This window comes from Oncorhynchus gorbuscha, linkage group LG04 (assembly GCF_021184085.1).
Source record: "Oncorhynchus gorbuscha isolate QuinsamMale2020 ecotype Even-year linkage group LG04, OgorEven_v1.0, whole genome shotgun sequence".
NCBI classification, from domain to species: Eukaryota; Metazoa; Chordata; class Actinopteri; order Salmoniformes; family Salmonidae; genus Oncorhynchus; species Oncorhynchus gorbuscha.
In genome coordinates, this window is record NC_060176.1 from 33,223,390 (window position 1) to 33,348,494 (window position 125,105).

Sequence of the window (125,105 nt, forward strand, 5' to 3'; positions counted from 1 at the left end):
ACGGGAGAGAGAAATCAAACCAGACTGTGTTTAACTATAACCTCAAATGGGGGCAGTGGATAAGGTGGACATGATAAACAGCTTTGTGGAATTCACTCAGAAAAATACCAAGTTGTATGAGAATATATTTTTCCAGGGTAGCTTCAAAATACACCAATATATATCTCTCTGACACAATTAGCATTGTTTTACAGAGCTAATAGAAGAATGTAGCTAGCTACATAAGCACGGTTGAATATAACACCATAAACGTTATGAAATTACTAACGTTACCTCGCGTGTCCGCAGTTATAAAGAATATACACAAATATACACTGCTCAAAAAAATAGAGGAACACTTAAACAACACAATGTAACTCCAAGTCAATCACACTTCTGTGAAATCAAACTGTCCACATAGGAAGCAACACTGATTGACAATAAGTTTCACATGCTGTTGTGCAAATGGAATAGACAACAGGTGGAAATTATAGGCAATTAGCAAGACAGTGACCACAGACCACTTCTCAGTTCCAATGCTTCCTGGCTGAAGTTTTGGTCACTTTTGAATGCTGGCGGTGCTTTCACTCTAGTGGTAGCACGAGACGGAGTCTACAACCCACACAAGTGGCTCAGGTAGTGCAGCTCATCCAGGATGGCAAGAAGGTTTGCTGTGTCTGTCAGCGTAGTGTCCAGAGCATTGAGGCGCTACCAGAAGACAGGCCAGTACATCAGGAGACGTGGAGGAGGCCGTAGAAGGGCAACAACCCAGCAGCAGGACCGCTACCTCTGCCTTTGTGCAAGCAGGAGCAGGAGGATCACTGCCAGAGCCCTGCAAAATGACCTCCAGCAGGCCACAAATGTGCATGTGTCTGCTCAAACGTTCAGAAACAGACTCCATGAGGGTGGTATGAGGGCCCGACGTCCACAGGTGGGGGTTGTGCTTACAGCCCAACACCGTGCAGGACGTTTTTCATTTGCCAGAGAACACCAAGATTGGCAAATTCACCACTGGCGCCCTGTGCTCTTCACAGATGAAAGCAGGATCCCACTGAGCACATGTGACAGTCTGGAGACGCCGTGGAGAACGTTCTGCTGCCTGCAACATCCTCCAGCATGACCGGTTTGGCGGTGGGTCAGTCATGGTGTGGGGTGGCATTTCTTTGGGGGGCCGCACAGCCCTCCATGTGCTCGCCAGAGGTAGCCTGACTGCCATTAGGGACCGAGATGAGATCCTCAGATCCCTTGTGAGACCATATGCTGGTGCGGTTGGCCCTGGGTTCCTCCTAATGCAAGACAATGCTAGACCTCATGTGGCTGGAGTGTGTCAGTAGTTCCTGCAAGAGGAAGGCATTGATGCTATGGACTGGCCCGCCCGTTCCCCAGACCTGAATCCAATTGAGCGCATCTGGGACATCATGTCTCGCTCCAACCACCAATGCCACGTTGCACCACAGACTGTCCAGGAATTGGCAGATGCTTTAGTCCAGATCTGGGAGGAGATCCCTCAGGAGTCCATCCGCCACCTCATCAGGAGCATGCCCAGGCGTTGTAGGGAGTTCATACAGGCACGTGGAGGCCACACACACTACTGAGCCTCATTTTGACTTGTTTTAAGGACATTACATCAAAATTGGATCAGCCTGTAGTGTGGTTTTCCACTTTAATTTTGAGTTTGACTCCAAATCCAGACCTCCATGGGTTGATCAATTTGATTTCCATTGATAATTGTTGTGTGATTTTGTTGTCAGCACATTCAACTATGTAAAGAAAAAAGTATTTAATAAGAATATTTCATTCATTCAGATCTAGGATGTGTTATTTTAGTGTTCCCTTTATTTTTTTGAGCAGTGTATTATGCTCCATACACACAGTGAGCTACAGTAGAAACAGTATAACACGACATACAGAAACTATTATAACATAATAAGGCACTTACTTTGATAGAAAAATGTCTGGATTTGAACCTGGGTGTCTGTAGTGACACCTCTAGCTTTGAGATGCTGTGCCTAAGACAGCTGCGCCATTTGGCAGTCATAAGGCCAGGTTCGGTTCATAATACAACACATGCCAATACTTCTCTGACGCAATTAGCATTGTTTTCCAGAGCGAATAGAATAATGTAGCTAGCTATCTAAGCATTGAGTATAACACCATAAAGGTTATGAAATGAGTATAACACAATAAAGGTTATGAAATGAGTAACGTTACCTCGCGTGTCCGCGGTTATAAGAAATATAGACAGAAATATTATGCTACAGTAGAAATTACATAACACAACATGCAAAAACAATAAAAATTACTACTTTTATGTGAATGAATGAGGCGGAACACACCTCAATTCAAACAGTTCTTATAAAATGAAAAACTTGTTAGAAAATCATTTGAAATTGACAAGTTGAAAACAGCAAATAAATAAAAACAGACTGCGTGCCTTGGTTTGAGGGCAGCGAGGATTACATGTATTGTTGCATAACACTCTCATTCTGGAATGGAGAGAACGTTTTAACATCACAAAACTCATGCTGGGTAGACCGTTAGAGATATTTGGAACTCACATATGAAAGGGTTCAAATCCTCTTGCTCTGTTCTACAGGGAGAATCGGAGCCGTTTGTTGCCATATCAATAGTTATTATTCCCTAACCTCCCCCGGACGGTGTTCTGGATTTCTTCACACTCCCGTCTATAATGCACACCTTTTATTAACTATTTTCTAAGATAGCGCTACACACTTCCCCGGATAATAATTGATTGGTCACGGCACTTAATACCTTGTATTAGAACCGATACCATAGCTTCTGCAAATGTATTACTGGAGAATACGGATGACTTAATGCCTTTGTCCTGTATTTCCTCCATTATCCTTATTATTGATAACACATATCACCAAAATTATTCACACTTATCTTCCTATTTCCACATAATCTGCCATGGTTCACCACCGCAACAGGACATAAAACTAACCTCTCTTTCACACACACACTCACACCCTGCGCTCTCACGGCCACCATGACTGGGCTTGCACCTTTTTTACAGGTCTGGCCAATATACCGTTACACTATGTTTTTACCCTCCACAGGACTACCCTGTTCAGGACTTCCCCTCTCTCTATGAGATTTCACCCTCCACAGGCTTTCTGCTCGGGACTTACTCTTGAAATCTTACCCTCCAGAGGAACTATCCTGCTCGGGATTTATAAGATTAACCCCCCACAGATCTATTCTGCTCAGGACTTACTCTCTTTAAAGCTATGAGACTTACCCTCCACAGGATCTATCCTGCTCGGAACTTACTCTAAACTTTATGGTACTAGCATATACCACAAACCTAAGCCCGGTCGTTACACAACGGGTCTACCGAATTAAACTCAGGCTCTCCAGGTCTCCAGCTCATAATTTGTTCAGCCTAGATTCTCATCTCCCCAAGATGTCAAAATGAGTGGAAAAAGATATAGGAACTTGCCTACCTTGTTTGTTGCCAGCTCTGCTCCACTGATATGGACTCTGGTTTGACTACAAATTGTGATGAACCCTGCTCGCAGCGCCATATGCTATGCTAATTTTTCAGAGTAAATAACTCATGGACATTAGAGAAGCTTAACCTCTCTAGGGTATGTGGGACGCGTCCCACCTGGCCAACATCCAGTGAGATTGCAGAGCGCCAAATTCAAGTACAGAAATACTCACTATAGAAATTCAGAAAATATACAACTATTTTACATAGGTTTAAAGATGAACTTCTTGTGAACTGTCGAATCACTGAAACCTGCTCTCTGCGCCTGATTCCACCCACCTTGATAAAACGTGACACGATTATTTGAGCCCAGCAGACAATAGCCCAGCAGACAATAGCCCAGCAGACAAATCATGACAAACAGTAACCAGCCAAGTAGAAGTCCTACACCTAACCTATACTCGATCCCTCCGATGTTAACAACTACAGACCAGTATTGTCATGTTTTGTCTTATATTATCTTGTCATTTTGCTTTTCCTTCTGTTCGTTTTCCCCCTGCTGGTCTTTTTAGGTTCGTTCCCCTTTTTCTCTCTCCCTTCCTCTCTCTCTTCTCTCTATCGTTCCGTTCCTGCTCCCAGCTGTTCCTATTCCCCTAATCAATCATTTAGTCTTCCCACACCTGTTCCTTATCTTTTCCCCTGATTAGAGTCCCTATTTCTTCCCTTGTTTTCCGTTCCTGTCCTGTCGGATCCTTGTCTATTGTTCACCGTGCTGTGTCTATGTATCGCCCTGTCGTGTCGTGTTTCCCTCAGATGCTGCGTGGTGAGCAGGTGTCTGAGTCTGCTACGTTCAAGTGCCTTCCCGAGGCAACCTGCAGTTCTTGATCAAGTCTCCAGTCTGTTCTCGTCATTACGAGTAGAATTATGCCTTTTGATTGTAAAGTTACTTTACTGGATTAAAGACTCTGTTTTCGCCAAGTCGCTTTTGGGTCCTCATTCACCTGCATAACAGAAGGATCCGACCAAGAATGGACCCAGCGACTATGGATTCTCTCTACTCTACTCTCGAGTTCCAGGGAGCGATGCTCGGCAGACACGAGCAGGAATTGTCTGCTGCTCGGCATGCCGTTGAAACCCTGGCCGCTCAGGTCTCCGACCTCTCAGGACAGTATCAGAGTCTTCGTCTCGTGTCACCAGCTACTTCCGGTTCTTCCGAGCCTCCGGAACCTAGGGTTAATAACCCACCATGTTATTCTGGGCAGCCCACTGAGTGCCGCTCCTTTCTCACCCAGTGTGATATCGTGTTCTCTCTCCAACCCAACACATACTCAAGAGAGAGAGCTCGGATTGCCTACGTCATATCACTCCTTACTGGTCGGGCTCGGCAGTGGGGCACAGCTATCTGGGAGGCAAGCGCTGAGTGTACTAACAATTATCTGAACTTTAAAGAGGAGATGATAAGGGTTTTTGATCGCTCAGTTTTTGGGAAAGAAGCTTCCTGGTCCCTGTCTTCCCTATGTCAAGGTAATCGATCCATAACGGATTACTCTATAGAGTTTCGCACTCTTGCTGCCTCCAGTAACTGGAACGAGCAGGCGTTGCTCGCTCGTTTTCTGGAGGGACTCCACGCTAAGGTTAAGGATGAGATTCTCTCTCGGGAGGTTCCATCCAGCGTGGATTCTTTGATTGAACTCACTATTCGCATTGAACGACGGGTAGATCTTCGTCACCGAGCTCATAGAAGAGAGCTCGCGTTAACTGTGTCTCCCCTCTCTCCGACACTACCGTCTTTCCCCACTGACTCAGGTGTTGAGCCCATGCAGCTGGGGGGTATTCGCATCTCGACTAAGGAGAGGGAACGGAGAATCACCAACCGCCTCTGTCTCTATTGCGGTTCCGCTGGTCATTTTGTCATTTCATGTCCAGTTAAAGGCCAGAGCTCATCAGTAAGCGGAGGGCGACTGATAAGCGCTACTAGACGGTCCTCTCCGTCAAGTACATGTACTACTTTACCGATCCATCTACGCTGGACCGGATCGGCAGCTTCCTGCAGTGCATTAATAGACTCTGGGGCAGAGGGCTGTTTTATGGACGAAGCCTGGGCGCGGGAACATGACATTCCTCTCAGACAGTTAGGGAGCCCACGGTCATGTTTGCCTTGGATGGTAGTCCTCTCCCCAGTATATTATGTGAAACACTACCTTTAACCCTCACTGTATCTGGTAACCATAGTGAGACCATTTCTTTTTTGATTTTTTGTTCACCTTTTACACCTGTTGTTTTGGGTCATCCCTGGCTAGTGTGTCATAATCCTTCTTTTGATTGGTCTAGTAATTCTATCCTTTCCTGGAACGTTTCTTGTCATGTGAAGTGTTTAATGTCTGCTATTTCTCCTGTTTGTTCTGTCCCCTCTTCTCAGGAGGAACCTGGTGATTTGACAGGAGTGCCGGAGGAATATCATGGTCTGCGCACGGTCTTCAGTCGGTCCAGAACCAACTCCCTTCCTCCTCACCGGTCGTATGATTGTTGTTCTGATCTCTTTAAGAAGCGTTTTGCATCCGCTCCTATCCTTGTTGCACCTGACGTCACTAAACAGTTTATTGTTGAGGTTGACGTGTCGGGGTGGGCGTGGGAGCCATTCTGTCCCAGCGCTCCGATACTGACGATGGGGTCCACCCTTGCGTATTTTTCTCATCGCCTGTCACCGTCGGAACGTAACTATGATGTGGCTAACCGCGAACTGCTCGCCATCCGTTTAGCCCTAGGCAAATGGCGACAGTGGTTGGAGGGGGCGACCGTTCCTTTGTCGTTTGGACTGACCAAAGGAACCTTGAGTACATCCGTTATGCCAAACGACTGAATGCGCGTCATGCTCGTTGGGCGTTGTTTTTCGCTCGTTTCGAGTTCGTTATTTCTTATTGCCCGGGTACTAAGAACACCAAGCCTCATGCTTTATCCCGTCTCTTTAGTTCTTCTGTGGCTTCTACCGATCCCGAGGGGATCCTTCCTGTTGGGCGTGTTGTCGGGTTGACTGTCTGGGGAATTGAGAGACAGGTTAAGCAAGCACTCACGCACACTGCGTCGCCGCGCGCTTGTCCTAGTAACCTTCTTTTCGTTCCTGTTTCTACTCGTCTGGCTGTTCTTCAGTGGGCTCACTCTGCCAAGTTAGCTGGCCATCCCGGCGTTCGGGGTACGCTTGCTTCTATTCGCCAGCGGTTTTGGTGGCCTACTCAGGAGCGTGACACGCGCCGTTTCGTGGCTGCGTGTTCAGACTGCGCGCAGAAGTCTGGTAATTTTTTTTCTGCTTCTGCTCCTGGTCTTGCTGGGTCTCAGTCTGTTCCCTGCCATCGCATCTCTCCTGTTCTTGTTCCTGCCCTTGCTGTGTCTCAGTCTGTCCCTAGTTGTTACTCTCCTGGCCTGTTTGGTCCTGTTTGCTCTAAAGCTTTCAGTTCTCTACCCGTGTCTCATTTTTTTTTTAGAGTAGTACCCTAGTTTCCCTTTTTATCGTTTTTCGTTACGGTCCTGAGGAGAGGAGTTGGGTTCTTTCTCGGGACATGCTGGACCGTTTGATCTATGATTTCCTCCGTTGCCGCCAGTGTTCCTCCTCGAGAGCGCCAGGAGGCGCTCGGTGAGTGGGGGGGTACTGTCATGTTTTGTCTTATATTATCTTGTCATTTTGCTTTTCCTTCTGTTCGTTTTCCCCCTGCTGGTCTTTTTAGGTTCGTTCCCCTTTTTCTCTCTCCCTTCCTCTCTCTCTTCTCTCTATCGTTCCGTTCCTGCTCCCAGCTGTTCCTATTCCCCTAATCAATCATTTAGTCTTCCCACACCTGTTCCTTATCTTTTCCCCTGATTAGAGTCCCTATTTCTTCCCTTGTTTTCCGTTCCTGTCCTGTCGGATCCTTGTCTATTGTTCACCGTGCTGTGTCTATGTATCGCCCTGTCGTGTCGTGTTTCCCTCAGATGCTGCGTGGTGAGCAGGTGTCTGAGTCTGCTACGTTCAAGTGCCTTCCCGAGGCAACCTGCAGTTCTTGATCAAGTCTCCAGTCTGTTCTCGTCATTACGAGTAGAATTATGCCTTTTGATTGTAAAGTTACTTTACTGGATTAAAGACTCTGTTTTCGCCAAGTCGCTTTTGGGTCCTCATTCACCTGCATAACAAGTATCCCTTCTTTCTTTTCTCTCCAAAACTCTTGAACGTGCCGTCCTTGGTCAGCTCTCCCGCTATCTCTCTCAGAATGACCTTCTTGATCCAAATCAGTCAGGTTTCAAGACTGGTCATTCAACTGAGACTGCTCTTCTCTGTATCACGGAGGCGCTCCGCACCGCTAAAGCTAACTCTCTCTCCTCTGCTCTCATCCTTCTAGACCTATCGGCTGCCTTCGATACTGTGAACCATCAGATCCTCCTCTCCACCCTCTCCGAGTTGGGCATCTCCGGCGCGGCCCACGCTTGGATTGCGTCCTACCTGACAGGTCGCTCCTACCAGGTGGCGTGGCGAGAATCTGTCTCCTCACCACGCGTTCTCACCACTGGTGTCCCCCAGGGCTCTGTTCTAGGCCCTCTCCTATTCTCGCTATACACCAAGTCACTTGGCTCTGTCATAACCTCACATGGTCTCTCCTATCATTGCTATGCAGACGACACACAATTAATCTTCTCCTTTCCCCCTTCTGATGACCAGGTGGCGAATCGCATCTCTGCATGTCTGGCAGACATATCAGTGTGGATGACGGATCACCACCTCAAGCTGAACTTCGGCAAGACGGAGCTGCTCTTCCTCCCGGGGAAGGACTGCCCGTTCCATGATCTCGCCATCACGGTTGACAACTCCATTGTGTCCTCCTCCCAGAGCGCTAAGAACCTTGGCGTGATCCTGGACAACACCCTGTCGTTCTCAACTAACATCAAGGCGGTGGCCCGTTCCTGTAGGTTCATGCTCTACAACATCCGCAGAGTACGACCCTGCCTCACACAGGAAGCGGCGCAGGTCCTAATCCAGGCACTTGTCATCTCCCATCTGGATTACTGCAACTCGCTGTTGGCTGGGCTCCCTGCCTGTGCCATTAAACCCCTACAACTCATCCAGAACGCCGCAGCCCGTCTAGTGTTCAACCTTCCCAAGTTCTCTCACGTCACCCCGCTCCTCCGCTCTCTCCACTGGCTTCCAGTTGAAGCTCGCATCCGCTACAAGACCATGGTGCTTGCCTACGGAGCTGTGAGGGGAACGGCACCTCAGTACCTCCAGGCTCTGATCAGGCCCTACACCCAAATAAGGGCACTGCGTTCATCCACCTCTGGCCTGCTCGCCTCCCTACCACTGAGGAAGTACAGTTCCCGCTCAGCCCAGTCAAAACTGTTCGCTGCTCTGGCTCCCCAATGGTGGAACACACTCCCTCACGACGCCAGGACAGCGGAGTCAATCACCACCTTCCGGAAACACATGAAACCCCACCTTCTCACCCCCCCTTTAAGATTTAGATGCACTATTGTAAAGTGACTGTTCCACTGGATGTCATAAGGTGAATGCACCAATTTGTAAGTCGCTCTGGATAAGAGCGTCTGCTAAATGACTTAAATGTAAATGTAAAACACATTCCATGCTTAGTTGCACCCACTATATACCTTCCTCCTATAACCCTTAACTTCTGGTGTAGACCCTCAACTTTAGCATTCCTTAGTAACATTTCATATTCTCAGAACCCAACAATATTTAAAAATTTACATTTAGCATGTATCATCTTAGTGTGATCTGTGAATTACAGCAACAATTCTCAAGGGACAAAAGAGAACTGTACTTACCTGAAAGTTTTTTCATTTCCTCTATCAGCGTGGATGCGTTATTTGATGGTTTGGCTTTTCCCTGAAGATAGTGAAGATCTTTGAATATTAACATTTTCCAGGTGTCGTTGAATATCCGTTTCTGCAAAAGCTTTTTGCTGCCATGAATATTAAGGATGGTGATGGCCTCCTGCTTCTCCTCTGAGGTGAGGGGGGGCTTGTGTTTCTGGGAGCATAAAACATTGCATTTTAAGTTCAGTCATTACATAATAAAATACTGGTACGGGATACACAAGCATAACAGTTTTTGGTCATCTGAGAAAGATTTTAAATTACAGGGAACCTAATTCTGTGTAACATGAATCATCCAAACAATTTTGTTATCAGACTGAAAGAGCAACACAATACGCTCTATTCATAACCTACAACTCACCTCACTACTGTCATGTTTGTGTGACAGGTTCATAGACTTAAGAAAACATTTCTGTTCATCCTTTACCCTGCATTTGATAGTAATTGGGCAACCTTTTTGAACATACAGCAAGTAGAAAAACATGTCTAGTTGACTAGAGTAAACATCAGGAGCTATCATATACAGTATGGAATTTGTCAAATTTGGGCTTGAATGTTTTTGGGCATGATTCATATCCAAATCAATACCAGAGCAATCAACACCCAGACCAGACCCTGTGTATCGAGACCAAGACTCAGCTCAAAAAAAGACATGAGAGAATGAGAGAAATATTACATCTCTGGTTCATATACTGTACATATAGCTTAAGATAACATTCCTCAATATATTTATCTAACAACACCATAGAAATCCTTACAGTATAACATGCTTTTGCTCATGGGTGTTGGGGTGTGCCCCTTTCTGTCCAATTAGGTCATTTCTGGATAACATTTCTGTCTGTTTAGAGGATCCCGTTTGGCTCAAGACCACACCCAGAGGGAAAACATCCATAAAGCCATACATGTGGCAATAACAAGATTAAGGCCTAGAGGTTCTTTGGTTACCTACTTTGTGTCGGGCCGAGAACAATTCTATTCTGAAGTAGATTTCAAATCAAATGTATTTATATAGCCCTTCGTACATCAGCTGATATCTCAAAGTGCTGTACAGAAACCCAGCCTAAAACCCCAAACAGCAAGCAATGCAGGTGTAGAAGCACGGTGGCTAGGAAAACCTCCTAGAAAGGCCAAAACCTAGGAAGAAACCTAGAGAGGAACCAGGCTATGTGGGGTGGCCAGTCCTCTTCTGGCTGTGCCGGGTGGAGATTATAACAGAACATGGCCAAGATGTTCAAATGTTCATAAATGACCAGCATGGTCCAATAATAATAAGGCAGAACAGTTGAAACTGGAGCAGCAGCACGGCCGGGTGGACTGGGGACAGCAAGGAGTCATCATGTCAGGTAGTCTTGAGGCATGGTCCAAGGGCTCAGGTCCTCCGAGAGAGAGAAAGAAAGAGAGAAAGAGAGAATTAGAGAGAGCACACTTAAATTCACACAGGACACCGAATAGGACAGGAGAAGTACTCCAGATATAACAAACTGACCCCAGCCCCCCAACACAAACTACTGCAGCATAAATACTGGAGGCTGAGACAGGAGGGGTCAGGAGACACTGTGGCCCCATCCGAGGACACCCCCGGACAGGGCCAAACAGGAAGGATATAACCCCACCCACTTTGCCAAAGCACAGCCCCCACACCACTAGAGGGATATCTTCAACCACCAACTTACCATCCTGAGAGGGGGGGGGCAACCCAGACAGGGTGATCACATTAGTGACTCAACCCTGCCTCCAGCTGTTTGCTTAGAAATTCTAGGGACAATTAGGAGGCCTGCGTCTTGTGACCGTAGCGTACGTGTAGGTATATACGGCAGGACCAAATCAGAGAGATAGGTAGGAGCAAGCCCATGTAATGCTTTGTAGGTTAGCAGTAAAACCTTGAAATCAGCCCTTGCTTTGACAGGATTTCCGTCTTCCATGGATGGAGGCGAAATCAATTTCTGCATACTTTATTTCTGGGTTCAATTACTTTTAGTGCACCTTTGACTTGTTGCAGCTATTGACCTAGTGTTAAGCCTACACCTGCACATTATGCTCTCTTTGATCATTTTACAAAATTCAGCATGTCCTGAAGTGTCACATTGTTCATATAGGAAAATAAGTGTTAATGGGGCAATCCCTTTTATAATGTTTTTTTTCCCTGCAGAAGCGCACAGGGGTTCGCATTTGTTTGTGCTGGCAGGCTGGAGAGTTCACAGGAGCACAAGAGCTAGGTTAATTGACAAATAGTGGTCGTACAACCTGGACTCACAGGTAGATGTAAAATAGTAAAAGTAAATCCAGGACACTCCAATTAGTATGATATGTTATGTTGCATATGGTACAGTATGTATTAATTTGTGGATGTCCATCATGCATTTTGTGTGATATGTTAGGAAATACAATTCCTATGATACATTCCGAATTCCAATTTGCACAACATGGTATGAATTTGCTGAAGATATCATATGTTACGAATTCCAATTTGTTGTGGCAAACACTAATGTTAGCTAGGTGGCTAATGGGTTAGGGGTAAAGGGCTAAGGTTAGGGTTAGGGTTAGGAGTTGTGTTAAAGGGTTAGGGGATGGGTTAGCATACATGCTAAGTAGTTACAAAGTAGCCTATAGGTAGTAGGCCTAAGTAGTTGCAAATTAGCTCAAATGCTAATGTGGTTTGTAGACGTTTGTGTTATATACCCACAGATCCATCCATCTACCCCAACCAAAAACGCTCCTTTAATTATTGGTCTTAAGTAACCTCCTGACTTATGCAACCATACCAAAAGTAACACATACACATTTGAGTGTCCCAGATTTATGTTTACTATGCTACGTCTAGTCTATGAGACCAGGCTGAGTTTGTTTGATTTTCCCCAAAGCATCAACATTTGCATCACATTTTTATCTCAAATCATTCGTTATTATAATGGGGATGATGACACATCTAGCTAATGTTAACACATCTAGCTAATTGTCTAGCTAGTTACTTTACATCTTACAACACTCCCTCAAACCTATGTGAATGTATGTGTACTGTTCTTAACTACAGCTAATAAAAGATCATTGCATTGCATGAGAGCTGCATCTGTGTATGTGCCAGCGTTTTTGAGTCCCATAAAACAGTCCGTCCTGGTTGTAATGTAGTTAGTTGACACAACACATGAGACGGTCTAAATTTACCATCTTTGACAACACTGCCATGCATGCAAAGCTAGCTAGCATTCTCTTTGGTAACTGGTGAACATTGCTAGCTAACTTAGCTTGCTCATCAAACAGTATTTTTACACTTAGAGCCTTGAATCTCAGAGGGTCTTCACTTCCACCACTGATCATCTAGCTAGTAACGTTAGCCAGCAGATTTACATTAGTTTCCATTGGTCTAGAGCTTGCTAGGCTAGCAAGCTAGCTATTGCTTTCTGATTAACATCGCTAACATGCTACGCAATAGTCATGGGTACACAAAATCAAGCAAATGGTACTGAACTCATGACAAAATCATGTTTTAACATTGTAGTGGCTATTGATGTTATGGTTGTTGTTTTCTGCTTTGTAACATTGTGAATAACCATGGCATTTAACTGATGTATCTAATCCAGTTTCAGCATGAGAAAAATTACTGCAAGAAAAAATTAAAATAACTAAAGATTCGGTCCCAGATTAGGAGCCACTCCCAGTTAAATACTGTGAAATAAATTATTAAACAGCATGTCTGACATAGCCTTAATTTCACATTATAGCATGACTTAAAGACACACATAAAATGTCTCAAGACATAGCACTATTTCACATTAGTGTCTTGAGACATGTCTTGAAGACACACATAAAATGTCTCAAAACATGGCATTGAGTGTCTTGAGACAGGCTGTGTCTCAAGACATGTCTTTAAAATGTGTCTTGAGATGTCTTGAGACATGTAGACTCAGCAAAAGAAGAAACATCCCTTTTCAGGACCCTGTCTTTCAAAGATAATTAGTAAAAATCCCAAAATAACTTCACAGATCTTCATTGTTAAGGGTTCAAACACTGTATTTACAATCCCAGTTTCTGTGTTTTGGGTTTGTTTGTGTATATGTATGTGTATTTCAGGAAATGGCTTCCTGGATTCGAAGCAGCTAGATTGGTCGGACCCATCGGCGATTGGAGGTCAGATCCCGCCCTCTCGTTAGGGATACAGCTGTTGGCAATTACAAACTCCTTCTGCAGCTGGATATAAGCCAGTGTTCCCTTTGTTAGGGGAGAGTGCTTCTTGGTATGTCCTGTATTGGTTCTTCTTCAGATAAATCGTCTGGGTATGTCCTGTATTAGTTGTTGCTCAGAGAGAGCTTCTTGGTATGTCCTGTGTTTTGTTGTTGGTCTGTATATTTTTGTAAAGTATTTTGTAGCCGGTCCCATCTGATGTTTGTGTATGCCCTAGGACTGTGTTTTTGATTAGTGAAATTGTCCACATTAAGTTTGTATTATTCCGCTTAATTTGTTCCCAGGGGGGAAGGGGAAGGCACCTTGGCAGTGCTTAGGCAAGAGGCCTGCGGGCATACATATAGCCGTAGTATGTACTATGTCTATGCACACTAGGTAAGACCTGGTTGGACCATCCCCTGTATTTTGATAATTGTGCTAGTTAGGTAAGTTGTGGGAAGGAGAGGAGGCTCTTTAACTTTTACTTTCTTTGCTTTGGTTCTGTCCAGCCCCTTTTCCCCAAATTACCATGTTAAGAAAATAAATTCCCTGTAAACGGTGATATATTCTGCCTCTGTCATCCTTACCTGCAGTCACATACCTCTTTCACTCCACGGGGAGTTGAGTGTAGCAGAGTGTTGCATTCCCTCCTCCAAGAGGTGTGCATATCACACATTTTCCCATGCTTGTTCAATGAACCATAAACAATTAATGAACATGCACCTGTGGAACAGCTTACAGATGGTGGGCAATTAAGGTCACAGTTATGAAAACTTAGGACACTAAAGAGGCCTTTCTACTGACACTGAAAAACTCCAAAAGAAAGATGCCCAGGGTCCCTGCTCATCTGTGTGAATGTGCCTTAGGCATGCTGCAAGGAGGCATGAGGATGGCAGATGTGGCCAGGGCAATAAATTGCAATGTCCATACTGTGAGATGCCGAAGAAAGCGCTACAGGGAGACGCGACAGACAGCTGATCATCCTCGCAGTGGCAGACTACATGTAACAACACCTTCACAGGATCGGTACATCCAAATATCACACCTGCGGGACCGGTACAGGAAGGCAACCACAACTGCCCGAGTTACACAAGGAATGCACAATCAGTGCTCAGACTGTTCTCATTAAGCTGAGAGAGGCTGGCCTGAGGGCTTGTAGGCCTGTTATAAGACAGGTCCTCACCAGACATCACCGGCAACAATGTCGTCTGTGGGCACAAACCACCTGTCACTGGATCAGACAGGACTGGCAAAAAGTGCTCTTCTCTGAGTCTCGGTTTTGTCTCATGGTTGGATTCACGTTTATCGTTGAAGGAATGAGCGTTACGCCGAGGCCTGTACTCTGGAACAGGGTCGATTTGGAGGTGGAGGGTCCGTTATGGTCTGGGGCGGTGTCACAGCATCCTCGGACTGAGCTTGTTGTCATTACAGGGAAGACATCCTCCTCCCTCATGTGATACCCTTCCTGCATGCTCATCCTGACATGATCCTCCAGCATGACAATGCCACCAACCATTCTGCTTGTTCGGTGCGTGATTTCCTGCAAGACAGGAATGTCAGTGGTCTGCCATGGCCAGCAAAGAGCCCGGATCTCAATCCTATTGAGCACATCTGGGACCTGTTGGATCGGAGGGTGAGGGCTAGGGTCATTCCCCCCCAGAAATGTCTGGGAACTTGCAGGTGCCTTGGTGGAAGAGTGGGGTAACATCTCACAGCAAGAACTGGCAAATATGGAGCAGTCCATGAGGAGGAGATGCACTGCAGTACTTAATGCAGCTGGTGACCACACCAGAAACTGACTGTTACTTTTGATTTTAACCCCCCCCCCCCCCCCCCCCCCCCCCCCCCCCCCCCTTTGATCAGGGACACATTATTCAATTTCTGTTAGTCACATGACTATGGAACTTGTTCAGTTTGTCTCATTTGTTGAATCTTGTTATGTTCATACAAATATTTACACGTTAATTTTGCTGAAAATAAACGCAGTTGACAGTGAGAGGACGTTTATTTTTGTTGCTGAGTTTACAATAAAATATATTATAAACCCATAAGCTCAAACATCACCATTGTTATTTAAAGTTTTCAAAAGTGGAGCACTCTCAATACAAAACTAAATGTGTGATAATGAGAAATTTGCTGTGCGAGGCATTCTCATAATGTTATTATATATTTTTCTAATGGATTTATTTTCTCATGCCCCAGAGTTCTCCAGTAAACATCCAATGATCCCTAAACTCTATGTAATGCAATGGAATCAAGATGTGAAGAACCAGAGACTCTTGCTTAGGCTGAGGCCATCATTTCGAGAGGCATCTCTTCTCCATAATAAAAAACACATAGTTCTTTATTGAAATTCCATACATTGTGAAAGGTAAGAAGAAAGGTAAGATGTCACAATTTGTAAAATTATATATTTTTTTGTAACCTAAAATATTATATTAAAATACATGTTAAACTTAGTCGGACTTCCTGACGTTATTCTCACAGAGCATATAATTAAGTGTTGCGAAGTCATTATTTAACTCTATCTTTAAAAATATTGAGTAGGATGTCTTTTTTCTTTAAAAATATATTTTTTGTGGATATGTGCGTAGCAGACAGGAGTATACAGTAAACAGTTTCCTCTGGGGAAAATGAAGTTATTCTATATATTGTTTATCCCTCCCTGAGCAGAATGAGGCACTGGCTGAGTTTCCTCATGGGCCACAGGAGGAAAGCCTGTGTTTCAAGGGCTGCGTGCATCTGTGTCATGGCCAGGACAGAGGTGGGGTATTAGAGCCCTCTGCATTCAGTGCAACACAGACAGGCCTTGAGGCTCAAAACACCTCTCACTTTTCCAGGTACAACAGTTCAGTGGTCATAGCTCGCCAACTGTACCAGCATCCCTAAGAGAACACGGGAACGTTTGGAATGGAGTCAGATATTCCCTCAATAAATATGTAAGGAAATGTCATTCCCCAATGTTCTTTTCTTTAAACATCTTACAGCTTGAAATAGTTTACTCTTATGTAATGAGCTCTTTGTGGTTGCAGAATTGAATATGTGTCTAAAAGTAATTATACAGATCCTTATCGTGGATACCAACCCTTATAAGAGTATCCTGTCAGACTGCTTGGGTTCCGTCAGTCTTGTACATGTTCATCCATTAGGTGGCAGTAAGCAACCACTTTGTTGGTCACAGTAGGAGGCATGGTACATCTATTGTCACAACTTAAGCAACCATGCAGTCCTGTAAAGCAGTCCTTCTCACCTCAAAAACATGTATTGTGAATTTCAGGACTACAGACAGCAACCTAAATTGTCATGATGATACTTCTGGGGTCGCTCCCACAAAGCATTTCTACACTTCTGACCATGATTGAAATTGTCTGAGCTGCCACATTGTTCACTCAGAGGGTTGGACATGGTGGTATCTAGTATAGACAAATACTGGTACTGTGCCATTGTGGACTCGATGGACAGACACACTCGCTAAGAGGCATCACTTTTCACTTAATTATTTTCCTTCTAAATTGATGTATGATGCAAAGGGATATAATTTCCAGAGTTCAGCTTCAGAAACAGAACATTTATTTTAGTAAGTAAAAGTGAATTGAGGACAACTCAAAGCAACTCAAACAAGCAATTGATTGAAACAAATCAAATCAAAAATCAAATCAAATTGTATTTGTCACATACACATGGTTAGCAGATGTTAATGCGAGTGTAGCGAAATGCTTGTGCTTCTAGTTCCGACAATGCAGTAATAACCAACAAGTAATCTAACTAACAATTCCAAAACTACTGTCTTATACACAGTGTAAGGGGATAAAGAATATGTACATAAAGATATATGAATGAGTGATGGTACAGAGCAGCATAGGCAAGATACAGTAGATGGTATCGAGTACAGTAGATGGTATCGAGTACAGTATATACATATGAGATGAGTATGTAAACAAAGTGGCATAGTTAAAGTGGCTAGTGATACATGTATTACATAAGGATGCAGTAGATGATATAGAGTACAGTATATACGTATGCATATGAGATTAATAATGTAGGGTATGTAACATTATATAAGGTAGCATTGTTTAAAGTGGCTAGTGATCTATTTTACATCATTTCCCATCAATTCCCATTATTAAAGTGGCTGGAGTTGAGTCAGTGTCAGTGTCAGTGTGTTGGCAGCAGCCACTCAATGTTAGTGGTGACTGTTTAACAGTCTGATGGCCTTGAGATAGAAGCTGTTTTTCTGAATTGTTAAAATATTGAAACATTAATACAATTCTTAAATGGACACTGCCCTCTTTGTTTGTTTCAGAAACATGATGGCGGATTTTCAATCAATTTACCTGCAATGATCGACTTTCATTGTTATTACAATAGTATTAGCCTACACAGTCATCTTCCCCCTTACTTTATTTTTCAGTTGGCTAAATAAAAATAGAGTCCTTACTTTTGTTTTATAGAATCATTGTATGGAGAGCTTTTCTAGTCACAATCATCAAGTACCAGACAGTGAAAGACTGTTGTTGTTCACTATGCTAATGTGGTTGCAGTACTGACAACATTGTGTTCCATTGACTAGGGTCTGAATATGAATGCATGAGTATTTGAGTGTGGGGCTTGTAAGATACCTTTGTTTTATTGAGTATAACTCATAATTATTGAACGGAGGTCATGGACTATAAACTTTTTATTTAACTCAATAATTCTACATAAATAAAATAAATACTATGCATATCTGTCTACACATTAGTTCTGCTAACTAAAAATGTTTGTGGAAAGCGATTGCCTAGAACCAATCGAGCAACTCAACTCAAAATATTCCTTATGGTTATCTTTTTTAAAGTTGTAATTACATCACTTTTTTGTTTTATGAACTTTTGTACACTAATTTTCATTATGTATTCTGAATTATAATGATTGAAGTTACTTGAACATTAATATTTGTTGTCTAAAACATACTTCTACTTAAATTATTAACCATCATTGCTCATTTTTTTCAAGTATTGTAAATTTGTGAAGAACCCACCTTGCAGGCATTGATGAGCACAGTGCTCACTCCTCAAGCAGTAATTAAAGGTAGAGCTGTAAGCATTGTAGGATCCTGCAATAGTAGGTTAGTGGGAATGGCTTGTCTGTCTCATTATTGAACGTCAATTTGCCCAACGGTTTTGATATCTGTTCATCATGATCCATTACACCGCATAGCGCAACAAACTGTTAAATACTATTTTAGAAATATAGTTATCTTTCTTCAAACATGCATACAACATTGAGTAAAAGTATCAAAGTCCAAAAAAGGTAATTACCCACACTCCTCTATTAAAACGAGGGAAGTTGTTGCAAGAACATAAAATGATTAAGTATTCATAATTTGCTTATCAGCACAGCAAAAATAAATCAAGTGTGTTTTACTCAAATATCAATGTGTCTAACTAATACTTTACTTATAATGATAAAGACGTAAAACAATATAATAATAATTATAATAATAATTGAATAAATGTTAATTTGACATTAAACTATTAAATAATTATAAATTGCAAAAGTGTTAATTTTAGATTAGCAGAACAAAGATAAATAAAGTTATAGTTACTCAATGACCTTATATTTGTTAACATTCCTCACAAAAAACTAAGTGCTAACATGTTTTATTGACATCTGAGTGAGTACCACTTATATGATTTGGTTTTTACAGACAGTTGGAGATGTTTGAGTAGGCATGACTCAATTTATTTAATGGGTTAGGGAGTTATAGTAAGGTTTACAATGTAGCACTTGTTTTCTATTGAAATCACTAGTGAAAAAGTTGCCTGACTTTAGAGTTCTGTGAATGAACAACTATACATGACAATAAAATATTAATTTCACATACATTCAAAGCTAATAATCTTAGTGGGTTGTCTGCGGTTGAAAAGCGCACACAAAAAGCGCATGGACAAATTTGCATGTTTGCTCCTTGACGCTGCCCTGCGACCTCTAGACCTTGTGTTGGCGAGTGACGTACTCAGAGTTGCTAATTTTTCAGAACATTCGACCCACACTCGAGGCATCACTGTTGGGGTCCAGAACAGGAGAGAGTGGATCGGGTAGATAGATGCTCAGGGCGCAGCTTTGGCTTGAGTACTGATGCATACCTTGCTGAAGGAATGAATTTAAATGGTCCTTTTCAAAACAATTTTCTGCAATACATCTGATTATACAGTGATAACTACTCAGTGGACATGTCATCACCTTCAGGTCAGAAACCAGCTCTCAAGACAGCGGGTTCAGGTCAAAGCAGGTTTCAGGTGACAGAGGTAACGGAGTTAGGACCCGTCACATCTGGAGAGCGCACGTCGGGAGGGACTGATGGAACTACGGGTACGACTGGTAGTAAGGGGTCGGCAGGTGGAGAGGAGTCCAAAGGGAGATTTAGCGTAGTCAAGTTTCTTGATTCAGGTGGAATAGGGACGGATGCATCTGATGTGGCTCAGAATGGTGACACTGTCAGGAGCACGGGCAGCCATCGTTCGTCCGCAAGCGGTCATACTAACATTTCAGATACCCACTCAAATACGTATTATATGCGAACATTTGGCCATAACACAATTGATGCTGTCCCAAACATCGATTTCTACCGACAAACAGAAGCGCCTCTTGGAGATAAGTTGATACGACCAACTCTTTCGGAGCTACACGATGAGCTTGACAAGGTATGTAAACCTGCTACCACCTTCTGTTTTGACACGCCACTACATCGCTATTTACCAGACAGGTGGGGATTGATAGCGCACGTCTCGAAATAGCCAATATTGTTGCCAAGTGTATAAAAAAAATATAAAAACATGGGGGTATATTGTGTAGATGGGTGAGAAAAATTCAGGGTGTAACACAACAAAATGTGGAATAGGTCAAGGGGTATGAATACTTTCTGAAAGCACTGTATGTAAATCTATAGCTCATCCTTATGTAACGGATGTGAAACGGCTAGCTTAGTTAGTGGTGCGCGCTAAATAGCGTTTCAATCGGTGACGTCACTTGCTTTAAGACCTTGAAGCCGCGGCTTTTGTGGAGCGATGGGTAACGACGCTTCGTGGGTGAGTGTTGTTGATGTGTGCAGAGGGTCCCTGGTTCACGCCTGGGTATGGGCAAGGGGACGGTCTAAAGTTATACTGTTACGTTCAGCCCTAGTGACACTGTACCACAGGAACAGACTGGGACCTAAAATCAACCTGTGCATTTGTAACACACTGGCCCATTTTTTTCCCTAGAGGCCCCCAGCCCGGCCATTGTTTTCCACGAGGCCCCTCGTTATTACCCAAATAATATTCATTCTGCACTAAAAAATCGACATTTCGAAATTTGCCAGAACACCCTATGGCCAGTCCATTGATGCTGTATCACAACTGCCAGTGTAATGTGTCTATGCTAAGCTGAAGTGACCTCGTCTGTCACAATCACAGCATTCCCTTCCACAGGGACATTTCTTCTCCTTTGCAGTCCTTTGAATTGACAGCGTGACATCAGGGGCATGACCCACACATTTTGCTCAGACAATGCTTTCTCTGACCATGCCCAAACCCTGATCACCGGCTACTCTTGGCAACTGACAGCCTTTGCAGCCACCAACAAACAATGCTGCCGTGGTTCTCTCTCCCTTCCCTATACTCAATGGTCCAGTGTCCCAGTCTCTGGTCTCTAACACTTTATAGCCACGCTATCCTGTTGGATCACTCACATGCCTCTCATGAGGGCAGGTCACTAGTAATGGAGGACAGAGTAGATACATCAGTCCAGCCCACAGGCCGAAATATTGTAACATCTATTCAAACCACAGGTTCTAGGCCTTCTATATCTAATAATCTAGATATTGCATAATGTTTATGTATACAGTAGAAGTCGGAAGTTTACATACACTTAGGTTGGAGTCATTAAAACTCGTTTTTCAACCACTCCTCAAATTTCTTGTTAACAAACTATAGTTTTGGCAAGTCGGATAGGACATCTATTTTGTGAATGACACAAGTAATTTTTCCAACAATGTTTTCTTCAAGGCCTACCTTCAAACCCAGTGCCTCTTTGCCTGACATCATGGGAAAATCAAAAGAAATCAGCCAAGACCTCAGAAAAGATTTTTAGACCTCCACAAGTCTGGTTCATCCTTGGGAGCAATTTCCAAACATCTGAAGGTACCACATTCATCTGGATAAACTATAGTACGCAAGCATAATCACCATGGGACCACGCAGCCGTCATACCGCTCAGGAAGGAGATGCGTTCTGTCTCCTAGAGATGAACGTACTTGGGTGTGAGAAGTGCAAATCAATTTCAGAACAATAGCAAAGGACCTTGTGAAGATGCTGGAGAAAACAGGTTCAGAAGTACCTATATCCACAGTAAAACGAGTCCTATATCGACATAAAACGAGTCCTATATCGTACTTTTTGGAGAAATGTCCTCTGGCCTAATGAAACAAAAATAGAACTGTTTGACCATAATGACCATTGTTATGTTTGGAGGAAAAAGGGGGAGGCTTGCAAGCCGAAGAACATCATCCCAACCATGAAGTACGGGGGTGGCAGCATCATTACATTTACATTTAAGTCATTTAGCAGACGCTCTTATCCAGAGCGACTTACAAATTGGTGCATTCACCTTATGACATCCAGTGGAACAGCCACTTTACAATAGTGCATCTAAATATTTTAAGGGGGGAGGGGGTGAGAAGGATTACTTTATCCTATCCTAGGTATTCCTTAAAGAGGTGGGGTTTCAGGTGTCTCCGGAAGGTGGTGATTGACTCCGCTGTCCTGGCGTCGTGAGGGAGTTTGTTCCACCATTGGGGAGCCAGAGCAGCGAACAGTTTTGACTGGGCTGAGCGGGAACTGTACTTCCTCAGTGGTAGGGAAGCGAGCAGGCCAGAGGTGGATGAACGCAGTGCCCTTATTTGGGTGTAGGGCCTGATCAGAGCCTGGAGGTACTGAGGTGCCGTTCCCCTCACAGCTCCGTAGGCAAGCACCATGGTCTTGTAGCGGATGCGAGCTTCAACTGGAAGCCAGTGGAGAGAGCGGAGGAGCGGGGTGACGTGAGAGAACTTGGGAAGGTTGAACACTAGACGGGCTGCGGCGTTCTGGATGAGTTGTAGGGGTTTAATGGCACAGGCAGGGAGCCCAGCCAACAGCGAGTTGCAGTAATCCAGACGGGAGATGACAAGTGCCTGGATTAGGACCTGCGCCGCTTCCTGTGTGAGGCAGGGTCGTACTCTGCGGATGTTGTAGAGCATGAACCTACAGGAACGGGCCACCGCCTTGATGTTATTTGAGAACGACAGGGTGTTGTCCAGGATCACGCCAAGGTTCTTAGCGCTCTGGGAGGAGGACACAATGGAGTTGTCAACCGTGATGGCGAGATCATGGAACGGGCAGTCCTTCCCCGGGAGGAAGAGCAGCTCCGTCTTGCCGAAGTTCAGCTTGAGGTGGTGATCCGTCATCCACACTGATATGTCTGCCAGACATGCAGAGATGCGATTCGCCACCTGGTCATCAGAAGGGGGAAAGGAGAAGATTAATTGTGTGTCGTCTGCATAGCAATGATAGGAGAGACCATGTGAGGTTATGACAGAGCCAAGTGACTTGGTGTATAGCGAGAATAGGAGAGGGCCTAGAACAGAGCCCTGGGGGACACCAGTGGTGAGAGCGCGTGGTGAGGAGACAGATTCTCGCCACGCCACCTGGTAGGAGCGACCTGTCAGGTAGGACGCAATCCAAGCGTGGGCCGCGCCGGAGATGCCCAACTCGGAGAGGGTGGAGAGGAGGATCTGATGGTTCACAGTATCGAAGGCAGCCGATAGGTCTAGAAGGATGAGAGCAGAGGAGAGAGAGTTAGCTTTAGCGGTGCGGAGCGCCTCCGTGATACAGAGAAGAGCAGTCTCAGTTGAATGACTAGTCTTGAAACCTGACTGATTTGGATCAAGAAGGTCATTCTGAGAGAGATAGCGGGAGAGCTGACCAAGGACGGCACGTTCAAGAGTTTTGGAGAGAAAAGAAACAAGGGATACTGGTCTGTAGTTGTTGACATCGGAGGGATCGAGTGTAGGTTTTTTCAGAAGGGGTGCAACTCTCGCTCTCTTGAAGACGGAAGGGACGTAGCCAGCGGTCAGGGATAAGTTGATGAGCGAGGTGAGGTAAGGGAGAAGGTCTCCGGAAATGGTCTGGAGAAGAGAGGAGGGGATAGGGTCGAGCGGGCAGGTTGTTGGGCGGCCGGCCGTCACAAGACGCGAGATTTCATCTGGAGAGAGAGGGGAGAAAGAGGTCAGAGCACAGGGTAGGGCAGTGTGAGCAGAACCAGCGGTGTCGTTTGACTTAGCAAACGAGGATCGGATGTCGTCGACCATCTTTTCAAAATGGTTGACGAAGTCATCTGCAGAGAGGGAGGAGGGGGGGGGGGGAGGAGGATTCAGGAGGAAGGAGAAGGTGGCAAAGAGCTTCCTAGGGTTAGAGGCAGATGCTTGGAATTTAGAGTGGTAGAAAGTGGCTTTAGCAGCAGAGACAGAGGAGGAAAATGTAGAGAGGAGGGAGTGAAAGGATGCCAGGTCCGCAGGGAGGCGAGTTTTCCTCCATTTCCGCTCGGCTGCCCGGAGCCCTGTTCTGTGAGCTCGCAATGAGTCGTCAAGCCACGGAGCGGGAGGGGAGGACCGAGCCGGCCTGGAAGATAGGGGACATAGAGAGTCAAAGGATGCAGAAAGGGAGGAGAGGAGGGTTGAGGAGGCAGAATCAGGAGATAGGTTGGAGAAGGTTTGAGCAGAGGGAAGAGATGATAGGATGGAAGAGGAGAGAGTAGTGGGGGAGAGAGAGCGAAGGTTGGGACGGCGCGATACCATCCGAGTAGGGGCAGTGTGGGAAGTGTTGGATGAGAGCGAGAGGGAAAAGGATACAAGGTAGTGGTCGGAGACTTGGAGGGGAGTTGCAATGAGGTTAGTGGAAGAACAGCATCTAGTAAAGATGAGGTCGAGCGTATTGCCTGCCTTGTGAGTAGGGGGAAGGTGAGAGGGTGAGGTCAAAAGAGGAGAGGAGTGGAAAGAAGGAGGCAGAGGAATGAGTCAAAGGTAGACGTGGGGAGGTTAAAGTCGCCCAGAACTGTGAGAGGTGAGCCGTCCTCAGGAAAGGAGCTTATCAAGGCATCAAGCTCATTGATGAACTCTCCGAGGGGACCTGGAGGGCGATAAATGATAAGGATGTTAAGCTTGAAAGGGCTGGTAACTGTGACAGCATGAAATTCAAAGGAGGCGATAGACAGATGGGTAAGGGGAGAAAGAGAGAATGACCACTTGGGAGAGATGAGGATCCCGATGCCACCACCCCGCTGACCAGAAGCTCTCGGGGTGTGCGAGAACACGTGGGCGGACGAAGAGAGAGCAGTAGGAGTAGCAGTGTTATCTGTGGTGATCCATGTTTCTGTCAGTGCCAAGAAGTCGAGGGACTGGAGGGAGGCATAGGCTGAGATGAACTCTGCCTTGTTGGCTGCAGATCGGCAGTTCCAGAGGCTACCGGAGACCTGGAACTCAACGTGGGTCGTGCGCGCTGGGACCACCAGATTAGGGTGGCAGCGGCCACGCGGTGTGGAGCGTTTGTATGGTCTGTGCAGAGAGGAGAGAACAGGGATAGACAGACACATAGTTGACAGGCTACAGAAGAGGCTACGCTAATGCAAGGAGATTGGAATGACAAGTGGACTACACGTCTCGAATGTTCAGAAAGTTAAGCTTACGTAGCAAGAATCTTATTGACTAAAATGATTAAAATGATACAGTACTGCTGAAGTAGGCTAGCTGGCAGTGGCTGCGTTGTTGACTTTGTAGGCTAGCTGGCAGTGGCTGCGTTGTTGACACTACACTAATCAAGTCGTTCCGTTGAGTGGAACAGTTTCTACAGTGCTGCTATTCGGGGGCTAGCTGGCTAGCTAGCAGTGTTGATTACGTTACGTTGCGTTAAAAGAACGACAATAGCTGGCTAGCTAACCTAGAAAATCGCTCTAGACTACACAATTATCTTTGATACAAAGACGGCTATGTAGCTAGCTATGTAGCTAGCTACGATCAAACAAATCAAACCGTTGTGCTGTAATGAAATTAAATGAAAAATGTGATACTACCTGTGGAGCGAAGCGGAATGCGACCGGGTTGTTGAGTGTGGAAGTTCTATTCAGTAGACTTTGGCTAGCTGTTGGCTATCTAGCAGTGTCTCCTACGTTAAGGACGACAAATAGCTGGCTAGCTAACCTCGGTAAATTAAAATAATCACTCTAAGACTACACGCTCTAAACTACACAATTATCTTGGATACGAAGACAGCAAAGACAACTATGTAGCTAGCTAACACTACACTAATCAAGTCGTTCAGTTGAGTGTAATAGTTTCTACAGTGCTGCTATTCGGTAGACGGTGGACGTTTGCTAGCTGGCTAGCTGCTGGGCAGATAGCAGTGTAGACTACGTTAGGACGACGAAATACGAAGTTGCAATAGAAGTGCTGACTGTTTCACTTTGTTGTCCTCTTTCTTTTCCTTTTTCTTCTGTCCTTCTTTTGTCCTTATTTTGTCTTCCTTTCTTCTGTTAACTAGATATTTTTTGTTGTTATTCTTTGTACGCTAGCTAGCTTCTTTCCATCATGCTGTGGGGGTGCTTTGCTGCAGGAGGGACTGGTGCACTTCACAAAATAGATGGCATCATGAGGAAAGAAAAATTGTGTGGATATATTGAAGCAACATCTCAAGACATCTGTTATGCTGGTGAATGAGGACCCAAAAGCGACTTAACGAAAACAGAGTCTTTATTCCAGTTCTAGACAAAAGTGATAATCCTGGATAATATCAAGGTGAAAACAAAACAGGAAAACTGAAATCCACTCGTTAGTAGAGAGGAATGACTGGAGACTCGACCACAGACTGCAGGTTGTTTCGGGAAGGCACCGGCCGTAGCTGACACTGACACCTGCTCACACGCAGCATCTGAAGAAGGTAAAACACGACAGGGCGTAACAAGGACACAGAACAGCGAACATCATACAAGGATCCGACAAGGACAGAAGCGGAAAACAGAGGGAGAAATAGGGGCTCTAATCAGAGGGCAAAATAGGGGACAGGTGTGAAAAGAGTAAATGAGGTAGTTAGGAGAATGAGGAACAGCTGGGAGCAGGAACGGAACGATAGAGAGAGAGAGCGAGAGAGGGAGAGAGGGAGGGGGAGAGAGGGATAGAAAGAGGGAAAGAACCTAATAAGACCAGCAGAGGGAAACGAATAGAAGGGAAGCACAGAGACAAGACATGATAACCAATGACAAAACATGACAACATCAGTCGGGAAGTTAAAGCTTGGTCCCAAATGGGTCTTCCAAATGGTCTTCCAAATGGACAATGACCCCAAGCATACTTAAAGTCGTGGCAAAATGGCTTAAGTACAAAGAAGTCAAGGTATTGGAGTGGCCATCACAAAGCCCTGACCTCAATCTTATAGAAAATCTGTGGGCAGAACTGAAAAAGTGTGTGTGAGCAAGGAGGCCTATACAAACCTGTCTCAGTTACACCAGCTCTGTCAGGAGGAATGGGTCAAAATTCACCCAACTTATTGTCGGAAGCTTGTGGAAGGCTACCCAAAATATTTGACCCAAGTTAAACAATTTAAAGGCAATGCTACCAAATACTACTGACCCACTGGGAATGTTATGAAAGAAGTAAAAGCTGAAATAAATCATTTTCTCTACTATTATTCTGACATTTCACAAAATATATTTTCTTAAAATAAAGTGATCCTAACTGACCTAAAACAGGGAATTTTTACAAGGATTATTTGGTTAAGGTCTATGTAAACTTCGTACTTCAACTGTACATGCATACCTGCATGTCAAAGGTTCCATTTCCATAGGAAAGCGTGATATGGAGTGATATTAGTGCCAACGGAAGTTGAATTTCAATATTGCATTGTATTGCACAAATGGAACTGAATTGTACTTTAAAGGGGCAAACTGCAATTGCTATACCCATTTTTAGACTCTTATATTAATGTTGAGGCAAGGAGACCAGATCGAACCGCCCCATTCCACACTCCGTTCTCTAAGACGATTTGAACAAGCTACCATTCAAAAGTTTGGGGTCACTTAGAAATTTCCTTGTTTTTGAAAGAAAAGCCCATTTTTTTGTCCATTAACATCAAATTGATTAGAAATACAGTGTAGACATTGTTAACCTCTTGCTCCTACCTGACACGCAGGCGTCCCATCTAGACATCTGGAAATGCAAATGCGCTACGCTAAATGCTAATAGTACTAGTTAAAACTCAAACGTTCATTACAGTACACATGCAGGGTATTGAATTAAAGCTACACTCGTTGTGAATCCAGGCAACAAGTCAGATATTTAAAATGCTTTTCGGCGAAAGCATGAGAAGCTATTATCTGATAGCATGTAACACCCCAAAAGACCCGCAGGGGACGTAAACAAAATAATTAGCATAGTCGGTGCTACACAAACCGCACAAATAAAATATAAAACATTCATTACCTTTGACCATCTTCTTTGTTGGCACTCCTAGATGTCCCATAATCACTATTGGGTCTTTTTTTCGATTAAATTGGTCCATATATAGCCTAGATATCGATCTATGAAGACTGTGTGATAAACGGGAAAAAATAGCGTCTTATAACGTAACGTCATTTTTTAAATTAAAAAAGTCAATGATAAACTTTCACGAAACACTTCGAAATACTTTTGTAATGCAACTTTAGGTATTAGTAAACGTTAATAAGCGATCAAATTGATCACGAGGCGATGTATATTCTATAGGGGTACGTCTGGAAATAATGTCCAGGAAAAATCTCAACCAAAATATCCGGTCCGAGACCTGAAGAAATGGGCTGTCTCTTCTTCATTTGACCAAGAAACAAAGCCTAAGCAAATGGCAAGACTGTTGACATCGTGTGGAAGCTGTAGGAATAGCAATCTCGGCTCCAGGTAATTTGCTTTCCCATAGACAATACATGCAAGAGGCGCATTGATATATTTCCAATTTTCAGTGATCAGATTTTCCTGCACTTTTCGATGAAACGCACGTTCTGTTATAGTCACAGCCGTGATTTAACCAGTTTTATAAACGTCTGAGTGTTTTCTATCCACACATACTAATCATATGCATATACTATATTCCTGGCACGAGTAGCAGGGCACTGAAATGTTGCGCGATTTTTAACAGAATGTTCGAAAAAGTAGAGGGTCGACTTAAGAGGTTAATGTTCTATTGTAAATGACTATTGTAGTGGGAAATGGCAGATTTTTAATAGAATATCTACATAGGAGTACAGAGGCCCATTATTATCAACCATCACTCCTGTGTTCCAATGGCACGTTGTGTTAGCTAATACAGGTTTATCATGTTAAAAGGCTAATTGAACATTAGAAAACCCTTTTGTAAGTATAGAAAGAGGAGTGGGAGGCCCCGGTGGAGTGGGAGTGGGAGGACACACCTTAATCTTTTCTTTTTATTGTCCAGTCTGAGATACGGCTTTTTCTTGCATCTCTGCCTAGAAGGCCAGCATCCCGGAGTCACCTCTTCACTGTTGACGTCAACACTGGTGTTTTGCGGGTACTATTTAATGAAGCTGCCAGTTGAGGACTTGTGAGGCGTCTGTTTCTCAAACTAGACACTCTAATGTACTTGTCCTCTTACTCAGTTGTGCACCGGGGCCTCCCACTCCACTTTCTATCCTGGTTAGAGCCAGTTTGCGCTGTTCTTTGAAGGGAGTAGTATACCGAGTTGTATGACATCTTCAGTTTATTGGCAATTTCTCGCATGGAATAGCCTTCATTTCTCAGAACAAGAATAAACTGACAAGTTTCATAAAAAAGTTATTTGTTTCTAGCTATTTTGAGCCTGTAATCGAACCCACAAATGCTGATGCTCCAGATACTCAACTAGTCTAAAGACGGCCAGTGTTATTGTTTCTTTAATCAGAAGAACAGTTTTCAGCTGTGCTAACATAATTGCAAAAAGGTTTTCTGTAACGAGGAGGAGTAGTAGGAAGGATCGGAGGACCAATGCGCAGCGTGGTATGTATCCATCATGTATGTTAATAGGAATGAATACGAAAATACAAAAAAAACAAGATAATCAAAATGAAAACTGAAACCAGTCCCGAATGGGACAAACACTGAAACGGAAACAATCACCCACAAAACACAGGTGGGAAAATGCTACTTAAGTATGATTCTCAATCAGAGACAACTAACGACACCTGCCTCGGATTGAGAACCATACCAGGCCAAACACAAAACACAACATAGAAAAATGAACATAGACAACCCACCCAACTCACGCCCTGACCATACTGAAACAAAGGCATAACAAAAGAGCTAAGTCTGCACCTCCCAAAGGTGCAGACTCCGGCCGCAAAACCTGAACCTATAGGGGAGGGTCTGGGTGGGTGTCTGTCCGTGGTGGCGGCTCTGGCGCGGGAAGTGGACCCCACTCCACCAAAGTCTTTGCCCGCCTCTTTACCCGCCTACGTGGCCTTTTTAGAGCGGCGACCCTCGCCTCCAACCTCGGACTGGGGACCCTAGCCACGGGTCCCGAATGGAAGGGAGATTCCGGCAGCACCGAACAGACAGAAGACTCCGGCAGCTCCAGAGTGAAGGGCGATTCCGGCAGCTCCTGACAGACGGGAGACTCCGGCAGCTCCGGACAGACGGGAAGCTCCGGCAGCTCAGGACAGACGGGAGGCTCTGGCAGCTCAGGACAGACGGGAAGCTCCGGCAGCTCAGGACAGACGGGAGGCTCCGGCAGCTCAGGACAGACGGGAGGCTCCGGCAGCTCAGGACAGACGGGAGACTCCGGCAGCTCAGGATAGACGGGAGCACCTGTAGGGAGGAGACGGAGAGACAGCCTGGTGCGGGGGGCTGCCACCGGAGGGCTGGTGCGTGGAGGAGGCACCGGATAGACCGGACCGTGGAGGCGCACTGGAGGTCTTGAGCACCGAGCCTGCACAACCCTACCTGGCTGGATACTCCCCATCGCCAGGCCAGTGTGGCGAGGTGGAACAGACTGCACTGGGCTGTGCTGGCAAACCGGGGACACCATGCACAGGGCTGGTGCCATGTACCCAGGCCCGAGGAGACGCACTGGAGACCAGATGCGCGGAGCCGGCTTCATGGCACCTGGCTCGATGCCCACTCTAGCCCGGCCGATACGAGGCGCTGCAATGTTACGCACCGGGCTTTGCCTGCGCACGGCATAATATGCCTCACGGCATAACACGGTGCCTGACCGGTCCGCCTCTCTCCACGGTAAGCACAGGGAGTTGGCTCAGGTCTCCTACCTGACTTAGCCACACTCCCCGTGTGCCCCCACCATAAATGTTTGGAGCTGCCTCTCATCCCAGCCGCGCTGCCGTGCTGCCTCCTCATATCGCCGCCTCTCCGCTTTCGCTGCCTCCAGCTCTGCCTTGGGGCGGCGATATTCCCCAGCCTGTGCCCAGGGTCCTTTGCCGTCCAAAATCTCCTCCCATGTCCAGGAGTCTAGAGATTGATACTGCTGCTCTGACGAGGAGGAGTAGTAGGAAGGCTCGGAGGACCAACGTGCAGCATGGTATGTATCCATCATGTATTTTAATAGGAATGAATACAAAAATACAAAAAAACAAGATAATCAAAATGAAAACCGAAACCAGTCCCGAATGTTTCCGTTTCAGTGTTTGCACCAATCACCCATGAAACACATGTGGGAAAAGGCTACCTTAGTATGATTCTCAATCAGAGACAACTAACGACACCTGCCTCTGATTGAGAACCATACCAGGCCAAACACAAAACACAACATAGAAAAACGAGCATAGACAACCCACCCAACTCACGCCCTGACCATACTAAAACAAAGACATAACAAAAGAACTAAGGTCAGAACGTGACCTTTTCTCATGATCAATTTGCCTTTTAGAATGATAAACTTGGATTAGCTAACACAACGTGCCATTGGAACACAGGAGTGATGATTGCTGATAATGGACCTCTGTATGTCTATGTAGATATTCCATAGTCCAGCTACAATAGTCATTTACAACATTAACATTTACATTTTACATTTAAGTCATTTAGCAGACGCTCTTATCCAGAGCGACTTACAAATTGGTGCATTCACCTTATGACATCCAGTGGAACAGCCACTTTACAATAGTGCATCTAAATATTTTAAGGGGGGGGGGTGAGAAGGATTACTTTATCCTATCCTAGGTATTCCTTAAAGAGGTGGGGTTTCAGGTGTCTCCGGAAGGTGGTGATTGACAATGTCTACACTGTATTTCTGATCAATTATATGTTCATTTTAATGGGCAAAAAATGTGCTTTTCTTTCAAAAACAAGGACATTTCTAACTGACCCCAAACTTTTGAACGGCAATGTTTTTTTAGGCTAATATAGGACTACATGATCAATATGTAGATGCAACCTTTTCTGTCTGTTGTAACTAAGTATATTGCAGTAGCACAAACATAAGCAGGCGTCAGACAAATGCATTTAGCCTACATGACATCATGTAACATGTAGCAAATTTTATTTAACCTTTATTTAACTAGGCAAGTCAGTTAAGAACAAATCCTTAACGCTGGCCAATTGTGCGCCATCCTATGGGATTCTCAATCACAGCCAGTTGTGACACAGCCTGGAATCAAACCAGGGTCTGTAGTGACGGCCCTAGCACTGAGATGCAGTGCCTTAGACCGCTGCACCACTCGGGAGCCATGTCTACACATTGCATTGGGGCAAAACAATCTGAGTTTTAACCATAGATAACATGCAACTTTTATTTTGCTTCTCAGTGATCATGTAACACAGAATGATTTGACCGAGTGGCCTATTCCATCTCTAGGCTGCCGAACTAGCACATGCACAGAAGGAAAGGTTGTTTAGCTATCAGAAAGAACTCCAGATAATCCAGTCATAGAGCCACTCCCTTAAATGAGTGATATACCCAATTATTCTTGAAGAATATAACTTAGGAATGCCTCATGACCTTAGTTCAACTGTCATACCCCATCAGAACCCAAAATATAAGCTTGTGTTACTCCATTGTTTGTAAATAATGCAGACAATGCAAAACATGGTTACAACTATTATTCTGAAAGCATTCATGGTCAGTCCTTTCATTCATAGCTCTGTCTATGAATTTGAATGGGATTAATCACATTTCTCCAGCCCCATCCCTCAGCTGTTAACCAAAACAGCGACGGGATGACCCTTTGTTATTGTTTGAACTTCCGATTTTCAGTTCATCAGAAGATCCACATTATAGCAAAAAATATGTTGCCGCTTTTAGAGTTAAAGGTAATTTCCAATTGAGTCGACATATGTGACTCAACACCTGGATTCAGTCTTATGTAGCAACATTTGAAATTGTGTTTTCTACATTGGATAAAAGTAGAGACTCAGAGCTACAAAATGGTACATCATACACTACATTTGAGGAACAATGGGAGAAGTAATTCTGCTTTGAAAGTTGATTAACTTGTAAACTCACTTTTGAGAAATTGGCCTTTGAATGTTTTGGTATCTAGCAAAGAGCTCTTCTTTGTCTACACCCATTCAGCATCGTTCACACCATCTTAAGCTTTAGCCCCACCCAACTTGTTTCGCTCTCGTAGCGCACACTTGACGCTCTGGCCGATGATTTGTTTACTTATGGATAACATGAAAACAGCCTAACCAACTCTGCTGGCAACAATTTCATTAGGCTTTTTTGCAGATGTTTACTGACACCGGCCATATTCAACGGGTGTTGTACACACGTCATGTAACGTTCGCTAACAAGCCAGCCAGCTAACGTTAGCTAACAGTACACTTTAACTTAAGACATATAGCTAACTAGGTAAACAATGAACCTAGCTAGGTAAACAAAGTGTAAGTTCACACACAAGTAATGTTAGCTAACGAGCCAGCCAGCTAACGTTATCTAGCGAGCTAACAGTATACTTTTATCTTAAGACATGTAGCTAGCTAGCTAGCTAAGTAAACAATGAACCTAGCTAGGTAAACAATGTTTAAAATCACACACGTCACGTAACATTAGCTAACAATCCCGCCAGCTAACATTAGCTCGCTAGCTAACCGTACACTTTATCTTAAGACTTGTATTTAGCTAGCTGGGTAAATAATGAACCTAGCTAGGTAAAAAAAAACGTTTAAGATCACACACTTCACATAACGTTAGCTAACGAGCCAGACAGCTAACGTTAGCTTGTTAAGCAACAATGAACACAGCTTGAAATGAAACCACTTTCTGTCAAAATTTGAAATGTGTAATATCTGAAAATGTAGCTAGCTAACACTAGACTATCTTAAGTGTATACATCATCATGCATGATGGACGCATCTCCCTGTCAAGAATGCCATACCACGGTTTCCGTTAGTTCGAAGATGTAATTGGAGACAGGTGTTTTCTCCATCTATTTAACTATTATACTCTAATTCCATTGATTTCAAAACTTGATCCTCCAGAAAGTGGAGAGCAATACTTATGCAGGTCCACAACACAATAAAAAAAATGTAAAAGCCGCGTTCGACAGGATTACCAACACTGACGAGCTCAAAATAATAGACAGAAGCCTTCTATGGCAGATCAATCTGAACTAATTTCTTGGCATGTCCAGGCCACACAATATCTTAGCCAATCATAGCTAGTGGGAAGGTTGCAAACCTTTTCTGTGGCTTAACCAACAAGGCTCGTAATTTAACGATTGTGTTTACAGATGGCATACAAGATTGTTATGAAGGCACATGAAAGTTCACATGTTTGAGAAGGCATGTCTGCCCCAAAAAACGCATTTTGATTAAAAAATATATATTTTAGACGTTCAAACGGCTCTAGTTTCATGAATTGGGTCACATTGAAGCGAACGCAGACTCGGAAACGTTGCCTTTAATATGATCATAGGCGATCGGATTGAATCTAGCCATTAATGTTTGTCAGCATTTGTTATGTGTGGTATTTTTCAGGAGCCATTGGATGAGGATGGCTTTCCTATTGGGGAGGAGTCTACTCTTGCTGAGGAGGCTGCAGCCAAAGAAGGAACAAAGGAACAAGCAAAGGGAGGCACCATCAAGTTTGGCTGGGTCAAAGGTGTCCTGGTTAGTACTGGATCTGGACCAGAACTGGATCTGGGAACTAAACATTTTGTTGTCTCTGGCCCAAACATCCCATTTTTTTCTTTTACCATGTTCTCCTTATTGCTCTGTGATGAATCATTGAATTTCACATCAATGTAAATCATTTCAAAGACATCCAACACAAATCTAAAAACAAGCTTTCAAATGAATGGTTTCCCCCCACTATAGAAGTATGTGTCGGTAACATGAATGTTGTCACCTGTGTGTCTGTGTTTTCAGATACGTTGCATGTTGAACATCTGGGGTGTGATGCTCTTTATTCGCATGTCATGGATCGTGGGACAGGCAGGCATTGGTACGTAGGTGATGACTCATGTTCAATCCAGACCAAAATATTTAAGGTTTCAAACCTCATAGTATTGCTTGAGCATTGGGCGTGTTAGTTTTGCATCACCCAAACCCCTTTCAGGGTTTGTTCATTTTAGACCATTTCATTGGTCTTAAAGTGAAATCTCCACCCACCTGGGGCACCAGGTGACACAAAATAAATACACCCCTTGTTGTAAAGTTTGTTACCATAAAATTATATACTTGCAGGTATATAATTATTATGCTTTTTGACCAAGTGGGCCTAGTAACATGGTCTATAACTAGGGCCCAGAGTTTTTCCAGGTCAGGTAAAACAAATTCCTACAGGCCTTTGTCCCAATCGATTTTACCTGTAAGCATGATGAGAAAGTTATCTACTAAAAGATCATTTGCTCATCTTTTTTTAACAGGTCTGACATGTGTTATTATTCTGATGGCAACAGTTGTAACCACCATCACTGGACTCTCCACTTCAGCCATAGCAACCAATGGGTTTGTGCGAGGAGGTAAGGGAAAGTTTATTCCTGATGAAATGCTAATATATTAACAATGTATTAGGATCCTGTAGCAGAATTATATAAATTAGGTATTAGAAGAGATTGTAAGGAGTATTCATTTGGTAACGTTTTTGGGATCCTTCATGATGCCGGGATTAAATCCGTAGAGCACTGTCGACAGAAGCGTCACGCCCGTGCAGAAGGGCATGTGCCCCCTCAGATTTGTCGAAAAAAATGATAATGCCCTTTTAGTGTAACCCAGATAGGTTCCCAATCTCCCAACCTCATAACTAGTTACCAAAAGCATTTCAGCCTATCGATCAAGTTAAAGTAGCGGGCAAAGTTGGTAGACCTTCTTTTTCTAGAAAAGCAAGCAATTAAACGTACTGAATAAGACTCACATTCTTTTCAATCTTTTACCCAGATTTCTTCAGAGATGTGAGAAGCATATTTAGTTAGTTTTTGTAAAGAATTACTGTCAGGAGGATACAGACAGCTCAAGAGGTATGCTTAGATATGCAGAAAAATATACTTATTTTTTATATAGAACTAAGCATCATGTTTATTGCTCTAGATTGCAGGAAAAAGCTGTTTCAGACCACCCCCCAGCCATCCTTACGTATTTGTGCCCCCTCATATTTGCGCCCCTGGCTGTCGACACTGTGGATTTTAAAGGCAATGTTCCAGCATTTGCGGACATCACAATCACAATAAACGCATAAAATGTCAGCTCAATCGGAAATTACCTTTAAAGTCAGTTATAGTGTGCTGAGCATTAACACGCTTGAATTGTGATTCTGGTCTAACCCTAGCATGTTTCTGGTCTAACCCGTCTTCAATTCTTCATCTTGTTTTAGGTGGAGCATATTACCTCATATCAAGGAGTTTGGGCCCTGAATTTGGCGGCTCCATTGGTCTCATCTTCGCCTTTGCTAATGCTGTGGCTGTGGCCATGTATGTTGTGGGCTTTGCTGAAACTGTCGTTGAGATGCTTAATGTAAGGAACATTTGATATGCCTGTATAGTGAACGTTGATTGGATCGCTGTGTGCCATGTTGACATTTTACATAGCAACAACAGTAACAGCCCTGGGTGATTGTTTCCTGATTGACAGGATGTAGATGCCCTGATGACAGATGAGCTCAATGACGTCCGTATAGTGGGCACCCTCACTGTCATCCTGCTTCTGGGCATCTCAGTGGCAGGGATGGAGTGGGAGGCGAAGGTAAGACCTACAGAGCAATGCACTGTCACACATAGTAACACAAGGAAACCTTGCTTTACTTTAGACTCTTGCCGTAGTGACTTTATGGAACTTCTGGCAGATAAACGTGTTAAAACTCTGTACCACTCCTGTCCCAACATTCCCTTCCAGGCCCAGATTGTGTTGTTGGTCATTCTTTTGGCCGCCATCTTCAACTATTTCATCGGAACCGCCATCACCATGGAGTCAAAAGAGCCCAAAGGCTTCTTTGGCTACAAAGGTTTGTCTGATAGTTCAACTATGCACTCATTTCCATATCCCAAATTGTAATTCTCCTTCTGTTGAGCATGCATTACATTAATCTAATCTCAGATATGTTTGTGCTTTTGCCTACCTAATTGTAATTCCATAAGGAGTTGGCAAGAGTGCAGAAACAGACTGGCACACAGGCTAGCATTATATTTAATGGCTTACGACTGCCCCCATTGAATCAAGATGAAATTCTCACGTTGTGTTCTTTTTCATCCGAAGCGGCTATCATGATGGAGAACATGGGACCGGATTTCCGAGACGGCGAGACATTCTTTTCCATGTTTGCCATTTTCTTTCCGGCTGCAACAGGCATCCTGGCAGGTGCCAACATCTCAGGAGACCTTACAGTAAGACCTTGGCCTCTCTAAGGTCCAATGCGTTTTATATCATTATCAAATCCTTTCCCAGTAACAATGTGATTGTGTTAAAACGGTAAAAAATAAACAAAAAAAGCTTCTTAGCAGATAGCAATTTCTCAACCAAGAATTTTGCAAAGACTGTCTGTGAGTGGTCTGAGTAGGGTTGCAAAGGGAGGGTATTTTACTGGAAACTTTACCAAAATTTTGGTATATTTTGAGGCTTTTATGTAATCTATCAAAATACTTTGAAAAATAGAATGACAAAGCTGTAAAACATTATCCTAAATATAAACCATCAACTTAGTGAATACTATTGGTGTTTGATATTTTATTTTATTTAACCAGGCAAGTCAGTTAAGAACAAATTCTTATTTTCAATGACAGCCTAGCAACAGTGGGTTAACTGCCTGTTCAGGGGCAGAACGACAGATTTGTACCTTGTCAGCTCAGGGGTTTGAACTTGCAACCTTCCAGTTACTAGTCCAACACTCTAACCACTAGGCTACCCTGGGTTTCAGCATTTAATATTCTTTATATTTATTTTACTATGCCAATGTTTTTCTTGACAATGTTTTGGCGTCGAACTGGTGGCAGTTGTGGGAAAAGTAAATAGTTGGATGAGTTGCAGAGGTACAGTAATTGAAAATTGTTGTTCAGATGTTTTTTTATTAATTAGGCTATTTTCTATTGGACCAAATGGTCTATCTACTAGAAACTCATGGACAATATGGACACAGATTTATACAAAAGATAATACTATATGTGAATACATTTGTTTTAAGTTATTCCAGTATAAATTACCAAAGTTACAATAGATTGCCATCGATTTTCTCTTAATTACAAAAATTACTGAAGATTCTGGTAACATTGATAAATTACCGGTAGCTTTGCAACCCAGTGGTGGAAAAAGTACCCAATTGTCATACTTGAGTAAATGTAAAATACGTTAATAGAAAATGACTCAAGTAAAAGTGAAAGTTGCCCAGTAAAATACTACTTGAGTAAAAGTCTAAAGTACTTGGTTTTTAAATATACTTAAGTATTAAAAATAAATAAAATGGGTAAAATGTACTTAAGTATCAAAAGTAAAAGTATAAATCATTTCAAATTATTTATATTAAGCACCATTTTCTTGTTTTTTAAATTTACGGATAGCCAGGGGCACACTCCAACACTCAGACATATTTTACAAACTAAGCATTTGTGTTTAGTGAGTCCGCCAGATCAGAGGTAGTAGAGATGTCCAGGGAGGTTCTCTTGATAAGTGCGTGAATTGAAAATAATTCCTATCCTGCTAAGAATTCAAAATGTAACAAGTACTTTTGGGTGTCAGAGAAAATGTATGGAGTAAAAAGTACATGATTTTCTTTAGAAATGTAGTGAAGTAAAAGTACAGCTACCCCCAAAAACGACTTAAGTAGTACTTTAAAGTATTTTTACTTAGGTACTTTACACCACTGTTGTAACCCTAGGTTAGGCCAAAACTCCATCACACCAAAACAGGCAAACATTTCAGGCGGTCTTTTCAAACAGCTCTTACACTAAAAGGGCATTATCATTATTTTCACAATTGCACAGTATTATTTCAACCTCCATAGTGTGGTAATGTATATGAAACACAGGGAAACCTCGTTTTTGAATTCACTGGGCCTTTAAAGGAATACTACTGTACACTCGAAAACTAAATTTTTGCATTTTGTTCATTAGTCCACTGTTAATATAATCCCTAGAAAGGGTGCATGTCAGCAGTGACGTTTTCAAGATGGAGCACTTTCAATATAGAGCAAAAACTGTCATGCGTTTTTAATGTATTCACAACAAAACATTGAGAAATATTTTGTTCTGTCCCCCAGGATCCTCAGTCAGCCATTCCAAAGGGCACTCTTTTGGCCATCCTTATAACTGGAATTACTTATGTGGCAGTGACTGTTTCTACTGGTAATCTTTCTCTTTATAAAATGAACATGAAGTTACAGTAGCAAGACGAGTACACTGTTTAAAATGAATAAAAATTCCACAATTAGTTAATTGAAGACTCAAGTTAATATTCACATCCTTTCTTACAGGATCTTGTATCCTTAGAGACGCCACTGGCGATCACAATGATACCTCCACTGTCAGTGACTTGAACTGCACGGATGCTGCCTGCACACTTGGTTATGACTTCTCGATTTGTAAGGAAGGAGGCTGCAAATTTGGACTTATGAACGATTTCCAAGTATGTCTGGGCCTGGGGTGATGTGTAGGATTCTCTTAACATTGACATTAACATACACCTCCAATAATTATTAACCTCACATGATGTAACAAAGTTTAGCCAGAGAGCCTACAACTTAAAGGGATAGTTCACCCAAACTACAACACTGCATATTGGTTTCCTTACCCTGTAAGCAGTTTATGGACAAGGTAAGACACCTATCTTGCTTTGGTTTTGTTTACCTGGTCGCTGTCAGGAAGAAAGCCAACACGTAATTTTGTCATTTAGGTGAACCGTCCCCTTTAAAATAGTCTCACGCATTATAACCCCCACCCCGATTCTGATTGTCATTACAACTACTGGTAGAAGCAGGTCTCCTACCTCTGCTGAAAGTTGACCTCTAGTCTAGCACAATGCTCTGCTTGGATGTTTTCAGATATGCTTTTTTCACAAAAGGAATTATTCTTTAAAATAGTCACCTGGCATAGAGCCTTATAAAAGAGAGGGTAACCTTATATTATCCTTTAACACCATGGTAGTTGTTTGATGTGGAGCGCTGATAATTTGATTTGGGTTAGTGTTGGGCAATTTAGTGATAAAATGGGCGGCAAATAATTATTCTGTCTCTCACGGCTGTTCAGAAGCTGCATTTCTCTCACTACGCTATTCTCCTTTCTGCTTGAATTTTTGACAATAGATGTAGGGGCTTGCAGTGTTAGTTAGTGGTAAACAATGGGAGCTGGGATAATAGTGCTTGTGTTGTGAGTCACAAGGCATTCTCTAGGTCTTGAATGAGCCCATTGACAGCAACCACTGTGCGTAGGCACCCACCCTCTTTGTGACACTGATATCATAGGCAAGTGGTACAGGGTTACCCAGTACCAAAGCCAAGTGCACTTACATGGCATTACTGACAAAGGCACTTGTCGATTGGTTTGCACGGCAGACATAGAGTTGAACAATACACCTTGCTGTTGTTGTTTTTTTTGTTATGAATACACACTGCAAGCCTTTTACAAATTGGTCATGGTTAGCACTAATCTTTTTGTATTTTCTGACATGCTCTTATACCTTAAGGTGTTTTTCCATGACTTTGCATGACTTTCTTAGCACCCCTATGGTACCCTCTAATACATGACATTTGTTTTTGCATTTCAATCTTTTCAATAGATGTAGTTTAATCTCAGTTCATGAGAGAATGTGTGTGTTGCCTGATATCATTGAAGGTGCCAACTAGTGAAGTAACATCTAGACTTGTTGTTGGCTAGGTCATGAGTTTGGTGTCTGGGTTTGGACCTCTGATCACTGCTGGTATTTTCTCTGCCACGCTGTCATCAGCCCTGGCCTCTCTCGTCAGTGCCCCAAAAGTCTTCCAGGTGAGAACCCTCCTTCAGTATTTGTTATGTTTCGAGTATTTTCGAGGAGTACATTTTTAGGGCCGGTTTCCCAGACACAGATTGGGCCTGGACCTAAAAGCATGCCAATGGAGAATATACTGTATATACATTTCTTCATATGGGCAGAATATTGTAGAAAATAAATAAATAAACATGTGACAGCTGGCTGGTCGCTCTGTGATCAATAAGCTACCATTTTTTCTATATGAAAAGGAGACAAAAATATAACTGACCTGCACTGCACATAGGAAAGTGCCCAGATGACTGTGAGATAATTGACCAGTAGGCAAAGTGCACATGTTCTGAAAACTTCATTCGAATCAATCATGAATACACTAAGAAACCTAGTCTATGAGATGGTGTTCTAATAATGGCAGCACCACTTTATCAAATGTTCATAATGATAATTTAAGCCATGCCGTGAAAACAGTGTTTATGGGCACACAAATACAAAATGATGTATGCAATTGCAAAATCGAATGCTTTTACCCGAAAGTCACCTAACTTGCTTGGTTCTTCAATAGGCTATGGGTAGGCTAATTTACCTACTTGTTAGATGTGCATTTGGTGTCCAGCTGTTAGGTTAGGCCTAGTGTTATTGTCAACCATCATCAGCTAGGTGCTTCTACACCTGCATTGCTTGCTGTTTGGGGTTTTAGGCTGGGTTTCTGTACAGCACTTTGAGATATCAGCTGATGTACGAAGGGCTATATAAATACATTTGATTTGATTTGATTTAATCCAGGATTTTTCTGAATGACAGTCAAGTGACAAACAGCTGTTGTGAGATAGCATGCGATGCAAAAACAGTTATGTTGATTATCTGCTTGATTTGCAGCAGGGTCTACAAGATGTAACAAAGAAAGCATCAAGGTAATGAGTTAATGTTTTCATATGTTTCTGTGCGTCGGATTGGACACTGGAGGCTATTGTGTGCAATAGTGTAAGATAGCCTAGGCAAACACCCAATGGTATTTTCCTATCTATCATTCAGGACTTTTAATGAAAACAAATGAGTAGCCTAGTGGGCTTGTAAACAAACTGATTTGGTGAATTTGAATGATGTAATTATTGATGATGATGGTGAGAGCCCAATAGTAGATGGACTCCTATCCCTTTAATCATAGAGGCTATTGTTACTTTGTGTCTCTAAAATCATAATGTTGCTATTGCTATTGTCATGTGACAAAGAGTATTTTTTCAATTGAAACAACCAAATATCGGCCTTTTTCACATGAACTGTTTATTGTCATAAATTCGGTAGCCTAGGCTACAAAATATAATATTCTGCCCATAGCCTAAAGAACAGCTACATGATTTAATGAAAAGCAGCAAAGAAACACAACATTGTTTCACATTCTTTAGTAAAAGACTCAGAAACAGAAACAGGCAATTGGCTACAGCTCTCTTCACAGTTTCCCGCCAAATAGGCCGATAAGGAAACTATATATCTCGACGACTTTGAGTGTGCGGGGGTCTGAACGCAGCGTAGTACATTCCACAAAAAGTTTTGCTCAACAAAAAGACACGTATGCAGCTTAATCTGTGTTCGGGAAACTGCCCCTTAGAGATTATTTAAGATATCCAATATTATGTCAAAAACGAGTATACGGTATGTCCAGTCAATTGAATTGGATGTTAGACCTTTCCCGCTTTATATGCTTGGATTTGGTTTCTCAATGTATTTGTGTGGCTGTTTAGGCTTTGTGCAAGGACAACATCTACCCAGGGCTCCATGTCTTTGCTAAGGGATATGGAAAGAACAATGAACCTTTACGGGGCTACGTCCTCACCTTCTGTATTGGTCTGGCCTTCATTCTTATTGGTAGGTTATTTTGTACATTATTGAGCATTATGAGTAATGAGGTCATTCTAGTTTCCAAACTGGCCAACAAACAGATTACTACAGTGTACAAAATGCTTGAAAAGATCCACTTCATTCTTTCCTGTCACTCATGTATCAGTCTATTTATAGTTTTATTTGTGATTTCTCCCCTTAGCTGAGCTGAATGTCATTGCTCCCATCATTTCAAACTTCTTTCTGGCCTCATATGCCTTGATAAATTTTTCTGTGTTCCATGCATCTCTGGCCAACTCTCCAGGTAAGGATTGGTTTTGATATATGGACTCTCCGATATATTCACTTTTCATTCAAATTAATCGTTGCCCTTTACACTCGTAGCCATATACTGGTTGAAAATGGCAGATCTGACTGATAAATCCTAAATTGGAATGCAGCGGCTGTACAGTAACATGCTATACATCATCACGGTAACCCAATTTCAACATAAACAAACCTTGTGTAAAATATGTTGAATTTGTACATTTAAAACAATGTCAGATCTTCAACATTATATCCACTATCAGAGAAAAACAATAGACTGGGCAGCACCTCCTACTGGAAAATGTATCTATAGTTACCCTTTGGTTTCCCATCCTGGGTTTTAATCAAGTCCTGCTATGATATTTGTCACTGATTATTACCAATGTACTATCATGAGAATAATTTTTAGAGATCTCCACTTCCAAACAAATAGATTCACTGTTGCTATTGAAGTCATTCCAAAGGGTAGGTTTAACAAAGCAAATTAACCAATGTGTTTCAAGCTCTGGTTTATTTAACTTGTAATGATATTTAGTGATATTGAATTGTGGTTGGTTGTCAACTATATTTTTAGTTTACATTGTTTGCTAAACTGATAACAGACACAAATGAATGCCAGTATTACATGAAAAACATTTAAACTGGTGGAGGTCCAAACAGTTGGAGCTCTACCCTGAATGACGGGTCGCCACTGAGTCATTGGGGCTCAGATGCAACTATCCAAGCAGTAGAAACAGCTCCTTTAAAAGCTGATACTTGGTTGTGTTGTCAACCAAACACAATTCAACATTTTCTTTGTAATACAGTAAATAAATAGCCTAAAGTCAAAGCTATCTTACAAACTAATGTAGCATTCAACCTTAAAATGAGTAAGACATTCCTGGCCACATTTTCAAATCAAATCAAATTGTATTGGTCACATACACATATTTAGCAGATGTTACTGTGGATGCAGCAAAATGCTTGTGTTCCTAGCTCCAACCGTACAGTATATCTAAATATTCACAACAATACACACAAATATAAAAGTAAAATAATGAATTTAAGAAATATATAAATATTAGGACGAGCAATGTCAGATTCACTAAAATGCAATGTCGGATTGACTACAATACAGTAGAATAGAAACAGTATATACATATGAAATGAGTAAAGCAGTATGTAAACATTATTAGTGACTAGTGTTCCATTATTAAAGTGATCAATGATTCCATGTCTATGTATATAGGGCAGCAGCCTCTAAGGTGCAGGGTTGATTACCTGGGTGATAGCTGGCTAGTGATGGCTTTTTAACAGTCTGATGGCCTAGAGATAGAAGCTGTCTCTCGGTCTCAGCTTTGATGCACCTCTACTGACCTCGCTTTCTGGATGATACTGTAGCGGGATGAACAGGCCGTGGCTCGGGTGGTTGATGTCCTTGATGATATTTTTGGCCTTCCTGTTACATCGGATGCTGCAGGTGTCCTGGAGGGAAGGCAGTGTGCCTCCAATGACGGGGCTCAGATGCAACTATCCAACTACACCCCACTCTGGAGAGCCCTGCGGTTGTGGCCGGTGCAGTTGCCATACCAGGCAGTGATACACCCCGACAGGATGCTCTCAATTTTGCATCTGTAAAAGTATTTGAGGGTCTTTGGGGCCAAGCCAAATTTCTTCAGCCTCTTGAGGTTGAAGAGGCGCTGTTGCGCCTTCTTCACCACACTGTCTGTGTTGGTGGCCCATTTCAGATCGTCAGTGAATGTGTACGCCGAGGAACTGGAAGCTTTCCACCTTCTCCACTGCGGTCCCGTCAATGTGGAGAGGGGCATGTTCCCTCTGCTTTTTCCTGAAGTCTACGATCAGCTCCTTCATTTTGTTGACGTTGAGGGAGAGGTTATTTTCCTGGCCCTCAACTCCTCCCTGTAGACTATCTCATCATTTTTGGTAATCAGGCCTACTATGGTTGTGTCGTCTGCAAACTTGATGATTGAGTTGGAGGCGTGTGTGGCCAAGCAGTCACAGGTAAACAGGGAGTACAGGAGGGGGCTGAGTATGCACTCTTGTGGGGCCCACGTGTTGAGGATCAATGAAGTGGAAGGGTTGTTTCCTACCTTCACCACCTGGGGGTCGGCCCGTCAGGAAGTCCAGGACCCAGTTGCACAAGACGGGGTTCAGACCCAGGACACTGTGCTTGATGATGAGCTTGGAGGGTACTATTGTGTTGAAGGCTGAGATAGTCAATGAACAGTATTCTTACATAGGTATTCCTCTAGTACAGGTGGGATAGTGCAGTGTGCAGTGCAATGGCGATTGCATTGTCTGTGGATCTATTGAGGCGGTAAGCAAATTGAAGTGGGTCTAGGGTGTCAGATAAGGTAGAGATGATATGATCTGTAACTAGCCTCTTCATGATGACAGAAGTGAGTGCTACAGGGTGATCTGCAAATGCTCTAAGAGCACGGCTAGGGATGCCCCCTGGGCCGGCAGCCTTGCAAGAGTTAACACGCTTAAATGACTTACTCACGCCGGCCACAGAAATGGAGAGCCCCCAGTCCTTGTGAGAGGGCCACGTCGATGGCACTGTGTTATCCTCAAAGCGGCGAAGAAGGTGTTTAACTTGTCTGGGAGCAAGACATCGGTGTCTGCGACGTGGCTGGTTTTCCCTTTGTAATTCGTGATTGTCTATAGACCCTGCCACATGTGTCTGAGCTGTTGAATTGCGACTCCACTTTGTCTCTGTACTGACGTTTTGCCTATTTGATTGCCTTACGAAGGGAATAACTACACTGTTTGTATTCAACCATTTTCCCAGTCACTTTGCCATGGTTAAATGTGGTGGTTCATGCTTTCAGTTTAGTGTGAATGCTGCCACCTATCTATGGTTTCTGGTTTGGTAGGTTCTAATAGTCACAGTGGAAACAACTTCCCCTATACACTTCCTGATGAACTCAGTCACCGTGTCCGTGTATACATCAATGTTATCATCTGAGGATAACCGGAACATATCCCAGTCCGCTTGATCAAAACAATCTTGAACCATGGATTCCAATTGCTCAGAACAGCGTTGAATAGATCTTAGCACAGGTACTTCCTGTTTGAGTTTCTGCCTATAGGAAGGGAGGAGCAAAATGGAGTCATGATCTGTTTTGCTGAAGGGAGGGCGGAGGAGGGTCTTGTAGACATCCCAGAAGAGAGAATAGCAGTGGCCGTGTGTTTTCCCAGCGCGAGTACTACAGTCAATGTATTGATAGAACTTCAGTAGCGTTTTTCTCAAAAGTGCTTTCTTAAAATCCCCAGCTACAATAACTGTAGCCTCAGCATATGTGGTTTGCAGTTTGCATAAAGTCCAGTGTAGTTCCTTGAGGTCCGTCATGGTATCGGCTTGGGGGGAATATACACAGCTGTGACTATAACAAGAAAATTATCTTGGGAGGTAATACGGTCGGCATTTGATTGTGAGTTATTCTAGGTTGGGTGAACAAAAGGACTTGAGTTTCTGTATGTTATCTCAATCACACCATCATGAAACATACGCCACCGCTCTTATGCTTCCCAGAGAGTTCTTTATTCCTGTCTGCGTGATGTACTGAGAACCCAGCTGGCTGTATGGATGGGGACAGTATATCCGGAGAGAGCCATGATTATGGGAAACAGAGTATGTTACAGTCCCTGATGTCTCTTTGGAAGGAGATCTTCGCCCTGAGCTCGTCTAATTTATTGTCTAGAGACTGAACATTAGCAAGTAATATACTCAGAAGTGGTGGATGGTGTGCCTGCCTCCTGAGTCGGACTAGAATGCTACTCTGAATACCTCTTCTCCGCCGGTGGATTCTTGGAGGAACCTCGAGGATATGTCCAATTGCCCTGGGGGGTTGGAACAAAGGATCCAATTCGGGAATGTCGTATTCCTGGTCGTGGTGCTGGTGAGTTACCAACGATCTGATATCCAAAACCAATTTCCAGCTGTATGTAATAACACAAAAAACGTTCTGGGATAATAGTGTAAGAAATAACACACAAACGAAACGAAATACTGCAAAGTTGCTAAGGAGCTAGAAGCAGAGCTGCCATGTCTGCGGGCGCCATCTTGGTGTTTTGAAGTTTAGATGTTACTGTAACTATACATTTCTTCTTATGTAATCATATACAGTGTGCATGTTCAAGATAGCATGCAAAGGTTGTGTCAGGTTTGTGGATATCTTCACAATTGCTGTAATAATCTGTGAGTAATCTCAAACAGAATTGACCTTGCACCATGTACTTTTAATGTCACATCAACTGCAATCCAGGTGATTTGGTTATAAATAAACAAAATATCTGACAATGTCTTCCCATTTGAACTTTGCTGTGCTTTTATATGGTTGAAAACGCAGTGATAGACATTTGGTGACAACTAAACCAAAAATCTAACATTGTTTTTCCATTGGAATTTGGTTGTACTTTTAGATGGTTAAAAGCACAGTGATAATGAGTGGCATGTATTCATGGATGCCAAGGGAACCCAGGCCTCCCCCAAAATGACCATGAAAAAAACATACAATTATTTAGCTTTCCTCTCTCTGTGTTTCATCATTTTCCTTCAATTCGCAAGTGACTGAATGTATCTCACCGGAGAAAACAACAGCACCCCTCTTGTCTCTGTATGTGTAGGCCATCTATCTGATGCCAATTTGTAAGTCGCTCTGGATAAGAGCGTCTGCTAAATGACTTAAATGTAAATGTAAATGTAATGCTGTCTATTCCAAAACAGTATGACATTGTTGCTGCCCGAAGCATTGAATGCAAGGGAATCCAGTGAGCATATTGGCCTCCCTTGACAAATTGTTTATTTAAAGAATAGCCAATCAGCGTTGAGCTAAACTGAGTGAGCTCAACTGTAAATGGTCCTGGCGCACCAAATAAAGTGTTACGGGAAGACAGTTTGGACTTGGCCTCACTCCTATCAAATCGCATTGAGAGCATGCGTCATTGACAGAAATAACTTAAATGGTTTCATCTCGTGTTTTTGTCTTCCGGTGGCTAGCTAGCTAAAATTGTCCCTTTCCTAAATTAGCCATGGATGGAGATATGGATTTGGACTTGATTTTACATAATTTTACTTAATTCTCCATACTGGCCAATGATTATAATAGCGATTCTGATCCAACCAGTAATTCATACATTGTGCCCCTGGCCGGAGAGAATGGGAGTTCAATATGTAGCTAGATGTAGAAGGCTAATGATAACTAACTAACGTTGCCCATGAAAGGAAGTTAGGCTAGCGAGCAAGCATTTTAGCCTGGTAGCCTAAGACAACAAAAAATAAAAGTGTGTATTGTATGATAGAGTGATAGACCATGGCGTCAACATGAAAGAGAGCAGGATGGCATTGGCATTTCTCTGCAAGTAGGGTGAGTCAACATGGTTTTTCTACTTGTACGAACATGCACGCACACACGCACAGAAATCAGATACATGGACAGCCACATCATATTTTGCTTACTTTGACTGAACTAAATTGTTTTTGGTATCTTTTAGTTGTCAATGTATTACACTAAAGGTGATTTGATGATGTTGAAATGTTGAAGTTGATGGTGCTGGAATAGTGGAGGCAGCCCCTGTTTTCTTTGCGACTTGCGGTAACTCTCCGTGGTTCTAAATCAATAGTTGTCAAGTGGTACGAAAATGTCGGAAACATTAACTTGCTTGACCATTCTGTAGGTCATGTAACTGTTTGTTCCATGTAATATGCTTTGTGGACTTCAATGGACAGAGGTGTGGTTGAATTTATTCTGTCACTGTGTCTACTTATTGTCTCGACCTTTAGGCTTACAGTTGAAGTTGGACGTTTACATACACCATAGCCAAATATATTTAAACTCAGTTTTTCACAATTCCTGACATTTAATCCTAGTAGAAATTCCCTGTCTTAGGTCAGGTAGGATAAACACTTTATTTTAAGAATGTGAAATGTCAGAATAATAGTAGAGAATTATTTATTTCAGCTTTTATTTCTTTCATCACATTCCCAGTGGGTCAGAAGTTTACATGCACTCAATTAGTATTTGGTAGCATTACCTTTAAATTGTTTAACTTAGGTCAAACGTTTCAGGTAGCCTTCCACAAGCGTCACACAATAAGTTGGGTGAATTTTGGCCTATACCTCCTGATAAAGCTGGTGTAACTGAGTCAGGTTTGTAGGCCTCCGTGGTCACACACACTTTTTTCAGTTCTGCCAACAAATCTTCTATAGGATTGAGGTCAGGGCTTTGTGATGACCACTCCAATAACTTGACTTTGTTGTCCTTAAGCCATTTTGCCACAACTTTGGAAGTTTGCTTGGGGTCATGGTCCATTTGGAAGACCCATTTGTGATCAAGCTTTAACTTCCTGACTGATGTCTTGAGATGTTGCTTCACTATATCCACATAATTTACCTGCCTCATGAAGCCATCTATTTTGTGAAGTGCACCAGTCTCTCCTGTAGCAAAGCACTCCCACAACATGATGCTGCCACCCCCGTGCTTCACAGTTGGGATGGTGTTCTTCGGCTTGCAAGCATCCCTCTTTTTCCTCCAAACATAACGATGGTCATTATGGCCAAACAGTTCTATTTTTGTTTCATCAGACCAGAGGACATATCTCCAAAAAGTACGATCTTTGTCCCCATGTGCAGTTGCAAACCATAGTCTGGCTTTTTTTATGGCGGTTTTGGAGCAGTGGTTGCTGAGCAGCCTTTCAGGTTATGTCGATATAGGACTCATTTTACTGTGGATATAGATACTTTTGTACCTGTTTCCTCCAGCATCTTCACTTTGCTGTTGTTCTGAGATGGATTTGCAGTTTTCGCACCAAAGTACGTTCATCTCTAGAAGACAGAACACGTCTCCTTCCTGAGCGGTATGACTGCTGCATGGTCCCATGGTGTTTATACTTGCGTGCTATTGTTTGTACAGATGAACGTGGTACCTTCAGGATTTTGAAAATTGCTCCCAAGGTTGAACCAGACTTGTGGAGGTCTACAATTTTTTGTAGATTTCTTTTGATTTTCTCATGATGTCAAGCAAAGAGTCACTGAGTTTGAAGGTAGGCCTTGAAATACATCCACAGGTACACCTCCATTTGATTCAAATTAAGTCAATTTGCCTATCAGAAGCTTCTAAAGCCATGACATAATTTTCTTGAATTTTCCAAGCCGTTTAAAGGCACAGTCAACTTAGTGTATGTATACTTCTGACCCACTGGAATTGTGATACAGTGAATTATAAGTGAAATAATCTGTCTGTAAACAATTGTTGGAAAAATTACTTGCGTCATGCACAAAGTAGATGTCCTACCCGACTTACCAAATCTATAGTTTGTTAACAAGAAATTTGTGGAGTGGTTAAAAAACAAGTTATAATGACTCCAACCTAAGTGTATGTAAACTTCTGACTTGAACTATAGGTTGTAATCATATCAACATCAACATCTCAACCAAATATTACCCAATTATATCCACGTTGAAATTATGTGGTGTGCCCAGTGGGCTGGCTCTTCTCTTCCCAGCACTGGATGGGTTTTGACTGATAGCCCTTCTGAATTTGAGCACCTAGTACGACAAGAAGTTTCCCCCATCTCTCCCGCTAATTGGGCAACTTGCAAATTAAGTGGACTATGTATTTTGCTAAACATTTCCATATCATAAACCTCAAGTTCGCCACAGTACACACACCTGAATGCAATCATGACTCTTTTCTATGCGCAACAAAATTATTATCTGTTTCCCTGAATTGCTTCGTGTAAGCTTAACACGGTAATATCGTATTTCATAACTTAGCTAGGCATGTTGGCAATAGAACAAGCTTTCAAATGATTCCCAACTGACCCAGATTGCGATTTATAATGGGCAGTTTTTGGATTGTGTAAACAACAACAGTAATTGTGTGATGGTGGGGATGCCGGGTTGTGTTCCAAACAAAAAAACTACAAGCGTGCTTGCTCTAGATACTCAAGGGCACAGCTAGGAGTGTTCAAAAGGCACCTTATAGTTGAAGACTCTTCTTTGAGTCATAAAAGTGCATTAAAATGACTTAGGAACTGTGCACACTTTGGAGAGGTGTTTGCCACTTGGCGACACTAGTTAGTCCTCTCACTCAAACCTTTGTAATTTTTTGTCTTTCCAGGAATATTCCTATCATGTATCCAGAGTATTTTCAGATTTCGCTATCAACAAACGCGGTGAAAAGTACAATAAATGTAAAATGCACATAAATTCAACAGTGTAATGTTTGGATTCATCATTGTGTCAGGTGAACTGTCTCCACCTTTTGGTCTAATAATTTTCCCATTATCTCCAAACTTTTCCCTTTCAATGGCTACCATGGTTATGCAAATGCTTTTATATTTCTTCTGTAAGAAACATTTCAATTCAGACCTGTCCCTATAGGCCAATTCCCGCGAGTGTAAAGGGTTAAATGACGTTCTAACTTTTTACACACTTATGTCACTACATATATATTCCCAGTCTGTGTTTTGTCAATATGAATTCATTGTTAATGTTCTGTTCTACTGTACTCTCTCCCTTCTAAATAGGATGGCGGCCAAGCTTCAAATATTTCAATAAGTGGGTCTCGCTGGCTGGAGCCGTGCTTTGTTGTGCTGTCATGTTTGTTGTAAACTGGTGGGCCGCCCTTATGACCAATATCATTGTCTTGGCTCTCTATGTATATGTCAGCTATAAGAAACCAGGTAAATGGTCCTCTTCTCACATAGTATTTGAATGTAATCTGGGACAGAAAATTATGGCCAATATTTTCTCTTTGCTGTAAGAACACTGTGTCTTTATCATACACACATATTATAATACTACATGTATTTTCACTATATTCTAGTGTTGATGTCGGCTGTTGTTACACTTCTGTTCAATATTCGTCTCTAATCTATTGTTTTATTTTTTTCTTCATTCTTTTTTCATTTTTTATTTTATTCCCACACAGATGTTAACTGGGGCTCCTCCACTCAAGCCTTGATCTATAACCATGCCCTGACACACTGCCTCCTTCTCACTGGTGTAGAGGACCACGTCAAAAACTTCAGGTAGCACAGCAGCAGATCCTTTTAGAGGAGCATCAGCGTAACTGTTACACATCATACTGCACACTACTAAAAAAATACCCACGTACTATGGAATGAACCCTGCACCTTGACGTTGTGTACTTCAGCAACAACATTCAATGTTCAACATCAGGGCCCATTTATACCAAGTGTCTCAGAGCAAGAGTACTGATCTAGGATCAGGTCACCCTGTCCATTCATTATCATCTAAAATGCAAATTCGGGATCTTAAATTACTCTTTACCATTATCTTAAATTACTCTTTTATTTCAGTCTTTATCAATTTAAACAAAAACTATACATTGTACGATGCTCCACAATATGTGAAAGTGTATATGTTGGTATTGTGCTTCCAATGAGTGGTATTATACAGTGGACGGTTAGAGGTGTTATGGTGCGTGCATAACCAAGCGGTAACTAATTTACCACATTTGGGAAAAATACACCTGAATGGCCCTACACAACTGGTAATTATGAGTTAAATTTTGTAGTCATTTAAATTAGGATGTGTCATGTACAATACAAATGCATTCTGACTAAATATATTGTAGCGGCGGCAACCTATTAGAAGTATTGGGGGCGTGGCTTGTTGGGAGTGTAGTGCTTTTTGGCCTCCAACGAGACGGATTTTCAAGACAGTAAAAAGAAAGCTAGAGATAATATTTTCGCCCTGCAGAAATCTAATTAGTATCGTAAAAAAAAGTCACCATAAAAGGTTTTTGTTGCATTTGTCGCACTTCTGCATCTGCGGTGAAAGGTGACACAGCTAGAGTGGTGTTGTCAGACCTTGAGACATCCCAAAAATCGGTCTTCTCACAAATTTCTCACAAACACGATGGTGTTCTTTGTTTTGCTCTACGACACCCACAAGCATCTTGGGACTCGTCTGAAGTCAGTACAGACGATCTGCAAACTTCTATCTGTAGTGTCCGAACAGTTTGGGCTACACACTAATATGTGCAAAGGTCAGAATCTAACGGACAAGTACATGTCGGTTGTTTTGCTCTAGGATGCCTACAGGCCTCACAAGACTCATCTGAAGGTACCCCGGTACCAGTTTAAAAAATGAATGGAAGTACATGTATTAGGAGACTGTTTAGTGCTAAAAATAAGGGGTTAAATACATGTAAAAAAATATATGTATATATCATGTTTCCTGATCTTCTTATATCTCTCAGCAGGGAAGTCACTAGAGATTCATGGATAGGGGGCTAAGCCTCTTTTAGGGGGGTCTGGGCTTACTCTCACTTATACAGCTTGCATGTTGATCTCTGCATAGCACAGAAGCCTCTCTTTCTGCATGACCCTTTAAGATATCATGAATAAAATGTATTTATGCCTAACAAAAGTAAAACATATGCTGTCATATTCTGTACAAATTTAACTGAAAGCTTAATATCTACATGCTTTTTTTATCACTAACCTCTCAGCCCCTGTCAGCCTCCAGCTTCTTTCCCTCATTCTTGTCTGCTGTGTTTTGACATGTATCGTTACTAAACTCATATTTACAATAACTCAAGGCTTAATATGTGATGATCAGTTTCAGTTTGGATTTGTTTGTTTGAACTGGTAAAATCTTAATTTGTCACCGGATTGGCCTTCGACAGAGCTGCTGGCACTGCATCTCTCAAAGAATATCCGTATATCCATAGTCGTTAGCTAGCCTACAGTTGAGAAATTGAGGATAATACAATGACATTGTGATCAACACTATGTCACCTTTTCTACACATGACCCACTGATAATTGTTTTGCAATGGCCTACTGAATGAAAGCAATTGAGTATGAAAAGATATGTGCATGATGTTACGTCCTCTGTCTCATTTATAGCCTGGCACAGATAGCAAAACTACGTTAAATACAATGTTAATTAGATATCATCGCCACATGACTTATGTCGAATTTTAAAGACACCGTAAACATTAACGTTAGCTGTCTCGCAACGTCTATTACACTGTAACTTAAAGGCAGCCTCACTAAATCTGTAAACATAGTCACCCTCATAGTTATCATCCTGACCAACTTGCCCTCTAACTACACCTCTGCTGTCTTCAACCAGGATCTCAGCGATCACTGCCCCATAGTGTAACAGTTTTCTTGACTTGAAGGAGAGGCGGACCAAAATGCAGCGTGGTTTCTATTCGTGGTTCTTGAATAAACATTTACATTTAAGTCATTTAGCAGACGCTCTTATCCAGAGCGACTTACAAATTGGTGCATTCACCTTATGACATCCAGTGGAACAACCACTTTACAATAGTGCATCTAAATATTTTAAGGGGGGAGGGGGTGAGAAGGATTACTTTATCCTATCCTAGGTATTCCTTAAAGAGGTGGGGTTTCAGGTGTCTCCGGAAGGTGGTGATTGACTCCGCTGTCCTGGCGTCGTGAGGGAGTTTGTTCCACCATTGGGGAGCCAGAGCAGCGAACAGTTTTGACTGAGCTGAGCGGGAACTGTACTTCCTCAGTGGTAGGGAGGCGAGCAGGCCAGAGGTGGATGAACGCAGTGCCCTTATTTGGGTGTAGGGCCTGATCAGAGCCTGGAGGTACTGAGGTGCCGTTCCCCTCACAGCTCCGTAGGCAAGCACCATGGTCTTGTAGCGGATGCGAGCTTCAACTGGAAGCCAGTGGAGAGAGCGGAGGAGCGGGGTGACGTGAGAGAACTTGGGAAGGTTGAACACTAGACGGGCTGCGGCGTTCTGGATGAGTTGTAGGGGTTTAATGGCACAGGCAGGGAGCCCAGCCAACAGCGAGTTGCAGTAATCCAGACGGGAGATGACAAGTGCCTGGATTAGGACCTGCGCCGCTTCCTGTGTGAGGCAGGGTCGTACTCTGCGGATGTTGTAGAGCATGAACCTACAGGAACGGGCCACCGCCTTGATGTTAGTTGAGAACGACAGTTTGTTGTCCAGGATCACGCCAAGGTTCTTAGCGCTCTGGGAGGAGGACACAATGGAGTTGTCAACCGTGATGGCGAGATCATGGAACGGGCAGTCCTTCCCCGGGAGGAAGAGCAGCTCCGTCTTGCCGAAGTTCAGCTTGAGGTGGTGATCCGTCATCCACACTGATATGTCTGCCAGACATGCAGAGATGCGATTCGCCACCTGGTCATCAGAAGGGGGAAAGGAGAAGATTAATTGTGTGTCGTCTGCATAGCAATGATAGGAGAGACCATGTGAGGTTATGACAGAGCCAAGTGACTTGGTGTATAGCGAGAATAGGAGAGGGTCTAGAACAGAGCCCTGGGGGACACCAGTGGTGAGAGCGCGTGGTGAGGAGACAGATTCTCGCCACGCCACCTGGTAGGAGCGACCTGTCAGGTAGGACGCAATCCAAGCGTGGGCCGCGCCGGAGATGCCCAACTCGGAGAGGGTGGAGAGGAGGATCTGATGGTTCACAGTATCGAAGGCAGCCGATAGGTCTAGAAGGATGAGAGCAGAGGAGAGAGAGTTAGCTTTAGCGGTGCGGAGCGCCTCCGTGATACAGAGAAGAGCAGTCTCAGTTGAATGACTAGTCTTGAAACCTGACTGATTTGGATCAAGAAGGTCATTCTGAGAGAGATAGCGGGAGAGCTGACCAAGGACGGCACGTTCAAGAGTTTTGGAGAGAAAAGAAAGAAGGGATACTGGTCTGTAGTTGTTGACATCGGAGGGATCGAGTGTAGGTTTTTTCAGAAGGGGTGCAACTCTCGCTCTCTTGAAGACGGAAGGGACGTAGCCAGCGGTCAGGGATAAGTTGATGAGCGAGGTGAGGTAAGGGAGAAGGTCTCCGGAAATGGTCTGGAGAAGAGAGGAGGGGATAGGGTCGAGCGGGCAGGTTGTTGGGCGGCCGGCCGTCACAAGACGCGAGATTTCATCTGGAGAGAGAGGGGAGAAAGAGGTCAGAGCACAGGGTAGGGCAGTGTGAGCAGAACCAGCGGTGTTGTTTGACTTAGCAAACGAGGATCGGATGTCGTCGATCTTCTTTTCAAAATGGTTGACGAAGTCATCTGTAGAGAGGGAGGAGGGGGGGGGGGGGGAGGAGGATTCAGGAGGGAGGAGAATGTGGCAAAGAGCTTCCTAGGGTTAGAGGCAGATGCTTGGAATTTAGAGTGGTAGAAAGTGGCTTTAGCAGCAGAGACAGAGGAGGAAAATGTAGAGAGGAGGGAGTGAAAGGATGCCAGGTCCGCAGGGAGGCGAGTTTTCCTCCATTTCCGCTCGGCCTTCCGGAGCCCTGTTCTGTGAGCTCGCATTGAGTCGTCAAGCCACGGAGCGGGAGGGGGACATAGGACAAAGGATGCAGAAAGGGAGTTGAGGAGGCAGAATCAGAGGGTTGGAGAAGGTTTGAGAAGGGAAGAGATGATCTGGAGTAAAGATGAGGTCCATCCGAGGGGCAGTGTGGGAAGTGTGCCAAGGTAGTGGTCCTTGTGAGTTGCAATGAGGTTAGTGGAAGAACAGCATCTAGTAAAGATGAGGTGATTGCCTGCCTTGTGAGTAGGGGGAAGGTGAGAGGGTGAGGTCAAAAGAGGAGAGGAGTGGAAAGAAGGAGGCAGAGAGGAATGAGTCAAAGGTAGACGTGGGGAGGTTAAAGTCGCCCAGAACTGTGAGAGGTGAGCCGTCCTCAGGAAAGGAGCTTATCAAGGCATCAAGCTCATTGATGAACTCTCCGAGGGGACCTGGAGGGCGATAAATGATAAGGATGTTAAGCTTGAAAGGGCTGGTAACTGTGACAGCATGAAATTCAAAGGAGGCGATAGACAGATGGGTAAGGGGAGAAAGAGAGAATGACCACATGGGAGAGATAAGGATCCCTATGCCACCACCCCGCTGACCAGAAGCTCTCGGGGTGTGCGAGAACACGTGGGCGGACGAAGAGAGAGCAGTAGGAGTAGCAATAAAGACTCTACACATGAACAAACTAACAAAACAAGAAACGTGAAAACCCAAAACAGCCCTATCTGGTGCAAACACAGAGACAGGAACAATCACCCACAAACACACAGTGAAACCCAGGCTACCTAAGTATGATTCTCAATCAGAGACAAGTAATGACACCTGCCTCTGATTGAGAACCATACTAGGCGAAACATAGAAATACCCAAATCATAGACAATCAAACATAGACTGCCCACCGCAACTCACGCCCTGACCATACTAAATAATGACAAAACAAAGGAAATAAAGGTCAGAACGTGACACATAGCCTGCGTCCGTAATGGGTCCGCGGTCAAACTACCACCCCTCATCACTGTCAAACCCTCCCTAAAACATTTCAGCTAGCAGGCCTTTCTAATCGACCTGATCCGGGTATGCTGGAAGGATATTGACCTCATCCCATCTGTAGAGGATGCCTGGTTGTTTTTAAAAAGTGCTTTCCTCACCATCTTGAATAAGCATGTCACATTCAAAAAACATCCTGTGGCGTACTGCATCAGCATCAATTCGCCCCCGCGATATGCAACTTTTCAGGGAAGTCAAGAACCAATATACACAGTCAGGAAAACAAAGGCTTTTTCAAACAGAAATTTGCATCCTGTAGCACTAATCCCCAAAAGTTTTGGAACACTGTAAAGTCCATGGAGAATAAGAGCACCTCCTCCCAGCTGCCCACAGCACTGAGGCTAGGAAACACTGTCACCGCTGATAAATCTACTATAATCGAGAATTTCAATAAGCATTTATCTACGGCTGGCCATGCTTTCCACCTCTCTTTCTAAAATGATCTGCCGCAGTTATTGCAACCCCTATTACTAGCCTGTTCAATCTCTCTTTTGTATCGTCTGAGATCCCTAAAGATTGGAAAGCTGCCCATCTTCAAAGGGGGAGACACTCTAGACCCAAACTGTTACAGACCTATATCCATCCTGCCCTGTCTTTCTAAAGTCTTCGAAAGCCAAGTTAACAAACCGATTACCGACCACTTTGAATCCCACCATACCTTCTCCGCTTTGCAATCTGGTTTCCGAGCTGGTCATGGGTGCACCTCAGCCACACTCAAGGTCCTAAACGATATCATAACCACCATCGATAAAAGACTACCTTGCAGCCGTCTTCATCGACCTCGCCAAGGCTTTCAACTCTGTTAATCACCACATTCTTATCGGCAGACTAAATAATCATGGTTTCTCAAATGACTGCCTTGCCTGGTTCACCAACTATTTCTGAGATAGAGTTCAGTGTGTGAAATCAGAGTGCCTGTTGTCCTGACCTCTGGCAGTCTCTATGGGGGTGACACAGGGTTCAATTCTCGGGCCGAATCTTTTCTCTGTATATATCAATAATGTCGCTCTTGCTGCTGGTGATTCTCTGATCAACCTCCACGCAGATGACACCATTCTGTGTACTTCTGGCCCTTCTTTGGACACTGTTAACAACCCTCCAGACGAGCTTCAATGGCATACAACACTCCTTCTGTGGCCTACAACTGCTCTTAAATGCAAGTAAAACCAAATGCATGCTCTTCAACCGATCGCTGCCCGCACCCACACGCCCGACTAGCATCACTACTCTGCACGGTTCTGACTTAGAATATGTGGACAACTACAACTACTTAGAATATGTGGACAACTAGGTGTCTGGATAGACTGTAAACACTCCTTCCAGACTCACATTAAGCATCTCCAATCCCAAATTAAATCTAGAATCGGCTTCCTATTTCGCAACAAAGCCTCCTTCACTCATGCTGCCAAACATACCCTCGTAAAACTGAGTATCCTACCGATCCTTGACTTCGGCAATGTCATTTATAGAATCGCCTCCAACACTCTACTCAGGAAATTAGATGTAGTCTATCACAGTGGCATTCGTTTCACCAAAGCCTCATATACTACCCATCACTGCGACCTCTATGCACTCGTTGGCTGGCCTTTGCTACATATTCGTCACCAAACCCACTGGCTCCAGGTCATCTATAAGTCTTTGTTGGGTAAAGCCCCGCCTTATCTCAGCTCACTGGTCACCATAGCAACACCCACCCGTAGCACACGCTCCAGCAGGTATATTTCACTGGTCATCCCCAAAGTCAACACCTCATTTGGCCACCTTTCCTTTCAGTTCTCTGCTGCCAATGACTGGAACGAATTGCAAAAATCACTCAAGCTGGAGACATATCATATCTCCCTCATTAACTTTAAGCATCAGCTGTCAGAGCAGATTACCGATCACTGTACCTGCATACAGCCCATCTGTAAATAGCCCACTCAACTACCTCATCCCCATATTGTTATTATTTTTTTGCTCTTTTGCACCCTAGTATCACTACTTGCACATCATCATCTGCACAGCTATCACTCCAGTGTTAATGCTAAATTGTAATTATTTCCATTATGGCCTATTTATTGCCTTACCTCCCTAATCTTACTGTATATAGATTGTTCTATTGTGTTATTGACTGTACGTTTGTTTATCCCATGTGTAAATTTGTGTTGTTGTTTTTGTCGCACTGCTTTGCTTTATCTTGGCCATGTCGCAGTTGTAAATGAGAACTTGTTCTCAACAGGCCCACCTGGCAAAATAAAGGGGAAATAAATAAATAAATAAAACATATTGGTTAACAAAGCTTTGATTATGACAAAAGTCTATAGTAGTGAATACACTCTCTCTCTCTCTGTTCTAACTTACCACACATTCACATCGTGGCCTATCTGCATGAATTCGTTGTGTCAGAGCCTTTTCCAAAATGATAGCTACTGGTAGTTCTAACTATCACAAGCGTGTGCAGCAGCCTCTGCGGCAGCAGCCTCCCCCAGGTCCTAGTGCCCCCCTGATAGGATGTTTAAGATGTGATGGAACGGTTGTCGGAAAAATAAAATCACAGAGAAAATATATTGACTGATATATTGATGTATTTAGGTGGGCTAATGAACAGTTCTAGAAACATCCCTGTCTCACTTCAGAACAAATTTCCTTTAGATTTTTTGCGGGGACTGTTGTAGTGAATTTGTTATTCAGTGCTTTTGTATGGACTAATAGCAGTAAGGCCCACAATTGTTTTTCATCAAACAATTTAAATTTAAAAAATGTATTCTTCAATCAGTCTTAAAATTCCAAATCAAAGAGCTAAATGATCCTTGGTATGACCTTCTTAAAACAGTTCCATATAGCTTAGTAGACAGGGCTTAGACTTTAGGTGGTTTTAATGTGTCATGTTGCGTTCTGTAATTTAAAGGTTAAGTTTGTACACTGCGCCTACTAATGTTTCATTGCATTTTGTTACAATATGATTTGGCACATTTTGTATATTTGCCATACATTTTAATTTAAAAAAAATGTACAGATAATTTTTAAGTGCCTGTTGGAATATATTTCACAAAACATTTCCAAATAAATGTTTTAATATATTTACCTAATATATATGTAAAAAACAATCTAAAATACATTAATGCATTTCAGAATGTATTTTTAAAAGCATTTTCTGATCCATTTAACAGATATTGTGATTTCAATTTTACACACATATATACGTATATATAGATTTTACTGTAAGTACAATACTTAATATTTGTTGGAATGTATTAAAATCTAATAAGTACATTTTTAAAAGAATACATTATTTGGCCAATTTAAAAATGTCACATGTATCCTGAAAAACGTACATGGACTATTATTTTTTTTTTCATATGGGATAGACCCCAGTGTCTGGTGATGACTGGATACCCCAATGCCCGGCCTGCTTTACTCCATCTGGTAAACGCATTCACTAAGAACGTAGGCCTTATGGTGTGTGGCCACGTCCGCACGGTACGTATCATTACAAGCCTAGCCGCTAAGCCTTATCAATTACAAAGCATCTCTGTACATACACAGTATACATCTTACATATAGTTTACAGCTTACTTGTATTTTTAGGAGTAACAGATTGTTTCATTATCCTAAGGTGTCCCGTCGGCCAAACTTCAAGGAGATGTCTCTTGATCATGCCCGCTACCAGCGCTGGCTGCTGAAGAATCGCATCAAGGCCTTCTACACCCCTGTGTTTGCTGAAGACCTGAGACATGGAGCTCAGTACCTTTTACAGGTGATTGTTCTGCAGTGCACTGCTATAATATGTGGTATATCCTCAGTATGGTGTGTGCCTAGCCTGGCCCCAGATATGTTTATGCTATCATGTTAAGTATTTTTCATGACCAGGAGTGGAAAGGAGTGGCATGATGGCACAAATGAACTGGTTCCCAGGCTCTTGTCTATCATGATCTTTTTCAATGTGCCAAACACCATCTAACCTTATTATTATTATTTTTTTCATTTAACCAGGCAAGTCAGTTAAGAACAAATTCTTATTTACAATGACGGCCTAGGAACAGTGGGTTAATCTGCCTTGTTCAGGGGCAGAGCGACAGATTTTTACCTTGTCAGCTCAGGGATTTGATCTTGCAACCTTTCAGTTACTGGTCCAATGCTCTAACCACTAGGCTATCTGCCGCATAAAGAGGTATTTATGACTACACTTTGTGCATGTTGTTCAAGGGATTTTTATTGAAAGAGTCAGGTAATGGCCTTCCAATATTAATATGTTGATGTAAACATTTTTCATCTTCAAGGCCACAGGTTTGGGGCGTTTGAAGCCCAACACACTTGTGATGGGCTTTAAGAACAACTGGAGTGATGGCGATATGAAAGATGTGGAAATGTATATCAACATCATCCAGTAAGTGTATCTAGTTTGACTGACTACATGGTTTGCTCTAGGGTGAAGATTCCCCTAGGTACAGATCTAGGATCAGCTTCCCCTTCCCAATCCTGACCTTAACCATTAGACGGGAAAATGCTAAACCCAAGATCAGCATATAGAGGCAATTTCACCCTACATCAAATGCTTTCCTGAGGAAATCATGATTGAAATCACTTTGGCCATCTATTCTTATACTATATTCCCTCTTCAGTGTTAGTAACAAGTTGTATGGTTGTGTTTCAGTGATGCCTTTGACTTGCAGCATGGTGTTGTCATCATCAGACTACAAGAGGGTCTTGATATCTCCCATATTCAAGACCCAGGTACAGTATTGTGTCATGCTGTGTTCTTCATTTTCCCAGGAGCACTCATTCAACACACTCATTCCTCACAATCAAGTTTAACATTCCTTAGTAGTACAGACATAGCTTCAGATGGAAGCTTAGCTTCAGTGGATAGCTTCAGATGGATTGAGCACACCCCCTTTCTAGCTATTCTATGGATTTTTTCACAGTAGTAAGGGTGCATCCGAAATGGCACCCTATTCTCTGTAGTGTACTTATAAAGCGCTGAGATTTCCTTCTGTTATTATTACTTCTTTTGACCAGAGGTCTATGTAGTGCACTATATAGGGAATAGAGTTCCATTTCAGACGCAAACCTAAGGACTAGATAAAGTGCTCTGAGATTTGTCTGATTGCCCCTTCTCCAGATGAGCTCCTGTCATCCCATGAGAAGAAGGACGCTGGTATGAAGGATGTAGTGGTGTCTGTCAACATGCTTGGTAAAGACTCCGAGGACAGTAACTCCTTTCCTCCATCCCTGATCACCAGTGCTCAAAACAGCCCTCTCATTCTCAGAGGTAATCTTTAGACTAGAATCAGTATATAGGCACAGTGCTTCACAGGTAATGTTGTAAAACAGAAATACTCAGATTAAGTCTAAGATTAAGCCTTCATGTCTTGAAGTCCACTTTTAGTCCAGTTGACTTATCCTGGGTTCAGGAAACCAGCTCCAAACAACCATAAACAGGCCTAACTTGCACCAAAGTAATTAATGTCTACTGTTTATGCTCATTTGAAAAGCTACAATGTGTCTTGGTCAGTCCCTCCAGGATTTTCTAAATCAACAATTCCCTGTATATTATGCAAGTGCTTGCAAATTTGACACTAATCTGAATATGCGCAGCGTGCCCACCTTTGTGTGCCAATGCTGAATCAAGACGTGCAACATTTTAGTTCTGAAGCATATATGAGAATGTACCAATGACATGGAGGCAGTGGGTGCAGAGCAAGAACGACAAAAAATGTATTAAAAAAACTGGAAGGGCAAATGGGCTTGTGCTCTGCACAAGATAGAGCCCTCTGTGCATGTGCCTTGTTGCCATACAAAATGCCAGAATTGCCACAGCAAAATTTAGCATTTTTGCCCACAAATATCACAAAAAATAACTGTGAAATCATGGATGCACTGCCTAGTATTCAACTGTGCATGCCCAGCTAGTAAGACATGTTTTCCTATGGGAAATTCTAACAGTCCACAGTCAATTACCATCTTTGATAATAACTGTGTGACTGCCTTTGATGTGGTTGCTCCACAGAGACGAAGAGAAGCGCTAAGCCACTGAGCCTCACAGACCAAAGGCTTCTGGAGGCCAGCCAGCAGTTCAAGAAGAAGCAGTGCAAAGGCACAGTGGATGTGTGGTGGCTGTTTGATGACGGAGGTACAGTATGGCAAGTCAATGCCGTGATTATATTCGTATGCACGAAATGAATAGGCATTATATCCAACAGGAAAAGCTAATTTTCTGTTACAAAACACTTTGCTACAGTGAGCCCCAATGAATATGACCCAAGTGTCAACAATCAGATTGGACCCCAAAGAGTCTTCATTTATGACCATCATCCCTTATTTATCTGTTCCAAATGTTACAGGCTTGGCTCTGTTGATTCCGTACTTGCTCACGGAAAAAAAGAAGTGGAAGGACTGCAAAATCCGTCTTTTTATTGGTGGAAAGATCAACAGGATTGACCATGATCGCAGGGCGTAAGTTATCGTTCCTTCAGTCATGATGTGAGGTTGAGGAATCTATAATATAATCAAATATTTAGCAGCTGCTTTTATTCAAAGCGACTTTGCATGCATTCATTTTTTGTATGGGTGGCCCCAGCCGAAATCGAACCTCCGATCCTGGTATCGCAAGCGCTATGACCTATCAACTGAGTCTGAAAAATTGAGATACTTTCTCCTGTTTTTTAATAGAATGGCTGCTCTGCTCAGCAAGTTCAGGATAGATTTCTCTGCGATCTATGTGCTCGGGGACATCAACACCAAGCCAAAGAAACACAAGTAAGATGCCTGCTGTGTCAAGATCATACTCTATTTACATACTGTATAAATATATATATTTTTAAATGTATTTTCAGATTTGATTGATCAGATAGAGAAAGAGGGTAACAGTAGGGTAAGATAGGGTGAGGTTGTACCATAGGGCAGTATACCAGATTCAAACCTATGCCAACACTGTAGATATGTGGCTGGAGGATGCAGCATTACCACTAAACCAGCCAGGCCACAAGATCATGTTCAACATGAAGTCACTTATAGGTCACTGAGAAGCCTCCGTCAAAGAAACTGTGCAATATGTGAAGTACAAAGAAACCATTAGCCTAGGACTATAATGACAATGTAATCATAATTATAATGCAATAATAATGACGTTCATTGTGTGTACCGTTTACCTGTCTCTTGTAGTGTGCTTAGCTTTGAGGAAATGATCGAGCCGTATAAGCTAAAGGAGGACGACATGGAGCAGGAGGCTGCAGAAAGGTTGAAGGCTGAGGAGCCTTGGAGGATCTCAGACAACGAGCTGGAGCTCTACAAGGCCAAGGTCTGGATCTTTTTAAAAACAGATTTTTAAGTTCATTTCTAATTTTATTGAACAGATATAGAGGGAGGATGACACTGGGGAAAGTTAGAGGTTGTTTTATTCGCATATACAGTGGGGCAAAAAAGTATTTAGTCAGCCACCAATTGTGCAAGTTCTCCCACTTAAAAAGATGAGAGAGGCCTGTAATTTTCTTCATAGGTACACTTCAACTATGACAGACAAAATGAGGGAAAAACATCCTGAAAATCACATTGTAGGATTTGTAATGAATTTATTTGCAAATTATGGTGGCTGACTTTTTGCCCCACTGTATATATAACTAATATAAGCTGAGTTGTTCCTATTTATTTTTCCACAGACTAACCGACAGATCAGATTGAATGAATTGCTGAAAGAACACTCAAACTCAGCAAAACTCATCGTTATGTAAGTAGTTATAATATTACATTATGTCTAGAACACAAATATAAAGTGATGGTATTGAAATGGACTGTTGATCTATTTAATTATCTATTTAATACTGTCTGTCTGTTCGTCCATCATTCTGACCGACTGACTCATTCCCTGTCCAACAGGAGCATGCCATTGGCCCGGAAGGGAACGGTGTCCAGTGCCCTCTACATGTGCTGGTTGGAGACTCTGTCGAAAGACCTGCCTCCTATTCTCTTAGTACGAGGCAACCACCAGAGTGTCCTTACTTTTTACTCTTAAAATTCCTCGCACTCTCAATTTAACTGACCAGAACTGTTATAATAGGAATTTATAGAATGGGGGGGGGGGGGGGGGGGGGGGGGGGGGCTCAAAGTGCATGGGGATATTATGGAACTAATTGTGTACTAATTGCATTCTCTTTACATCAAGTATTAGTAGAAGTGGCGGCTACACTACCATAAGTAGTCTGTCATAACAATTCACAAGTACCGTAGACCTAATTGTAATGTCACATAACAATACTGCGGAGTGTCTAAATAAACACATTTTGCTAATTTATGTAGTTATACACTAGTCTGGGTACCTGTCTTTTTAGCTATCATTCCAGTCATTGCCACTCCTTTTCCAGCTAAACACACCTGTACTGAGATTTGCCATATGACACGGAGTACAAAGACTGTAGTGTAACCTAAACAGACTAGTACCCAGGCTAGTTACACATGTAGAATGCAGTAGGTCACATCCTCTTGGAGCCTCAATGCTGTGGTGAACTAAATTATTCCATGCTAAAATCACACACCAGTTAGCCGACTTGAATGCAGTCAGAAGTGTTTTGACTTGTTTTTATTTATATATAATGCTTTTTTAAATTACATTTAGTCAACTAATGTGTAAGGGATGGGGGGATATAACAGGCCAATGAGAAATTGTTGTGGCTGTTTGTCATTATGTATTATTTGACACCGGTTGGTTTTCATTGCCCCCTTGATGACGATAGCTAGATTGTTAGTATTATCTGAGATTTAAATATTTTCATTTTACATTGTGTTTCTTAAAAATGTTAAATATTTGTTTGGTCAATAATTAAGGTTCCATTAGATTTTTTTGTATCTGAACAATGGTTGTTTTCTGTGTGTTGTCTTGTCTTTTTGATGACAGTCGTTACATTTTTTATTTCAAATGTAAAACAATCTTTAAAAGCAAAGCCTCTATATTCTTAAGTAACATTGTTATTGCCTATTTTGTACATTATGAAATTAACATCAACCACAAACAGTCATGTGTGATTTGTAATCTGGTTGTAATCTGGTTAGGCCACACAATAAATCATGCTCACTTGCAATACTAGGATTTGTGTGGTACGTCAGTCTGAAATGTATTTCGTATCTGAAGAATTTGTATAAATTAAGCATAACATTGAATATACTGTTACACATATGCATCAATAAGCATTGGAAAATAATCGCACTAAAGTTTAGACTTTAGTGCTTTAGACCAGTTGGATAGTGTTTGAGTGTAATAAGCATGTCTTGCCAGCGTCGCTGTTGCATTTGCTCCTGAATTATACAACCATTTGGGCCAGTCTCGGGAGGACTACAGACCGCAGGCACGTACTAAGGTTAGTGGTTGAAAGTGCCTTATTCCGTTGGTTTTATCTAGTGACACTCGATATAGGTTACATGTCGGGTGAAAGCTATATAATGGTTTTGCGTGACAAGTTGCATATTTCCTCTCGTATCGCCTATAGTTTAAACATGGAGTTGTGACATAACCGGAGTCCTGCAGCCAAAATAATAATATTTGTCAAAAGCAGTACAGCATTTTTATAGTTGCCGGACAGGCAACATCTTAAGAATCTTGAAATATCCATGTGTTTAAAATATTGCAACATATCTTTTGAAGGGGCTAAGGTCTACCAAATATAAACAAAGTTACATCATGTGAAAGGGCATTATTACATTTGATTGACGTCGGATGGACCAATGAGAATGTGGAAAAAACACCTACTGTAGCAGTTAGTCTGCACTTCGTTGTTTCATAGCTAAATTCTCCACTTGCTACTCTGTCACTGTTGTGGGGTCAAAGTCCCATTCCTACAACGAGAGTTTGCGTTGTACACAGCGTCGAGTTGTACAGCAGACTGTTCTTAGTTTCTACAGAATCACACGTGGCAAAAGGAACCATTGCCGAAAATCTAGCTACAATTCGACAAATATACGTTCTACTAAGCAATACATTACATGATGTTATACAAACATGAATTGTGTTATCAGATCGTAATTTTGCCCTCGTAGAACATAGATTACAGCGGCTAGAGGTTCTGAGTACTGCTGTTTTCCCATTCAATTTGATAATTATTGCACCCACCTGGTGTCCCAGCTCTACTAGTACATAATGGGAAGAATGGCATTTTTTCCATATACTAACTGTCCACTAGACTACAGAATCTATAGCAATAATTAACGTTAGCAATGGGAATATGACATGAGAGAGAGGGGGGCACAAAGTCACTGGTTGCCTAGATTTCATTTTTATGATTTTTTCCCCCTATATTAAAAACACCAAAAACTACAAAGAACCCTCTCTCTTAAAATAAAGTCGAACACTCTCCACCCCATCATCTCGGTTTTCTCTTCACCACTCCTCTCCTAACTTCCCCCTAAATGTTTTCTCCTTCCTCTTCTCATGAAAAGTAAAACATTGTGTCTGTAGATAGATATGTTAGACCTATCCCCTATGAAATTGTGGATATGTTTGGATAGGCTTAAGTAGTATGCTAATGGATAAAACAACCCTAACCCTTGTTTGATTGGTTAGTCTGTAGTCCTAGATGTGCTTTATCTGCTGTATTTAGATGGGTGTGTGTTAACTCCTACGGAGGTAACTTTTTATTTTATTTATTTTTTTACATTTGTGTGCTTTTCTCCTCTGCAGCCTATTCTGTGAGGGACAGACCACACCACAAATATAATAGGATTTTGAGAGTTTTCTTTGTCAGGTGCCATATTGTAGAATGGAAATGTTTAATGTACTATAGATAATCATTAGAAAACTATATTTATTTTGATAGTATTTTGGAATAATTTCATTGCCTACAGTATGGTCTGGTTTCCCAGACTCAGATTACACATTGTCCTTGACAAAATATCATGCTCAATATAAATTCAATATAAAAGTATTTATTTGTCCTGGACTAGGCTTAAGACAGAAGAGGAGAAGAAGAGGGTGAGATGGAATATACAGTATTTAGCTTAGGTACAAGCATGCTAGGGGGTGCAGGGAGGGGCTAGGGGTAGGCACGCCCAAGGGTCCTCAGCCCCAGTCCAGGATCAGCAGCACGTCCAAGTAGGCTTGGGCCAGGCTCATCCAGGAGTTATTAGATGTAGAAAAGGACAAAAGAAGGGGGTTAGTGGGAAGATGCATTGTTACATCAGATAAGACACAGTACACCAGCTGAGGCAAGCTGATCAAGGCCCCTAGAAAAATATAAACTATTGCAGCATAAACAACGGAGACTGGAACAGGGGGACCGAGAGACAATGTGGCCCCTTCCAACGCCACCCCTGCTTGCAACAAGCCAGGGACTCAGCCCCCGTAATAGTCAGTGGTATGGAATCCCAGTTGAGAGTGTGGAGCCGACCAAGCAGAGAGAGCAAGGATAGTTCATCAGTCCAGTACCTTGGGACCTGATGCCTCTGCTTGGCTCTCAGGGGGTATAATTTACTTGTACATCAAGCTGCCTTACATGACAGAAACAGGATATAGACTTCTGCCATATGGGCCATTCATGCTCAGACAAGGATTATTTGTCCAAGGCGTAGGTACGTAAACATTACTTACAAGACTGAAACATCTGATTCTCTCACATAAGAGGTCTGTAGAAAAAAATCCATGTATTCATCTATTTTCTTAGATATTGGGGGAACAAGGAGTCCTGCATCTTGTGGTTCTCTTCTGTTGTCCCTTTCTAACACATACCCTTCTGCGATAGGTTAATTAGCAATCAGACCACACATAAAATGATTTGAATCTGCACCAATTTTCAATATAAGTCCACAAGAACATAGAGGGTTAGCTGATAGGCAGTGTACAGGCTAGGTGCATCATTGAGCAGCTCAAACAGCTCCCCTATTGATCTTGTTTAGGCCATACAAATTTAATTGACTATGTAATGGATATATAATAGTAAAATTTTAAAAAATGGTGATTCCTTGAATTCATATGATTCTTTTGTGATGAATTGAATGATGTGCTTCGCCATTGTAGTAGTAGAACTAGTAGTAGTTCGGTTAAATAGCGATTAATCAAAATTATAATTTGTGAATCGCAAACAGTGACAGGAAAATATTTAGTTTTTGTCTGCCTTTCAAATTGTATATATTTTGTACATAATTAAGTTGATGGTAGTCGTCAGCCTGAAGTAAATACTTCTAAAGACAATCGGCTCTGTGATGCATGCTGAACATTTTTCTAACTTTTTCCCCAAAAACCTTCACAATTAAATGTTGACTTCTAAGTAGGCCTACCTGGCAGAATAATATAATGAAGATTTGTATCAATCAGGCGCCCATTTGTTTTGCATACTCTTCCATCACATGTGCAGTACAGATACTTGACAGAAACACCTGACACCAATATAGTGGATTAGGGAATGTGAATGTCATTCCAAAACCATTATACTGTTACAATCTTTGCTATATGAGCCATGATCGTTTGGATAGTAACCAAAAGGTTGCTGTTTTGAATCCCTGAGCCAATTAGGTATGGCCTTAAGGACATTAAAATGATCATACCTACACTAGCCTACAACACCACAATGCAATTAATATTTGCATTATTGTTTTCAAGTGAGTACAATTCTAGTCTAGGCTGTAAACTGCAGTGAAAGTGTAATTTGAATAATGGCACAAAATCCCTGTTATTTGAATGTTTCATTCCATTTGGGCAGTTTTGGGTCTACTCTTGACAGATTAGAAAGTCTAGAAGGGCACAGTGCAGGACAGTCTGTATTTTTGCTACTGATGTGCTGTTTGTTGCCGATCATCATTCTCCTAAGTCATCCTATATAGTGCAGCCACCTAGGCCTATGCTCCCAGCAGGCCCAGTTATTCATGAAACCTGAACACCATTCTGCCTCCTTCCCGATCTGAGCAGCTCTTCCTTGACCTAGAACCTAACGCTTCAATATAGCCTAAATATTTGTTGTTTACCTTTTTATGTGTGGCATAAGGCTACTTCAGAAGTCTCCTGTAGGCTACCTGCACATGTTCATCCACTCCACTCTAATATAATTCTAGCATCCAAACTGCGGACCAGCCATTCGATGAATGGAAAGTGACATCTGTTACACCAACAATTTTGACATTCGGAAATTGTCAAGCCAAACCTTTGATACGGAGTAGGGAGTGATGTATTTTATTTTTTGTCGAGATAGGGTATGTCAATTTGATTGTGGTGTTGAAAACGCAAACCATGAAGAAGCGCTCAAAGTCGGGTAATCGGTATGCAGTTATGCGTTGCTTATGGTAGTTGTGGTGCAATGGCACAGAAACCTGATGGCGGAAAATCGTTGCATATATTTTATATAATTATAAATATAGCATCAAAATGTTGAAAATGGAATTTCTCCCTAGCTGATAATTGTCTGCAGCCGGCTCTGATCAAAGTGTAATGAGACAGGCAGCGAGAGTGAGGTCGTTGGTGATGGTCGGAGTACCCTCAATCATCTGGTTTGTAGCCCTGTGTGGAATCGACTGTGCCACAAAACCATGCTGAAATGGTCAAGTCAATATCCTTGTTTATAAACACAGGGTTGCTACAGTTATTGTTATTTGTGGTGGTAATCATTATTTTTGAGTTAATTCTGATGGGGGAGCGTTTGCAATTTTTTGACATTACAAGGGAAGGGTCATGTTAAAATATTTTTAACATTGGAGAGTAGCGTTGAGCGATAAATCAATAATTAGAGGGAATGTCTTCCCTCAATAACGATATAAAAACGTTTAGATTCATTTTCGATAATGTCGATATAGAATAATTAGGTACAGCAGTCCATTTCACCTCTGACACAGCAGGAACGTGCGGAGAAGTGACAATATACACGTGGAGAGGTATACGCCCACAAAAAACACTTAGCACCTCGAGTGATGGAGTAGCCACTAACCACAAAAAGGTGTGATGTAGGCGAAAACAGTGGCAGTTATAGCCATGGAGAAGGAGCAGCTTCCAACAAAGAAATGATTGATAAAAAGGGTTAAACTGTTTCAGTAATTTGGAAGTGGTTTTGCTTTTTGAAGTCCGACAAAGAGCAGACCAATGTCCGGTGCAAATTGTGCCGTAGATGGGTGGCTACGAGGTCTGCTAATACGACAAATCTTTTTCAACATCTGAAGCAAAATCACTCTTCGGAACGTGCAGGAAGTTTCAGTTTGCTCCACGGTATTGATAAATGCCCCTCAAGCACCAGCCAATCTAGGCATGTTTGCCCAATAAGCAGTCAACACTGACAGTGTTTATGCCCGACAAGCAAACATTGAAAAAACAAAGACATCATTTATGCTATTATGCATCGCATTGCTAATGACATGCCTATAATTAGCATAGTCAAAAAGGAATGTTTCAAGAGGCTTATCAATTTAATTGACCCCAGGTACATGCTCCCTGGCCGCAAACATGGATTGATTAATTTTCCTTAAAGTATAATTTTATGTGTAGCTCACAGTCGATTCCTCTCCTTGTTCGGCCGGTGCTCGGCGGTCGACGTCACCGGTCTTCTAGCCATCATTGATCTATGTTTCATTTTCCATTGGGTTTGTCTTGTCTTCTTACACACCTGGTTCCAAATCCCATTCATTATGTAAATGTGTATTTAACCCTCTGTTTCCCCTCATGTCCTTGTCAGAGATTGTTTATTGTTATTTTCGTGTTTCATGGATTGGTGTGCGACGGGTTCTTGTACCCACATTTATTTTATTATGGACTTTGATTTTGGAGTTTGTGTTTTAAGTTATTAAAATACTCCATTTATACCAAGTTTGATTCTCCTGCGCCTGACTTCCCTGCCACCTACATACACGACATGACAGCAAGTCAGTTAAGAACAACTTATTATTTACAATGACGGCCTATCGGGGAACAGTGGGTTAACTGCTTTGTTCAGGGGTGGAATGACAGATTTTTAACTTGTCAGCTCGGGGATTCGATCTAGCAACCTTTCGGTTACTGGCCCAACGCTCTAATGCTCAGGCATTATGCATTCTTGAGTCTGAAGCAGACATGCACCTTTTAAACATTATTTGATAATTAACGTTATCGAATGAAAAAATATATAGATTGTGACAATTTATTTGCCATATCGAACAGCCCTATTGGAGAGGGTGGTGCATTTATTTGGTGGTGCATTTTTGGGTGGTGCATTTTTTTTGTGACAACTCCAGCCAAGCTTTCCCTTAAGGGTATAACATTACAATAGTATAGCTAATAGGCTATGTGTTTGTAGATCGTCTGAGGTGAATGAACTTACAGCAGCCAAGGTGATAATGGAATTTTAAGGTTTAATTCATTGTATAGAAATGCAGCAAATGAGCTTCAACTTTCCAAACCCAAATTATCACCCTGAATATCAGTCAGTTAATATGATCTTCATGAATTATGTGCTATTTTTGATTACATAAATGCTTCAAAATACTGAAAAAGTGATGTTTGCAAAAGAAAAGCGCTCTACAAATGTAATTTATTATTATTATTGTTAGCTGATGAAGGTTATCTCATAGAACAAAACATATAAACTCTCCTAAGCCTGTGTTTCCACAGACCTTATTTTCGGCGTTTATCCAAAAACCCTCCGAAACCCCATTCATTTCCCCAACGATCCATAGTGGAGTTAGCCTCCTTTGGTGCTTACAAAAAGATGCCATTACTATTGCTCTCTATACCGCTTTCACGTGTTAGTCAGAACTAGGACATTTCCAACTTTGAACTCGGCACAACCAGTTAGCAAGTCAGAAAGTTGTGAGGTTCCTAGTTGCGACCAGCACGTGAACGCGGCATTACTCCCAGTTAGTAAATTGCTAGACATAGGCAAATTGATGTAGGCCTACTTCTTTTATTCAATCTCAGTCTCAAGTAACCGAATATCACATACACACATGAGTAAAGATTTGTTTAATTAAACCTTTATTTATCCAGGAAGTCCCATTGAGGTCAGAATACCTATTTTACAAGCGAGACCTGGCTAAGAAGGCAGCTCAATAAAAACACATACAGTATATTAAACACATGGCAGTGCATACACAGCATAGCAAAACATAAACTATGTTCTATCATATTTATACAGGTATACTATCACACTCAAATGGCAAATATTCAGATGAGTCCCAAAGAGGAGCTGTTGGAGAGATTCCTGGATTATGCTTCCAGAGGAGACCTGGCAAAAGTCTCTGGGATGATCTCTCATTCCAGCTTTTTGGTCAATGAAAGTGGGGAGAATGGCTGGACTGCGTTGATGCTAGCTGCAAGGAATGGACACACTGATATTGTAGACAACCTACTTTCAAATGGGTAAATATCAAAACATACTGAACAAAAAAATTACATGGATACATGAGATTATTACAGCTGTTTTACATTGTCTAAATATTACTTTCTAAGTAAGTAAGTGAGAACTATTACTCCATTGTGTATGTTTTTGTTGTCACAGGAGATTGTAGGTCTATTAGGATAAAATCATATTTCAAACAAGTACTCATGGAATGTCAATCTTGAACACTACAGATATATCATAGAAATCAAGTTATTTTTGTATTTGAAAATGGCATGGGATGCATTTGTTTGTTTATGTTTTTATGGTGGCCCACTTTGACATCTTAGAGTGTGCCTTTAAATGTCTAAACATATGGTTAAAATAACAGCAGGGAAGGGGCCTCCCGGGTGGCGCAGTGGTTAAGGGCGCTGTAATGCAGCGCCAGCTATGCCACCAGAGACCCTGGGCGCAAACCCAGGGTCTCTGGGTTCGCGCCCAGGCTCTGTCGTTACCGGCCGCGACCGGGAGGTCTGTGGGGCGACGCACAATTGGCCTAGCGTCGTCCAGCTTAGGGAGGGGAGGGCCTGGCCGGAGGGCCTCATCGTGCACCAGTGACCCCCATGGTGGGCCGGGCGCAGTGCAAGGTTGCCAGGTGCATCGTGCACCAGTGACCCCCATGGTGGGCCGGGCGCAGTGCAAGGTTGCCAGGTGCAAAGTGTGTCCTCCGACACATTGGTGTTCGGCTGGCTTCCGGGTTGGATGCACGCTGTGTAAAAAAGTAGTGCGGCTTGGTTGGGTTGTGTATCGGAGGACGCATGACTTTCAACCTTAGTCTCCCCCGAGCATGTAGCCATGAGACAAGATAGTAGCCTCTAACAATTGGATACCACGAAATTGGGGAGAAAAAGGGGTAAAAAAATATATATATTTTTTTTAATAACACACCGTAGCAAAATGTTTCCCAATGGAAAACGTTTTGTAATGAAAACAAGAGTTTCTATTATACGAATTCAGGTATGTCCCTCCCCATTTTGTCCTGTTTGCTTCCATTTGCTTCCATTTGGTTCCTAGTGAATGAATTACCTGATAGCGGATAATTAACCATGTAAACATGAAGATAACATCAGTGTGTACTGATCACACTTCTCTTTCCCTCAAGGTGTGATATGTTTTTAGTCAATAAATCTGCTCAAACTGCCTATGACATTGCCAAATTCTGGGGACACCGACATATTGCCAGGTTATTGGCAAAGACTGAGAACAAATGTCAACGGATTCTACCCAGCGACAGAATGGAAGAGCATGAAAACTACTTCACCAGAGAAGTTTTCAACAGAATGAGTGAAAAGAGGTCTGACAGCAAGTGGCTAGAAGCAAAACAGTCTTCTCCAGACACAGTGTTCATCTTGTTCTTTAACTTGAATCCTCTTGTGTCTGCTTCCGAGGAGAGCAAAACAGCCCATCCAGGTATAAAACTGTGTCGACTTGATGCAAGCTCGGTTAATAAAGAACTACTTCAAAAATCTGGAACAACAGTCATCTTCCTCGGAGTAGAGAAGCAGAGAAGCTCCTCATCCTCTCCTCCAAAAGAAGGGAATGAACCCACTGCGTGGTTTGCTCTCAATACTGATGACAATCCCATGGATCATCTCCAACTCACCAATCCAAATAGCTTCTTCCTCAAACCACCCATGCCAGGTCTTCTGAAACTTAGTGAGGCTGAGGCTGGTGAGTATTTCTCTGGGAGGTTCTTCATCAAAATATTATTGAAAAAGCATACAAAATGTGGACTTAGTAAACCCCCCCCCCAAAAAAAAATGATGATCCCTTTCCCCTCAGGAATCATAGCCCAAGCCAGCTCTGTCCTCGCTTGGCACAACCGATACAGCTTCTGCCCAACATGTGGGAGTAACACCAATGTGGAGGAAGGAGGCTATAAGAGGACCTGCTTCAACAAAGACTGCAGAAGCCGACAAGGCATCCACAACACTTGTTACCCACGAGTTGGTAAAGAGCCTCCTGTTTTTGAATTTGTTAATTGAAACTGAACTACTGCATGTTTTTTTTCTCTTAATCATTATTATAATGTTCTAACCTCAATATCAGGTCAAAATGATCTGACTTATGTAATGTGTCGTGTTATGCATGCAGATCCTGTGGTGATCATGTTGGTCATTCACCCAGATGGCAACCAATGCTTATTGGGCAGAAAGAAGACTTTTCCTGCTGGGATGTTTTCATGTCTTGCTGGATTCATTGAACCAGGTAGTTTATCTCAACACACTAAACAAAACACTTAATATTTAGTCTGATTTTGGAGTGTGCAGATAGATGTCAGTGACATCTCTCTATGCAGGTGAGGCCATTGAGGATGCAGTAAGGAGAGAGACGGAGGAGGAGAGTGGGGTCAAAGTGGGTCCTGTTCAGTATGTGTCATGTCAGCCCTGGCCAATGCCCTCCTCACTAATGATTGGATGCCTGGCTGTTGCCATATCAACAGACATCAAAGTCGATGAAAAGGAAATTGAAGAGGCTCGTTGGTTTACACGGCAACAGGTAAATGCTACTTTTCCTAATCTGTGATTTACATGTTATAACATAGGGCTAGATGGAAACAAAACATCACCTGAATGTAATAAGAGGTGTTTGAAGTCATGTAAACTATGTCAGTGAACTTGTATTGTTACAATGTATTAACTCAGTGCTATGTCTGTGTAATGCAGGTTATAGATGTCATTGTCAAGGGAACAAAACCAGCTTTTACCGTGCCGCCAAGACAGGCCATTGCACATCAGTTGGTGAAACATTGGATTGGTATGAGCTCAAATCTTTAAACTTAATGAAGGGCACTTCTCCAGGATGGATTACGCCACTAAATGTAATTTATAATGAAATACAATAGAAAAATCTATGAATGAATTATCAAAACATTCTCATGTCTGATTTTCCATCCAATCAAAGTAGTGTTTACTATAACATCTAAGGTATTATCACATTTAAGACATTTAAATTGTCATAAAGTGATCAAAGTATATTTTTATTTTATTTCCACTATGCCTTAGATATGAACCCGATTCATCTATAATTTTATATGGAATACTTTTTCATCATTGCAGTATTTTAATTGGAGAAAAGTATGTCAAGAAAAAGTAGGCATTTTAAAGGGATAATCGACCCCCAGAAAAAATTGAAACTCCAGTCGATTTTGTGAAAGCCTATGATCCATCAGTGAGTACAATAAAAATCTTACCCATGATTTAACTTCTAAGTGGTCCGTCTGTGAAATTAGGTAATTGTGTAGGAACGTGTCATAGCTACATGGTTCTCGTCACTGGAGATAATACACTATCACATTTCATAACACTAAGAAAAAAATACCTGCACTTCATCGCCAAATCAGCCAATAGATGGTATGGAACACATCTATCCGTTTATATGGTCATTACAAAGTATATATTTAAATCTAAACAGTGTACCAAATTATTCAACTCAGTTTTTCTAGTACCATCTCGCAATGCGCTTTTTGTGTCGGGGAAATATGGGAAAGGGCCGTTGTTGCCATAGCAACATACTATATCCACTGCTCTGGGCAGAGGCGAACTGCAAGTTGAACTCTGTGACATGGACTCCTAAATTGATAGTGCAGTTTGTTTAGGCAATTTTACAGTTAGGTAGCTACTTCACATTCTGATATTGACTTTGGTATTATTGTGTCTACCGACATTTGATAGCTAGCCCAGAGAGAGAGCATTGGGTTGTGTAGTCAACTTGAGCTACAACAGATTTCCACAATGATTTTCACATGTTGCTACCAACCTTCTAATTAAAAATAAAAAAAATCACAAAAATATTGTTTTCACATATACGTTTTTAACACTGTTAATCATAGGAATTTGTGGTTTTATCAGCAAAACAGCAGCCATCTCCTTCGGCACCATTATCATGATTGGACTCAGAAATAACATTTACAAAATACTTTTTTTTTTTAAATATGACAATTCCAGGGCAATTGTATTCACTCAGAAAAATAATCTCATAATGATTCAGGAATAGATTATTTTTTTATTCACTATGGATGTCTTGACAATGTGATTAAATTCAATCAAAAATATTTGTAATTTTGGTATAGAATTCTGGAATTTTTGTTTGTGTATAAAGTATTTGGCAACAATTTTTAAAAATTCACAATCATTTCAATGATCTTGTTATCATTGCAATAGTAACATATTCTTCATGTCAATTAATTAATTAAACTTCGTGTTCAAAAAGGTAAATAAGTATTCTGCAAGGTTTTTCCAAAAATCTTGCAAAAAGTGAGTTGGATGTTCACCTTATTTTTAGCAGAAAATGCAAATATCAACAAATGTGGACAACATAGAATTACATGGATATATCTTATGTAGAGTTTTAAAGTGCACTTCCTTAAATGTGTATATATATACAATAAGGCATCAAGCAAGCTTTTTTTCCAGACAATGTCAGGAATAAGCATGTTCCGGAAAATGTTTCCCCTAGGCGTAAATTGTTTCTGTGAATGGAAAATGTGCCTTGTGTATTTGTACAATAAGATTTCTCATGTAAGCCCACGCCTTCCAAACTGATTTCTGGATAAGCTCTGTGATCATCACCAAAGCTAAGATGAGTTTTCATTAGTGTAGTTAAACCACTGGGAATGGCTTTGATCGCAGAAATAAACTCTCTGAAAGGTATTGTAAACTCATTCAATGTTATAAATTGTTCATATGAAAGAATATTACCCCTGTTGTCAAAAATACATATTGTTCAGGCAGTCAATTAGTGCTTGCAGTTGCGTCACAAATCGCTTAGCAACCGCACCAAGCATCAGTCTGAAAGTCCTCCAATCGTCTATATGGCTTGCTGCGTTTTGCTACCACCCGAAACTTTGACTATTAATTCGTTTTTCTAAGGACTCAGGCTAACTCAAATGCGAACATGTAAGTTATGTTTGCTAGTTAGCTAACTTTACATACTCTATAGCTACAGTAGCTACCTACGTGAATTCACCAGCTTGATAACTTCATTTTAGCTAACGTTTAGTTAGCTATCTTGTTGGATTTATCATTCTTACTCCAAATGCATTAGTTAGGTAGCTAGCTAACAGCCATGGAAGAGGGTGAAATTATTAGCTAGCACTTCCAGCGGTCAAAGAAGGGAGAGTAGGCTACTGTTACCCTGGATATGGCCGGTAACTTTGTTGTAGGACATTATTAAACTTTTCCCCAGTTCCAGAGAAAAACTGAGGATATAGCAACATCTCTGTTTCTTTGTAATGTTTTCTGTCCTCAGATACAGTATACAGAGCCGTCAAACCCTGCTGGGTGTGCAGGGTTCTATTCAAGGCCAGCACTAACACACCTGATTCAATCTATCAAACCGATTTTTTAACCTTTATTTTTTTAACTAGTCAGTTAAGAACAAACTCTTATTTACAATGACGAACTACCCCGGCCAAACCCGGACGACGCTGGGCCAATTGTGCACCTCCCTATGGGACTCCCAATAACGGCCAGATTTGATGCAGCCTGGATTCGAACCAAGTACTGCAGTGACACCTCTTGCACTGAGATGCAGTGTCTTAGACCATTAGCCTTAAGGGCATTTCCAATGGATCCCTTGAAATTGTGCATTTGAAGCAGAGAAGAGCTTAACTCATACAGTTGGAAGTCGGAAGTTTACATATACTCAGGTTGGAGTCATTAAAACAGATTATTTCACTTATAATTCACTGAAAAAATTCTAGACCTCCACAAGTCTGGTTCATCCTTGGGAGCAATTTCCAAACGCCTGAAGGTACCACGTTCATCTGTACAAACAATAGTATGCAAGTATAAACACCATGGGACCACACAGTCGTCATACCATTCAGGAAGGAGACACGTTCCGTCTCCTAGAGTTGAATGTACTTTGGTGCGAAAAGTGCAAATCAATCCCAGAACAACACAAAGGACATTGTGAAAATGCTGGAAGAAATGGGTACAAAAGTATCTATGTCCACAGTAAAAACAAGTCCTATATAGACATAACCTGAAAGGCCGTTCAGCAAGGAAGAAGCCACTGCTCCAAAACCGCCATTAAAAAAAGCCAGACTACGGTTTGCAACTGCACATGGGGACAAAGATCGTACTTTTTGGAAAAATGTCCTCTGGTCTGATGAAACAAAAATAGAACTGTTTGGCCATAATGACCATCATTCTGTTTGGAAGGAAAAGGGGGAGGCTTGCAAGCCGAATAACCCCATCCCAACCGTGAAGCACGGGGGTGGCAGCATCATGTTGTGGGGGTGCTTTGCTCCAAGAGGAACTGGTGCAATTCACAAAATAGATGGCATCATGAGGAAAGAAAAATTATGTGGATATATTGAAGCAACATCTCAAGACATCAGTCTTCAACAAATGGGTCTTCCAAATGACTCCAAGCATACTTCTAAAGTTGTGGCAAAATAGCTGAAGGACAACAAAGTCAAGGTATTGGAGTGGCCATCTCCCTGACCTCAATCCCATAGAAAATGTTTGGGTAGAACTGAAAAAACGGATGCGAGCAAGGAGGACTACAAACCTGACTCAGTTACACCAGCTCTGTCAGTAGGAATGGGCCAGAACTCACCCAACTTATTGTGGGAAGCTTGTGGAAGGCTACCCAAAACGTTTGACCCAAGTTAAACAATTTAAAGGCAATGCTACCAAATACTAATTGAGTGTATGTAAACCAATGACGCACTGGGGATGTGATGAAATAAAAGCTGAAATATATAATTCTCACTATTATTATTCTGACATTTCACATTCTTAAAATAAAGTGGTGATCCTAACTGACCTAAAACAATGATTTTTTACTCAGATCAAATGACATGAATTGTGATAAACTGAGTTTAAATGTATTTGGCTGAGGCTAAACTTCCGACTTCAACTGTACTTACCAGTGATGAAATGATAGTAGCAGGTCTTGTACTGGCAGCTGTCTGGGTTAAAGTCTTGACAATAAAATTTGATTTAATTTGACGGGCCAAAAGGTTTATTCGCCTTTCTGACAGTTGAGTCTCATCTCATTGGTATCAACAATGGTATTTTTAGGATTGCAGGGAATCTGTAAGCATATTTTCGCCCGTTGTCTTTCCTGTCTTGTTAGAGCAGCCAAATACTACACTGAAAATGACCGTGGTGATGAATCAACTAGTTTAGGCACTGTTATTATGCAGTTTGGGGTTTGGCACTGTTATACAGTTTTGGGTTGCCACTGGGCTGTTTTCGTTGAAGGAATGAATGACCACCAGGAGGCATCGTACGTCAACTTTAAGCCCTCTAATACAGGTAATATAAATTACCATGCAATACAATTACTGACAAGTTATTTAAGAGCTGCAACTACATATATTTAATCAAATATTTTAACTGTCCCTTCTCAGTGTGTATTTTCCCCTTCATAATTTTCTCTATCAGTGATTCCATAGTATATTATTTTCGTATAGGATACCATCAGTCAGGTAAGCTGAATTCAGGTAATTATTTATATATCTATTTACATTGAATGAAAGTCCCCATAATACATAATACATAAAGACAATACTACATACAATACTACATACAAAAAAATCTAGGTTTGTTTATTGAGAATATTAAAACGGCATTCATTGAAGACGATCCATATTGAGCATTTTATTGCTGAGAAAAAGTGTTTTCAATTTACTCAACATTGCTTGGGGTGTTGGGGTGTCTATTTTTCAAGAGTATGCTTGTTCTTTATATAGTCAAAATTGCACTGTATTTGGGTGCTTTCTGGAAGTAAGCTACCCTGGAAATTTTCTATGTGTGTACCCTGGCCATTCTCTATGTGGGCAACATTGTTAAACATCAGGGAGGAATCCCTGTTCTCTCTGTTACTTTTAGGAGTATTTTCAATGTATTCTGTATTTTGCGGAATAAAAATATGTTTTATATTGAGGGTACTGTGAGATCTCACAGGGTTAAAAATCCCGTCCTCTCTCACAGGTGGCCTTTCTTGCCCCAGCTCAACAAAGCCGTTTTCTCCTGAGAGATCAGTGACTAAGAACTCCTCCAGCTTCAGTACATTCTTCACATGGTTTTTCTGTTGGGGAAAATGTACATTATACACATTAGACTGTGGTCTAGGGTTTTAAGGAGCTTAACACAACACTCTCTCTTTGTACACAACAATTTCGGACATGTTGTGCGTGTCCCAAATGGTGGATGCAACTGTGCGTGGCCATGAAAATTACCTCATGGTGTGACTCCAAAAGCCATCGTCCAACAACACTGGCCCCAGGGTTAGCAATATTTGGAAAGAAATATGTTTTGTAGCTGCAGAGAAAAGAACACATTAATAATATGCACAATGTGTTTAAACTAAATATGCAGTGTGGAATTATAGAGAAAAGCCCTTAACCTTCGACATGACACAGTTCTTCGACTTTATGGTTAATTCCATTCAATATACAGTTGTGGCAAAAAGTTTTGAGAATGACACAAATATTAATTTTCACGTAGTTTGCTGCTTCAGTGTCTAGATATTTTTGTCAGATGTTACTATGGAATACTGAAGTATAATTACAAGCATTTCATAAGTGTCAAAGGCTTTTATTGACAATTACATGAAGTTGATGCAAAGAGTCAATATTCGCAGTGTTGACCCTTCTTTTTCAAGACCTCTGCAATCTGCCCTGGCATGCTGTCAATTAACTTCTGGGCCACATCCTGACTTTGTTTCTGGCCATTTTTGAGCCTTTAATCGAACCCACAAATGCTGATGCTCCATCCAGATACTCTACTAGTCTAAAGAAGGCCAGTTTTATTGCTTCTTTAATCAGAATAACAGATTTCAGCTGTGCTAACATAATTGCAAAATGTTTTTCTAATGATCAATTATCCTTTTAAAATAATCAACTTGGATTAGCTAACACAACGTGCCATTGGAACATAGGAGTGATGGTTGCTGACAATGGACCTATATACAGTAGATATTCCATTTAAAAAATCAATCTGCCATTTCCAGCTACAATAATCATTTACAATATTAACAATGTCTACACTATTTCTGATCAATTTGATTTTATGTTAATGAACAAAAAATTAGCTTTTCTTTAAAAAACTAGGACATTTCTAAGTGACCCCAAACTTTTGAACGGTAGTGTGTCTTGATTGTCCCCTGAAAGAAAATTATTGTGCAGCATAAAAAAGCCAAATACATACATACAAAAACATACACAGCGAATATACAGAGACAAGCTGAAAATAAGAAGGAAAAAAAACACACATAAGAGTGCCATTTTTTTCTATTACTCTCAGTGATATGTGTATTGGCATTATCTGATTGGCCATCACGTCATTCATATACAGATGTTGGATCTTAATTTGATAACACTTTTAGTGCAGATAATTTTCCTGCGCAGCAGTAAATGCAGATGAGCTTCATGATTTACATAAATTCACTGAAAACCCTCACTAACACAAGGTTATATTAACAGTATTACACTTTTCATGAACAGTTGCCTATTTTTGTCCAGCTAATAGCCTAACCATTGATCAAGCAACATTATGGACTAAATGTTCAATTCCTGTTGCTGCATGATAAGTTTGCTACGACAATACTGATCAAGTTAAGATCCTACAGCTGCATACACATAACCCGAAGGACAGTCAGATAAGGCCTATTCACATATCACAGAGAGCAACAGGAAAAAACAAGCACCATCCCTGATCATTAATGACAAAGCCTTGAGCCTTATGTTATTATACTGATGAAGCTAAGTACACATAAGCAATGAGAAAAGCAAAAGCAATGTGTATGTTTTAATTATGAAGAAAAATACAAAAATGTATGACTTACACAGTTCTGGATAAGATCAAGAAAACTCCAAGGCCAAGAGTAAGCAGGACGATTAGACAGAAGGTGAACATTATTTCATTATGTTCTGAAAATGGAACAGGTTTCATATATTCAGACTTATGTTTATTTTGTCAATCAAAACCAATGTGGACAAAATAACCTTGTATTTAATATTCTACCAACATTATAATGAGGTATGCATTAAAATACGCCAAATAATTTAGAATTGCCCAATTCTAATGATATTATACACTACCATCTTAATACTGTAAGGCTTTCTGACTAATCAAATACACTACCATTCAAAAGTTTGGGGTCACTTAGAAATGTCCTTTTAAAAAAAGAGAAGCAAAACATTTTGTCCATTAAAATAACATCAAATTGATCGAAATACAGTGTAGACATTGTTAATGTTGTAAATGACTATTGTAGCTGGAAACGGCAGATTTTTTAAATGGAATATCTACATAGGCGTACAGAGGCTCATTATCAGCAACCATCACTCCTGTGTTCCAATGGCATGTTGTGTTAGCTAATCCAAGTTTATCATTTTAAAAGGCTAATTGATCATTAGAAAACCCTTTTTCAATTATGTTAGCACAGCTTAAAACTGTTATTCTGATTAAAGAAGCAATAAAACGGGCCTTCTTTTAAACTAGTTTTGTGGGTTCGATTATAGGCTCAAAATAGCCAGAAACAAATAACTTTCTTCTGAAACTCGTCAGTCTATTCTTGTTCTGAGAAATGAAGGCTATTCCATGCGAGAAATTGCCAAGAAACTGAAGATCTCGTACAACGCAGTGTACTACTCCCTTCACTGAACAGTGCAAACTGGCCCTAACCAGAATAGAAAGAGGAGTGGGAGGCCCAGTGCACAACTGAGCAAGAGGACAAGGACATTAGAATGTCTAGTTTGAGAAACAGACGCTTCACAAGTCCTCAACTGGCAGCTTCATTAAATAGTACCCGCAAAACACTAGTCTCAACGTCAACAGTGAAGAGGCGACGCCGGGATGCTGGCCTTCTAGGCAGAGTTTTGCGGGTAGCATTTAATGAAGCTGCCAACAAAGAACTTTCAGAAGAAAGTTATTTGTTTCTGGCAATTTTGAGCCTGTAATCGAACCCACAATTGCTGATGCTCCAGATACTCAACTAGTTTAAAGAAGGCCAGTTTTATTGCTTCTTTAATCAGAATAACAGTTTTCAGCTGTGCTAACATAATTGCAAAAGGGTTTTCTAATGATCAATTAGTCTTTTATAATTATACATTTGGATTAGCTAACTCAACGTGCCATTGGTACACAGGAGTGATGGTTGCTGATAATGGGCCTATGTAGATATTCCATTAAAAATCAGCTGTGTCCAACTACAATAGGCATTTACAACATTAACAATGTCTACACTGTATTTCTGATCAATTTCATCAGTTATTTGAATGGACAAAAAATGTTCTATCAAAAACAAGGACGTGTCTAAGTGACCCCAAACTTTTGAACAGTAGTGTATGTTCTCAACAATACTGTACTTAAAGAAATACTTACCAAAAATATGTGTTTTAATCGGAATAATTTCTCTTGAAATGTTGTCATTAGAAGTCTCCGCCAGTAAATGAACAGAATAGCCTGTGTTTGCACGGAGTTTGAAGAATGTGTGCTGCCATACCTCTGGCCAGACAGGGATAGCTGAGATGGTGAATAGAATAGCAATTGATCTGTCTGTATATCAACAATAGTTTCAAGACTGTGATTGTTAACCCAGGGACTTTATCACATAGGACCAAATCCTAACTTGAGATCAAACATTCATGCAAAATCCCTCAAATATATAAATTAAAACTGTATAAGTGTAGCAAGTTTCGAGTTTAATGAAAAAGTTTTTTAAAAATCACAAATTGCCTGGACTAATATGTAAATAGAGGAAATGCTCTCACATTCGACCTGTATCTCCCCCAGGCGCAGTATCACTCTGTATCTGAGAACCTTGGGGTGAACCTCCTTTCTCTGCCACTCCCACTGTACAGTCACTGTGTTTTTAGTCACATCCACAACGTGCATTCCGACTGCACCTAAAAGCGCTGAAGCAACATAGCATTGGAGGCTCGTGAGGGGAGGACATCTCATAATATAGGCTGGAAAGAAGTGAATGGAATGGGATCAAATACCTGGAAACCATGTGTTTGATACCCTTCCATTCATTCCGTTCCAACCATTACTCTGCGGCTGTCCTCCCCAATAAAGGTGCCAGCAGCCGCCTGTGCGATATATTCTAGGAATAGTAGGAACCCCATTTCACATAAACAATAAGTGAATAAATGTTATGACTTTAACATTAGCCCTACTTACTTCCGTACTCTAGGTTGGCAAAGATTGACTTGGGTGGCCCACACAGTTGATTTGATATGGGGTAAACATTGATTCTGTATGTTGTCCCAGGCTGAAGATGGTCTGAAACAGAGGTGCATGCATTTGCACAGTCAACATGTCTTATTGCGATCGAACTGTGATACGTGGTATCAATGCTTTGTCTACTTCATCACTGTCCATGCCCATGCATTTACCTTTCAAGACTGTTGATCTGGTGGAGCCATTCACTCGTTTCCAGTGACTGGATGTGGGATGTGCAGCATCAGTGGCCCACTCATTGGCAACCTCACTAACTGGCAGGGATATGTGTCCCACATCCCAATGAAGCACTAGCCTATCATCTTCTGAATTCACCCAAAGTCTTCTCACTGAGGGTAGAGCTAACACCAACATCCACTGTTTAATAAGTTAATTGACCTAATATCTGATCAATTACACAAGGTGAAAAGCCTTGCCCCTTCAGGGACTACTGAAATTCATGTCAGTATGTAAAATACCTATGTCACTGTCTAACTAAACAGTTTTGATTTTTGAATGAATAGTTCAAGGGCAATCTAGAAAATACATAACATCGCTGGAAAATCATTTGACTTTAAGGCTGGAGACAGAGGGCTTATGCATCTGCCATTTCTCACTTCCATCTCAGGCTTCTACAGAAATTGGTGATATTGACACAAAAAGGATATTGCACAATTTTGCCAGGGGTGGAGGAGTCTAATCAACCATATGGTTGTTAAGATTAGAGACTTCTTCTCTACCTCATTTTCTCAGAAGTACATTACATTACCATTTACCACGCATTTAGCCTCGTGACAAGCGGTTATTCGACTAGTGCAGAGATTTGGATCTGCGTGTTGAGATTATCACCCATTAAAATGAAAAAGTCAAACACCTCTGTAGTCACTATCTATTCATGGAAACAGACATTTAACTCACTCTGATGAAGACTCAGGTCAATCTTTAGATGAGAGTAAGGAGATCCACCAGCGCTGTTGTACGCCATAACTGTGACCTCCAACTCATCCTCGGTCACCACAAGGACCACCTTCAGATCTGTGGTGTTAGTGGTCACACTCAGAAAGGGGTGCTTTGTTTGTGTGTAGCTCACTTGGTACCCAAGAATATGTCCGTGAGCATCATAAACATCAAGGGCCTGAAATACAAAAACAAATACATTTTTAAAAGTCAAATGGCCTATTCAGATTTAAGAATATATCTATTGATTGGATAATGTATGTACCTTCACTGAAATACTATTTTTCTTAAATACACATACAGCACCAGTCAAAAGTTTGGACACACCTACTCCTTTAAGGGTTTTTCTTTATTTTTACTATTTTCTGCATTGTGGAATAATAGTTAAGACATCAAAACTATGAAATAACACATATGGAATCATGTAGTAACCAAAAAAGTGTTAAATCAAAACATATTTTATATTTGAGATTCTTCAAAGTAACCAACATTTGCCTTGATGACAGTGTTACACACGTGGCATTCTCTCAACCAGTTTCATGAGGTAGTCACCTGGAATGTATTTCAATTAACAGGTGTGCCATGTTAAAAGTTCATTTGTGGAATTTATTTCCTTAATTTTCCTTCCAGACTCACATCAAACATCTCCAATCCAAAGTTACATCTAGAATTGCCTTCCTATTTCGCAACAAAGCATCCTTCACTCATGCTGCCAAACATACCCTTGTAAAACTGTCCATCCTACCAATCCTCGACTTCGGCGATGTCATTTACAAAATAGCCTCCAATACCCTACTCAATAAATTGGATGCAATAAATTGGATGTGTTCTATCACAGTGCCATCCGTTTTGTCAACAAAGCCCCATATACTACCCACCACTGCGACCTGTACGCTCTCGTTGGCTGGCCATCGCTTCATACTCGTAGCCAAACCCACTGGCTCCAGGTCATCTACAAGACCCTGCTAGGTAAAGTCCCCCCTTATCTCAGCTCGCTGGTCACCATAGCAGCACCCACCTGTAGCACACGCTCCAGCAGGTATATCTCTCTGGTCACCCCCAAAACCAATTCTTCCTTTGGCCGCCTCTCCTTCCAGTTCTCTGCTGCCAATGACTCTAACAAACTACAAAAATCTCTGAAACTGGAAACACTTATCTCCCACACTAGCTTTAAGCACCAGCTGTCAGAGCAGCTCACATATTACTGCACCTGTACATAGCCCATCTATAATTTAGCCCGAACAACTACCTCTATCCCTACTGGATTTATTTACTTATTCATTTTGCTCCTTTGCACGCCATTATCTATATCTCTATTTTGCACATTCTTCTACTGCAAATCAACCATTCCAGTGTTTTACTTGCCATATTGTATTTACTTTGTCACCATGGCCTTTTTTAAACTTTACCTCCCTTATCTCACATCACTTGCTCACATTGTATATAGACTTATTTTTCTACTGTATTATTGACTGTATGTTTGTTTTACTCCATGTGTAACTCTGTGTTGTTGTATGTGTCGAACTGCTTTGCTTTATCTTGGTCAGGTCGCAATTGTAAATGAAAACTTGTTCTCAACTTGCCTACCTGGATAAATAAAGGTGAAATAAATTTTAAAAATTAAAATGCATTTCAGCCAATCAGTGGTGTGACAAGGTAAGGGTGGAATACAGAAGATAGCCCTATTTGGTAAAAGACCAAGTCCATATTATGGTAAGAACAGCTCAAATAAGCAAAGAGAAATGACAGTCTATCATTACTTTAAGACATGAAGATCAGTCAATCTGGAAAATTTCAAGAACTTTAAAAGTTTCTTCAAGTGCAGTCCCAAAAACCATCAAGCACTATGATGAAACTGACTCTCATAAGGTCCCAAGCTCTCATGAAGAGTCAGTTACCTCTGCTGCAGAGGATGAATTCATTAGAGTTACCAGCCTCAGATTGCAGCCCAAATAAATGCTTCAGAGTTCAAGTAACAGACACATCTCAACATCAACTGTGACTGCGTGACTGTGTGAATTAGGCCTTCGTGGTCAAATTGCTGCAAATAAACCACTGCTAAAGGACACCAATAAGAAGAAGAGACTTGCTTTGGCCAAGAAACACAAGCAATGGACATTTGACCAGTGGAAATCTGTCCTTTAGTCTGATGAGTCCAAATTTGAGATTTTTGCTTCCAACCGCCATGTGAGACACAGTGTACATGAACGGAGGATCTCCGTATGTGTGGTTCCACCGTGAAGCATGGAGGAGGAGTGGTGATGGTGTGGGGGTGCTTTGCTGGTGACACTGTCTGTGATTTATTTAGAATTCAAGGCACACTTAACCAGCGTGGCTACCACATCATTCTGCAGTGATACGCCATCCCATCTGGTTTGCGCTTAGTGGGACTATCATTTGTTTTTCCAACAGGACAATGACTCAAAACACACCTCCAGGCTGTGTAAGGGCTATTTGACCAAGAAAGAGAGTGATGAGGCTGCATCAGAGAAACTGGCCTCCACAATCACCCGACCTCAACCCAAGTGAGATGGTTTGGGATGAGTTGGACTGCAGAGTGAAGAAAAAGCAGCCGACAAGTGCTCAGCAAATGTGGGAACTCCTTTAAGACTGTTGGAAAAGCATTCCTCGTGAAGCTGGTTGAGAGAATGCCAAGTGTACAAAGCTGTCATCAAGGCAAAGGGTGGCTAATTTGAAGAATCTAAAATATAATATATATTTTGATTTGTTCAACACTCTTTTGGGTTACTACATGATTCCATATGTGTTATTTCATAGTTTTGATGTCTTCACTATTATTCTACAATGTAGAAAATAGTCAAAATAAAGAAGATCCCTTGAAGGACTAGGTGTGTCCAAACTTTTGACTGGTACTGTACATACATACATACATACATACATACATACATACATACATACATACATACATACATACATACATACATACATACATACATACATACATACATACATACATACATACATACATACATACATACATACATACATACATACATACATACATATAAACCTTAAAACAGCAAACCTACAGTTTTTGCTCATCATTATCAAGGATGTCAATCATTTCGGACACCACCTGACATACAGTTGAAGTCGGAAGTCTACATGCAGACCTAAGACAGGGAATTTTTACTAGGATTAAATGTCAGGAATTGTGAAAACTGACTAAATGTATGTAAACTTCCGACTTCAGCTGTACATGACTGAAAGGTCAATCAGATAAGGCCTCAGATCGGATCATGATGCTGACTTTTATCAAATCTTAAGTATAGATTTCGACAGCAAGATAAAAGTTGAGGATAAACCGAAGAACAATGTTTTAAACTCAAATTACCTTCCACATAAGCATAAGGTGATGAGGTCCTTGTTTGTTCACCGTCTCCAAATGATAACAGATATCTGGCGGTCTAGAGGGTGCTGTGAAAACACAAAAATAAGACCTAGCAGGATGTGGCAGTATCAGGAGCCCTCCTGCACACAACATCTTATTCTGGCATCCATATGTTGTTTTCAAATATAGCTTTGACACACACCACTGAACTAACATACTTGCTGATTCCATAAAGTCTATTTCCCACAATGTAGCTTTCCAGGGTAGTTGACAGTCTCAGTAAGGTTTCGAAATGTTGAAGCATGTGTAAGGAATGACTTGGATTTATCATTAATTTTATTACCACTCTCCAGTGTTGTCCTAGTTGTCTCCATGCTCCAGTCACTCCAGTGACCAAATGACAAAATACAGGAAACGGCAATGATGTAGCTGCTGAAAGGCTTGAGGCCTTCAATCGTGTAGACTGCTTTTTCAACACTTTCCACAAGAACATAGGCTGGGATCTGGTGTGAGAGATGGCAGTATACCACTGAGTCTCTGTCCCAAAAGGCACCCTACTCCCTACATGGTGCACTTCTTTTGAAAAGAGCCCTATGGGCCCTAGTTAAAGAAGTGCACCATATAGGGAATAGGGTGATATTTTGGACGTAGTCTGGGATCAGGCTTTAACTACCCAAATAAATGTAACATTGGATTAAAATATGCATCATATAACAACAACTGCACTGTCAGAGACTTGAAGATTTCTGGAAAGTGAGGTGAGAGCAGAAGAGAATGAAGTCAATACCAGTCCATTTGGGTAGTGAAGTCAATACCTCAGTCCATTTGTCAGTGGCCATTCGGTAACGGACCCGACATCTAGTGTGCAACTTGCTGATCCCCCATGTCACCTCCAGTGAGTTGTCAGAGCCATTGACTGATGTGATGGTAGGACAAGGTGCTTTTACTGTTCCATTTAGCAAAAAGAAAACTAAATGAAATTCACGTCCCCTGTTACTGTCCCCACATTCCTCACAGTTATAGTAAAGAACAGAAGAAAAAAAACACCTCACAGCACAACGCAGATTGTGAGGAGACACACACACACACACACACAGACACACACACAAAGCCTGTGTGACTGATGACTCACCATTATATACGGCAGCTACCGCAGCAAGTGAAGTCGCTGCAGTTAGGTTTAGAATGGGTGGAAAGTAATAAGCTAGACCTAAATACATATAAAACAAATCTAAAATCCTACAGGTCTACAAGCCTTAATTTTATCACACCTGAAAGTGCTGCAAAGAAAGACATAAGCAAATTAAAGTTGTCCGAGAACGGAGCAGAACGGCTGGCCCTTAAATGTACACAGAGGGCTAATATCAAGCACATATGCATGCCAATCTCTCCTGGCTCAAAGTAGATTGACTGCATCACTACTTGTCTTTGTAAGAGGTACTGAAGTTGTTGAAAACACGAACTGTCTGTTCAAGCAGCTAACACACAGCTCAGACACCCATACTGTACATACCCCACAAAACATGCCACTAGGGGTCTCTTTACAGTCCCGAAGTTCAGAACAGACTCTGAGAAAGCCATGACTACATGGAACTCTTCCACATCAAGTAACTCAAGCGAGCAGTAAAATCAGATTTAAATAACAGATAAAACAACACCTCAAGGTACAATGCGGACTGTGAGGAGACACACACACATACAAATACGCACATACACTGGAATGTTTTGGTATTGTGTATTTTATATTGTACATTTGTAATATTAGAGCAATAATGTAATATATGATGTATTGTTTTATTTATGATGTAGGCTGCTGGTGTATTTTGTTGTGATGTAACTGTTTTAACACTGTCTGGACCCCAGGAAGATTAATGGTGATCCTAATAAATATAAATATTTTTTAAATAAATTCCATAAATGTTTAAACCAATTATAAATGCATTTATGAATTCAAGATTCAACAAGACACCTGTTAATAATTGAAATAAACAACACGTGAAAAGGTGTCCCTCATCTCAAATTATGTGCTAAAATGAGTAATTAAAGGGTTATTACTTGCTTCTTGTACTGCCACTTCGTAGGGCTCTGACCACGACTCCATTCCGTTCATGTTGTTCTTAATTTTTAAAGTTACATTCATTCGTCCACCAAAGCTGAAGATTCCCATACAAGAATAAATCGGAGTGGTCCTGAAATTAATATTAATAATAAATAAGACAATTTTAAAATGTCAATGCTGTCATTGTAAGCATTATTTCTGATATACAGTATTTTGTCCAGCAGAAAGGGAGCATAAAAGGACACCCAGGTGATGGAGAAATTCAACATAGGTGCAAAGTCAATTGATATAACATTGATTACGCTTGATCTAAAAATATGTCTCAAAAAAGTATAAAGGTGCAATATTTAAGATGTACTTACTGACTGAAAATGAGAGAGTGCATGCTTTCTGCATTGATGTTATATTCCTGACTCCAAAGGCATTGAGGATACGGAGTCAGAGCATAGTCCGTGAGTAGAAAAAAGCATGATATATTCACCCTTTCTGAAAATGGAGGCAAATGGAGAAACGAAAAGGCAGTGGAGTACTGGAATTAATTGAAGATTTGACATCAAGTCAGAAATGCATAAAACATATGATAGTGGAAACCAGAGTCATGAGAGAATATATTGCTATAAGTAAATACGGTGCCTTCGGAAAGTATTCAGACCCCTTGACTTTTTCCACATTTTTGTAACGACGTTCGTCAGTTGAAGGAGAAGCGGACCAAAATGCAGCGTGGTGGTTACTCATGCTCTTTAATAAAGAATAGACGATACATGAAATAACTTAATAACAAAAACAACAAACAAAAAACGCGAAACCTATTACAGCCTATCTGGTGAACACTACACAGAGACAGGAACAATCACCCACAAAATACACAGTGAAATCCAGGCTACCTAAATATGGTTCCCAATCAGAGACAACGAGAATCACCTGACTCTGATTGAGAACCGCCTCAGGCAGCCAAGCCTATGCTAGACACACCCCTAATCAGCCACAATCCCAATACGACAACACAATAAACCCATGTCACACCCTGGCCTGAACAAATAATTAAAGAAAACACAAAATACTAAGACCAAGGTTACAGCCTTATTAGGTTAGGTTACAGCCTTATTCTAAAATTGATTAAATAGCTTTTTTTCCCTCATCAATCTACACATAATACCCCATAATGACAAAGTATAAACAGTTTTTTGTTAATTTATTAAAAATTAAAAACTCTATCACATTTACTTAAGTATTCAGACCCTTTACTCAGTACTTGGCTGAAGCACTTTTGGCAGTGATTACAGCCTAGAGTCTTCTTGGGTATGACGCTACAAGCTTAGAACACCTGTATTTGGGGAGTTTCTCCCATTTTTCTCTGGAGATCCTCTCCAGCTCTGTCAGGTTGGATGGGAAGCGTTGCTGCACAGCAATGTTCAGGTCTCTCCAGAGATGATCGATCGGGTTCAAGTCCGGGCTCTGGCTGGGGAACTCAAGGCTCAAGACATTCAGAGACTTGTCCCTAAGCCACCCCTGCGTTGTCTTATTGGAAGGTAACCTTCACCCCAGTCTGAGGTCCCGAGTGCTCTGGAGCAGGTTTCCATCAAGGATCTCTCTGTACTTTGCTCTGTTCATCTTTCCCTCGACCCTGACTAGTCAGTCTCCCAGTCCCTGCCGCTGAAAAACATCCCCACAGCATGATGCTGCCACCACCATGCTTCACCGTAGGGATGGTGCCAGGTTTCCTCGAGACGTTTAGGCCAAATAGTTCAATCTTGGTTTCATCAGACCAGAATCTTGTCCTGTGCCTTTTACCGAGGAGCGGCTTCCGTCTGACCACTCTACCATAAAGGCCTGATTGGTGGAGTGCTGCAGAGATGGTTGTCCTTCCGGAAGGTTCTCCCATCTCAACAGAAGAACTCTGTCAGAGTGACCACCAGGTTCTCGGTCACCTCCCTGACTAAAGCCCTTCTCCCCCGATTTGCTCAGCTCTAGGAAGAGTCTTGGTGGTTCCAAACTTCTTCCATTTAAGAAGGATTGAGGCCACTCTGTTCTTGGAGACCTTCAATACTGCAGAACATTTATGGTACCCTTCCCCAGATCTGTGCCTCGACATAATCCTGTCTCGGAGCTCTATGGAAATTCCATCTACCTCATGGTGTCACGTTCTGACCTTAGTTCCTTTGTTTTGTCTTTTGTTTCAGTATGGTCAGGGCGTGAGTTGGGTGGGTTGTCTATGTTCGTTTTTCTATGATTTTCCATTTCTGTGTTTGGCCTGGTATGGTTCTCAATCAGAGGCAGTTGTCAATCGTTGTCCCTGATTGAGAACCATATTTAGGTAGCCTGTTTTCGATTGTGTTTTGTGGGTGCTTGTTTTCAGTCTTTGTGTGTCTACACCAGACAGAACTGTTCCAGTTGTTTCTTTGTTTTTCAGTGTTCAGTTTACTTTATTAAAAAGATTAACATGTACCACGCTGCGTATTGGTCCTCACCTTATTCCACCGATGACGTCCGTTACACATGGCTTGGTTTTTGCTCTGACATGCACTGTCAACTGTGGGGCCTTATATAGGCAGGTGTGTGCCTTTACAAACCATGTCCAATCAATTTAATTTACAACAGGTGGACTCTATTTAAGTTGTAGAAACATCTTGCTGAGGAAATGTTTTTATTTAATACATTTTAGAATAAGGCTGTCACGTATCAAAATATGTGAAAAGTCAAGGGGTCTGAATACTTTCCGAAGGCACCGTACATTACTTTTAATCTCAGCAAATGTACTCTCTCTCAAAGTAGTAGTAACAGTACTAATAAATGTACTAGTTCTAGTAAATGTACTAGTTAAGTAATAGTAAAAACAATCTGATATCATGAAGGTGAAAGAGTCAACTTCCTACCATGAGACACATGAGATCTGGGGACACAGTCACTATCGTCAGTGACGCATACGCGGTTATCATTGTCACATCGCTTCAGGTCTTTCCTCTTTACAGTTAACTCTGGACATATAGAATTGGAACAGAAACATCTTAAATTTACAATTTACGTCTATTTTTGATTTACATTTGGTTGAGTTGTCAACTAGTGTGAATTCAATGTTACCATGTTATTGGATTTAGGTTCAAAGTTGGGAGAAATGAATATCAAATTCCCTTATGTTGATTACTTTTTGCAATCCAAACAGTTTTCCATGTTGATTCAATGTCATCATATAGATTTTTTGTTTTTGAAATTACTTGGAAACAACGTTGATTCAACCAGTTTAACCCAGTGGGGAGTGCCATATAGGACCCTATTTCGTACATAGCATACTACTAGCTCTATGGGCCCTAGTCTAATGTAGTGTACTATGAGTGGTAAGAGTTCCCTGGATGTCATGCCAACTCTATGTTTCCATATTCATCTTTATGTACAGATGAATAAGTTAAGTACCCTGAACTAAAATATCAACGCAACATGCAACAATGTCAACAATTTTACTGAGATACAGTTCATATAATGAAATCAGTGAATTCAAATAAATGAATTCAGCCCTAACCTATAGATTTCACATGCCTGGGAATACAGATATGCATATTTTGGTCACAGATACCTTAAAAATGTAGGGGCTTGTGACCACAATTTGCCTCATGGAGCATGATCTCCTTCAATCAGGCTGTTGATTGTGGCCTGTGGATTGTTGTTACACTCCTCTTCAATAGCTGTGCGAAGTTGTAGGATATAGGAGGGAAATGGAACACGTTGTCGTACACATCGATCCAGACCATCCCAAACATGCTCAATGGGTGACATGTCTGGTAAGTATGCAGGCCATGGAAGAAATTTGACATTTTCAGCTACCAGGAATTGTGCACAGATCCTTGAGACATGGGGCCATGCATTATCGTGCTGAAACATGAGGTGATGGCAGCGGATGAATGGCAAGGCAATGGGCATCAGGATCTTGTCACCATCTCTCTGTGCATTCAAATTGCTTGTTTGTCTATAGCTTATGCCTGCCCATACTATAACACCATCGTCACCATGGGTCGCACGTTGACATCAGCAAACTGCTCACCCACACAATGTCATATACGCTGTCTGACATCGGTACAGTTGAAACCGGAATTAATCCGTGAAGAGCACAGTGTGTCAGTGGCCATCGAGGTGAGCATTTTCCCACTGAAGTCGGTTACGACACCGAACTGCTGTCAGGTCAAGACCCTGGTGAGGATGACGAGCATGCAGATGAGTGTCCCTGAGATGGTTTCTGATAGTTTGTGCAGAAATGATTTTGTTGTGCAAACCCACAGTTTTATCAACAGTCAAGGTGACTGGTCTCAGACGATTTCCGCAGGTGAAGAAGCTGGATGTGAAGATCCTGGAATGGTATGATTTCACATCACGAGGCTGGTTGGACGTATTGCCAAACTCTCTAAAACGATATTGGAGGTGGCTTATGGCAGAGCTCTGGTGGACAGTATTGCAGTCAGCATGCCAATTGCACGCTCCCTCAAAACTTGTGGCAATGTGCAAAAAACTGCACATTTTACACAGGCCTTTTACTGTCCACAGGTTTTAAGACGACTACCATCATTCCTGTTCCCAAGAACTCTAAGGCTTCATGGCACAATGACTACTGCACTGTAGCACTGACATCTGTAATCATTAAGTTCTTAGAAAGGCTGGTTCAGGCACACATCAACTCTTTCTCGGATAGATTTACATGTCATAGGGCTTTTGTTCACCTTTTATAAAGTGCTTGGAGATGCCAAATGTCGTTCTGACATGCTCCAATCAAGCTCTCTTGACCTAGCAAGGGCTGTGGATCTAGTAGGTGCCCTTACATACACATTACAGGACTAGTGAGGGTTACTTTGGAGAACTTTGGAAAGAGGTTGAAGAGATGGCAGAGCACTGCAAAATGTGTGTACAAACAGTGTGTAAAAGACAGCCTAAAGCAAGTTGAAGATTTCACGACTCATTGATGATGAGCGCTGTAGGACAGAAAAATAGTGACCGAAGTGAAGGTGAGAGCTTCCAAAGAGCTTTCTTTTATCAGGTGCTTGACAGTCTCACAGCTGAGCTGCAGAGGCGTTTTTCAAATAAGAATTGCAAGATAATGCAAGGGGTCCAGTTTCTCAACCCAAAGAGTACAACATTCTTGAATGAGGAGCCTCTGTTTGCCTTTGCTCAGACCTAAGAGACAGATTTAGAGGACCTCAAACATGAGGTTCGTCAAACCAAGGGGCTTTTTGATAGGAGAGAGAAAAGTGGAAGGGATATACAGTCGTGGCCAAAAGTTGAGAATGACACAAATATTCATTTTCACAAAGTCTGCTGCCTCAGTTTGTATGATGGCAATTTGCATATAATCCAGAATGTTATGAAGAGTGATCAGATGAATTGAAATTAATTGCAAAGTCCCTCTTTGCCATGCAAATGAACTGAATCCCCCCAAAACATTTCCACTGCATTTCTGCAGAAGGCTTCAGGGCACCCAAGAAAGTCCAGCAAGCGCCAGGACCGTCTCCTAAAGTTGATTCAGCTGTGGGATTGGGGCACCACCACTACAGAGCTTGCTTAGGAATGGCAGCAGGCAGATGTGAGTGCATCTGCACGCACAGTGAGGCGAATACTCTTGGGGGATGGCCTGGTATCAAGAAGGGTAGCAAAGAAGCCACTTCTCTCCAGGAAAAACATCAGGGACAGACTGATATTCTGAAAAAGGTACAGGGATTGGACTGCTGAGGACTGGTGTAAAGTCATTTTCTCTGATGAATCCCCTTTCCAATTGTTTGGGGCATCTGGAAAAAAGCTTGTCCGGAGATGACAAGGTGAGCGCTACCATCAGTCCTGTGTCATGCCAACAGTTAAGCATCCTGAGACCATTCATGTGTGGGGTTGCTTCTAAGCCAAGGGAGTGGGCTCACTCACAATTTTTCCTAAGTACACAGCCATGAATAAAGAATGGTACATCCTCCGAGAGCAACTTCTCCCAACCATCCAGGAACAGTTTGGCGACGAACAATGCCTTTTCCAGCATGATGGAGCACCTTGCCATAAGGAAAAAGTGATAACTAAGTGGCTCTGGGAACAAAACATCAATATTTTGGGTCCATGGCCAGGAAACTCCCCAGATCTTAATCCCATTGAGAACTTGTGGTCAATCCTCAAGAGGCGGGTGGACAAACAAAAACCCACAAATTCTGACAAACTCCAAGCATTGATTATGCAAGAATGGGCTGCCATCAGTTACGATGTGGCCCAGGAGTTCATTGACAGCATGCCAGGGTGGATTGCAGAGGTCTTGAAAAATAAGGGTCAACACTGCAAATATTGAATCTTTGCATCAACTTCATGTAATTGTCAATAAAAGCCTTTGACACTTATGAAATACTTGTAATTATACTTCAGTATTCCATAGCAACATCTGACAAAAATATCAAAGACACTGAAGCAGCAAACTTTCTGGAAATTAATATTTGTGTCATTCTCAAAACTTTTGGCCACGACTGTACTCTCCTTGACTTTGTTTTGTTTTTATATCTTCCATGAGCTATTTCGACTTTGTAAGATTTCTGCTTGTTACACCAGTCTGCATTGCTTCTTGCGGGAGAAGCTTCTCAGCTTTAAAACGGATTTAAACCCACCTTAGGACAACAATGGTTGATGACAGGTTAAGTCACCTCGGAAATCTCAGTGTTGAGTCAAGGAGGGCACATTCCCTCAACATGGATGAATTTGTGAAACATTTTTCCAGTCTCACCAGAAATATTCTGTGTTGATACAATATGTAGTGGATTTGTTATTGACGTGGAAAGACGAAGATACTCATGTACCAAACATTGCCACATTAGTCAACTATGTGGTAGAGCAGGGTCGAAGGCATCATACGGGAAATTACAACTAGCGAAACGAGATAATATATTAAAGTGGCCTCCCTGTGAACAGAAGTTATGTTGTTTTGAAGAAAAACTGTTCATCTGATATAGTAACGTAAGCGGAAAGACAGCGGTAGAGTACAGTAGAGATTCTATAGCACTTTCTGAGTTTAAGGGAAGAGATGTAGACTAGTGAAGATAACAAAGGAGAGTAAGTAAGAATTTCGAATTTGAAATGTTTGGATTGATTGAGAATTGGCTGATGTATTTTCTACATTTGGCGCATTACAGGTTAATCTTAAAATAATAGACGTTTAATGAGTGTGAAGCAGGGCTGATATAAAAAAATATATAGAGTAATATTGTTAGGGTAGACTACATGTAAACATTGCCTTTTACTAAGGAGAGAATAAGCATGGTGTATTTTATTTTATAAACCTTACGATGGGTGACAGTGACGAAGACATTGATAAGGAGGATTGATGTACATTTAATGAATGTTGACAGTATGTGAATGGTAAATTGTTATTAGTGATTTTTTTGATAATATTTTAGTAATACAAGGTACGGGGTTACAAAATGAGTAGAGTGGTAATGGAGACTACTGCGCCCACAGCATTGGGGGGGTGCTGTGATGTAGGCCTTATCATCTTTTTCAAAATAGCAGTAACAAATCCTCTAGAAAGTAGCGGGACAGGAAAATGGTACATAGTGGTGTATGGTCTCGGTTAGATCAATAGGGGTAGAGATTACGGTCTTTGAGTTAAAGGGAGTGTCACGAATCCCGTTTCCTGAGTCTGTGTTTTGCCTGTGTTCTGTCCTGGAGTGTTTTTTCCGGCGTCCTGGAACGCACCCTGTCTGGTTGCCGGGCAATGTAGCCAGTTGGGAGTTCCGAATACCCGCACCTGTATCCCATCAGCTATCTGCACACCTGGTCCTGATCATCATCTCTCCTCTTCATAAGCCCGGACCTGACATCCATTGCCTGCCGGATCGTTAGCCATGAACATTACTCACGCTGAGCATTTACCCCATTCCCGCCTGGTCGTCGGAGGATTCCGCTACCCCATTGGATCCACCTATTTACTCCCATCAACTCACCACCGCTGCCCGCTACGCCACCTGGATATATCTACACATTCACTTGTAAATAAATACTCACCTTCTTCCTACTCTCCTTGTCCTGGTCTGCTTCTGGGTTCGATTTTGAAAGAACGTGACAGGGAGACATACAGTTGAAGTCGGAAGATTACATACACTTTAGCCAAATACATTTAAACTAAGTTTTTCACAATTCCTGACATTTCATCCTAGTTAAAAATCCCTGTCTTAGGTGAGGATCACCACTTTATTTAAAAAATGTGAAATGTCAGAATAATAGTAGAGAATTATTTATTTCAGTTTCTATTTCGTCATTCGCATTCCCAGTGGAATAGAAGTTTACGTACACTCAATTAGTATTTGGTAGCATTGCCTTTAAATTGTTTACCTTGGGTCAAACGTTTCGGGTAGCCTTTCACAAACTTTCACAATAAGTTGGGTGAATTTTGGCCCATTCCTCCTGACAGAGCTGATGTAACTGAGTCAGGTTTGTAGGCCTCCTTCTCGCACACGCTTTTTTAGTTCTGCCCACAACTTTTTTTATTGGATTGAGGTCAGGGCTTTGTGATGGCCACTCCAATACCTTGACTTTGTTATCCTTAAGCCATTTTGCCACAACTTTGGAAGTTTGCTTGGGGTCATTATCCATTTGGAAGACCCATTTGCGACCAAGCTTTAACTTCCTGACTGATGTTTTGAGATGTTGCGTCAATATATCCACAATCTTTCTTCCCTCATGATGCCATCTATTTTGTGAAGTGCACCAGTCCCTCCTGCAGCAAAGCACCCCCACAACATGATGCTGCCACCCTCGTGCTTCACGGTTGGGATGGTGTTATTAGGCTTGCAAGCCTCCCCCTTTTTCTCTGTGTGGTCCCATGGTGTTTATACTTGCGTACTCTTGTTTGTACAGATGAACGTGGTACCTTCAGGTGTTTAGAAATTGCTCCCAAGGAAGAACCAGGCTTTTTTTCTGTGGTCTTGGCTGATTTCTTTTGATTTTCCCATGATGTCAAGCAAAGAGGCACTGAGTTTGAAGGTAGGCCTTGAAAGACATCCACAGATACACCTCCAAGTGACTCAAATTATGTCAATTAGACTATCAGAAGCTTCTAAAGCCATGACATAATTTTCTGGAATTTTCCAAGCTGTTTAAAGGCACAGTCAACTTAGTGTATGTAAACGTCTGACACACTGGAATTGTGGTACAGTGAAATAATCTGTTGGAAAAATGACTTGTGTCATACACAAAGTAGATGTCGTATCCGACTTGCCAAAACGAATAGTTTGTCAACAAGAAATGTGTGGAGTGGTTGAAATACGAGTTTTAATGACTCCAACCTAAGTGTATGTAAACTTCTGACTTCAACTGTTCAACTTCTGTCTCAAACAACTTTTAAATAGATGCCTGGGATCAAATATCACTGGTTCCTTATGCTAAATAAATGTTTTGTTTCTCTTCCATTTTCCATCTCTTTGAAATGTTTCCTGAGGCTATGGTCTTGGGAGAGGGGTTAGTGAAATTCAGCAGTTTTATAGGTATAAAGGTATCTGGATTCGGCAGTAAAGGGAACTACCAAATTAAATAAGGCCTGGCCGTTTTTGTTTGTTTTAATATGAATGTACATTCTGCCAGTGTTGATGTGTGTTAAATTGGGGGTGTTCATGGGGGTGTTCATTTTGAGTGATATAACCAATGTGAATCACTGAGCAATGTCATTCCGGATTTTGGTTGGATAATGAATTGGGTTTTAAATCTGATTTGGAAACCCAAGGATTTCCCTGACCTATTCCCTATTCCTGACTACATCTCTGATGAGGACCCCAATTCTGAGCATAAGGACCCAGATGTGGAGCTCATGTTCCTACTGAGTGTACAAAGTGCCCAGAGGGGTGTCTGTCACTGGTGTAGGAAGGGTTTGTTCTAAATGGGGTGGACATTTTTGTCATGCTGACTCCTACCTTTGTTCATGATGCCAGTGTGATGACTGTCCTATCTGTTGAAATTAAGCTTGTGTGTGATGTTAATTTTATGGGTTTTATGTTCCAAATTGACTGTGTTTTGATAAAGAATGTATTAAGCTCAGCAACCCAGAGGAAGGTTGTTTACCATGGATGAAATGTCAGGCACCAGAAGGATGTATTTTGTTAGTTTAAATGTATACTTAACAAATTTGAATTTTTCTAGAAGAAACTTGATTTTCTTGAGAGGGGAATGTGAGTGGAAAATTAAATATTTACCTGATTTATTTGATATTAATGGTTACCAATTCATATTTAACTAATAGTAAGACATTTCTGACCTACTAGTGTCTATATTTTTATGGTCTCCACTCTAGTTCCCTGCAGCTAATCTGGGCATATGTTCACCAGAGATGGCTTGAGCTGACAAATTAGTTAAAGACTGCATTACATAGACAAGAATGTGTTTTACTAAGGATAGCTTAGGAGTAAAACAATCCCTATTTGTCTCAAAATCATCCTTGCATCTGGGAAACTAAGCCAGGGTGGGGTTAAGACAACAACCCACGTGCAGATAACAACAGGATGAACCCAGAGTGCTTTATGATGCCCCAACCTGCATGGGATGGGTGGAACCAATGACACTAAAAATACTTGGACCAAGTATATAGCTATATATAGTACTCTGCATTTGTGTAAAGGTTAGGTTACTCAGTCCAACACTCAAGGGTGTGGGGTCGACCAGCCTCATTATTGTAATAATGAATTGATATTGAATAAAGATTGTTTGAAGAAATGACGAAATCTCTCTCACTTGGTTAGAATTTCCACCACAAATATCACTGAGGTGTACCACCTCTAAAACAAATGGCAACAATAATCATTCCTTGCCATGTGTAGTTTCAACTATAATGCAACTAGTGAAATGCTCTAATCATGTGTTCCGGTAGGATAACATTTCAGAATAAATCAGTAGGATAACTGGTCCCCTTGATTAACAGTACCAATGCCAGAACAGTCAGTCCAGGCACAATCAATAAGAAGTTTAGAGACCAAACAAGTTAAAGTTCTATTGATAACAGCTACAGAGGAGTTAGTAGTCACTCATATTGCAACACGTGTAAGAGAATCTCCAGAACACTCTTCTGATGGTTAACACACATGCCACTAATAAACAGAACCCTCCATTCAGGAGGAAAGTTGTTAGAAGTTGTGAACCATGATTACACCACGTATGACTGGTTCAGTGCTTATAGAGTACTTCCGTCGTGAGGTTAGCTCCTCCATGGATAACAAAGCCATGAAATAGACTCCTTCATACCTATCGCCACTACAATGGTGTAAGACACAGTGACTTGTAATAAAACTATTACACGTCCCCTTAACATATGTCTTGAGGTCGACATCAATTCTTACTGACTTCCAGGCATTGACATGAAAATTATCTGATGACGACATCAGACTCATTCTGAACAGGTTGCAGCCTACCAGGATACTTGGTTGTCTATCCCATTTAATGAGGATTTATGCTAGGATCACTTAAGGGTCCGAGCAAAATACCAGCATTAGTAAAGTTGAAAATGTACTCCGAGGCCTTTAACTCTACAGCTACAGCACACACCAGTTTCTCCACAGAGGTCCATATGTTATCCTTGTAGACTGCCGGAAGCTGGTGCCTTACAGCTGTAGACTTATCATATTATTGTCACACCCTGACCATAGAGAGCCCTTGGGGTTCTCTACGTTGTTTTAGGTCAGGGCGTGACTAGGGGGGTTCTAGGTATTGTGTTTCTATGTTGGTGTGTGGGTATGGTTCCCAATTGGAGGCAGCTGATAATCGTTGCCTCTAGTTGGGGACCATACTTAGTTGTACTTTTTCCCCACCTGCGATGTGGGATATTGGTTTGTTTCGTGTTAGTGCCTACGTATTGCACATTCGTTAATTCTTTGTTGTTTTGGGAAGTTTCACTATAATAAAAATGTGGAACTCTACTCACGCTGCGCCTTGGTCCACTTATTTATACAACGATCATGACAGAATATCCCACCAAAGCAAGATCAAGCAGCGTGCCCAGGAGGTAAAGGAGAGTTGGTCATGGGAGGAGATATTAGGTGGATGCGAGGAGTAAAGGAGGACAGCGACGATGCCGGGGTCCGCAGCCACAAACAGCCCAAGGGCAACCCCAATATTTTTTTGAGGGGGGGCACAAGGGGCGGTCGGCCGAGCCGAGGAGAGAGCCAGAGACAGTCTGGGAGTCGATGGAGCAGTTGGAGGAGGGAGATCGGAGAGAGATGTTGGTTAGGTGTATTCTGCACCGCACTCGCCCTGAAGAGCGTGTCATCAGTCCAGTGCCACCTGTGGACGGACCAAGGCGCAGCGTGATTTGAGTTCCACAGCTTTTTATTAAGTGAAACTTCTCAACTAAACTAACAACGAAATGTGACTTACGTGGTGCAACAAGCATAAAACAAACAATATCCCACAAATGCAGGTGGGTACAGGGACACCTTAAGTATGATCCCCAAGTAGAGACAATGATAATCAGCTGCCTCTAATTGGGAACCATACTCAAACCCAAACATAGAAAACAATCGACTAGAACACCACCTAGTCACGCCCTGACCTAAAACACTGTAGAGAACCCTGAGGGCTCTCTATGGTCAGGGCGTGACAATACTGGAGCGTTGTCTTAGAAACTCGGGCCTCACCGTCCACAAATGGGCCTTTCAAGAGCACCAAATGGCTTATTCCAAGGCTCTGAAAGAGGCACGTTCGATGTTCTATTCCAACCTCCTCAATAAAAATCCTGGAAACACAAAGCACCTGTTTTCCACCATAAACCATATTTTGAAACCCTAGTCCCCCATCAAGAGAACGGAATAGCCATGTAACATAGGTCAGCAACATCAGATCTCTTCTTTAGCTCTACTACTCTCCTCTGGCCCTCAATGCCACCTCAGCCTCTCTCCTGCTTCCTTGAAGTCACACAAAATATTGAGAAAACTCTCGATAATGAAAACCTGCTCCTGTACATTGGATCCTATTTCAACAGCCCTGCTGAAATCATGCACCCTGTACTCAGCCCTCTGATAACCCAGATTGTTAACCACTCCCACCAATCTGGCAGTGTCCCACCTGCATTTGAGACCACTGTCATCAGCCCCCTTTCTGGAGAAGCCCACCCTTTTTCTATTTAACTGTTATTTTATGCACTGAGATTATTCTGTACACATGAAAGGTATTTACAAATGTAATAAATTGTTTTATTATTATTTACTCAAGAACAACTAAATATGTACTAATAGCCTACCTGATTAACAGATGATTTTTACTGCAAGGTATGCAGGTAACATAGAACTGCAATACACAGAACAGGGCCCAGTTTCCCAAAAGCATTTTAAGGCTATGTTCATCCTTAGAACCTTCTTAGGAGCATCGTTAAATCTCTGAGCTGTTTCCCAAAACCATCGTTACTAATGTTGCACTTGAAAATGCTCGTAATCTAAAGCTTGCTTCAGACTACTCGTAGAACAGCTAAGTGCCTCGTTAATGCTTCATTTGCACTTTATAAATAGATGATCTCCACTAAACATAATATCACATGATTTATATCTCTGTGACCTACAAATACAAAGTTGCCAATGTCTTTGTAATTGATACAGACAAGTGACATAAAAAAAATATGCTACAACTGTAAACCGAGATGAATGCATTAAAATATAGAAACAGTATGCTATAGGTCTATTTCAATCATGATGAAATACATTTCCTGTTAAATTGAGTTCTGTTTTGCTACTTGTAGGCTACTGTCTGTAATTTGTGTCAATATATACTGAACAAAAATATAAATGTGTAACGGATGTGAAACGGCTAGCTTAGTTAGCGGTGTGCACTAAATAGCGTTTCAATCGGTTACGTCACTTGCTCTGAGACCTTGAAGTAGTAGTTCCCCTTGCTCTGCAAGGGCCGCGGATTTTGTGGAGCGATGGGTAACGATGCTTCGAGGGTGACTGTTGTCGTTGTGTGCAGAAGGTCCCTGGTTCGCGCCCGGGTATGGGCGAGGGGACGGTTTAAAATTATACTGTTACAAATGCAACATGCAACAATTTCCAATATTTTACTGAGTTACAGTTCATAAGGAAATAAGTCAATTGAAATAAATGAATTAGCCCAGCCAATCAGAATGCATTATTTTTTCCCCACAAAGGGGCTTTATTAAAGACAGAAATACCACTCAACACCCACCCTTTCTGTGCGTATAGAACACTTTGAGGATTTTTTATTTCAACTCATGGAACAAACACTACATGTTGCGTTTATATTTTTGTTCAGTGTATTTCATGATGTGTAGCCTAACGTGCGCAATGTGCCAAATCAGTGATTTAATGCATTTTTATTGGGTAAGCATTAGAAAAAGCCGCCTCAATATTAGCAGAGGTAGGCGGTAATATCTCTCTAGGAGCTGATCCGTCGTCAGTGTCGTGAAATAATTATGTTAAGGTAAGATTTGAATGGATAAAGCTGACAGCAGCGCTCAATTTCTTTCGATCCTATCAGTATCAACACATTATCCAACAATGCACTAAGCAACCGTTCTCTCTGCATGGTGTTTTGGGAAACGCATGTTACATCTTCGGCGGTCGTAGGACCAACTCTCTTAAAACACTCTTAAACCTAAATTCCATCGCTATCGGAGAAACTGGTCCCAGAGCAATAAATATTTAGAATGTAGTATTTGAAAAGTATTTACCATGAAGTTGGCGCCTCTCAGAATGTTCTTCCATGTGACAAGACATCATAACTGCAATGTAAGTATTTCAGGAAAACAAATGCTATATTAAGTGCAAATGGAAATTAGACTAATTAGTATCCTTACTTTGGAGAAGAAAAAAACCATTTCCAACACCAAACACCAGTGTTTTGTGTCAATATCTGTCAGGTTTAAATGCAATGCACAACATTACTCAGCATTATGATTACAGCTTCCAGATACAACATCTACTGTAACAAGTGGCCTGCTGTAACATGAAGGACATATAACGGTGTAAATGCACTTACCATGGGAAAAGATTAATAGGCAAGTAACTATCCAGGAATGGTTTACCCTGTACACTGTAAATGCACAAAAAAACATGCAAATATTAAAATAAAAAATAACATGCAAATAATTACATTCGTAGGACAATTCAAAGTTGCGAAACATGCAAGCATCAACTCTTTTTACTCACTGTCAGTATAAAAACTATACTTAGTGACGTACATAATAAAAAGTCCATTCTGAGTAATATTTTGTGAAAAAGTTTAGCCAGTGAAGAAGGAAGGTGGTAGCTGAGGTTTTATAGAGGATATTACTCCATATCTGTGAGTCATAACATCCATTCCATATCGACTAGAGCATCAAGCTCTTGCGTCACAACAGAAACATTAAACGTTTCACAAGACTACAAAGAACATGCAGATTGGGCTTTATTGTTGTTGTGCATATATGCTATTAACCTTTATTGATGTATAGTCAGTCAGTGGTGTAAAAATACTACTTATGTACATTTTTTGGGGTATCTGTACTTTACTATTTATATTTTTAACTACCTTTACTACATTCCTAAAGACAATTATGTATTTTTTACTCCATACATTTTCCCTGACGCCCAAAAGTACTTGTTACATTTTGAATGCTCCTTAGCAGGACTGGAAAATAGTCCAATGCACACACTTATCAAGAGAACATCCCTGGTCATCCCTACTGTGTCACACCCTGATCAGTTTCACCTGTCTCCGCCCCCTCCAGGTGTCGCTTGTTTTCCCCAGTTTATTTATCCCTGTGTTTCCTATCTCTCTGTACCAGTTTGTCTCGCAGGTTTCCAAGTCAACCAGCAGTTTCTCCGTTCTCTTGCTTTTTGCGGTCTCCTTTTTCCTAGTCCTCCTGGTTTTGACCCTTGCCTGTTTCTGGGCTTTGTACACACCTACCTGACCATTCTGCCTGCCTTGACCCCGAGCCTATCTGCCACTCTGTACCTCCTGGACTCTGAACTGGTTTTTACTTTTTTTTCCTATCCATGACCATTCTCTTGCCTACCCCTTTGGATTAATAAACATTGTAAGACTCCAACCATCTGCCTCCTGTGTCTGCATTTGGGTCTCACCTTGTGCCTTGATATATGCCTCACTCAAAAAAAAATCAACTTTTTCACTCCGGACGCTTTATCTGGACATCAGCCGAAGCTAAATAGTAACATTAAAATGATGCCTTCTAATTGCTGTCGCTGTACTCATAATATACAGGAGACCGATCGACTTACGGCGAGGATAGCTGTGCTGCAGGCCCAGCTTCAGACGCAATCATTAGGCAAGGGTAATTTCAGTGTAGGAAAGGATAAAATAGCGTCTGTGCCACCAGTAAGTACAGATAATAGTATAAATCCCCTCACACAGTCCCCTCGCCCGGACAACTTTCTCATGGCTTCTGGAGGGAAATGCTGTAAGGAATGCTCAACCGGTGTTGGTCATTCAGCTGACAGAAACTTTAAACCGTTTCTCCCCATTAAGCAGCAAGTCAGAGTCTGATCCTTCTCTGATCTCTACTCCTCCCATTACGGGGTCTGAGACGCCGAAGCCTCCCACCATCAGCTCTGACAAATTGAAAACCCTAGTCATTGTTATCCACTTCGTCACCAACGATGTTAGGATGAAACAGTTCAATTGTCTCTGGCCCCTCCCAGTTAGGGGGAGTAATGAGCTCTACAGCAGAGTCTGTTTTCTGCCCCTCCCAAAATATAGAATTTGTAGATAATTGGCCCTCTTTCTGGGACTCACCCACAAACAGGACCAAGCCTGGCTTGTTGAGGAGTGATGGACTCCATCCTAGCTGGAGGGGTGCTCTCATCTTATCTACGAACATATACAGGGCTCTAACTCTCCTAGCTCCAACATGAGAAAGGGTGCAGGCCCGGCTGTTAGCCAGCCTGCCAGCTTAGTGGAGTTTGCCACTAGCACAGTCAGTGTAGTGAACTCAGCTATCCCCATTGAGACCGTGTCTGTGCATCGACCTAGGTTGGGCAAAACTAAACATGGTGGTGTTCGCCTTAGCAATCTCACTGGAATAAAGACCTCCTCCATTCCTGCCATTATTGAAAGAGATTGTGATACCTCACATCTCAACATAGGGCTACTTAATGTTTAGATCCCTCACTTCCAAGGCAGTTACAGTCAATGAACTAATCACTGATCATAATCTTGATGTGATTGGCCTGACTGAAACATGGCTTAAGCCTGATGAATTTACTGTGTTAAATGAGGCAACACCTCCTGGTTACACTAGTGACCATATCCCCCAACTGTTTACAGGCCTCCTGGGCCATATACAGCGTTCCTCACTGAGTTCCCTGAATTATTTTCAGACCTTGTAGTCATGGCAGATAATATTCAAATTTTTGGTGACTTTAATAATCACGTGGAAAAGTCCACAAACCCACTCCAAAAGGCTTTCAGAGCCATCATCGACTCAGCGGGTTTTGTCCAACATGCCTCTGGACCTACTCACTGCCACAGTCATACTCTGGACCTAGTTTTGTCCCGTGGAATAAATGTTGTGGATCTTAATGTGTTTCCTCATAATCCTGGACTATCGGTCCACCATTTTATTACGTTTGCAATCGCAACAAATAATCTGCTCAGACCCCAACCAAGGATGATCAAAAGTTGTGCTATAAATTCTCGGACAACCAAAAGATTCCTAGATGCCCTTCCAGACTCCCTCCGCCTACCCAAGGACGTCAGAGTACAAAAATCAGTTAACCACCTAACTGAGGAACTCAATTTAACCTTGCGCAATATCCTAGATGCAGTCGCACCCCTAAAATCAAAAAAACATTTGTCATAAGAAACTAGCTCCCTGGTATACAGAAAATACCCGAGCTCTGAAGCAAGCTTCCAGAAAATTAGAATAGAAATAGCACCACACCAAACTGGAAGTCTTCCAACTGGCTTGGAAAGACAGTACCGTGCAGTATCGAAGAGCCTTCACTGCTGTTCGATCATCCTATTTTTCCAACTTAATTGAGGAAAATAAGATCAATCCAAAATGTATTTTTGATACTGTTGCAACGCTAACTAAAAAGCAGCATTCTCCAAGAGAGGAAGTGATCAATTCCTGAACTTCTTTGAGGAAAACATCATGATCATTAGAAAGCAAATCACAGACTCATCTTTAAATCTGCGTATTCCTCCAAAGCTCAGTTGTCCTGAGTCTGCACAACTCTGCCAGGACCTAGGATCAAGGGAGACACTCAAGTGTTTTAGTGCCATATCTCTTGACACAATGATGAAAATAATCACGGCCTCTAAAACTTCAAGCTGCATACTGGACCCTATTCCAACTACACTATTGAAAGTGCTGCTTCCTGTCCTTGGCCATCCTATGTTGAACATAATAAACGGCTTGCTATCCGCCGGATGTGTACCAAACTCACTAAAAGTGGCAGTAATAAAGCCTCCCTTGAAAAAGCCAAACCTTGACCTAGAAAATATCAAAAACTATCGGCCTATATCAAATCTCCCATTCCCCTAAAAAAAATTTGAAAAAGCTGTTGCGCAGCAACTCACTGCCATCCTGAAGACAAACAATGTATACGAAATGCTTCAGTCTGGTTTTAGACCCCATCATTGTACTGATACTGCACTTGTGAAAGTGGTAAATTACCTTTTAATGATGTCAGACCGAGGCTCTGCATCTGTCCTCATGCTCCTAGACCTTAGTGCTGTTTTTGATACCGTCAATCCCCACATTCTTTTGGACAGTTTGGAAACCCAAATTGGTCTACACAGACAAGTTCTGGCTTGATTTAGATCTTATCTGTCTGAAAGATATCAGTTTGTCTCTGCGGATAGTTTGTCCTCTGACAAATCAACTGTAAATTTCGATGTTCCTCAAGGTTCCGTTTTAGGACCACTATTGTTTTCACTATATATTTTACCTCTTGGTGATGTCATTCTGAAACACAATGTTGGGAGACAGGGGTTGGGAGACACAGTATCTCCCAACCCCTGCCGTCTCAGCCTCCAGTATTTATGCTGCAATAGTTTGTGTCGGGGTGCTGGACTTCGAGGCAGAGTTCCTCTGTCCAATGTCTGTGTTCTTTTGCCCATCTTAATCTTATCTTTTTTTTGTCCAGTCTGAGATATGGCTTTTCTTTGCATCTCTGCCTAGAAGGCTAGCCTCTTCACTGTTGACGTTGAGACTGTTTTCTTTGCGGGTACTATTTAATGAAGCTGCCAGTTGAGGACTTGTGATGCATCTGTTTCTCAAACAAGATACTCTAATGTACTTGTCCTCTTGCTCAGTTGTGCACCGGGGCCTCCCACTCCTCTTTCTATTCTGGTTAGGGCCAGTTTGCGCTGTTCTGTGAAGGGAGTAGTACAAAGTGTTGTATGAGATGTTCATGGAATAGCCTTCATTTCTCAGAACAAGAATAGACTGACGAGTTTCAGAAGAAAGTGCTTTGTTTCTGGCCATTTTGAGCCTTTAATCGAACCCACAAATGCTGATGCTCCAGATACTCAACTAGTCTAAACAAGGCCAGTTTTATTGCTTCTTTAATCAGAACCACAGTTTTCAGCTGTGCTAACAATTGCAAAAGAGTTTTCTAATGATCAATTAGCTAATCCAAGTTTATCATTTTAAAAGGCTAACACAACGTGCCATTGGATGGTTGCTGATGGTTGCTGATAATTGGCCCCTGTACGCCTATGTGGATGTTCCATTAAAAATCAACTGTTTCCAGCTACAATAGTCATTTACAACATTAACTATGTCTACACTGTATTTCTGATCAATTTGATGTTATTTCAATGCACATAAAATGTGCTTTTCTTTCAAAAACAATTACATTTCTAAGTGGCCATAGACTTTTGAACGGTCGTGTAAATGTCAAACCACTGTCAGAATACCTTAGTATTTCACAAGTTTAACTTGTAGCAAATATAGAATACATTCGGAACAAAATGCTGATAACAGTGTACAAATCCATCTAATTAGCTACAGTTGAAACCGGTTTATAAATTATAGCGTACATCAGCTGACTAACTGGAGCTGGCTAGCAACTGCTACAGCATCAATTTGTATTTGACACATGCGCCGAACACAACAGGTGTAGTAGACCTTACAGTGAGTCGGCAGGTAGCCTAGTGGTTAGAGTGTTGGGCCAGTAACCAAAAGTTTGCTGGATTGAATCCCTGAGCTGACAATGTAAAAATCTGTAATTTTGTCCCTGAACAAGGCAGTTAACCCACTTTTCCCCGGTAGGCCGTCAATTGTAAATAATAATTTGTTCTTAACTGACTTGCCTAGTTAAATAAAAGGTTAAAAAAAAAGAAAGTTAAATGCTTACAAGCTCTTAACCAACAATTCAGTTTTAAGAAAAATACGTGTTAAGTAAAAAAAATAGAAATAACAGCTGTTCAGGAGTCTTATGGCTTGGGGGTAGAAGATGTTAAGAAGCCTCTTGGACCTAGACTTGACGCTCCGGTACTGCTTGCGATGTGGTAGCAGAGAGAACAGTCTATGACTAGGGTGACTGGAGTCTTTGACAATTTTTAGGGCCTTCCTCTGATGCTGCCTGGTTTAGAGGTCCTGGTAGCTTGCCCCATTCATGTAGTGGGCCATACGCACTACCCTCTTGCGGTCGGAGGCCGAGCAGTTGCCATACCAGGCAGTGATGCAACCAGTTCTCGATGGTGCAGCTGTGCAACTTGAGGATCTGAGGACCAGAGGGGGAATAGGCTTTGTCGTGCCCTCCTTTTATTTTATTGAACCTTTATTTAGGCAAGACAGTTAATCTACAGGATTGGTGGGTCCCCCTCAGGATGGTTGAGCTAACGTAGGCTAATACGATTAGCATGAGGTTGTAAGTAACAAGAACATTTCCCAGGACATAGTCATACCTGATATTGGCAGAACGCTTAAATTATTGTTAATCTAACTGCACTGTCCAATTTACAGTAGCTGTTACAGTGAAATAATACCATGCCATTGTTTGAGGAGAGTGTACAGTTATGAACTTAAAGTTATTAATAAACCAATTACACACATTTGGGCAGTCTTGATACAAAGTTTTGAACAGAAATGCAATGGTTTATTGGATCAGTCTAAATCTTTGCAAATACACTGCTGCCATCTAGCGACCAAAATCTAAATTGTACCTGGGCTGGAATAATACATTATGGCCCTTCTCTTGCATTTCAAAGATGATGGTTCGAAACAAAAGCAAAATAAATGCATGTTTTTTTCTTTGTATTATCTTTTACCAGATCTAATGTGTTATATCACTCATACAGTTCCACAAACTTCAAAGTGTTTCCTTTCAAATGGTATCAAGAATATGCATATCCTTGCTTCAGGTCCTAAGCTGCAAGCAATTAGATTTGGGTAAGTCAATTTAGGCGAAAATTGAAAACAATTGTCCGATCCTTAAGAGGTTTTAAGAACAAATTCTTATTTACAATCGACGGCCTACCCCGGACAACGCTGGGCCCATTGTGCGCAGCCCTATGGGACTCCCAATGACGTCTGAATGTGATACAGCCTGGATTTGAACCAGCGACTGTAGTGACACCTCTTGCACAGATGCAGTGCCTTAGACCACTGCACCACTCAGGAGCCTGCTCTTCACAACTGGCTTGGTGTGTTTGGACCATGATAGTTCATTGGTGATGTGGACATCAAGAAACTTGAAGCTCTCAACCATGCTCCACTACAGCCCCGTCGATGAGAATGGGTGCGTGTTCGGTGCTCCTTTTCCCGTAGTCCACAATCATCTCCTTTGGTCTTGGTCACGTTGAGGGAGCGGTTATCCTGGCACCACACGGCGATCAGGCCAACCACTGTTGTGTCATCAGCAAACTTTGGCATTTGTTATGTTAGCTTGAAAGCTTGTGATTTGTACTCGTCGGGAATGTTCAATGTCAATTAGCTAGCTAGTTTCTAACATAACAGCTTCCTAGTTATCCGTAGCAATCCGATTATGTTGACAATTGTGTAGGTAGTGACTTATTGAACACGTTGAGAAGTAATTACCAACATTGTCAAAATCTATTTTGACTGCAGCTTTCTTCTTCGTTGGGAAAAAGACATGTAATTAAAAGAAACGGACAGGGACCAATGGCGATCATCAATGGGTGTAATTTGACATCAAGAAATGCCAATATCAGAAAACGCCCCAAATTGCGTTCTGCAATTACACTCTTCTCGTTTAATGCCCTGTGCGTGTAATTCGGCTTCTTCACCACAAGGTGGCTGGTGTGTAATAAATGGTGGCACGAGAACTCCCTTAAAACCCCGTATGTTATTGTTGTAGGCCAGCTAGCTACAGCGTTTCGTCGCCGGTAAAATTCTGCCGCACCGAGGGATTTTAATCCACTCTGATTCCCCTCAGTTAATACTCTGTTCGCCTGTTTACGAGACTTCGGTTTTATATATTTGACCATGATTAGAAAGTAGATAGTTAAGCCTTTAGTTCTGCATTTTAGAGTCATCACTTTGTCGGGACAGGAGCAGCTAACAAGTCAGCCAGCTAACTAGTTAGCTAGTCAATTTAGCTAATACATTTTTTCCCCCGATCAAGACGTCGATTGATACCACGGCTGTCATGGAAGACAAATCTTTTACGAAGGAATTAGATCAATGGATCGAACAACTAAACGAGTGTAAACAACTTACGGAGAATCAAGTCAGGAGTCTCTGTGAGAAGGTAACTTTACCTAAACCCAATTTGTTAGATCAGAAATTATTGTTCGAAGAGATTAGTTGGCTAGTTTAATAGTAGCTAACAATGGGTAGCTAGCATAGCTAACTAACAGTAGCCAGCAAGTTTCAAAGCATACTTGCTAACGATTTAGCTAGCGATTTAGCTAGCTAACGCTCGTTAGCATGAACTGGGCCTAACCATTCAGCTAGCCAAACTGAAGCCTATATGGAATGACTAAACAATCCAGATGATTAACACCATGATGACTAACCACAGTTAACGTATTTATTCAGGACGCCCTTCAATCCAATCAATATTTATGGGTGTGCAAGGCTAGCTATCTGATCAACGATTTCGCTGGTAGGACAGGGCGTTCTGTTAATGATCTAGCTAAATGTACGTTGTCATTTTGTGTTTTCAGGCCAAGGAAATCCTTACCAAAGAATCAAATGTGCAGAAAGTGCGATGTCCGGTCACAGTTTGTGGGGATGTTCATGGGCAGTTCCATGACCTCATGGAACTCTTCAAGATTGGGGGGAAATCTCCTGACACCAACTACCTATTCATGGGGGATTACGTGGATAGAGGCTACTACTCAGTGGAAACTGTCACACTTCTCGTCACATTAAAGGTATGTTTTTCACAACTCACTTTACACAAAGGTGTCTGGTGTACCAGGTTATGATGATAATTCACTGTTGCTCAAGCAGCTAAGACCTGTATATGATGACCGATTACTTTTGGTGAAATGTTACAGGTCCGTTACCAAGAACGAATCACAATTCTGCGAGGAAACCACGAAAGCAGGCAAATCACACAGGTGTATGGCTTCTATGACGAGTGCTTGAGGAAATACGGCAATGCCAACGTGTGGAAATCCTTCACAGACCTGTTTGACTATCTCCCACTAACTGCACTTGTAGATGAACAGGTATTTTTGGTTTGAGTTTTCCTATTAAATCTGTATTTGTACACTTTCACCAACTCAATATTTGAATTGTCAATGTTTAATGGATGTGAGTATGTTCTATTTAAATCCTCCACACTAACTGCTGATTTCTAATCCAAACTGTACTTTTATATTGCCAGATCTTCTGCCTACATGGAGGTCTCTCTCCTTCTATAGACACTCTTGATCACATACGGGCTCTGGACCGCTTGCAAGAGGTCCCACACGAGGTAGCTATAATGTTGCACAGAGAGTATAGGTGTCATTCTTAGTCTCATCGCGCATCAACATTAACTGTGTTCCTTTTATTTCAGGGTCCAATGTGTGACCTTCTGTGGTCAGACCCAGATGACCGTGGTGGCTGGGGTATCTCCCCTAGAGGTGCTGGCTACACCTTTGGTCAAGACATCTCTGAAACCTTCAACCATGCCAACGGACTCACTCTTGTGTCCCGTGCCCACCAATTGGTTATGGAGGTACAATATAATTTGTTAATCTGCTATTACGTTTTCAATCAAAGTTGTATAATACTCTTGAGTCCGTATTCACATTTTCCCCACCTTGGGAGAAAACACTGGAGTTCAGACTACCAGCAAAAAAGCCCTATTTACATGTTGCTTATGAGTGCATTTCACACTACTTTAGGATTTGGCATTTGATTGGTTTGTAGGGCTCCTATGAATATCCTGCTTAATGTTTGTCATCGCAAATCAACTGCATTATACTTCAACCAGAAAGGTTATTTGGCTACATTGCTAGTCTGTCAAGCTTTAGCATTCTAACTAACAGCGGCATTCAAAATAGGCATTTTGCAATGATTTTAAATAATCTTGGCGACCATTCAATAACTAATCAAAACTTTAAGCGTATGACGACACACAAAAATGGTGTATATCTAGGCAAAATTGAGTGTGCGCAGATGGCGAATGGCATTTGGGTTCCCACACGGTGGCCATTGTACTTGTTTATGACGTGAATGGCGACTAAGTATTTCTTTCTAATTGTGATTACCATGGAGGTTTGGAGACCTGCCACATCGTTAGGATTGTATATTAATACAAAGGTGCAAACAATGCCTTAAGACTGGTTCTTAATTGTTTTTCTTCAGGGATACAACTGGGGCCATGACAAAAATGTTGTCACAATTTTCAGTGCACCAAATTACTGCTATCGCTGTGGCAACCAGGCAGCCATCATGGAGCTGGATGATACACTCAAATATTCTTTGTAAGTATGAGGATGTCTAGTGACTTTCCTACTATTCAAATTGGGTAGATCAGACATCCAATGTTTGCACAAGTGTTGAGCAACAGAAAACAATCTGACCAAATTTTTCTTCTCAATCCCCTTCAGCCTACAGTTCGACCCGGCTCCTCGACGCGGAGAGCCTCATGTGACTAGACGCACCCCTGACTACTTTCTGTAACTGTTTGAAGCCATCCTTGTTCAAGTACTGCACATCTAGATTTGAGTATACTGTACAAGAGGGGTTTAATAAATGCATTCTACAGAAGATAATGGTATAGGAAACCTACAAAATAATAGCAAGAACCCCCTCTGCAGTTTAGAAAATGCTGTCATAATGCTGTGCTGATATTGCAATACATGTAACTTTTTTTTTTCTTAATACATGTTTTAAAGTGATTTGAAATATGAAAGTACCAACATGGACCAAATGTGCCATAAAATCTTAAGACATGTAAAACTTGCCTTTTTTTTCACTTCAATAGAATACTATTTGGCCAATGTTGCTACAGATTGTACGCAAGATGTGATAACCAAGTATTTTGTGGCCATTATGGGGCTTTCTTGTACAAACCAGCCCATAGATTTATCTAACCTGTTCTTGTTGACACGTTCTTCATTTCGGCATACATTTTTTTTTTAGCACTGTTAGTTTCCAGTTTTTTTTTTTAAAGCTAACAAAGATTAAATCCATGTTTTGTACCACTCTGTGGTTCCTCACAATCTTAACTGCTGCATTTCTAAGCACCTTTGCAGGAACTAGTTGTTTCTAAAATGTGACCAAAACAAAGCTCTACACACATGCAAGAGACATCTCACTTGACACAACATGAATGTAATATCTTTCTGAATTCTCTAGTTTTTATAGAAGCAACTGGAAATTGACATTTTAAGGTCCTTTTTCACTTAATTGAGAACTAAGAAAGCATCTCCGACAGGTTAGTTAAATCTATGGGCTTGTTTGTATGGGGTTTTCCTGTAATGGACACAATCTTTGGTTGTAAGACCAGCTAATGTTATCTGTAGCTACTCAAACTGACTATGGTATGAAATGTTTTTTTTCTTGCTCGATTGTAAATTTAGATTCCTAAAAGTCATTTAGCTTCTAAGACCAAGTGGCATTCATAAAGATGACTTGCTCTGCTGAACATCTCGGCAACCTTATAATTTGAATAAAGATAAACATTTAACGGTCCTCTTGTCAGTTATCACTCAGGTCAGCTTTACAGTTTCCTGTTTCAGTTAGTAATGAGGCTGGAATAAGGGTACTTGAGGGCTTTTTACATTAAGACACACTGAGCTGGGGTAAGTTTCACCAAATGATAAGGACAATGAAATTAAAATATCCTTTCACACTGAGGCTGAAACTTTGCTGACCCTTTACTGTTTCCTGACTATCAACTTACCACACTGCTTTTTGGCTATACCATTTATCGCAATCGAGGATTGTAGGAGTTGGCTTTGCTATATCCATGGTTATAAGTGCCTCGCTAGCAAAAGTGGAAATAAAAAACACACTAGCAGGAACTAGCAAGCCCTGAGCACGGTTGTTCTAAAATGTCCTTTATCAGACTAGCATATGGCGTTTTTCAAGGATGAGCATAAAGGCATTAAATGGGGAGAAGAACACTAAGTCTGGCCATGTGAAGAAGTGCAGCTATAGTGGGGGGTAACTTTGGTCAGGGCCACCCCAACTGGCACACCATGAATAGAGGGAAGTTGATGGCCAGCAATTTTGTAGCCGTGGTAATGGCCAAGCCCGTTGCTCTGTCACTGCTACAAGGTGGCCTCAGGTCAGTCATTGGATGGGATGTTGTCCTCTTTGTTATAGCTACAGGGATGGATGTGCAGGAGTCAGGGCTTTGGGTCAGGAATCCTGGGTGCCTCACCGTATGGTCTGGTGGGCCCCACAGCGAGGGTGGAGGTCAAGTGTCCGTATGGTGCAAGGGACCTTAACATTGAAGAGGCAGTGAAGTCGAAGGATTTTTATATCCAGGAGGAGGGAGGGTCTTATAGCCTCTGAAGACCATCCTTACTGGCACCAGGTCCAAGGGCAGATCCACATCACTGGAAGGCACACTTGCTTCTTCATTGTGTGGACCACCAAAGCCTCTATCCCCATCCAGCGTGACAACCTCTGGCAGACTAAAATAGTTTTCAAGGACCACATACTCCCAAAATTGGCACTGTAATACTGAACATCTGTAAATATCTTGTGTTTTGGCACAAATCAGTTTTTGTTCATACCTTGATTTTATTCCAATAATTTTTTGTGTGTGGGGGGGGGGCTGCATTACCATTCGTCGTGCCTCCTGTATCTGTTTTCAGGGAAGCCAGTGATCCAAAAATATTCCACAGTTCATACACACACACTAGGCTCACAGAATAGGTTATATTACATACAAGTTTTACATACAAAGACTGGTCTGAGTGGTCTCAGTTTCATTCAGTAGTACAACACAATTCACATTGTATTTTATCATGGGCACAGTGGGAATTTATATCCGTGATGTTTAAATAATTTGTTGTTCCCTTTGTTGTGTAGAGCTTCCTTTTCTGGTAAATGCAGGATGGGAGAGACATCACCTCCAGCAGATCTCCTTGCTGAGGGTGGTGTTCATCACGCACTGCTTCTCGTGGGGTGAGCCTCATGTTCTAAAATCAAATATTAGTCACATGCACCGAATACAACAGGTGAAATGCTTACTTACGAGCCCCTAACCAACAATGCAGTTTAAAAAATACAAGTATGAAATAAAAGTGACAAGTAATTAAAGAGCAGCAGTAAAATAACAATAGCGAGACTATATACAGGGTGGTACCGGTACAGAGTGAATGGGCGGGGGTACCGGTTAGTTGAGGTAATATGTACATGTAGGTAGAGTTATTAAAGTGACTATTAATAGAAAACAACAGATTGGCTGCGTAATAAAAGAGGGGGGGCAATGCAAATAGTCTGGGTAGCCATGTGATTAGATGTTCAGGAGTCTTATGGCCTGGGGGTAGAAGCTGTTTAGAAGCCTCTTGGAACTGGACTTGGCGCTCTGGTTCAGCTTGCCGTGCGGTAGCAGAGAGAACAGTCTATGACTAGGGTGGCTGAAGTCTGACAATTTTTAGGTCCTTCCTCTGACACCGCCGGGTATATAGAGGTCCTGGATGGCAGGAAGCTTGGCCACAGTAATGTACTGGGCCGTACGCACTAACCTCTGTAGTGCCTTGCGGTCGGAGACCGAGCAGTTGCCATACTAGGCAGTGATGCAAACAGTCAAGATGCTCTCGATGGTGCAGCCATAGAACCTTTTGAGGATCTGAGGACCCATGCCAAATCTTTTCAGCCTCCTGAGGGGGAATAGGTTTTGTTGTGCCCTTTTCACGACTGTCTTGGTGTGCTTGGACCATGTTAGTTTGTTGGTGATGTGGACAACAAGGAACTTGAAGCTCTCAACCTGCTCCACTACAGTCCCATCGATGAGAATGGGGGTGTGCTCTGTCCTCTTTTTCCTGTAGTCCACAATCATCTCCTTTGGTCTTGGTCACGTTGAGGGAGAGGTTGTTGTCCTGGCACCACATGGCCAGGTCTCTGACCTCCTCCCTATAGGCTGTCTCATCGTTGTTGGTGGTCAGGCCTACCACTGTTGTGTCATTGGCAAACTTAATGATGGTGTTGGAGTCGTGCCTGGCCGTGCAGTCATGAGTGAACAGGGAGTAGAGGAGGGGACTGAGCATGCACCCCTGAGGGGCCCCTGTTTTAAGGATCAGCGTGGCGGATGGGTTGTTACCTACCCTTACCACCTGGGGGCGGCCCGTCAGGAAGTCCAGGATCCAGTTGCAGAGGGAGGTGTTTAGTCCCAGGGTCCTTAGCTTATTGATGAGCTTTGAGGGCACTAGTGTGTTGATCTCTGAGCTGTAGTCAATGAATAGCATTCTCACATAGGTGTTCCTTTTGTCCAGGTGGGAAAGGGCAGTGTGGAGTGCAATAGAGATTGCATCATCTGTGGATCTGTTAGGGCGGTATGCAAATTTGAGTGGGTCTAGGGTTTCTGGGATAATAGTGTTGATGTGAGCCATGACCAGCCTTTCAAAGCACTTCATGGCTACAGACGTGAGTGCTACGGGTCTGCAGTCATTTAGGTAGGTTACCTTAGTGTTCTTGGGCACAGGGACTATGGTGGTCTGCTTAAAACATGTTGGTATTATATACTCGGACAGGGAGAGGTTGAAAATATCAGTGAAGACACTTGCAAGTTTGTCAGCGCATGCTCCCAGTACACATACTGGTAATCTGTCTGTGAATGTTGACCTGTTTAAACGGTCTTACTCACAGTGGCTGCGGAGAACGTAATCACACAGTCTTCCGGAACAGCTGGTGCTCTCATGCATGTTTCAGTGTTATTTGCCTCGAAGCGAGCATAGAAGTAGTTTAACTTGTCTGGTAGGATTGTGTCACTGGGCAGCTCTCGGCTGTGCTTCCCTTTGTAGTCTGTAATGACTTGAAAGCCCTGCCACATCCGACGAGTGTCAGAGCTGGTGTTGTACGATTCGATCTTAGTCCTGTATTGATGCTTTGCCTGTTTGATGGTTCATCGGAGGATATAGCGGGATTTCTTATAAGCTTCCAGGCTAGAGTCCCGCTCCTTGAAGGCGGCAGCTCTAGCCTTTAGCTCAGTGTGGATTTTGCCTGTAATCCATGGCTTCTTCCATGGTTGGGATATGTACGTACGGTCACTGTGGGAACAATGTTGTCGATGCATTTATTGATGAAGCCAATGACTGGTGTATTCCTCAATGCCATCGGAGGAATCCCGGGAACATATTCCAGTCTGTGTTAGCAAAACAGTCCTGTGACTTAGCATCTGCTTCATCTGACCACTTTTTTATTGATGCTTCCTGGTGCTGATGCTGGTGCTTCCTGCTTTAATTTTTGCTTGTAAGCCGGAATCAGGAGGATATAATTATGGTCAGATTTGTGAAATGCAGAGCGAGGCAGAGCTTTGTATGCATCTCTGTGTGGAGTAAAGGTGGTCCAGAGTTTTTCCTCTAGTTGCACATTTAAGATTCTGATAGAAATTTGTTAGACGGATTTAAGTTTCCCCGCAATAAAGTAAAATACAGATTAAAACGCTCCAGGTAGATAGTGTGGACTACATCTTATCATGAGGTACTCTACCTCAGGCGATCAAAACCTTGAGACTTCCTTAGATATCTTGCACGAGCTGTTATTTATAAAAAAAATACATAGTCTGCCGCCCCTTGTCTTACCAGACGCTGCCAGCTCTATGTTCATAATGTTGTCGTGAACGACTCTGTGAAGCATAAGATATTTCCGTTTTGAATGTCCCGTTGGTAGTTTAATATTCCACGTAGGTCATCTATTTTATTTTCCAAAGATTGCCTTCCATTCTGCTAGCAAATGTGCAGTGGGGGTTTATTCGATCGCCTGAGAATTCTCAGAAGGCAACCCGCGCTCCGGACCCTTTTTCTCTGCCTTCTCTTCATGCAAATGACGGGAATCTGGGCCTGTTCCTGGGAAAGCAGCATGTCATTCACGTCGGACTCGTTAATGGAAAAAAAGGATTCTGACAGTTCCTGGTGAGTAATCGCAGTTCTGATGTCCAGAAGTTATTTCCGGTCATAAGAGACAGTCTGCCATGTCTCCAGACGTGAAGATCTTAAACCCTGAATTGTTGTCAATGGCTTTGTCTGACACAGATCCTGGATACAGATCATTGCAGTATATTATCACCACATTAGTTGCACAGTACGTTTGCTTCTGCAGATCTATCGGACTTGGAGAAGCAACTTCTATGTCAGTACAGTCAATGACCATCCTGCAGTTTCTTCTGGACCCCTGAAAAGTCACAGACAAGCATGTTCCTCTCCCGACTTGGAACAGTCTTCGTGATGTTAATGAAAGTGATGGTAACATTGCTGACAGTGCTTGCACAACAATGGAATAGTTGAGCCAGATGCAAGTTGGTGTAGCTGTGACGCAACTTCATAAGCACCATAAACACTTGATCCTCAAACGACAGCATCTCGACCCTCCACAAGGCAAAGTAGACAACCCATTCCTTGTAACGTGCCAAGTATTCAACAACGATGTTGAACATGTCTTTGTCTGGAAGTCCTGTTTCCATCCTAAGTACTTTATCAGACAGCTGTGATGCTGAATACCTGTTGCAGGTATACAGCTGATTCTCCTGCGCTAATGTTTCCTCAAGATGCCTCAGTGAGAACATACTGCAACTGTGCAGACAGCAGCTTCCTACACTTCATCTGCCATGGTGGAATTGTCTGGACCTTCCTCTTCTGCCATGGTGGATGAGTCTGGATCCTCCTCTTCCGCCGTGGTGGATTAGCTACCTTTTCTGGTAAATACAGGAACATTTGTCTTTCCCAACAGAAAATGGCAGCTGCAGACCCAAATGTTTTCGGTTAATGTCTGAAAGACACTTTTTAAAATTTTACTTTACTAGCTAGCTAGGTTGATTACTAAATGGTAACATATATTTAAATACAATAACCCACAGACTTGACTATAGTAACAGTAAAATAGACTGGGCTTTGGTCTATCTGCACCTCTAAAATCATACTATGAGGATGGGACATTACTGCTGAGATGGAGTAATTATCTGGAATGCTCAAGTAGATGATCAGGATAGTGTAGGTTGCTATTTGCTCGAAGAGGTGGAGAAATACGATGAGCTATAAGACTGTACTTTGAATTCTCAAGAGAAAAGTTAAAACCCTCAGCCATGAGGCCACTGAGGAGAGTCAGCAGTGATAGGAGGATCACCTGAAAGGGACTGACATGCAGGGATGTAACATAAGGATTTTGGGCACTGGTCAACAGACCACGATTTCTACATTCTGGTCCCAAATCTGTGGCATGCAATGTTTATAAAGGCAAAAAATCACTGCTGTGTCAGGCTATTTTGGCACATTGTCTACTAGCCCAGTCTGAAAAGTACTAGACTCGGGCTAACTTAATTTCCATCCCTGCTGACATGTATAATTGACTTCACAGGTCCTTTGATTAGTCATGTACAACAGATGAACCTGTGGTACAAACCATGTGCGTTTTGTATGGGAAGACATTGAGCCCACAGGTCATGTGTGAGAAAGCTAGCCAACCTGGACATACAGTGGGGAGAACAAGTATTTGATACACCGCTGATTTTGCAGGTTTTCCTACTTACAAAGCATGTAGAGGTCTGTAATTTTTATCATAGGTACACAACTGTGAGAGACGAAATCTAAAACAAAAATCCAGAAAATCACATTGTATGATTTTTCAGGAATTCATTTGCATTTTATTGCATGACATAAGTATTTGATACATCAGAAAAGCAGAACTTAATATTTGGTACAGAAACCTTTGTTTGCAATTACAGAGATCATACATCTCCTGTAGTTCTTGACCAGGTTTGCACACACTGCAGCAGGGATTTTGGCCCACTCCTCCATACAGACCTTCTCCAGATCCTTCAGGTTTTGGGGCTGTCGCTGGGCAATACGGACTTTCAGCTCCCTCCAAAGATGTTCTATTGGGTTCAGGTCTGGAGACTGACTAGGCCACTCCAGGACCTTGAGATGCTTCTTACGGAGCCACTGGTTCACGGTTGGGATGGTGTTCTTGGGGTTGTACTCATCCTTTTTCTTCCTCCAAACACGGCGAGTGGAGTTTAGACCAAAAATCTCTATTTTTGTCTCATCAGACCACATGACCTTCTCCCATTCCTCCTCTGGATCATCCAGATGGTCATTGGCAAACTTCAGACGGGCCTGGACATACGCTGGCTTGAGCAGGGGGACCTTGCATGCGGCGTAGTGTGTTCCTAATGGTTTTCTTTGAGACTGTGGTCCCAGCTCTCTTCAGGTCATTGACCAGGTCCTGCCGTGTAGTTCTGGGCTGATCCCTCACCTTCCTCATGAGCATCATTGATGCCCCATGAGGTGAGATCTTGCATGGAGCCCCAGACCGAGGGTGATTGACCGTCATCTTGAACTTCTTCCATTTTCTAATAATTGCGCCTTCTCACCAAGCTTGTTGCCTTCTCACCAAGCTGCTTGCCTATTGTCCTGTAGCCCATCCCAGCCTCCCATGCAGGTCTTCAATTTTATCCCTG

General features: G+C 41.9%; 4 protein-coding genes across 4 annotated transcripts; 3 read left to right on the plus strand and 1 right to left on the minus strand.

Moving 5' to 3' along the window:
* Positions 1–19,437: 19,437 nt before the first annotated feature.
* Positions 19,438–66,350, plus strand: LOC124033972 (solute carrier family 12 member 2-like). The gene is made up of 26 exons (XM_046346528.1): positions 19,438–20,124; positions 34,437–34,568; positions 34,827–34,902; positions 35,327–35,422; positions 36,271–36,410; positions 36,528–36,638; positions 36,789–36,897; positions 37,149–37,276; positions 39,142–39,226; positions 39,355–39,506; positions 40,754–40,861; positions 42,584–42,707; positions 42,883–42,984; positions 51,519–51,674; positions 51,923–52,022; positions 60,645–60,756; positions 60,893–61,033; positions 61,557–61,663; positions 61,931–62,010; positions 62,399–62,548; positions 63,287–63,409; positions 63,621–63,732; positions 63,949–64,035; positions 64,441–64,576; positions 64,935–65,002; positions 65,152–66,350. Exons 1-26 carry the CDS (start codon positions 19,654–19,656, stop codon positions 65,285–65,287), a joined length of 3,342 nt encoding a protein of 1,113 aa, XP_046202484.1. The 5' UTR covers positions 19,438–19,653; the 3' UTR covers positions 65,288–66,350.
* A 139-nt stretch (positions 66,351–66,489) lies between these two features.
* nudt12 (nudix (nucleoside diphosphate linked moiety X)-type motif 12) lies at positions 66,490–76,785 on the plus strand. Its single transcript, XM_046346529.1, has 7 exons — positions 66,490–66,626; positions 73,344–73,567; positions 74,689–75,257; positions 75,369–75,536; positions 75,681–75,794; positions 75,886–76,085; positions 76,253–76,785. The coding sequence occupies exons 2-7, from the start codon at positions 73,362–73,364 to the stop codon at positions 76,361–76,363; spliced, it is 1,368 nt and encodes a 455-aa protein (XP_046202485.1). The 5' UTR covers positions 66,490–66,626; positions 73,344–73,361; the 3' UTR covers positions 76,364–76,785.
* Positions 76,786–80,324: 3,539 nt separating this feature from the next.
* Positions 80,325–107,126, minus strand: LOC124033192 (interleukin-6 receptor subunit beta). The gene is made up of 16 exons (XM_046345155.1): positions 107,101–107,126; positions 106,793–106,843; positions 95,013–95,114; positions 92,502–92,625; positions 92,136–92,269; positions 90,896–91,026; positions 90,424–90,583; positions 90,084–90,166; positions 86,690–86,906; positions 85,948–86,133; positions 85,733–85,834; positions 85,321–85,464; positions 84,932–85,072; positions 83,391–83,475; positions 81,784–81,865; positions 80,325–81,632 (listed from the first exon to the last, which is right to left on the minus strand). The coding sequence occupies exons 2-16, from the start codon at positions 106,839–106,841 to the stop codon at positions 81,261–81,263; spliced, it is 2,112 nt and encodes a 703-aa protein (XP_046201111.1). The 5' UTR covers positions 106,842–106,843; positions 107,101–107,126; the 3' UTR covers positions 80,325–81,260.
* Positions 107,127–114,358: 7,232 nt separating this feature from the next.
* LOC124033974 (serine/threonine-protein phosphatase 2A catalytic subunit beta isoform-like) lies at positions 114,359–118,170 on the plus strand. Its single transcript, XM_046346531.1, has 7 exons — positions 114,359–114,785; positions 115,204–115,413; positions 115,540–115,713; positions 115,872–115,961; positions 116,046–116,207; positions 116,840–116,958; positions 117,085–118,170. Exons 1-7 carry the CDS (start codon positions 114,684–114,686, stop codon positions 117,155–117,157), a joined length of 930 nt encoding a protein of 309 aa, XP_046202487.1. The 5' UTR covers positions 114,359–114,683; the 3' UTR covers positions 117,158–118,170.
* Positions 118,171–125,105: the final 6,935 nt, after the last annotated feature.

Excerpts from the sequence above, each read along its gene's own strand:
- LOC124033974 (XM_046346531.1), top strand. The coding sequence starts at position 114,684 with ATGGAAGACAAATCTTTTACGAAGGAATTAGATCAATGGATCGAACAA. Across the intron at positions 116,208-116,839 it reads CCCACCAATTGGTTATGGAG|GGATACAACTGGGGCCATGA; the intron begins GTACAATATAAT and ends GTTTTTCTTCAG. Across the intron at positions 116,959-117,084 it reads GATACACTCAAATATTCTTT|CCTACAGTTCGACCCGGCTC; the intron begins GTAAGTATGAGG and ends AATCCCCTTCAG.
- LOC124033192 (XM_046345155.1), bottom strand. The coding sequence starts at position 106,841 with ATGATGTCTTGTCACATGGAAGAACATTCTGAGAGGCGCCAACTTCAT. Across the intron at positions 91,027-92,135 it reads AGTGGCAGTACAAGAAGCAA|TAAAAGCACCTTGTCCTACC; the intron begins GTAATAACCCTT and ends TAAATGGAACAG. Across the intron at positions 86,134-86,689 it reads TGACCTGAGTCTTCATCAGA|CTCTACCCTCAGTGAGAAGA; the intron begins GTGAGTTAAATG and ends TGTTGGTGTTAG.
- nudt12 (XM_046346529.1), top strand. The coding sequence starts at position 73,362 with ATGGCAAATATTCAGATGAGTCCCAAAGAGGAGCTGTTGGAGAGATTC. Across the intron at positions 75,537-75,680 it reads CACTTGTTACCCACGAGTTG|ATCCTGTGGTGATCATGTTG; the intron begins GTAAAGAGCCTC and ends TTATGCATGCAG. Across the intron at positions 75,795-75,885 it reads TGCTGGATTCATTGAACCAG|GTGAGGCCATTGAGGATGCA; the intron begins GTAGTTTATCTC and ends CTCTCTATGCAG.
- LOC124033972 (XM_046346528.1), top strand. The coding sequence starts at position 19,654 with ATGTCATCACCTTCAGGTCAGAAACCAGCTCTCAAGACAGCGGGTTCA. Across the intron at positions 39,507-40,753 it reads GACTTATGAACGATTTCCAA|GTCATGAGTTTGGTGTCTGG; the intron begins GTATGTCTGGGC and ends GTTGTTGGCTAG. Across the intron at positions 63,410-63,620 it reads GTGGCTGTTTGATGACGGAG|GCTTGGCTCTGTTGATTCCG; the intron begins GTACAGTATGGC and ends CAAATGTTACAG.